Below are 113,901 nucleotides of genomic sequence, written 5' to 3' on the forward strand. Positions count from 1 at the left end.
AAACATTGTTATTGGTATTTAAAATGGATTCTAGCATGACATTTATTGTCTTAAAATATTGTGTGCATTAATAATTGATATCAATTTGATGCTGATGTTTTTATTTATTGATTCATTGTGCAGATTATCTGACATAAAAACATCCCATGTGATTTAATAAGAGCTTGAAATGTAACTAATACTTCATTCCGGATTCTACACAACATAGTCATGAAAACTTGCTTCCTCAAGAGACAGGTGGGATGCCAGCCGTAATTCATCCAAGTGGCACACACACATACAAACCCTTGTTGCTACAGCAACTGCCCCCAAGGATAGGGGGCAGTGAGTAGAGGTGGTGCCACTAAGAAAGAGCCAGGAATGTGTGTGTGTGTGTGTGTCAAAGTGAAGGTTACAGCCTGCTACAGATTGTGTGTTTTATGTCCCTCGTCCCTCATGACAGCTGAGATTTTTAAGTGTGTGTGGGAATAAAACTGCAAAGCGAATCTTTGCAATAACCAGCATTAACCAGAATTTATGTTACTGTGGTTGCACAGTAATGTATTCCTATTATTCTCCCTACAATTTTTAAGAGATGCTGTCTGTCTCATCTTCCATTCAGTCCTCTTTTGTCTTTTCTGTCCATCTCACGGTTTCTGTGTTTATCTGTCTGTCATCAACAGATTTTTAAACAGGTTATTCTGCCCAAAGGTGAGTCTGTCTGGTCTAAATGACCTCAAACTCTCCGCTGTCTGAGTTCAGGGCTCCAGCTGTACATACACCGGCCCTCCAGTCATAATCGACTCATGATAAATAGTGTCTAGTTTCCCAGGAGACAGTAGGTTTTGAAATGAAATAGATCCTTTTATTGTCAATGATTTATACTAACAGGAACATGTTTTCACATATGCTTCTGTTTCTACCATGAGAACCAGATGTAGCGATGTGCTGATGCTTATAGTTACCTGGACTAAGATAAATAATGCACATACATGGTACCTTGGAGTACTATTTAAATATTGTGATATATAAATATGTTGGTATCATCTGCAGTGGGGCTCGTGACTGCTCAACCGAGGGGGTTAAATTCAAAATATGTGTTTGGAGTGTCATGTGTGTTGCTTGCGTTTTCAAAATATGTGTTTGTTGCGTCATGTGAACCATCACGTGTTTTGTCAAAATAAGTACCTGCATACGCGTCAAAACCGTTTATGATAAAAAAGACGCTCACTTTCACCAAATACACGCAAGACACTTTCTTAACGGTAAACTCTGATTACGCATGAGATTACGCGAGTATCAGGCAAACGCGAGCGTAAAACCCTTAAGACGCGTCTGCAGCAGGCACTGAAATAAGAAACCACACACATGACGGGCTACATACATGTTGTGACGAACTTCGCATTAAGCACCCTCGAAAAATAAGTCACCGGCCACCACTGATCATCTGATGCCATCATTTTGCTATGTTATGATCACACCACAACCTCTGTCTCTCTCTCTCTGTCTCTCTCTCTCTCACTCACTCATTCACTATCACTCACTGTCAATGTTTTTTCTCTTTCTCCCTAAAGGAAGAAATAAACCAATAAAGCAAATTTGAGTTTTCTTTATTGGTCTGACATGATAGAAAACAGAAGTGCACCAATAAGATAACCTCTGTCTGTCTGTCTGTCTGTCCATCTCAGAGCTAGTGCGGAGCGGGAGGCTCATGTCTCTTTCTATGCCTGCTGGTGATCTGAACTCTCTGTTGCCGGATGAAGACAATCGTCGTCTTTACATTGGTATGAAGGACCATCTGCTGTCCACCAGCCTGGATGACATTACCCAACCGCCCCGCAAAGTATGTACACACCCATGCTCGCCCACAGAGACTAAATAATTCACACAAAACTGAAAGGGATTTTTATGTTAAATTTAAAGACAGCGAGATAACGTTTCAATCAAGAAGAATTTTTGAAAATTTCTCACAGATGTGTTTACATGCTGTCTACATAGCTAAGTTTGTATTCATAATGATTTCATCTGAACAATGCCAGGGAGGCATCCAACTGCAATTCCTCACATACTACACGAGCAAATCAGCTTATACATCAACATTTAATATGACTAAGAGGAACTTAAACGCACGCTTGTGTGTGCCAGATGAGATTAACATCCGAGTGTGTGTGCGTGGTGCGTTTCAGATACACTGGCCTGCAAATCCAGATCGAATCCAGGACTGTTTATTGGCTGGAAAAGACCAACAGGTGAAACAGTAATGCATACGCATACACAAACACAACGAATTACGATTGTATTGTCTTTATGTAACACAAGTTGCATGGCTTAAAGTGTCATATTGTCCAAACAATGTGGTCTAGGCTTACTGCAGATAAAGCCAACTGAACAAATAAAACCATTTTAATCCTCACTGTCTGAACATATTTTTCTTCATTAAATTCCCTAATAACCAAGCTTCCTGTTTGTATCACAGATGGATTGTGCTAACTTTTTGCGTGTGCTGAAGATGTACAACCAAACCCATCTTTATGCGTGTGGGACTGGAGCATTCAACCCTCGCTGTGCCTTCATCCCCACCAGCCTCTTCTTCAGGGTAATGAAAGACTGTGTTTCCCAGAATGCACCTCTTTCATAAACTCTTCCTGTTTAATGTTAATGAGAAATGGCTGTGTATTTATAATAGTGTGTGAGCCTGAGATGAATGTTAAAGGCAAACACCACTGTTTTCAATATTTTACTATGTTCTTACCTCAACTTAGATGAATTAATACATACATATCTTTTTTCAATGCGTGCACTTTTAATCTTTGTACAGCGCTTCTTGAATGTGTTAGCTTTTAGCCTGGCCTCATTCATTCCTATGGATCCAAACAAAAGTTTTATTTTGTGCCACCATACTTAATCGTGTAACTTCTCATGTAACAGTCTTTAAATAGGAAAAACATGGAAGTGTTTGGTGGCTTCTAAATTCATCCCTGTTTGGAGCCATAGGAATGAATGGGACTAGGCTAAATGCTAACACATTCACGATGTGCTGTACAACGAGTAAAAGTGCACGCATTGAAAAAAGATTAATTCGTCTAAGTTGAGGTAATAACATAGTAAAATATTGAAAAAATGTGGTGTTTTCCTTTAAGGAAAATGCATAACATTTGCCAAATGCATTAATGTACATTTTAAAGTGTAAATCATACAACGGGATATTGCAGGCTGAAGAACAAACCCTTCGGTATGAAGACACTGAATCTGGGAAGGGGAAATGTCCCTATGACCCTCACCAGAGAGCAGCTACCGCCATCATAGGTGAAGCAGCACATGTATAGCATTTGCAGTTTGTGTAAAGCAGTTTATCTATTTGTGTGTAACTTTCTTCATGTGTGTGCTTGTTCAGATGGTCAGCTGTATGCTGGGATCTCGTCTGACTTTCTAAGTCACGATACAGCTTTTATTCGAAGTCTTGGAGAGCGCCATGTGATTCGCACAGAACAGTACGACTCTACTTGGCTGCAAGGTGATGCATGCACACTTACAATAACACAGGCTACACACTAAAACAACACACAATAGTACATATGTGTTGTTGACAAAAATCAAACATACATTGTGTTATAAGTAACTACAAAAAATGCTACATTTTCTATGTATAGTTGATAATAATCAGGCTTTAACTTTATGTCCCTTTTTGCTCTCTCTCTCTCTTTCTTATTCCTCCTCTCCAGGCGCTGAATTTGTACATGTTGCAGCGATGTCCGAGAGCGATAATGAGGAGGATGATAAGGTGTACGTGTTTTTCACCGAGCGCGCTCAGGAGGCCGAAGGGGCCGCTGGGAAGGTTGTCTATTCTAGAGTCGCCCGCGTCTGCAAGGTATCTAGCATTACCTGCATAACTGCACTTGTGTGGCCTATATCCACCTTCATGATTTTGATAGGACGTGCTGGTTGACATGTCTGACTGATATATTTCTCCTGTGTTAATATTGCAAAATAAAATACTTTATTTACAATGGAGTACCACAAAAGTGATATCAAGTGGTACTGAAGATAAATCTCTCTCTTTCTCTTTCTTTCTCTCTCTCTTTCTAGAATGACATAGGTGGTCAGCGTAGTTTGGTGCATAAATGGAGCACCTTTCAGAAAGCTCGTATTGTTTGCTCTGTACCGGGACCCGATGGTATACCGACATACTTTGACAAACTGCGTAAGTAATTGACTAAAGCTTGACACGTTTACACATTCATTTATGTTATAGTAAGCTATTTTTTTATAACTGTGTGTGTGTTCCCTGATTTATAGAACATAGTTTATCAGCAGACTCAAACACACACACAGCACATACACACACACACTCACAGACAGAAACCGGTTTCTTATCTATCAGTCTGTGTAAACAAAATCCCTGCATAGAATAAACAATATTTTAATCCTCAGTCTGACCCAAGAAAGTCTTACCGTTGTCTGATTTCATACACATGCACTGCGTCACGAGTGTACCCATGGCACCGTACCCTAAATATATTCTATCTAAAAGATATACACAAACATTCAAAATCAGATGCATTCAAAAATGCATATCTGTTATCAGACTAAAGATATGCCATAAACTACGGCACACAAATGCACATAGAAAACCCATGATATTACACACGCTCACAACAATAATCAGAAATTCACAATGGCTATCATATCTGAAAGTTTCCCTGAACAGGCCTATTCTTCGTCACCTCCTAAACATGCTTTCAGAAGCGCCATGGTAATCTTTAAAGAGCCCAGGTTTACCTTGCTTATATACTGTAGTTAACTTTGTACAAGGCCAGTTATGTGTTTAATCTGTGACCTATTAAAGTCTTTAAAAATGCAATGAATTTTGGTAACACTTTACAATAAGGTTCAATAGTTAACATTAGTTAATGTATTAACTTACATGAACAAACCACGAGCAATAAATTTGTTACAGTATTTATTAATCTTTGTTAATGTTAGTTAATAGAAATAAAGCTTTTAATTGTTTCTTCATGTTAATTCACAGTGCATTAACCAGATTTTAAAAAAGTATTAGTAATTTTTTAATTAACATTAACAAAGATTAATAAATCCTGTATAAGTGCAGTTCATTATTAGTTCATGTTAACTAATGTAACAATAATTGCAACAATAATGTAAATGCATATAATAATATAATATAATTCAAATAATAATATAGATAACATCCATACAGATTAAGAAAAAAGAAAACACCGGGCAAGCATAGTTATACATTCATAATTCATACAATGTTTTTAGGAATATTTAATAGTTTTTAATTTAGCTGTTATATCATTATCCATATTGCTTTACTTTCGTCCTTGTTACTTCATAGTGGTAACTTAAGTAAATTATATATGACATTCTTGTAAAAGCTCATGTTGAGACTGTTTTGATGTAATATCCTCTTACATTAGGGTCCTCATGTTGCCATGGTTACAGTTACACCCAACTGTAGTCTGCGAATTATAGGTTAAAGATTAAGAAGCTTGAATAAATTGTCAATAAGATGTATTAAAGTATAAGTGTAGCACAGACAAAACATTTAATAAAAAATGACAATTTAGCATTTAAAAACAAGACAATTTAATACAAATTAAATTTCACTGAATAATAAAATGTTTACAGGATAATAAAAATCCATGTTTTTGTTTTTATGTGGTTTGAAGCTGGAATTCTTGGAGCAGATTCTTGTAGTAGGCTACTATATAATTTTTTAATAATTGCATTTGAATTTCAGCAGATTTACAAATATTTACTAAAATTTATTTATTGGAATTTGTTGTGATCTGCGTGATTTGTTTGGGAATTGTTTGTGTCCCTGAGATCCTGTGTTTGTAAGTGTTTTTGTGCATGCACAGGTATGCAGCCTACATACCAGTAAAAAACAAATAATATTGAAGTGTCCTTTAATATTTAATAACAAGTTACTGTAAATAATTTGAAACCTTTGAAGCAACTGTACTAGACATTTAAAAACACAATTGTTTGGTCAGTTAAGCTTAGTTAATTTAGTCTTGAATCTTTCTCACAGGAGAAAAAGACTTGGCTTAACCTTAAACACATTGGATTTTTGGATCCACCTGATGAAGAGTCATGCACATGGTGGTCTGTCAACTGTTTTGAAGGCCGCCATTATCTGTGTGTGTGTGTGTATACGTGTGTGTGTGTGTGTGTGTGTGTGTGTGTGTGGGTGTGTGTTTTCATGTCTGCGGTGGCACCCTCATCCTGTTACCGTATAATCTCGCTGCTAACCCAGGGTTGAGATGAGGGACAGCAGGAGAACCTGAGAGATGGAGATTAAGGTGGATAAGGAGAGATAGGGGCGGGATGGAGAAGTGTCAACAAGCTCAAGGCAGACAAAACTATCTCTCCTCAAGGAGAACAAAAGCTTTTGTTAGGGGAAATTGACACAACTATAGCATCCCGCAAAAGTGATAGACAGAAAGACGCGGTGAGGAGAAGTGAAAAGAGAAAAGAAACCGAGGGAGGAGGGGTGAAAGAGAAATGAGTGTGAAAGGGAGAATATTGAATTACCTCATGTTGGTTTCTGTGGATTGCGTACATTTGTATAATGCGAAGAAAAGACAAAGACTTAGACTAGCTGAGGGTGTCGTCTGTGCTATGTGCACACAAAACTGTACCTTTTACAACTGACCATCCCTGGGGTGGTACCCTAAGGCAGTGGTTCCCAACCTTTTCCACATCAAGGCCCCCTATTTGCCCACATCAATATTTGAAGGACCCCCACTCACTCAATTTTTTCCACATAAAATTAAATAGAACTTGAAATGAGTAGACAGATGTATATTCGCTACTAAAATGATTTATTTTTGCTTGTTTTAGCTTATTTACATACTTATTTTGTCTAATTTTTAATAATTTTAAGTCATCTTGAGGCCCCCTGGTCGGGAATCACTGCCCTGAGGGTGACGTTTTATCTATACTCTAAAAAATGCTGGGTCATTTTCAACCCAGCATTGGTTCAAAATGGGACGGGCCCAGCACACTGGGTTGTAATTTATCCCATGCTGGGTTTTTTCAACCCAAAATACATGGTTGTTTTAACCCATTTTTGGGTCAAATATATATCCAACCCAATTTCGACCCAGCTGCTGTGTCGTCCCTTTCTGACCCAACGCTGAGTTGAAACCCAGCATTTTTAGAGTGCATATATGTAGTAGGAGTGAACCAGGGCAAAAGTAAAGTCAGACGATAGTTACAAAGCGATTTTCTCCGAGCCCTGATAACATTTGCATTCCAAACTATGACAGCATCTTAGGCACACACAGAGCTGACAAATATTGCATTATTTACTTACCGTTTTCCCAGTGTAGATCCAGGAAAGGGTTTTCAACCATGATAAGTAAATTCCAAAAGCAGTAATTTTTTTCTCAATTTTGTGTTTCTCGTTTCATGTGTTAAAGTGCTGATCAGTCCACAGGCAATTTAGTGACCTAACACATCCTGAAGTTTGACCTCTCTGAGTTTTTTTAAATAAAAGTAAATCGAGTTTAAATTTGAGGAGATCCTTTCCGGTCGAAAGTAATACTTGTTACTTTTGTCCCGCTGCTAATACTGTTGTATATGTTGAAAATGTTTATTATTCTAATTTGATTTCATTTCAGTTTCATAGTGTTCAAACTGTTGACATTTTTTTTATCTTAACAATTTAAGTTTGTACTGTTGGTTGCTTTTGTAACATTTGACAAAACATTTCATTATTTTTTACAAAGATGAATGACAAAAACAAGTTTGCAGTTACATATTAATAAGATCATAGTCATGTATATTTAATAAAACAAGTGTAACACAAAAATCTACCTTGTTTTGTTTTGTTACTTTTGACCCAGCTGTGTGTTACTTTCGTCCCTGCTGTCAGGGTCAAAAGTAACAATTCACTACTCGTGTTTACAGTTTTTTTCGATTGCTAAACGCCAGTGGGCACAACTGGAGTCACATGTGCAAAACTCTAACTACAGTCTGCACAGCAGCAGTTCATGTGGACCAAACTCTAGTTCGTTTTTCATTGCTTGAACACAGTTTTCAAAACTTTACACACTTATTCCATGACTTTAATCACAACCTGCACAACACTGTGGATTTACAGCACTTTGTTCAAATGCTAACACACTGCTGTCAAAACTGTGAATCACACATTCAAAACACAATTGATTTCAGCATTGTGCCTTTCAAACACTGCTGATTGCAATTTCATATAAATATAAATTCCAATTTCATATATATATTTCATTTATATATAATATTACCTTTCATGTACTTTAAGTTTCTACCTTTTTTCTCATTACTGTAATTCCGTAAATTACTACAGACAACTGAAGCAAACTGCTAATTTTCATTTACCCTAAAAAATTATGATGTTCTAAAAAAAATATTGTGATAAATCAATAAATAAATCATTCTTTAAAGAAAACATTACTTGGTGTGACATCACTGAAATTGTTAAAACTGTAAAGATATAAAGTTTGTATTTTGTGTATTGGTGTTTGATGTTAGTGTTTTTCCTCTCAGTGTGTTGTGAGTGACAGTGTGTGTTATCTCAGTGAGGGTTGTGTTTAGTGTTTGGCTGCACGGAGCTGTTTTGAGCCATATGTTAAGAGTTGTGCTCAGGTGACTTTTGGTAGTGCAGACTGTAGTTAGAGTTTTGCACATGTAGCTCCAGTTGTGCCCACTGTCGTTTAGCAATCGAAAAAAACTGTAAAGTGAAATTATACAGAAGTCGTTTTACATTTTTTCAAAATTCCACCTGGTATTGATAGACCACACTTGTAAGTTACTGACCACAGCAAAAATATATCTCTGTCTAAAACATTATCTTTTTAAATTAAGTTTTTCTGAAAAATTGTACTTTCGCCCCTGCTCTCCCCTACCTTATAAGTGGTTTTGGGGACATAATTGTACCCTAAGCACCTATTGTGTACCTTTAAATGTCCAGTTAAATATTTTGTTCCTATACCTTTTTTTCTGATAATATAAATCTGCCTCAGGCTATGTATGTTTGCAGCAGCATTACTCCTTGTGTGTATTCTTATGAAAAGGTGTATTTTGGAGGATTTTTCCCACTGTCTGTTAGTGTGTGTGTGCGCGCGCATGTGTTTGATAAGATGTTTGATCGTATCTGTTTTGGCTGGAATGTGAGAATGGAGAAGTGAACCAGTGCAACACAAGTTTATCGTGAATATGTGTGTGTGTGTGTGTGTGTGTGTGTGTATGTGTGTGTGTGTGTGTGTTGTCATGCGTTTCTGAACCCAATTGAAACCACAAGCATGTCATATCAATACAAGTTTATATACGAAAGGAAGAGACTATGCGTGACTAGGTAAATATTTTTAAATGTATATATACCCTTAACAGAAAACAAGCGACCACATACACTCACTTATTCACTACAATTTTGTCTTTAGCAGAAGCACACAGGTGGCTTAATATTTGTCCTAATTTAATTTTCTTGTTTGTATGCAGAGGATATCTTCATTCAGCATGGCAAAGACAAAAAGAATCCTCTCATCTATGGGCTGTTCACCACTAACAGGTGAGTTTTACTCACTGTCCTGGGATCGAATTGTAATGCTCCACTGTTTTTAACCCCATAACTGAACAAAGCCCTAAGTGAACAAAGATCCATTAAAGGCACAACATGTCATTTTCACCGCTGGACATCATCAAAGTTGTTGTCTTCACCTTAATTGTCAATAAGAATCGATCCAACAGCTATAGGCGGTAACAAGCAAATCTATGATCAGGGACTGTGTGGTGTTTAAAATAGCAAATTCACTGAATTCAAATGTTGAAAACATTTGGGATAATACACATGAACACCGTGCCTAGAGATTTTTGGATATTTAATGCAAAAATTGAGTTTGCTGTCTCTGTCTATGTATTGCAAATGAATCTGTCTGCAGTTAATGAATAGACAGTCATAAAAAGCCATGTGTCTGTGTGGTTAGGGGTGTGGATAAAGTATTTCTGAGTCATACCATCCACCATGCACCCATAATGTTGAAAACACAGTGCAAGTTTAACCAATTTAACATAACTATTGAATGCCACGGGTTTTCAGTTGTATGTGTGTAATTGTGTTTGTGACTGCCAACGGTTTTGGATGAATGTACATAGGGTGGAGTGCGCAGTAAAATATATACAGAAAAAGTCATGGAAACAGTGACTCCCTGTTGAAAAGTTTTACTGAGCGTGTAAAGTCTCTCAGAGACTCGTAAAGTTTCCACAACAGATGACATTTAACCGACAGTAAGGAGCCAGCGGCTTGCAGCCTGTTTGGAACAGTTTGGTTCAAGTGTCACTTAAATCTAAGTCACTGTATTGTAGCTCATATTGTCTATCATTGATGTGTGATTCATTTCAGTTATACTATTCCCAACTATCTATTCCTGTGTTGCTTTTCTCTCCCTGTACAGTAACGTCTTGAACGGATCTGCTGTGTGCGTGTACCGGATGCATGACATTATTCGGGCTTTTAAAGGAAATTTCCTTCATAGAGAAGGACAACAGTACAAGTGGATGGAGTATACAGGCAGAATGCCCTATCCCAGGCCTGGCACAGTAAGTGGCAAACACAGGCAATGACACTGTTAAGAAGATTAAAGGGACATTCCACTTTTTTTGAAAATATGCTCATTTTCCAGCTCCCTTACGCTAGCACTTTTAGCATAGCTTAGCATAATCCATTGAATCTGATTAGACCATTAGCATTGCGCTAAAAAATATCCAAACAGTTTCTTTATTTTTCCTATTTAAAACTTGACTCTTCTGTAGTTACATCGTGTACTAAGACTGACGGAAAATTTAAAGTTGCGATTTTCTAGGGAGATATGCTAGGAATTATACTCTCAACTGGAGTAATAATCAAGAACCTTGCTGATGTAACATGGCGGCAGCAGGCGTAGTGATATTATGTACTGCCCGAAAATAGTCCCCTGCTATTGAAAGTAACCGATTTTTTTGCGTGATGCTAATGGTCTAAGCAGATTCAATGGATTGTGCTAAGCTATGCTAAAAGTGGTACTGCCAGACCTGAAGATCAGCTGAATAGATCCCCAAACGGTAAGAATCAAATGTTTATCTCTAGGAGAGCTGGAAAATGAGCATATTTTCAAAAAAATGTGGAATGTCTCTTTAAGAAAACATCCAGACTTGTGAATTAAGTTCATTGCTGTGCTTATATTTTACTTGAACTAAAATACTGAGATCTTTAATTGGAAATGATTATTATAAGCGATTAACGAATGAATCTTACTTGTCTGTCTTTAGTGTCCCAGTAGCACTTATGGAGGATTTCGTTCAACAAGAGAATTTCCCGACGATGTCATCTTCTTTAGTCGCACACATCCTTTAATGAAGGAGGTGGTACAACCTCTCGGAGGCCAGCCATTGCTGATCAGAGTGGGCGTGTCTTATAAGATGACCCGCCTCCTTGTGGACAAAGTGGAGGCAGTGGATGGACAATACGATGTGTTGTTTATTGGCACAGGTAAGAAGGTGAACTTGTTCTGTATTTATTTTTTTAGTGTTCATTTAGTTGGTAAATGTTTACTTATCTATGTATTTACAAGACTCTGGCCTGGTGCTCAAAGCAATTCACCTCCCTGTCGCCTATGGACAGAATCAGGAAATCACGCTTGAACAACTGCAGGTTTTTAAGGTAAAGTTTAAACTTATTTTCGGATTCCTTGTAATCACCGGACTTGTTGTGTTATCTTTCAAATATACTAAAGTGAATGTTTAAAAGGGCCATGTTATGAAAATCTGACTTTTTCCATGTTTAAGTGCTATGATTGAGTCCCCAGTGCTTGTAAATGTAAAAAAGATCAACCCAATAACTAAGTTTTGGTTAACCATTCTCTACAAGCACATGAAAAAAATGGTTGTTGAAATTTGGCTCTCCTTATGATGTCATAAGGAGCTCTTTGTGAGGAGTTGCTAGACAGATGAACCCAAACGCAACGATGTCAGGGATAAACAGAAAACACTTTATTCTTTCACAAACAAAAACCCACGAGGGGGTACAAAACATGAAACACCAAACTCAGACATAAAACACTAAACACTGACTGGATATCTAGACTTCACACAAACACGGGAAACAGAACACAATGAACCTGCCCAGAACTAAAGATACACTGACATTAAATAGAAGACAGCAAACAAGATAACGAGCGGGAACAGGTGATGGGAATAAGTGATAATTAACAATAAGCAGGAGGACGAGGGAGCGGGGACAAATTACAAGACACCGGAGGTCCATGCCAAACACAAAAACAAGGCATGAACCTCCACACAAGGCCAGGGACTGCCAGAACTCTGCCACCATGACAAAATACAAATATAACAAGACTTCAAGGCAGAGTCCTGACAGTAGCCCTCCCTCAAAGGACGCCACCTGGCGTCCAAAAAGGGAACACACAAGACAAGAAAACATGACATAATAAACATGACAAGACTATGAACACATCAGACTATGAAATAACAAAAGGTGCAAAACAAAACTTATCAAAACACACACATAAGTCCACAAGATACTAAAACAGGACAGTCCACGGGGGTTTGGGGCGAGGACGCAGCTGGTACTGCGCGGACTGGGTCGACCGGGTGGGCAGCGCGGACTCTGCCGGCGGCGCGGGCTGCGCGGAATGCGCGGGCTCCGGCTCTGGCTGCGCGGAATGCGCGGGCTCCGGCTCTGGCTGCGCGGGCTCCGGCTCTGGCTGCGCGGGCTGCGCGGGCTCCGGCTCTGGCTGCGCGGGCTGCGCGGGCTCCGGCTCTGGCTGCGCGGGCTGCGCGGGCTCCGGCTCTGGCTGCGCGGGCTGCGCGGGCTCCGGCTCTGGCTGCGCGGGCTCCGGCTCTGGCTGCGCGGGCTCCGGCTCTGGCTGCGCGGGCTGCGCGGGCTCCGGCTCTGGCTGCGCGGGCTCCGGCTCTGGCTGCGCGGGCTGCGCGGGCTCCGGCTCTGGCTGCGCGGGCTGCGCGGGCTCCGGCTCTGGCTGCGCGGGCTCCGGCTCTGGCTGCGCGGGCTCCGGCTCTGGCTGCGCGGGCTCCGGCTCTGGCTGCGCGGGCTCCGGCTCTGGCTGCGCGGGCTGCGCGGGCTCCGGCTCCGGCTGCGCAGGCTCCGGCTCCGGCTGCGCGGGCTCCGGCTGCGCGGGCTCCGGCTGCGCGGGCTCCGGCTGCGCGGGCTCCGGCTGCGCGGGCTGCGCGGGCTGCGCGGGCTCCGGCTGCGCGGGCTGCGCGGGCTCCGGCTGCGCGGGCTGCGCGGGCTGCGCGGGCTCCGGCCTGGCGACGGCTCTCAAGAGCGCACTGAAGAGTGCTGTGCGTTCCCCCTCTGTCAACCAGCAAGGGGCTGGACGCACAGCAATGGGCAGCAGCACCGTGACTGGAGGCGCTGCGACGGACCCCGACACCGTCGCTGGGTTCAGTGTTGGCAGGTTCATTCTGTGAGGAGTTGCTAGACAGATGAACCCAAACGCAACAGAAAACACTTTATTCTTTCACAAACAAAAACCCACGAGGGGGTACAAAACATGAAACACCAAACTCAGACATAAAACACTAAACTCTGACTGGATATCTAGACTTCACACAAACACGGGAAACAGAACACAATGAACCTGCCCAGAACTAAAGATACACTGACATTAAATAGAAGAAAGCAAACAAGATAACGAGCGGGAACAGGTGATGGGAATAAGTGATAATTAACAATAAGCAGGAGGACGAGGGAGCGGGGACAAATTACAAGACACCGGAGGTCCATGCCAAACACAAAAACAAGGCATGAACCTCCACACAAGGCCAGGGACTGCCAGAACTCTGCCACCATGACAAAATACAAATATAACAAGACTTCAAGGCAGAGTCCTGACACTCTTATTATAATAATACCACCCCTTAATCTGCACTATCCAACCACAGGACTGCCATTTAGTGCAGATGAAAAGAGAGAGAGAGACAAAATAATTCACAGCACAATTGAGTTTCTATTGCAACAAACCACCATCGTTGTGATCAGTGTTTGCACTTCATCCGCTCATTTGCATTTTAAAGGACACACCCAAAATGGCCAATTTGTGCACATACTTACAAAGTGGCAATTTTAACATGCTATAATAAATTATCTATATGGTATTTTGAGCTAAAACTTTGTGCTCTGGGGACACCAAAGATTGATTTGACATCTTAAAAAAATCTTGTGCCATGGCCCCTTTAAAGTGTTTATTCAGATGAACTCTTTTAATATTCATTTTGTGTTACCCAACAGCACAAGTCACCCATCACCGCCATGACGCTGTCCAAAAAAAAGGTACGGATACACAAACATAGACGTTCACTTTAATCACACAAATATACCCATACTGTCACCATGGCAACATTGTGATGGGTGGGAGATGCTTAAAACTGTGAATTTTCACACATATTTTTTCCATGAAACACAGAGTAAAAGCCGTGAATCTGTGCTTGAGTCAGAGCCCTGTAATTCTGATGCTGTATATTTGAATATCTGTGCTGATATTTGGGCTTATATCCCAGTTTTCCGGCTCACTGAAACATCCTGCATGAATTTATAAGCAAAGAATCAGAGTCTGGTTTATATCAGTGTGTGTTTGTCTCCAACAGATGCTGTTTGCAGGATCTGCGGAGGGTGTGGTTCAGTTAGGTCTGTTTCAGTGTGATATGTACGGCCAGGCCTGCGCTGAATGCTGCCTGGCAAGAGACCCATACTGCACCTGGGACGGGCACTCCTGCAGCCCATACATGCCAACTACACACAGGTGAAACACACAATCAAACACTCATATAAACCGGGATTACAATAAAAATGATACTAAATGCAATTGGGTGATTCTCACGAAATACAGACTTAAAAGGTGTCCAGCATCAGATTTTTAAAATTCCAAGGTACCTTGGGAGGGACCCTGCATTATTTGACAGAAAACTTCATCAAATACAACAACTCAAAAACAAAAAGCTTAACATTTCACATATCTTTGGAAAGGTGGAATTCTTGTGATTCGAATAATGTAAACCGTTTTAAGATACAATCATCACAGCAGGTACAATTTGTGTCCTTTTTAGGCATTTTTTTTTAGCCTTTTTCAGGAATTTAGGATTTAAAAAATATTTCCTATAGAATTATTTACAATTTTAGATTATCATTATAAAAAATTATCATTACCGCAACATGATTTTACATTAATATGCATTTACAAACTCATGTTTCGGTAATGAGAACTAAAAAGTTGTCTAGGTTCCATGACAAACAAAATTACATTATAAGACTTTTGCCTGGATTTCACAGACAGAGTCACAATGAAAAATTATGCTTGGGATATTTCAATAAATCAGATCTGAAATATTCCCTCTTCTGCAGGCGAAACGTTCGTCAGGTTAATGATGACGGCAATCCATTGAACCAGTGTGTCAGACAGGGAGGTGAGCAACAACATGCATACAAACATCCTGATATATAATGTGAAAGAAGCTCATACATTTGAGAGATGTCTTTGGCTCAAACATACATTATTAACATCATTCTGTTTGTTATGCAGCTGGTCTTCAAGTGGAGACTGAAGAGAAGACGCTAGTTGTTGCTGTGGGTAACAGCACTTACCTGGAGTGTCTACCAAAATCTCACCATGCCACTGTCACCTGGTATAAAGAGTTAGGAGAGAACAGCTTGGAACAACATAAGGTGCACATACATACCCAAACAAACATACAGACACACTAAAATCATATTTGTTGTTTCTAAAGTTTTGCCCATCTTTCATTCAGGTTGTCTCTGGAGACCAGCTGGTTGTTATTGACCGAGGCATTCTTATTCCCCGGGCAGAGCTCAATCATGGAGGTGTTTATCACTGTCAGCTAGAAGAGCACAAGTTCCGCTGGACGGCTGTTACTATCCGCCTAATTGTGTGGAGCCCGGCCCTACGTCCCGCAATTAGCTCCGCCCAGCCGTGGTACCAGGATGTGATGGCACTGATTAACCCTAGCAAACTGGAGCGACGCTGCAAGGAGCTCAGTCAGCGTTATATCAACAAAGACATAGGGAATCACAGACATAACAAACAAGAGAAAAACAAAATAGAGAACCACAGAAACAGAGGAAGAGGAGGAGAGAGAGAGGCAGAAAAGGAGAAAGGAAGGGGGAGGAAGAACCGAAGCAGAATGCAGAATTCGGCACAGAGGGTCCCAAGAAGTGCATAGGGGTTTACACAAATCAGGCTCACAAATAAAACACATGCAATATTTACATAGTACATACATATACGTGAAATCCTATTAGAAGATAATGGTTGTGTCTTATTTCACTTCCTAGTTCTCTATGTCGTAAATCTGTTTAGTACACTGATGACACAATTACAAAAATGTTTCTGGTACATCACATGTTTTGGAAGCACTTGGTGATCATGTTTATCGAGATAAACAAATAATATACAAACATAAAAATGCATGAACGAACTATTAAAAAATATTGAATAGTGCATGGACTTTTGAACTAGTGAACAGATTGAGACACACATTATCTGAATTATGTGAAGGATTGTTGCTAAGCTATTTATAATGTTTGAATGTGTCAAATAAGAACTCTGATCTAGAAGAGGATGTGGTCAAGAGCAAACATATTTACTTCACTGCTTACCTAATTGATTACTTCAGAACTGTATTACACATATCTGACAATTCCCTTAAAACAAGGGAGTGTCTTAAATTGTCTTCTGTTGATAAAAGAGAAATCTTCCAAAGTTAGGGAGCATTTTAAAAAAGTTCTTTGTTTTAAAAAGACTGCAGTGTGGATAGCACTTACTGTATTAAATAGCATCAGTGCTGAAATGCATTGCCTTGAACTACTATGTTTCTATTTATCTTTCGTTCTATTTATTTCTGTTTATAGGTCTGTTTAACTGCCTTGCTTTTTATATGTGTAAAAACTGTACACAGTATTTTTTTTCTTTTTAATATTTATGAGTACAATTTTGCTACCATAAAACTTTTGTCTTAGAGTGTGTTTTGAGAGATTTATTCAAATTTATTCAGCGTCATTATTGTTTCAGAATGAAACACAGCCGTTCTTCTCCTACAGCAGCTCAGCAAGGTCACAGTGAAATGACTGTATGATCCTGTAGGATTATAAACGAATGTGATTTTCCGTGGAAGGATGGAGACAAAAAGGGTGTCTTTAATATTACTGAACTAAGACTGCCAGAGAGTGCCAGCGACTTTCTTTGCATATTGACACACATGCTTTCCAAGACGCTTGTCACTGTGTCCATTCAAAAGGATGGAAAACTGCCTCCATTCAGAAGGATGAAAAAATAATGAGAGTTCTGAGATTTAAAGTGCAGTATGGATGTGGTTAGATGTGTTCAGAATTTATGAGAGAGGTATAATTTGTGTGTGCGTTTAACATCCAAACACAACCAGTGACTATTTTCAAACAAAACTTAAATGTTGTTAATGTTAATTACATAATGATTGTTTCATATGTGTTAATGTTGAACATGCAGAGGCAGATCTGGTCAGTATGTAAGGCAACTTAAACCTTGTGAATTGTGTAGGTAAAAAATTGTGTTTTGCATCTGCCTTTAACTGTAAAACTGTAAATAAAGTGTTTTGGAGACACAATTTTTACATTAGTTTATGTATGACTATGTAATTTGAGAATAAATAAGAATGCAATAGCTTTACAGCTGATAAAAACCATTATCATATCAAACAGTATTTTGCACGCAAGCATACAGTGAATATTACACATGTATAGAGGTTAAGCCCAGCGTGTTGCTGAAATGTCTTCTGGGCACAGCTTCCTATGTGAGAAACATTTAAATTCCATGCACAGATTGTATATTGCATCCTCATAAAAAATGACAGTATACTAGGAAATTGACTTGGATGTGTTGCCTTGGATACGACTGCCCCTTAAAACAGTCAGATAACTGAATGCCAAATAGACTTGGAGAGCCTACATGTGAGTAAATGAATACTCAGATGCAAATAAAGGAGTGTGTGGGGTTGTGCAAATTCCCTTAATTCACCAAAAAACTATTTACAGACTATTCGCAATATTTACAAGAAAACAAATAACAAAGGGGCATAAGCATTGACTTTTCTGTATCACTCATATTAATGTGGAATATCACATTTTGGAAGTAAGTTTCATGTGATTTTAAAGACCTGAAACCTTTAAGAGAGAGAGAAAAAGATGTAGGGTAAGGAAAGGTCATGCAATTCCAGCATCACTCTGGTTTTACCTCAGAGTGCTTTATTACAGGGAAGGCTTTGTTGGATAATAATAGGATCTTTCATGTTAGAAAGATCCTATTATTCTTGGTCAGGGTTTGGGATACAGTCAAAACTATGCTTACTGATGTGGGTGATATTTCCTTTAATTCAAATCTATAAAAAGACAGCAGGAACAGAGTAATAACGTACAGCTTATTACACACACATGACGTGGAAGTGATCATTGCTACGCCAGCGGTGTCCGTCACCTCTAGTGGTGAAATATGTGTACTGCATGTCAAGAACGACTGCCTAGCCCTAGATATCTTTGGTAAGTGAATAAATTAAACTCCGTTTTTGACTCTTACACATTCTTGAACATGTAAAATCAAATTCTAGTATATAAACAAACTTAATACTTTATTATATAATCGTTTTCAGATCTATACAAGGAGATTTATCGTTCTTTGCTTTGCGGAACTATCACGTCAACGTTGTGGTTCAGTACGACAAATATTAGGTGCGGACACAGTTTCCTGGCAACATTCATCCTGGGCGAAGAGCTGCAGGTAAATATTTAACTTCATATTATATCCTCCTGCTCATATAAGTCCGGTGAATATTGTAAATTGTCCAAAACTTCGCTATGTTCCTAGAGTAACGCTAGTTTACCTTGTTGTTTTTATGATATGTTGCCGAAAGATGTAGATTCAGAGGCCTGCTAGTACACGAAAGCTAAATCTTAAAGCTAACGTCAGGTGACATGTCAACTCCCCAAACCGGTTTGTGTTGTTAATGCTATTAGATCATACTTGTGAAACGTTTGTGATGCTAAAGATCCAAGGCAGTGTCGCATATTTTATGCCATTAATCATACAGGCTGTAAATCAATATGTTGTTGGAGTCAGCTGGCTGATGATTTCATCGTCATATGACTTCAGTTCCTCTTTCGTAAAAGAGACGCATACACCAACACCATATAATATTTGCCTTAACATTTTACTGAGGTTGACTGAACAAATAAACAATTTCAATGCATAGTCAGTGAACATTGGGTTAGTAATGTTTCTGTGTTTACATGTGTGACGTAATAACAAGTGTCTTTTGTGTTGATATTTCACAACTTCGTATTGAATTCATTTTAAAGAGTTTAAATGTACTGTTGTAGGCTATATAATGTTGAATTGAACTGTCAGATAGGTTGTCTAATTTGCAGCAATTACCTGTTTTTATTGCAATACACAGTCTGCACTATGATGTGTATAAATGCATTGATTGGATGGTTGATTAATGGATTAAGCTTGAGTTCAATTATTATGTCATGAATTAATAAGTAGATTACATGTACACAAATACACAACTATACCCACACAGTTACACTGACTAGATAATGCTTAACAACATCACATTTTTCTGATGAATTTTTCTTTATTAGTGAGTGGAGGGATGAGCCACTCTTCTGTGATTGGTCAGGATGCGCAGACGGCAAGCAATGGTGTGGATACCTCTGGCACTCCAAAGGCACCTGATTGGTCAGGACCTCATGGCTTTAACCCCCAAGAAATAAAGTTCATGGATGATCCCGAATTTATAGAGCAGGATACTCACAAGGGGACACCTGTCCTGTCTGAGATTCTCAAAAACACACCTTGCCACATGGACTCGGTATGTACGCACGCACATCAATCGAACACAGTTCTTGCAGAGACTCCACCCGCAGATGAGTCTCCACACATGACATGCACCCAATCCATTGAGACAGAATTAACACAAGCCCGCTCCAAAAGAGATCTGGAAGAATGGAGAGGAGAGGAGGAGGAGACAAACAGAGGTAATGGAGAGATGAACAACATCTACAAGAAAGAAATTGGGCAAAGGAAAGAGACTCTTATATCTGTTCAGGTAAGAGTGATTTTTTTTTAATATGGTTGCCAAAATTAAAATGTTCTTGTTTGACTATCTTAACGTTTTGGCCAATAATTGACTTTGAAGACAAATTTTTCATCGCATCTTTACAGCCAGTTGAAGCACTCTCAAAGAAACACCCTACCGCTTTCTCTGAAATCCAGGAATGGTCTAACTCCGATTCATCATCATCATCCCTCCAGGACAAAATCCAACCAAATACTTCAGTTTCCCCTGATGAGGCCCCTCCCCTCGTTCCAGCTCCTCCTCCTGATCAGACCACACCCCCTCTGCTACCGGACATTGACAGTTCACCGTGCCCTGCTCATGTGATGGCGGAGGTGCGCGTACGGTCTGTGCCAGAGCGAGATCGTGTTGTGCGTGGCATGCAGGACAGTAAAAGTCTTGATGAGATCAGTGGGGCATGTGGGGGCGGGGCAAGAGGAGGCGGGACTAAAGGTGGGCAAGCAGAGGGACGCAGAGCAACCATATCTAGTGCCCTGGAACTGGAAGGAACTGTCAGCCAGGAAGGAGATCTCACACACTTCATTACCAAAAACCTTGAACAAAAGATTAAAATGAGTTCACGGCCAAGTCTCGACACAGATTGTGAGTATATGAGCTGTTTGATAGGATGAAGGGCCTATAATTGATTTAAATTTGGTGCGTGGGTTACTTGAATCCTGTGGCCTCAGCATGTGTCTTGGATCTGTTAACATGCTTTTGTAAAGTATTACAAATATATGAAGAGCTGAGATGCAAAAATGAGAGTGCATCTTCTTTGATTATCATTATTTAATAATTAATGGAGGTGGTTTTTAGCGGCTATGCATCGGAGCTCCTCATATGTTGTGTGTGTGTATATATGTCACTTCTACAGCAGACTGCTCGGGGCCGGTTGTACATGAACGAGGATCTCTGCGTCGGCCGGCTGATATTCCACCCATTGACCCGTCAGTACTGGTGGACCTGCATAAACACACACAGGATGTTGCCCAAAGCGTTGAACTGATGCTGCGAAGCCTCAATGGAACCATACAGAATGTGAGAATTGCATCAAGACACATTTACAGCAAAATGTATTTGGACATATTTAATTAAAATCTCTATGTCTCCAGATGACTGCGTTAAGTGTGGGTTATATCCAGACGTACAGAGACTCAGTGGACAGTTTGGGAGAGTCGGTGGACATGAGTATAAAGGTGAGATTTGCTGTGGGAATGTGGGAAGTGTTTTTAATCATGCTTGATGTTTGTTTTAATTTGATTTGTGTCTGGTTGCAGGGAATGTACACACTCATGGCGCGATGTGAGGAGCTAGATCGCTCCATGCAACCTATACATGCTCTAGCTGCTCAGATTAGGGACATTAAAAGAACGCTTGATGCACTGGAAACCATCTGTAAGTAGCTATTGCAACAGACAACACCCATGGCCAGGGGAAGACTTCACCCCTTTGGAGATAAGCTGCGGCTCCGCCCTCTGCTATACTTTGCAATGGAATCATTTTGCCAGTTGTAATGTTTCCTTGCAATGCTCTGCAAGTGCTCGTCCCCTTAGTGACAGCTTTCTTCCCCGTCCTTGTCCTTGGAGACCACATCTGTAAGCACCTCCTTTTGTTGTGGCTCCTTGCCTGGGAAAACGGTATTAGGTCCTTACACCCCCAACACCCTCCAGGTGACCACAGGGAAGGCCCTGTTAATGAAGTGTGGTGTAGGTGGGTGTTTTGACAGACTGTGGCATTTCCCGCTGTAACATTCTCAAATATAAGACATAGATGTGTGTGTAACGTCAATATTTGCCGGAATGAAAACATTAACTTGAAGCCATGCTCCGTGTGTACTTGTTCCTCATGGATGTCTTCGTTTCTGTAGGATGGATGCCATGCATCCCAGATTTCACAGCCGTCATTGTTAAGTTTTAAAACAGTTGTATAGAATCGTCTAGGGAATTTTGGGCCCTTGATTGCTGTGTGACGAGTTATAATAAATGTGTGATGCATTAAATGTTTGTCATAAAACACCCCTCAATTAAGAGAGGTAGGTGGAGAGATAATGAGAAGCAGGATTTCTTTTTTTTTTTTTTGAATGGTGAAAGTAATCTTTACCTATTTGAACTGTCCTGTCTTGCTAACTTAAACCCTGATCTGTCATTAATGTGTATTTTAAATTATATCTACCACAATAAATTTGCTAGAATGATCTATGTGAAGTTTTGTGACATAATTAATGTTTCTGCTCGGTACGTTTTGTTTTTTTCAATTGTGTTGCAGCACTAATTTCATGGGTTCGATCCCCATGGAGCACACATACTGATTATGCACTATACACTGCTATGTATGAAAGCGTCTACCAAATACATAAACGCCAAATGCATTTGCCAGACACTTTAATTCAAAGCGACTTACATTGAATTCCAGGTATGTTAATATTGGTATGTGTGTTCAATGGAAATCGAACCCATGACCTTTGCAGTGCTAATGCAATGCTCCACCAGCTGAGTTACAGGGAGAAGTCTCTTTAATTGGGCTTGTGCAGCTGGTGTGCTATAACTGAAGTTCAGACGTCTGCATTGTGACACTGGATTAAGATGAGAGGGTTTATGTTCTCATATGGGCCTGCTAGGATTAGTTTACATTGCTGGACAAAATGTTTCATTTTGTACCCCTTTGTAGCCATAGATAAATATAAAGACATGTAAACACGGAGATATGTGTGTGTAATATTGAACGTTGGATGTTGTATTCCTCCAGTTGGAATTTGTTTTATACAAATATATAGTAATTTAACTAGCACACCCCAAAAGTCATCCATATCCATAAGTGCATGTTTGAAAAATACGTTTTCATTATTGTATTGAGGATGGTGCAGTTTGCACGAGCGGTTAAATCATCAGGCTTCAGATGCTGCTCAGATTAGGAGTAAACTTTGCCTGGTTTCTGTTTTGTTAAAATGTAAGAGATAAAATGAAGACTAAACATTTGATTAGATTATAGTTTAGTCAGATAGAGCGGGTTACAGCCCAGCCTGGCTGCATTCAGGACATCACATGGCCACACTATCGCAGTTCTGTCAAACGCCTGATGAATGTTTGACAATGTAGCATGCGCACGTTTACCCGTGTGCGATCAGCAATTAGATTTGCATTGTTTGCTTGTATTTGGGTTATGTGTATTTATTGAAATAAATGCTTTTCAGAAGAGCTTTTTCTTTAGACTTTCCCTGGTCTTGATCTTCACTCAAATCTGCTTAAGCAGCGGTTTTCCGAACAGGGTTTAGATTCATCCAGGACTTGGCCTTTGTTATATTAGGGCATTTAAGTAGTTTTTACAGTCAAACCTTACAAAAAACAATACTCGTGTGCATTTTGAGACGAAACAACGGCACTGATATATGTTAAATTGGGTGATACTCACGAAATCCAAACTTAAAAGCCAAGGTGTTCAGCATCAGATTTTTTTTAAAAGCCATTGAAGCCGAATTTTTTTGCACATATAAGATTAACTTACTATAGTAACTTACTATAACCATTATTTTAAGATGAATTAAAACATATTTCCTATAGAATTATTTACATTTTTTAGATTAGCATTATAAAAAATTATCATTACCACAACATGATATTACATTAAATATATGCATTTACAAACTCGTGTTTCGGTAATGAGAACGAAATAGTTGTCTAGGTACTATGACAAATAAAATTTCAACTTTTATCTGGAGAGAGAAAATAAGAACTGTTTACCTGGTAGCCATCTTGAGTGTTACAGTCAATTATGTCCCTTCCAACCCTTTTTTTTTTTTGATAATGTTAGTTCCTTGAGGGCTTAAACCATGATTGAAAATTGTTGCGGAAGATGAGAAAATTGGTCTTGGACACATTTATATTCCTTATTATTATCTCTACATTTACCAATGATCACCAAATACCACATGTTTCTTTACTGTAAATGTTTATAGTATAACATGCACTGAAGCTTTTATTTTTTCGATTTTTTTTATTATAAACATATCCATGTCAAAGAACCCAAATCCAGTCATGGACACATTGCGGTAATGAAAATTTTCCCCTTAAATGTGGAAAAAACAACAAAATTGGTTTGTCATTTAAAATCATGTGCAAAATAGTACATGAAGATATGTTTGTAATTGTATGCTTCTTATTTTGATACTCTTACTTTGCATTTACTTTTTTTATCAAAATGTTTCATGACACCTATTTTCGCAAGAATCACCCTGATGTGTCAGTACAAGGTGTTTTTACATTTAGGCATCTTAAACATTATTTTAGTCTGGGACTAGAAAAAGCCTTGTCTGGGAAACCGACCCAAAAAGTTCAAATACATTAAGTTCTCACCACGTTTATGTCTTATATTATATAAAATCATCAACTGATTGTATATCAAGGTTATTTTACTAAAACTGATTCAGAGGAATTAATCTGTAAAAAGATAATTTTGTCATTTAGCTATTCTGTCATTGAAATGAGCCTAGAAAAACTTGTTTTAAAAGTTACACAATGCGCTTTAACAGAGACATTCATACAAGCATCTACATTCAAAAAATTTAGCAATAAGTCATCACCCAAATTCAAGGCCAACTGGAGTTAACAAAACTCCCATCACACTCCAGTTGCAGACACGTCAAACAGTATGAAGTTGATGATAACCAGCAAGGACAGAAGCATAACCGGTACATGACTTGCACAGCTTCCGCTATCTATCAGCTGTCTGGTAGGCACTTCTGTAACTGGAGCTTCCACTGTGGTAACCACCGTGCTTTCATTCAGGCTTATCTCAGTGATGGTCTTTACTGTAGTTGATGGTTGTTTCTGTCCTTTTTCCACCACCCCGTCTGATTCCTGATCTGCAGCAGCACCTTCCAATGCCTCAAACCACTGACAGCGGAAGTCCTTCTTCCAGACGTCAACATAAGCGGCAGGAAGTTCTCCTGTTGCTCGAACGCCGTCTGCCCTGTTTGGCACAAGCAGGAAGTGGGGTGAAGGAAGATGCAAGTACGTGGGGTCCTCTGGTTTCTTGCGCACACAACGTCCACGTCCCTGACACAGGGAGACTCCGCAGAGACGGGCGGCAGTAGTCACGTTGACGGCGTATGGGCCAAGAACCTCACGAACGTATATGCTGAACTCTGAGCAGGATTTCTGTTGCAGAGACAACACATAATTGCATTCATAAAGCAATCTGTAATAACTACAATGGAAATACAAAGCACAGCCAAGAATAAATGAATGAGACCTGTGTTTTAACTGTTAAGGCTCTTTCCCATATAATAACTCCAGATGCACCCATAGCAGCACTCTCTCCAATTGTATTCACCAGGTCAATCTGATAAACAAACAAATCAGCTTTTAATTCAGGTTATACTCAATAACAAGGAACTTTATTTAACTCACAAATAACCTGTTTATTACTTCTGACAGGAAGTTGTTAGAGGATGTGTATGAAGTCTTGATCAATGGAAACACTGGAAGATCAGAAGTGGTCCCTGCGAGTGCTGCCACTCGTAATGCTTCTCTGATTTGATTGGTTGCGTAAAGCCACGCGCCCTTGGTTCCCTCCGGCAGCCTCTCCAGTGAAAGGATTGGGTAAAGGGCACCACTACGTTTCCATAGCCACAGCAGCTCATCATTCAGGGCCATTTCTGCTGCAGGGCACCGTCCGGTGTAATTGGCTAACGCTATTTGGGTGGAGTCAAAGTTGTAGCAGTTAGGATATGGGGTCAAGCCCCATAACCTCTGTGGACGGAGTCTGTTCACTTCTCGCAGGGTCTCAGTCAATATGGACTGTGCTGCTGCTTCAAAGTCAACCTGACAGGAAATGACATCATAGTGAAAATAACAGAATGCCAACTTTCTAAATATCTAGTTTTAAAACTAAAGCAAGCTATTTTCCATTAAACTTGTTTCATAAAATTGCAGTAACTAATGTTATTGAACTACAATATTGTATTTCAGTGATTGCAAGTGTCTAACTCAATCTGTGTGATTATCATTACCTGAGCCCATTTTTCCAATTCTTCTGCTGTCCAGTCAGGAAAAAATCCCCTGAGTAGTGCCCTTGACTCCACATGGTACTTCGTTTTTCTACCTCTATTTCTGTTCCACTGAGGTGCCCACTCCTGCCAGAACAGCACTCCCAGACCGGGTGCTCCGGCCTGGGGTAGTGTGGATGTCAGATCTGCCTCCACCCTCTGGAGGTGACGGTCAAGGCTGCTGTGTTGCGGTAGGCCACCGTTAACAGGTCGATCCTGTGCAGTGAAATATGGGTAAAGTCCTAGCGTGTCCTCATAAAAAATCGACACGCGGCCTTCCCACTCCATTCCAAATCCAGCTGGGTCCGGCCGACCTAAACAGTCTTTATCCGGAACCCCCCACAGCACCAGGAAAGGCTGGCCAGCGAGAAGAGGAGCCCGAGCAGGACCGCAGACACACACAGGGGTGAGGAGACAGATACGGATGAGTAGAGGAGAAAAGAGGAGAAAGAGTTTGGAAACGAACATGTGTTTTCTTTCAGCCATGGGGCTGAGGAGAAGAGGTGTCTTCCCTCATCCGTGAAATCAGAGAAAAACACCTTTGAGGGTAAGAATTGCAGAGGAAGAGAAAAGAGAGGGACAGATTAAAGAAAAAGCATTAAAATGCATTGCTTTTACAAATGGCTAAAGCAAATATTCAGTTCAGTTCAAAATTATTTATATTATTTCTATAGCAAAGCAGCTTTACAGTAAACATAATAGTGTAAAGATATAGAAATATAGGCTTATAAAATATATAGAATACATTTAACAAAAATACATGTACATTAGCAATACCAACTGCGAAAACAATATACATTATATTTGTCAAATAACAGGCACCATTTGAACATTTGTTTCACGAGTTCGCATTAACATTTAATCGATAGGGAATGAGATAAAGCATATTTGGCGTGCTGTCCGAGGAGAGGGCTCCGAGCTCGGAATTTTGGCCCGAACCCAGAGTACTCCCCCCTCTTTAATTGTGATAAATGAATTTAGATGAGAGTGAGGTGATGGGGTGGAGGAGGGATGCTGCAAAAAATCTGTCAAGGGACAGAGGTGAGGGACTGCCTTTTATAGGCACCTGACTATGCTCCTCCCGAACTTAGTTAAATAAACTTCATTTATGAATATGCACTGTGCAAAAGGCCCCCATGCTACCATTAGATGTGTTGTTTTTGCAATTGTATAGTGATCATATATGATTATTTCTCAGTCTCTTCATTAGAATACAACCAGAAAATACAGGAAATGTGTATGTTATATTAAAACACAATAAAAGTATAAGCTGAAGTGTCAAGTATTTAGGGTAAACTCCCCTTCCGCTTGAGCAGTAGCAGGCAGCTGCAAGATCTCTTAAACCTAAATGAAATTAAATCCTAATTTCTAATCCTAATCGAAGGACTTCAGGACTTCAGTCTCCTCAAAAAAGCTCAAGATGTGTTTAGTGCCAAGATAGGTCACACTACATACTGACTGATGTTCTGAGAATTGTTTTGTTTTTAATTTTGTGTACATGTTTCCTGTATTTTCTGTTTGTATCTTAAAAACAGTGAAAAATAAATATGGATGGACATTAAAACTTTGCTTAAACAAAAAAATCAGGTGGTGGAGGTCTAAGACTTTTGCACAGTAGCATACTGTAGGCTATATGTTTGGACGTTTTTGTAATAATTTCTTTTTTGTTAAAAAAATCTTGATTTTTTGACATAAATCAATAAACACTTGACATTAATTATATGACTCAACTACCTTTGACATTTATAAAAAAAAAAATAAACAGCAATGGTCCAGGTTTAAAACGGCCTTTGAATAGCCTATTTTTAGCCTCTCAATAAACCCGCAATATGGAGATTATACAGTTTTTCACTTTATGAGGACATCTTTGAATACATGATATGCCACCCACCGGTAAAGGGAAAAACGTCGACAAAGCGCAGACCGAACAGAGTTTGACATCAAAATATCGCGAGAGCGAGCTAAAACAACTTATCTTAGTTTCATATGGCTTAGTTTGACGCTATTTTATACGCCGATTGATCTACGCAGCCCCGCAGGAAGTCGCACACACCTAAGTAGAGACAATTCAAGATACTCCGGGATATCGTTAATGAGATTAATTAGTGCTACCCAAATGCAGCACCGTCTGTCAACAGAGGGCGCCAAAGCGCAAAACATCACGTCTAATAACACAGCACAATCTGTGGATTTTGACGACTGAATACAATATGGATTTCAACCAGAGCCGGCCCAGCCACTAAACGACACTTGCAATTGCAAAGGGCCTCGTGGCCAGCAGAGGGCCCCCTAGCTAGGGCCATCACTTAGCTAGTGGTTGAAAAAAATCATTCATCAAAAGTAACATAAAATAAATATTCATTATTTATTATTATGGCAATGTTAAAAAGGCTGTTACTTGTTATTATAGTTATTATGAAAGTTCGCTAATAAATAAGATCTCTTTCTTGCCGAGATTGATTGACACACAACATCCAGCGCAGCAGCCAATCAGTGCCCGCGATCTATGTGCAGGCGAGCATCCCGCCCACAGAACGCAAAGTTGAGTTGAGCCAGATCACTGATACAGACGCGAACTTTTGCTGTTGCTTTAAGGACAATTTCTTTAATGCTATGTGTGTTTGTGCGTAAATGCGAAGTAAGTGGATCTTATTTGACTTCGGTAATGACCAAACCTGTGTTCTGTTTGACTTCTCTTTCTTATATTTGCCATCATAACGTGAATTGGTATATTAATCTTAATAATTAATATTTAAACGGTTTAACGTGGTAAATTAATTCTGTTACGCTTATATTTCACGTATGCCATTGTCATTTCTACATATGTATGTCATTAGTGTAATTATATTGTTAAACGTCTGAATTTAAAGTGTTTTATGTGTAAGAGTAAACAAACTCATGCGCATATGCGTGGTGGTACATGCCCAGACAGCGAACTGTTTTTAAAACCACCTGCTGGCCTTTGCAAAAGTTTATAATGTCACTGTTCAGTCTTTAATATTTAAACTATAGCAATGCATATGACATACAGTAGTCAGCTTTGTTAGATTAATGTTATGAATGCAATGTTAATTGTTAATCTTCAATTATTAATATTATTTGCAAGTTAATTGTTATTATCCACAAACCTATGTTTGTGTCAGATTTTGCTCATCTCAAACAAGCCTATTAACTTTTGTTATGCTATTTACGTAAGGGATAATATATAGTGAGGCGAATGTTAGGTACTATTAACCTTGTTTGTGATGTTTTAGATATTATTGTTAATTTTGTTTATTTGAAAAATTTAAACATTTAAGTGTTATATTTATTATTTTATATTATATTTTATTTAAATGTTATTCTATTTACTCAATTTCATTCAAATTATATATAGGCTGTTGTTTGTGCCTCTTAAACTCTGGTGTCAATTAAAAATGTTTCTTTGATGGTCAGTGAAAAGTCTTTTTATTTAGCAAGTTCATCAGTGTGTGTTTGTTGCACTGCACTGCCATTCAGTTCAGTCAGTGGTATCATATTTTTCTGTTAGACATCAAACATGGAACTCAAATCAAGAACTCAAGGGGGCAGTTTCCCTGACAGGAATTAAAGTAGTCCTAGACTAAAATAAAAGTAGGCTAAGAGCTGTCCAAACTGAAAAAAGCTTGCACTGACATATCTTAAAATACACCAGTGCTCTTTGTTTTGCCTCAAAATCCACACAAATAATGTTTTTAGTAAGGCATTTTTGTTCAAATTAGTTATGTTTTCTAATTAAACTAAGGCCGAGTCCTGTCTTAAGATATTCCCTGTCCGGGACCACCCCAAGGTCTTTTATTGTCATTCTGTAGGCTACATGTTGCCACATAAGAACGAAATACGTACTCAGGACCAGCAATGTAAAAAAGATCATTAACATACAGTATACATAGAATAATTAAAACATAATTTAATAGACACATTTAAAAAAAATAACATAGTAGAGATAATATGTGCAGTATAGTCATAAGGTAGTCATTGCTTTTCTTTAGGCCTTACTTAAAACGGTCAAAGGGGCCTCCGACGAAATTTTGCTTAGGGCCCCCAAAGGTCTAGGGCCGGCTCTGATTTCAACCAACCACCGAAACATTAACGTGATGTTTATTCCTGTCAAGTTACTTGGTAGATTCTATTTTTAATCATAATTCATTGTTTGCAAACGAATTTTTGGTGTTCTTCGCAAGTAATGATTTGCTTCTCAAACATAGTGAAATAGGGATGGCTTACTAGCATTGTGTAGCCTAAAAATGGGTCGCAGAAATACTATAATAATTACAGAGTTTATTCCTATTTTTGATGACGTTGATTAATTTATTGGTGTGGCTATCCGTAACTGGGATAAACACTGTCCAACAACAAATCTAAATAGTCGTGCCGATTTACTCTATCAAAACCGTCACGCATAACAGCTTTATTTGTTTTACGAAGAATACGAACTAAATGCAAGTGAAAATAGTTCATTTTTCCCGACATGACAGAATACTGTGTATTTTATAGAAAATTACTAGATAGTGGTTAAAAAAGCAAGCAAACAAAATAAACATGGTTACTAAACTATGGTTACCCCCCATGGTTGGGATACTAAAACCATGGTTTTGCCAATACACCAATTGTAATCAATACATCAAAAAACATCGTTGATTTTTGGGTTTCCAAAAAAAGTGAAGTCCCTTTTAGATCTAGTTTCCCTCAGGTGAAAAAGAGGTTTTCAAGACAAACTGATAAGTACTCCCTCATTTTTATGTTGCCTATATTTTTGATGAATTAAGAAATGCAATGTGAACTACTGAGATGTACAGTATACCTTTTAGGGGAACAAAAACAGAAGGGTGAGTTTTGGTAGAAATACTTACCTCTGCATTGACAGATCAGGTGTGCATACCTGGATCCCCAGGTTAATAAATTCCAGAGGGAAAGGTCAAGGTAAAAAGGGTAAGTAGCAAAGCTTTTCTGGATGGGAAAATAAGAGCTTATTTTCATTTGTTAAAGTACTTAGATGTCCTGGTTCTGTACAGGAAACCTAAACAGGAAGAGAGTCCAACCCAACTATGAGGGATAAGATGTAATGGAAATAGGATGGATGAAGTGGCAGGAGGAGGAACGAGAAGAAAGCATGCTACCTCAGCTTCACCAGGGTAATCTGTTAGTAAGCAGGGTCACTACTGACCATGATAATCACATGATCAGACTGACCGTAATCTCCTAATCCTGTACCAAACACACCTACACACTCACAAAAATAATAACCCCCTAAATTTCCACACACATGCAAAAAAAAATCAAAAACATCCAAGTATAATAATAATCTACATTTATACCCACAAAATATGCATTTACTTACTACTTTGTTTTTTTATTTAAAAAAAATGCCGGTGTGTTATTGAGACTTTCAACATCTGACAAGCTTATAAATCTTAAAATGGCATGAGACTGAACAATTTTGTTGCTTAAATAATTTTTTAGCATTCTGTAATCATTCCCATTCACACACAGCATCACACTAGCCCCATTCTTTTTATCTGTTGTCTTTATCTGCCTTTATCTATTGCCTCTCTTTTTTCTTCTCTCATCTCTGCACAATGTCATTCGTCACTTTGCTAAAGCTTAAATCCATTTCCCGAGGAGGATTATTGGTAAGATTATTTACAATTATCCAAACATAATCTGGCATAATCCTGAAATCTTTATAGATTGTTCTGTTTCAGATTAGATGATTGTAATCATGTCTCGTATAACTTAAATCTAAGTACCTGCTGCCATAAAAAGGTTTGTTGGTTTGGTCTTTCTTATGATTGGAAATGTTCGGTTATTTATTGCAAATTTTTGGCACTGGACACTGAACCTTTACATTTCTGAGTTAAGAAGATTTTAGTCAATAAGTTATCAAAACAGAAAGATAGAAAAGTGTGTTAAACATAAAGAAAATGAATCCTCAAGATTATTATTACATTATGACATAGTTACATAAGAACAATAAGTTATAATGATCTATAAGTGCAGTTGGTAGCTGTCATTAATGCTTTATCATTAAATATGTAGAGCTCAGATGCACTTATGTTTTCTTGTATATAATTTTTTATATCAGACTTACACTCTAAAAAATATTTAACCCAGGGCTGGGTAACTTTAGGACAGAACACCATAGATGGTTTCAACAGTAACAACATAAACAAGCGGCTTTCGTGGTCCACACGTAAGTTCCGGTAACCTCCACTAAGAATAAATAACAACAAAGTTCTTTAAACGTAGTTTATTTATATAACAAACAAAAAACACATAGATTACCTAGGAAAGCAAAACATTTGTTATTTTCGACGAGGCATTTGTTCAAGAGATCAGTTTAGCAACTAGTCAGACCATTGAGTAAAACGAAACCGGAAGTAAAGTTCTGATCCAGACGTGTATCGTGTCACCCACGTGCGTCCGATGAACGCTAAAGTTAGTATTTCTGTGTATTTCTTGATGTACCAAGAGCATTCGGTTAATATCATTATCTTATTTTTGACAGAGGTAAAGTTTAGTGGCTTTTGCATCTGAGCTCCTGATAGGTTGTACGGATTTTTTTTATGTTGTGCATATTTATGAAGAATTAAATTATAAAGAATTAGCATACTTTTTCTTTTTGCTTAAATCTAATCCATCCATTTATCAGGATGGATACACTGTAACATTTGCGATTATGTGGAGTGAAAGCCGGACCTCCATCTGGGTTTCTCTGCATAATCACCTGAATCAGCACCACATTTTATAGATTAGTGTGTGTGACTGTTTGTCATATGAAAGTGTATTTATTCTATGTGTGTCTATGTGCATCCGGTATGTGTGTGGTGTTGTTACCTGTACGGGGTTTTGTGTGTACATATGTTTAGAGGAGATTATCTGTGTGAGGTATCTAAGGTGATGCCCGCTCTCCAGGTCCCATCACCATAGCAACGGCTCAGATGAGTCCGGCCTAGACAATAGATGGGGTTAAGGAAACGAGTGCAGTTGAGTGTGTTTGTATGGAGATTCAGTTTTGTGGATGCTGATGTGTGTCAGTGTAGCTGCTGGTATTTTGTGAGATTGACTTTTGTGTCATCAGTTTTTGTGTGTATTTATAAGATAGGTAAAATGAATATAGATCAGTGTAGTGCACACTCACCTTAAGTTTATCTGATGATCTGTGGAATCCCCCTTTAGCTAAATTCACCTTTTATTTTGGATTAAGGTTTAATTATTTTTGAAAAGCTTAAAAAGGAGCCTTAATACCAAAATTACTCCAGGAACATCTGCTGACTTCCTTATTTTACCTCTGGTGAGTTGGCATCTCTGTGTCCAATCTCTAGTTTGTAGATGCAGATGGAGACAGGTGTTGAGGTTTGGATGTGACCTGGCTTACCTCGCTGAGCCATTTTAAACACTTCTAACTCTGCTTCATTCTCTAAATCCCATGTTTCTCAAAGCTTGTTTGCTGTTTTGCTGTGCACTTGCAATTTCAAAAGTGTTTCACTTTTCATTACTTTTTTGTGGAGTTATGAATTGCAGTCTGATTTTGAATATTGTATTTGCTGAAATGTGGTTGGCTGCAGAAATTGGGGTCCTGACTGTGAGGAACAGAGCTTCATGCAGTTAAATCATTTGTGAGCGTCAGGTATTAGTTGAGCAATCTTGCTGATGAATTTGCTACTTTCCTTTAACATTTTGTGAAATAAAGTTTCTTTTAACTTTTCTTTTTGTTAACATGCATGTTTAAAATTGAAAATGTTATCTGGATCACAAGGGCAGTCTTCTTATTAACCCGATGCACCAAAATTATGTATTTGGGGCTCAAGTTTTGATTGCATTGTAAGGGCAATGTTTAAAAAATATTTTATGTAATGAACACTATGCCATACATCATGGTTCCCCAAATCTTACTTACCCTGGAGGGCCGGAGCACTACAGAGTTTAGGTCCAACCCTAAGCAAACTTCCCCACCTGTGAAATTCCAGTGATCCTGAAGACCTTGATTAGCTTGCTCAGGTGTGTTTGATCAGGGTTGGAGCTAAACTCTGCACTGCTCCGGCCCTCCACGGTAAGATTTGGGGAACCCTGCCATACATGCTGGTCCACAAAATCATTCTCACATTTATTGTGTTCTTATGCAGCCAGGCCTTCACATTCAAGATCACTCTTACAATATCTCTACAAGCTCAAGAAATTATGATAAAGTTGGGTGATTCTCACGAAATCCAGACTTAGAAAGTGTCCAGCATCAGATTTTTTAAAGAGCCTTTGAAGCCAATTTTTTTTTGCACATATAAGATTAAGGTCTGAACTTACTGAACTTTTTCTACATTTTTTAGATTATCATTATCAAAAATTATCATTACCGCAACATGATATTACATTAAATAAATGCATTTACAAACTCATGTTTCGGTAATGAGAACTAAAAAGTTGTCTAGGTACTATGACAAACAAAATGTCAAATTTTATCTGGAGAGAAAAAATAAGAACTGCTTACCAGGTAGCCATCTTGAGTGTCACAGTCAATTATGTCCCTTCCAACAAATTTTTTTAAAATGTTAGTTCCTTGAGGGCTTAAACAATGATAGAAAATTGTTGCGGAGGATGAGAAAATTGGTCTTGGACACATTTATATTCCTTATTATTGTCTCTACATTTACCAATGATCACCAAATACCACATGTTTCTTTACTGTAAATGTTTATAGTATAACATGCACTAAAGCCTTTGTTTTTTCGATTTTTTATTATAAACATATCCATGTCAAAGAACCCAAATCCCAAATCATGAACACATTGCGGTAATGAAAATTTTCCCTTTAGATGTGGAAAAAACAACAAAATTGGTTTGTATGATGTATTTTGAAATTATGTGCAAAATAGTACATGAAGAGATGTTTGTAACTGTATGCTTCTTATTCTGATACTCTTACTTTGAATTAACTTTTTTTATCAAAATGTTTCATGACACCTCATAAGTCTAATTTTGCGAGAATCACCCAGTTGTGCTTGTTTATTTGTTGTAAAATTGTAGTCATTCTGTAAACCTTGCTTCTAAACTACACAGATAGTTGTAGAGGTGCAGCACCACCCTCTTGTGGTTATTTGAGTTGGAATAAAATTTCACTCTGATATCATCACTAAATGTGCGCGTTTGTATTTTCTGTGTGATGTTGTTTGTTGGATGTCCTTAGTACTAAAACAGTTAAAATTCAAAACTTTAGCTTGTCCCAAAACAAATAAACCAAATAGTGCAATCATGTTTGTAAGCCATGTGAATTATCCTTAGGGCCCCTAAAGTCCAGAAATCTGCTACTCAACTAAGACTCTGAATTACACAGAAAATTCCTCTCACTCCTCAGGTGGTTTGTCGCTGTGTAAATGTGTGTATTTGTGTGTTCGTGTGTGTAAATGTGTTTTGCAACTAGATGACAAAAGTAGAGTTCGAACATAGCGTGAAACCGGAAAGAGGTCCACAAAGACGAGTGACCGAGAGACAGGGACAAAACCTTGCGGAGGAGAGAAGAGGGGGTGAGCCTTTGATCCGTCTTTTTTTCAGAAGGAGGTGGAACAGAATCACAGGAGCAGGACGAAAAAGAGAGAAAGAGAACGAGGGAAAGAAAGAGAAAGAGAGACAGTGAGGGAGATGAAGCGAAACAGGGAGAGAAACAGGCAGAGGGGAGCGGATTGTAATTCCTTCACGGGTGCAGCAGATTGGGGGGGTATATTCAGGAGCAAGAGAAGTGGCTCTAAGTGCTCGGGGAGGAGGGGAATGTTGGAAAGAGAGAACTGGGAAAATAGCGAGAGGGAGAAAGATGAGGGTGGGAGAGGAAGGGGGAATCTGAGGAATTTCCAAATGAAAGGAGAAGGTTTTTCTTTTAATGCGATTAAAGTTTTCCATCTCACTGCATCTCCTGCAGACAGTTTGACTGTGAAAGAACTCTCTCTGAAAGAGTGAACCACAGAGCAAGTGGGTTTGTAGAGGTCTGGCTATACTTGGGAGAGTTGAAAATATAAAAATGTTCTCAAGATTAAAGTGAAACATGTCAAGCAGTGACATTTTAGGTCGTTCGCACTAGGATTAGGAAATGCAAAATATCCTCCGCATCATCTTAAAACAATGAAAATCTTGGTTTATGGAAAGTGCGTGCGTGCTTGTGTTTTGTTTGATGGCTCTAATTGCTCTGAATAAGACAAGTGTTGATGAAGTATGGGCAATGTGTGAATACAAACGTAATTGCATGTCTCATTTGCTTAAAGAAATGTTCTTGTTTAATGTTAAGCACTACTTGAGCATCTGTGGCAAGCTGTTTATGTACAGCGCAAATATGAAACAAGCCAAACACGTGTGTGGACATATACATGCTTACAACCTACCCCATTTTCCCCTATAGACTTTAGTTTATAGCAGATTTCTGTCAGAAAATGAAGCCTTGATAGAATAACATTCATGCTTTTGACAGATGCTTTGATGTTGTATGTGAAATGCTGTACCAGTTAAGCTACAGAACACCAACTATCACATTGTATTCTGCTCTGTTGAATTATCTTCCTGCAGTATCCACCAGCCATCACTAAAAACCTTACTCAATGAATTCATCCGTATTTGCTGGTTTGCTGACATCTCTGCGACTCATGAACCACAGTGTGGGTCAGCGTTGGTAGAAACAGCCTTTTAATTTAAGGGTTCTAACCCTAAGTGTATGTATTAGAGTGATGCAATGTATCCTATCCCAATATCCTATGCAAGTATATGTTTTTATATCATGAGGCTGTTGAATGCTTTATTCTGATTGGTTGAGAAATGTTCCATAGGCATGCTTTATTTTTCGATAAACACACACCTGACATGTCAAATGTCTTAAAATAACCACTATAGCAATGTCTTAATTTTTGTGGTAACCGTATTATAAGCTAAATAATTGATTCCACTTCGCATTGTGCAGCATTGCCACCTTAGGTGCACATTATTTTTGAAAAAGTCAATGGTCGTCATCAATTATTCCTTGCGTATGTAACAGGGTTTTAGATTTAAAGGACTTGAGGACTTTGAGTTGCTCAATTTAAAGACTTTGAGTCCTGGTAAAGACTACATTTACATTTAGTCATTTAGCAGACGCTTTTGTCCAAAGCGACTTACAAATTAGGTAAACAATAGAAGCAATTATAGCAACACAAGAACAGCAATACATAAGTGCACTGGAAATATCAAGTCCAACAAAGTATACATACCCATGGGTTGCTTAGTACAAATTTTTTTTTAAGAAAGAAAAAGGAAAAATAGAGAAAGATAGTAAGTCCTAGGAAGTGACGTAATGGCGGAAGAAATGGGTTTTTAGCCAATTCTTAAAGACAGCTACAGTACAGAGTTCTTATTGCGACCGGCAGATCATTCCACAGTTGTGGAACGGCTCCTGAGAAGGTACGCCCTAAAGTTTTTTTCCCTTTTTGAGATGGCACCACAAGCCGTTGCTCGGTGGAAGAGTGCAGGGATCAAGAGGGTACATAACGCTATATAAGCAAGTGAAGGTAAGGGGGTGCTGCAGCTGACCCAGTGGTGCTTTTAAAGGCCAGGAGCAGAGCTTTAAATTTGATGCGTGCTGCTATAGGAAGCCTGTGTAACTTGACAAAGAGAGGAGTGATGTGCGCCCTCTTTGGCTCATTTAAGACCACTCTTGCCACTGCATACTGAATCAGGCTGGTTGTGCTGGAAGTCCAGCCAGTAGCGCATTGCAGTAGTCCAGCCTGGACAGGACTAGAGCTTGGACTAGGAGCTGCGTAGCGTGCTCATTTAGGAAATGCTCATCAATGACCACTCCCAGGTTTTTGGCTGTCCTGGAAAACGTGATGGTCGAGGAACCTAGCTGAATGGAAAGGTTGTGCTGAATCTTTGGTTCAGATGATATGACAAGCAGTTCTGTCTTCGCAAGGTTAAGCTGGAGATATTGATCCTTCATCCAGAGTGAGATGTCCCTCAGGCATGCTGAGATGCGGGCAGAAACCGTGGGATCATCAGGGTGGAACGACAAGTGGAGTTGAGTGTCGTCCGCATAGCAGTGGTAGGAAAAGCCATGTTTTCGAATGACAGAACCCAGGGATGTCATGTATATCGAAAAGAGCAGTGGTCCAAGCACAGAGCCTTGAGGCACCCCGGTATCGAGACGTTAGGTTCGGAGACGTCACCTCTCCAGGATACCAGAAATTACCTACCTGAGAGGTACGACTTGAACCATAGAAGCGCTGTGTCAGAGACACCCATAGCCATGAGGGTCGACAGGAGGATGTGGTGATTGACCGTGTCAAAAGCGGCAGATAGATCCAGATCAAGAACCATCATCAGCACAGAAGATTTGGAGGCTGCTCTTGCCTGCCTTAGGGCTTCAATGACTGAGAGCAGCGCAGTCTCAGTGGAGTGACCGCTTTTGAAACCATTGATTGCTGTCCAGGAGGTTATTTTGTGTGAAGAAAGAGGAGAGCTGCACTCAAAAAAATTGTTTGTTCAATCAACATAATTGAATTAAGGAAAACTTTTCCACGAAATTAGATTAGGCTTGTACAACAAGAATACAATAAGTTAATTTAAACAAATAATCTTTTGTTGCACCAACTTAATAAATATATTTATATTGGTCATAAAAATATCTTGTTCAATAAACTAAATTCAGTTAAGGAAAACTTTTCCACGTAATTATTTCTGGTCTGTTCAACAAAAACAAAACAAGTTAATTCAAGCAAAAAAGTCTAGTTAAACCAATTGTCAGTTTCTATATAATACTAATTAGCATAAGCACACGTTAGCATGCTAATGACACATTGGATGAACATGTGAAAAGAGACTGATCTTCAAACAGTCATTAACACAGTTAGTGCTTTTTAAAATAATTACGTATGTCACATCCACAACTTAACCACAAGCGCCACTCTTCTGTACGATGGTAACCAAACAATTCGTAAAAATATAACACAAAATCTTCTAAATCAATAAGATAATCCAACATTAAACACTATAAAGTCTTTCTCTTTACCTAAAAATGCATAAAATAACACTTAATTTAAAAAAATACTCTCCAAAGGCAGTTGCATGCAAAGCATGCTGGGAAATACAGATTCACGGCCCAGTAAGTAATAGCAACAAAAATCATTAATGTGGTCCCAATATAAAATTATTGGGTTCATGTAATTTTTTTAAATTTAAGCAGATTGAACATTATAAAAATAGGTTGAGACAAAAAAAATAAAAAATTGTGTTGTATTAACTTGTTTCATTTAAGTAAATTAAACAAGGTGCAAAAATATTTTTTTTGAGTGTGGTCAATTACCACACGTTCAAGAGTCTTGGCAATGAAGGGAAGAAGAGAATCGGGTCTGTAGTTCTCTAGCATAGGATTGAGTGTGGGTTTCTTCAGCAGCGGGGTTATCCGGGCCTCTTTAAAAGCTGCGGGGAAGGTACCAGTGCAAAGAGATGAATTGACTAATATCTCTAATATCTAATATGAGACTAATATCTCATAAACAAGCTGAACTCTACATTTGCAACCTTAAGGGGGAACGCACACCAAAGCTTATAAAGTGCAACTATTAAATTATAAAAAAAAAGGTTATTTTGTGGATTTGGTATAAAACAATGTGTTTGCGTGGTTTATGGTTAAAAAACCACATTATTTTCCACATACTGTACATTTTTGTAGCTTCAGATTTCAATCTTTTCCTGATACACACACACACATTTGAAAAGCTCTGTGTCCCTGATTGGCCAGCTAATCTGTAAGTTGTAATTGGCCTGAATTTTTCAACTCTTGGCGCTCATCGCTGAGCGCAGAAAAAATGCTGAACGTCAGCTTTCAGCGTGGAAAAAAATGCCTGCTGCTGGCTTTCTTGAAAAATGCCACGCTTCCATTGGAAACAATTGAAAACATAAAAGCTTTGGTGTGCTCGCCCCCTAAGGCTGCTTTTTGTTTCACCTAAAAAATTATTTCATCTGCTACCTCAAAAGAACTTCACAAAGTGCCTCAACAATTACCTCACAGCCTCAAACTAATTTCTCATCTTTGTTATGGCAACACAGGGTTTTTCTCAGTTGTTATGGGACCAATAAGAACTCTCTCTTTCTCTCTCTCTCTCTCTCTCTCTCTCTCTCTCTCTCTCTCTCTCTCTCTCTCTTTCTCTCTCTCTCTCTCTCTCTTTCGAACTTACTCACTTAAACACACACCCAGCGGGATTCTCCTCCCAGCATGCACTTCTGTGTGCAAACACATTCCCTTAGCCACTGACCCCCGGCCCAGCTGTTACCATAGCAACCAGAGCCCCTCTCCATGACAACGGCTACCACCTTCCCATGGCTCAGCCCAGGCCAAGGATCTCCAGGTGACCAGTCCTCATTTTATTTTCCTCTCTTACTTTCTTTTCACTTCTTTGTCTTTTGTTCCACTGTTAACCTCCTTGTACTCATTTAAACCTGATTCATCCTTTGGTTCACTCTTTCTCTTCCAGCCTACTAGCCTCCTCTAAATCTCTCCCCCTGCCTCTCTGTCCTGTCAGAGCTTCAGTTGAAAGTTCACTCAAAAGTTGTTGCAAACCTCTATAAATTCAATTCAATTCAATTTTATTTATATAGCGCTTTTCACAAAAGTCAATTGTTTCAAAGCAGCTTTACATAAATAGAAGCAGTGAAAAGCACAGAAAACGACAGATAGCACAACAGAATACATGATAGCATGAGCAGTTAAATTTGCTGCGGCTATGACTCAATATTATAATTGCACGTATTACTAAAGCAACGTATAGAAGAGGAAGCTAGGTAAAGCCCAAAAAGGCTGCCTCCCCGGGGTGAAAAACCCCCTAGGAGAAAAAAAAACCCCGGGCTTTTATCCGAGGAAAAATAAGTCCTAGGAGGGAAAAACCCTTGGGAGAACGGAAATGGAGATTTAGCGGAGATTAAGCGGTTCTGCCGGTGATCGTTGGTCAGGTATCAGCTGGGCATAACGTTGAAGGACAGCCAGTAGATCAGAGGTATTTAGATATTTGTAATCAAACATACTTCCATACTATGGTAAGTCAATGGTGCTCCAAAAGTATTGGGATACAAACATTGCACAAAATATGTTATAAATATTGCATGTGACTATAAATATTTCTGTGCTCAAATGGTAAAGAATTGTGTTATCAACATGAAGGTCATGGGTTCGAACCCTTGAAAACACACAATGTATAACTTGAAAGCTTTGGATAAAAGCATCTACCAAATGCATAAATGTATTTAATGTATATATATATATATTAAAATTGATGACTAAAAATACAATGCCCTTTTCAGCAATAATTAAATTATTATTCATTATGACATAATGATTTACAGTGTAGTATTCATGGGAAAACTCAATGTTGTACTTCCAGATTACAATATGAACGGAGCAAGTACAAGCAGTGTAGGAATGTTCCTGTATTTATTACTTGGAATAGAGTCTGTGAATTCCCTCAGTGTTTGTCTGAAGAATGAATGTCTTTAATTCTGTTATGAAATTTACCACTTCTGATAACAGTGGCAGATTTCAGCCCCCAAGCAGCCATTACCAAATAATAACACACGCAGCAACAGACACGCTTGCTTAATGATACACAACCTGCTAACATCATCATGGTTGGGTAGTACTCGCAGATACATTTCATCCAGTCTGTGACTCTCTAGTGTCCGGTCCAGCCTTAACTGGGATGAACTTGCCTTATCTTTGTTTGGGAAGCAGTGCTCCATAGAATACCTTGATCGCATAAGACATTGACTAGTGCTGGTTCAAACAAACCTAATTAGAGAGAGCTGGAATTGAATATTGATCATGTTTTAGAGCCAGTTTGTTTTTCCTGCTTGTAGGTTTCACTGTCTCAGAGCGCTGTTTGATGTTGTTTGTAGCTCCGCTTCATAATTTGATAGAGTTTTTGGTTAATTAGCACCATAGGCTATAACAGCTTGTGCCAGTAGTTGTAACGGTGAACGTCACAGCTGGCTGAAGGTTAGGTGGTTCGGTTTTGTTTTGTCTTTCACAGCCCCTCAGCCAAACCGCAGTTTTCTGTTTATAACATTTCAGACTTTATTCAAGTTTTTTGTGTGTTTGTGTGTGTGCATGCGTGTTAAATAAACTGGAAAGCAGATACATCACATACATACAGTACATCACAGTCATCCATACTGCTTTCCCACTCTCCTGTCTTCTGGCATGTTCTGACCTTTCTCTCGATAGACCAACTGTGTGTGTGTGTGTGTGTGTGTGTGTGTGTGTGTGTGTGTGTGTGTGTGTGTGTGTGTGTGTGTGTGTGTGTGTGTGCGTGTGTGGTTGATTGGGAAATTGAGATATTTACCGCATTCCATCTCCCTGCTGTAGCCATGACAACCACTCAGCGGGAAGAGCTGCCCATCTCACGCAAAAACACACTCACGCACTGACACACACACACCCACATCCACACACACCCACACACACACACACCACTACCTCATACCTGGACAGAGAGTGCGAGAGAAAAAGAGGTAAAGGGAAAACACATCACAGAGTTAGACAGCGGGAAATAACCGATCCCGGCTCAAGGTTTTGAAAGGTATTGATTACCTCTCACAGTTGAAGTGTTATTTTACAACTGCATCATTTAGTAACTACCACTGTGTCATCATAACTATTGATATTTGTTGCTTCATGTCTCTGGAGTAGTTCACCCAGTGAAAATTCATTGGTATTTTGTTCTAAACCGGACTCTCTTTCTTTTTTAGAATACAAAGGGTCAATTATCAAAGATTTTTTTGTTTTCATTATTATTGAAGATATTCATATTCAATATATTCATATTCTTAACCAAGATTAATTTCTTTATTGTGTTCCTCGGTTTTGTAATTAAAATGCTATATGAAAGTATTTGTTATAATGCCCAGATATCCTACAGATTTATTTTAAAGGGACACTCCCCTAGAGTTAAATATTTGTTTTTTACCATTTTGGAATCCATTCAGCCGATCTCTGGGTCTGGCGCTAGCACTTTTAGCATAGTTTAGCATAATCTATTGAATCTGATTAGACCATCAGCATCCCGTAAAAAAACTAACCAAGGAGTTTCGATATTTTTCCTATTTAAAACTTGACTTTTCTGTAGTTACATCGTGTACTAAGAACGACCGAAAATTAAAAGTTGCTATTTTCTAGGCAAATATGGTGATATTACGCAGTGCCCGAATATAGTCCCCTGCTATTGAAAGTAACCAAGGGGACTATTTTCGGCCACTGCATAATATCATTGCGCCTGCTGCAGCCATGTTACGGCAGCAGAGTCCTTGATTATTACGCCAGAATGAGAGTATAGTTCCTAACCATATCAGCCTAGAAAATCACAACTTTTAATTTTCCGTCGGTCTTAGTACACAATGTAACTACAGAAGAGTCAAGTTTTAAATAGAAAAATATCGAAACTCTTTGGTTATTTTTGAGTGGAATGCTAATGGTCTAATCAGATTCAATGGATTATGCTGAGCTATGCTAAAAGTGCTAGCCCCAGACCCAGAGATCTGCTGAATGGATTCCAAAACTGTAAAAATCTAATGTTTAACTCTAGGTGCAAGTAAGCTCTTCTGTGACTCAGGGCTAAGCACTTTACAGGCTCTCTTGAGGAACCTAATGTTTAAGTTTATGTCCAGACTTGATGAGTCTCAAAATTGTATCATAGTGATGCTCACAAGCCCCAGGTACAGCTCAGTTAGATATCAATCATATTTGTGGAAACATTGGTATGGGTGCCTGTTAAGACTCTCATGAATCAAAGTATGTTTTTATGTGTGTATGTATTTATTCCCTCTGTTATGTTGTATGTCATGATGTTGGGCCTAGAGCCTGTAATAAAGTTTATATATCTAGGGGAGCTGGAAAATGACCATATTTTCAAAAAGTCGAGTGTCCCTATAAAGATATCAAGGTTATATTTCATGTTCTTTACATTATGTAGGATGATTTTATGTAGAAAACAAGCACAAAGAATAGTCTGTTATGGGTTTGTCAGACTGGGTCACAAATTTGAATGCATGAGTACTGGGACACAATAAAATTATATAGGTATATAGTACGTTTGAAGCTTTTGGCCACAATTGACTTTTTATTATATGTGAAAGAGTCATATTTTGTGTTCCAATATGAAAAAAGTAACACATGTCTGGAAGCACACACAAGTCTATAAATTTTAATAGAATTAGACAGAATTTCTTTTTTGGGTATAACACCTTTAATGTGTTTATTTAATTATAACCTGCTTCAACATAACAGACTGATGTTATCAACACTTTATCCAAGCAGTGGTTTTCAATGTTATTCCCGGAGCCCCACTGATCTGCACATTTTGTATGTCTCCCTTATTTAACACACTTGATTCAAATCATCAGCTCATTAGCAGAGATCTCCATGAACTGAACTGAGGCCGGCAGATAAGAGAGACATACAAAATGTGCAGAGCAGTGGGCCTCCAGGAACGCAGTTGAGAAACACTACTCCAATGGAATAATGGCAATCGCACTACCTTAAATTAAAGACCAAAACCGAAGGAGAGGGACAGAAACAGTTTGGAGGGGTCTCCTAAAGGATAACACCACCGTTTTTTCAATATTTTACTATTTTCTTACCTCAACTTAGGTATGTATTAATTTGTCTATCGCTTTTTAATGCGTGCACTTAATCTTTGTACAGCGCATCATGAATGTGTTAGCGTTTAGCATAGCCCCATTCATTCCTTAGGATCCAAACAGGGATGAATTTAGAAGCCGCCAAACCTTTTTAGTTTTCCCTATTTAAAGACTGTTACATGAGTAGTTACACGAGTCAGTATGGTGGCACAAAAGAAAACGTGCACATTTTTTAAGCTGATAAAATTGAGAACTATAAAAGAGGAAGAGCACTTAGTTTGCAGCACTTCGACCTCGGCACGCAGTAACATCATCACTCCTGACTTCTCCCCCTCTCGCTCAAACTTCTGTCAATATTACTGCGCCAGAGGTCGAAGTGCTGCAAACTAAGTGCTCTTCCGCCATACAATATAGTTTTTTCTCACGTTTTATTTTGTCCCACCATACTTACTTGTGTAACTACTCATGTAACAGTCTTTAAAGGAGTAGTCCACTTTAAAGATGGGGTCCATTGACTTTTTATAGTAGGTAAAAAAATACTATGATTAGTCAATGGGCCCCATCTATAAAGTGGACTACTCCTTTAAATAAGGAAAACATGGCAGTGTTTGGTGGCTTCTAAATTCATCCCTGTTTGGATCCTAAAGATTGAATGGGGCTAGGCTAAATGCTAACACATTCACGACGCACTGTACAAAGATTAAGTGCACACATTGATAAAAGATAGGTATGTATTCATTTGTCTACGATGGGGTAAGAACATAGTAACATATTGAAAAACGGTTGTGTTTTCCTTTAAATCTGTTTAAAGTAATCCTAGAATTATAAGTGTCCACAGATATCCTGACAAAATACAGAGCTCAGAGATAAAGATACAATCTGATCAACACCATTACCTTGACTTTTAATATCTATTGCCTCTACACTGTTTAAAGGGGACATATTATGAAAATCTGACTTTTTCCATGTTTAAGTGCTATAATTGTGTCCCCAGTGCTTCTATCAACCTAGAAAATGTTAAAAAGATCAACCCAATAACTTAGTTTTGGTAAACCATTTTCTGCAAGCATGTGAAAAATAGGTCATTGTAATTTGGCCCTTATTGTGATGTCAGAATAAGGTAATACCGCCCCCTTTATCTGCACTATCCAACCACAGCACAACCATTTAGTATGGAGAGAAAGAGAGAGATAAAATAATTCACAGCACAATTGAGTTTCAATTGCAACAAACCACCATCATTGTGATCAGTGGTTGCACTTCATCCGCTCATTTGCATTTTAAATGACACACCCAAAACGGCACACTTTTGCTCAGACCTATTTTAGACTTAGTTTTCATCTTAAAAAAAATCTCATAATATGTCCCCTTTAAGGGAGGAGGAGGAGAGATTGGAGACTGCTTTCACAACGTTTCTGTATCAAAAAAATCAACAGATTTTACCCCTGAGTGAATGAGAGCATGGCTCAGGAACTCAACTGTGACTGTAACATGTGGCTGACTGGATGTGATGACCTTGTGATCCAGCATACTGAGCTTTCATTCTCGTGGGAGAACCTGGTTCGTGTCTAGCTTGGGACACGTTATCTGATTTTCTGTCTTTGTACAGTGTCGAGCAATAAAAAGAGAGAAATGTTTGAGAAATATGTGAAATACTGTGCACTGATTCACTGTCAGATAAAAGTTACAGTACTGTACATTTTCTGAAGGGTGGCACAGGTTCATTTTGTACCTTTATTGGATATAAAACACACTGAAATGTTGTACATTTTGGGGTACATTATTATACCCTATGGACCTATTGTGTACCTTAAGGAACAATTTTATACCTTTTAAATTTTAAGGGTTCAAAACAGTTAACATACAACAGATTCTTAAGGTACAGAAATGTACCCAAAAAGATACAACATTGTATAATGGAACAAAACTGAACCGGGTACCAACGCAGCGACAGATACTCACACAGTGTATAAAAACATAAAGGTCACTAATATGTCCAATAACTCCACAAGATAAGTATTTCACAGTCTTTATATGTAGATTTCTCTACTTCTCTGTTTTTTGCTCCAGCTTCTGTACTACAACAGCTTATTATTGAATTGCATTTTGTTATACCAATACTGAGTGTATTGTTGGCTCTTGCTATGATAAACCTAATGTTTCACATTGGATTGAAGCACCTGCTAAATGAGCAAATGTGATGTAAATGCATTTCTGTGTGCACACAGCATAATTACATATTTTAAATTGAAAGCAGTGAAAATGGTGTTTAGGTGTGCATGCATGCGTGTGTGCATGTATATGCGTGTGCGCAGGGGGGTTGCGGTACTCTGTCAGAACTTTTCTTCCTCAGGCTGTAATGATCAAAGAGCTGTTAGACCCCCTGCTAGACTCGCACCTCATGCTCGCATACACACGCAACTCACTCATCCATACACATCACACACACAGATGCACAGCCAAATGGACATGGAAACAGGCATATGCTACAATGCTCGATATACCCAGCCATCCACATCTGTATATACTGTATACACAAACATGTTGGTTCACAAATTAAAGTCACTAATTAAAGTGTGTATGTGAGTTTAGTGTGCTGTGTATGTTGACGTGTGTGATTGTGTGTGTTCTCATTTACTACTGGCACGTTTTTGGCTGCTGATTCAGTGGTTTTATAACTCAGTAGATGTGCTTTGGGGGCTCAAGGGTGTGCTTATTTCAGCTTCTGTGAGTGTGTGGTTGTCTATGTCAGTGTTTGTGTGTTTGTGTTTTAGCGAATGTGTTCAGGTGCCAGTGCGCTTGTATGCGTGACTGTGACCAAGTGTGTGCGCGCCCATGTGTGGCAGGCTGCTCTTTGTTAGGTAAATCCCAGTTGATTATGCAGTTCATTGTATGGTTGTGCTGGTGCAGCGTCCAGAGAGCTGAGCGTGGAATTCTGACGGGGTCTCTCGCTGCAGACCAGATGACTCTCTGGTTTTACTGTCTCTCTTTTTGTTCTGGTGCATGGCCGACGCTGCTGTTCACACAATACATCCATCTGAGTGCACATGCAGGTGTGCCCAACTTTCAGCTAAAAGACATCATCATATGTCTTTTAAATGGAGTCCAAGAGTTTTTTTATGTCTCAAATTCCTTTCAGCATAAGCTAGTTTTATAGATCTAAATAAAAACCCCATATTGAATTATGTATATATTGAATAGTGTGTTGAGATTAATTATTTATCATGCGAACTAATCCCCTTCATCCCCTACACGCATTATGCAAAAGTAGATATACAACCTACATGTGAGATGTATTATTATCATCACAAAATTCTGTCAGTGTCATGATATTCTGAGATTTATATTTATTGTAGACCTAAAGACTTGAGTATTTCACAGACCTTTTCATATCTATCAGTTATCTTAATGCGTCTTTAAGCGATATTCCAGCCAAATATCAAAATTACCTAAAAAAGTGCATCAGAAGTAATCAACATGGCTTCAAGGGGTTAACCTCTTAAGATCCGAGCATTGGTTTGGCTTGCATTTTGGATTTCTTCCAGCTATTTGGGGTTAGGAAGAACCAATAAATATAATAACCAAATATTTTTCTTCGGACATGAAGCAGTGTAATTGTCCGCGTTTGTGTACAACAGGTTCCAGTTAAACAGAATTAAGTATTATGGTTCAAACAACAAAAAGGTGACACCAAGTCTTAGGATGTTAAGGTTCTTTATGGAGCCATTGCCCAAAATGTTTCTTCTGTGGCATCGTGGAGCACCTTCATTTTAAGAGTGTACACTCAAAAAAGGTAAAAAAATCTATCCTTGGGACGGTACCCTTTATAAAGGTCCTAACATGTAGAGTTGGTACCAGTATGTACCTTGAGTTACGAATATGCACTCTTTAGAGTATACACTTACACTTTTAATATACACTCAGTTGGAGAGTCTCCATTTGGCAGACGCTTGTATCCAAAGCAACTTGCAGTGCATTTAAGCTATACATTTGATCAGCTTGTGTGTTTCCTGGGATTGAGCCCATCAGCATTGTGCTATAACACAATTGTCTATTTAATGAGCTACAGTACAGCTCTGTATCTGTCTAAAACAGGTATTGTTTAAAAAAAAAAAAAAATTACTAATTACCATTCTCCAGATAACCAGTTCCAAATTACTATATGCAATCTGTTCCAAATTTTCCCCTCTGTGCAATTGCTTTCACTTGCATTTTCTCATATCTGTTGGAACTGTTATATTTCAAACACCTGTATTAAAATGATTTTAGAAGAAAATTGGCCTCTTTTAAACATGAAACCATTTTAATAATTGTATCTCATCGTTTCCAGTAAAGAGATTTAAACTTCACAATTGTGTTCTGGCTCTCTTATCCAGACATCTTTATTAAAGTGTGGATTACATTAGCAGGTCACAGAGACATGGTTGTTATTTCAGCAATCCAAATGTTCATCCATAGTTAAATATACCCACACTCTAAAAACAAACGGTTCTATATAGCACCAAAAGTGGTTCTTTGCTCCTAATCATAGAAGAACCATTTTAGTGCCATATGGCACTGGTGAAGCACCAGTAAAGCACCTGTGTACTGTGTAGAACCATATAGTGCAATGTAGAACCATATGTGGTGCTATAGTGGTGCTATATGGCCCCTATATGGTTCTACACTGGTGCTTCACTGGTGCTATATGGCACTAAAAATGGTTCTTAAATGATTACGAGCATGATTAGAGTGTAGTACTACCATGAATGACACAAATACAACTAATGACTAAAGATAGCTGCTTTCTGCAGAGGCTACACCTGCTATCAGAGTAACTTTAATAGCAAAAATAACATTTGTAATGTTTGCTGAGTTCTGGAAATCTGGAATTGTTGGAAATCATAAGGCAACCTCTGAGCCATAATAATTATTTTCTGTGGCCACAATGCAAACCAGCAAAACAAAAAAGGGATGAAAGAAAAGTGACATCATTTGACATTTGCCTCACTCAATTGCCGGAAGAAAAGAAACCCTCTGCCTCCAAAAAAAAACCCGTTGACCCCATCACTCCCTCCTTCTCTCCATGCCAGAGTGATGCGCTCCCCGTTCGGCTTGGGGAGACAGCAGTGGAGGGGCAAGGAGAGAGCGAGTGCACGGGGAAACACTGTGGAATGTGCTAGTGTAGAGGAGGGGGCAGTGAACTCTCCAAACGTTTTCTTCACGGCAGACACTTGGAGCTGTCTTTTGTCTCAGGGGTCTCGGTCTACAGTGTGTTGTTAGGACAACCAACAAGAACGGACGCTTGCCAGAATACAAAAAGGGAACCTGAGAAACACACACACACACACACACACACACACACACGCGCACACACACAGGTTTCCATGTTTTGTGGGGACATTTCATAGACATAATGCATTTTATACCATACAAACTGTATGTTCTATTCCCCTTACCTACCCCATTGCCTAACCCCAACCATGACAGAAAACTTTCTCATTTTCAAGAAACATCATTCTGTTTAATTTATAAGCTTGTTTCCTCATGGGGACATCAAAATGTCCCCACAAGGTCACAAAAATACTGGTATTCACATCTTTGTGGGCACAATTGGTCCCCACAACGTGATAATTACCAGGTACACGCGCACACAATGCTCTACTACCCCAGAACAACCTCTCTAACTCTCTCTGTCTCTCATATACTATATCAATCTGGGGCAGAAAGAATCTGCTTTCTATTGGTATTTGAAAAAAGACCCTATTCAGCGACAGCGCGCACCTTTATAAACGTGCGCGTTTCTGGAACAAATGAAGGGAGCGGGGAGGCCCCGCGCGCGCTGATGTTGGTCTCGTGCTCAGGTATGATGTCCTTTCTGTTCTCCGTGCTCGTTTGCCATTGGTCATCCCGACTCCAGGGGGGTGGGCTGTCCGCTCCCCCACCCCACCTTACGACGGCCCCTTTGCCTCTGTCTGCGCGAGTGAATGGAGGAGCGCACAGCTGCACAACGCGGCTCAAACTCAGGACCGGCTGACTGACGCGCTGCTGTGCCCCGTAAAACCGGTACTCTGATTGGGCGAGGCGACATCCACCTGCTGGCTCACACTCGCTACTACCGATTCCTATTCATGATCGTCTGAGCTGAGGCACGGGAGCTGGAAAACGGTCATTTGGGTCGGGACGCGACGCGAGCGATGCTTTGGAATGAGGAATGCCGGTTAACTTATATTTTATAAGTGACTTCTTTCTACCTCGTGCTGTCTTCTGGAGTTTGGAAAAACGAGACTAACCTGTGTATCACTTTATCCGTTCATCATCTTTCTCCTGTCACATTTCTGCTGCTGCGCCATGGCTTCTCTCATCCGGTCATTGATATTATCGATCATTCTTCTGTCTGTGTGTCTGTCTCTGACTTTTCTTATTTTACACAGGGCAAAACTTGAGTAGAACAAAGGCTATTTTAAACACAAAAACACTTGTGAACAGTAATGTTGCAGCACGGACGTTTCCAGTCATTTCATCATCATACGTTGGTCATTGTAATGTCACGTATGACAGGGTGACGAATTGCGCTGCAAAGATTTTACCCCATCTGGTTTCTACGCACCACACAGCACAGCACGTCAGCAGCTGAAGAACATAGTCCGACCTTGATCAATACTTGATTTGTGTTACAGCTTGTATTTTATTTAATATGTCTGGTGTTAGTTTTTTATGTGCTCCTCGGGTTTATACAGCCTCCTGTTGCGCGAACTACATTGTCAAGTCGGATTCTGGCTATCGGAGCGGACGAAGGTTTGCCATTTGTCACCTATGCTTTCGGACATCGCATTGGCTGGACAACAGGTGCTAGTGCCTTTCCTCGCAATCGCGTGGTCATTTTAACTAATACTGTAATCAACCTCAAATTGCATGGGTTACAATAAGCTTTTAAGAATTGAGAATTAGAATAAAAACTGTGGATTCTTATCGAGTACACTTTGACCCAAAGGTTTTGGCACTATGTCTGGGAAAGGTTAGCGCAATTTTTTTTAAAGTTTAGGGATATGACGTTTTTCTTGTCGATATTGTATCGGAAATAATGTCCTGTAATGGTCACGGTAGTAGTGACGAATATGGTAATGCGATATATACGGTAATAAAGCTCGCAAGTCTCTTGACCACAGCTTTGTTGTAATTCCGGACATCTCCACTAGATGTCGCCTCAGGTCATAAAACTTTGTGGTTCCAAAAATTCTGTGCATGAGTATTAATGTTAGATATTATTGTGTGTACGCATGTAAATCATTTAAAGAGATCTCCTTCTTTGCTCTCTGCCCCGTATGGCTTTTTATTCCTATCTGAGAATGCTTAGGACTCATATAGGGATGGAAGCCATGCAGGGCTGGGGGACTGTGTCGTCATGGAGACCTGCCATTGGAATCAGATTTGGTGCCAAATACCACTCTTTTTCTGCCAATCATGTGAGACACACGTATACCTGTCCTGGCATCAGTCCGGGCACAGATGTCCATTGAGTGCCTCACTCACTGTAGGGAGAATATTTGATTCTGCTCTGCCAATCATGTGCGCAGACGGCTCTCTGAAGTCCCACACACAAACACACTCTGGCTGGACATCTGGTGCCGAGTGATGCTAAGACAGCTGTTCATTTGCATCAGCACCACCAGGTACACACACACACAGTCCAAATGTTAATGAACTTGACTGAATGAGGTTAGCTTCCTGTATAAAAATTCAGAGTGAATAAATTGAACTAACTTTCAATTAAAATTTGTTGGCGGTGTAGGCCTACAGCTGTCCTGCTTGCCAGCTGTATAGAGCAACACATTGACCAGCTGTATCTGATTTATCCCTCACACTTATATCCATACCTTTTACCTTTCCATTGAATTTAAATGCAAAACTTTATACAATAAAGGAATTACTTTAAGGTTACCTTTGTGTGTCTATTTCCTAATCTATTAAACATCATGGTTATGTACGTGCATATTTATCATATTATCAAAAAATAAAAATATTTTAAAATTATTATAATGAATTTAAAGACATAAACAGATGTGTGTGAAGCAGGTTCAACAGACTTTAAAGGGATGAATGCTGTGAAAATATGTCCAGGTCACATGTCATGGTTTTATTTAAAACACTAGATATAAAAACTTTTATTTACGTTACCTTACTAGTAAAATACACTATCCTTAAAGGTAATACTCATTAGGCTTTTGTTAATGTACAACAAATACTCGTACTACAAAAATACTGTAATACATTTTTTACCTCCACCAAATCATTATTTGTTTCACATTAAAGGGGACATTTCACTTTTTTAAGATGTAAAGTAAATCTTTAGTGTCCCCAGATTACGTTTGTAAAGTTCTAGCTCAAAATACCATACATATAATTTATTATAAAAATGCTCAAATTGTCCCTTTGTAGGTGTGTGTCCTTTAAAATGCAAATGAGCTGATCTCTGCACCAAATGGCAGTGCCATGGTTGGATAGTGCAGATTAAGGGGCGGTATTATTCCCATCTGACATCACAAGGGGAGCCAAATGTGACCTAATTTTCAAATGCTTGCAGATAATGGTTTACCAAAACTAATTTACTGGGATGTTCTTTTTTACATTTTCTAGGTTGATTGAAGCACTGGGGACCCAATTATAGCACTTAAACATAGAAAAAGTCAGATATTCATGATATGTCCCCTTTAAAGTAATTTACAGTGAGAATTACCCTATACATACCAATTAGTTATCCTTAAAACAAACATTATCAAATGAATACCTACAGTTTTTTAATTAGCTTAATCTCGGGGGACAACTTTTTAACGATTCATCAGGTTAAGTCAGAAGTATACTGTCGTCGACATCATGAGAAAACGACCATTACCTCTTTGACAACTGAAAATAACCCAGTGAAACGCTGACCTCTAGCGGTTACGTCATCATACTGCAGCCTGATCGCAAGTAGGATGCGGAAGTGACGTTAGCGATTGGCTCCCTTGCAAGCGAAAGTGCACGCTTTCGGTGTTATGAAAGGGGGAAAGTGATTGTTTTGTAACACCGAACATCGTGTTAAGTTACACAAGTTTACGTGTAGTGCATGTTTTGCATTCACTCAACACACAAGAGACCGATTGATCTGCAGCTGCTAACAGCATGGCAAAAAGAAAAGATGTTGAACAAAAAAAGGACACAAAGAAATCGAAGCAGATTGCAAACATCAAACAAGCAGCCAAAAAACAAAAAGCCAAAGGTATGTACTTTCTATAAAACCTCATTTTTCTTTCAGCTATAACAGCTATTTTCTGATCAGTTAGAGAGTATAAATGAATGGAGTGTAGCGGTTTGTGTTGTGTGTACGGTTTATGCAGACAGCTGCAGTGTGCAGGTGTGCAGCCACTCTTGCTTGACTTCTCGTGCTGTTTGTTATTAACTGTGTGTCACCTTCAAATAATCATAACCGACCTGCCAATACAGCTTATATTATATTCTTATATGAATGTGGGCGTGTCCAGCATAAATCTTTTGGGTTGCTCTGAGTAATATGACAAATGTCTAATTTCATAGTAGCAAAATACACAAAAATAAATGGCTGCATGTCTGAAGATTGCTATGTGAATCAGATATTTCTAATCCATTATTTAGTTATTTATTGTTCTGCTTATAAAAAGGTTGTCACTTAATACCTGCTTTTCTATTCTTAGAAAATGGCATGATGGTTAAAAACAACTTAAAAAACTCCAAAGTGAGATCTCCTGCATCCAAAAACGTCAAAGGTTCCTCTGCTGGGAAAACAAGTAAATATTTTCAGCCGAAGGAACCGGAAGTCATGATGAGGGACCACAGTAAGGAATTGAGCCATGTGTTCATTGAGCACTCACCATCAAAACTAGTGAAAAAAGAGGAGGAAGAAAGTGATGATGAGGAGGACTGGGAGGAGGTTGAAGGTATGCAGTGTTTTCTTGTATCTGGGGATGGGACGATTAATGCCGATATACACTAATATTATCTGGCCGATAACAATTTTAGATCGCACAGCCGATATTATGCACACTTATTTCATTATTTTGATCAGTATGTCCTAATCAATCTTTATACCAAAGGGCTGTTGAATATTTTATTCTGATTGGTTGAGAAATGTCCCATGGGTGTTGATTATTTTTCAATAACCGCACACTTAACTTTAAACTTTTAAATGTCTTAAAAATAGGCACCAAAGCAATATTTTTGGTAACCGTGGGATAAGCGGAATAATTGACTCCGGTCCTTTTAATTTTTCGAAAATAATGCACACCCGTGGTGTAACGGCAGGACGCAAAATCACCTTGGGTGTGCAGTATTTTCTTATAATTCAACGGCCAATCGTCAATTCACGAGTTCACACTTACAAATAAGTTAAAAGAATTAAATTAGTAAACGTATTTGGCGTGCTGTCCGGGGAGAGGGCTCTGAGCAGGGAATGAGCCTGAAACACAGAGTATCCCCCCCCCCTCTTAAGGAAATAACTTGATAAGTGAGAGGAGACGGGGTGGAGGAGGGATTCTGAAAGATGCGAAGGATTTTCAGTGAGTTCAACTGTGATTTATATATGGCTTGCTTTCGAGCTGATTGGGTGTATTGTTGATTACCGATTGAAAGCGGCTGGTGCCATTGACTACTGATTGAAAACAGCTGAAGTCACTTAGGTATTTTATTTGACATGTTCCTCCCGAACTTTGTTAATAAAACATCATTTCACGAGTTCACACTTACAAATAAGTTAAAAGAATTAAATTAGTAAACGTATTTGGCGTGCTGTCCGGGGAGAGGGCTCTGAGCAGGGAATGAGCCTGAAACACAGAGTATCCCCCCAAAAAGGCAAAATAGATTATTCGGACAGCAGCCGGGAGCTGTGCCCCCCAAACGTAGAAATGATGAGGCTGATGTTTGCTGAGAAGACGTCTGGAATCGGGAGTTTTGAGTCTGTTTCCGATGGAAGATTAATATATGCTTGCGCTGTAGGATGGGTGAGCCTGCCACCTCCGATGAGCTGGACGATTTTGGAGGGGCTTTGCGGCATCCGAACGGGAGTTCAATACTCGCTGCGATCACACGTGTAAGCCCTGCTGGCGGTCGGACGGGTATTTTGATTAAATTATGTAAGGAGGCTTTTGCGGTCTCCGACGGGAGTTCAATACTCACTGCGATCGGACGGGTAAGCCCCCCCGTTGATGGTGGGCAATTTAATAATTTATATAAGAATGCTTTCTAATAGTGCCCGACGGGAGTTCAATACTCACTGCGATCGGACGGGTAAGCACCATTGATGGTGCGCAATTGATAATTTATATAAGGGTGCTTTCTAATGGTGCCCGACGGGAGTTCAATACTCACTGCGATCGGACGGGTAAGCCCCGTTGATGGAGGGCAATTTAAATATTTATATTAGGAGGCTTTCTAATGGAGCCCGACGGGAGTTCAATACTCGCTGCGACCAGGCGGTAAGCCCTCGCTGATGGTTTGTTTCATGTTTTGAATTTGGGAGGCTTCTGCGGCGTCAGACGGGAGTTCAATACTCGCTGCGATCGGACGTGTAGCCCCCCACTAGTAATGGGGAATTCGCTCATTTAGGAGGCTTAGTGGTGCCCGACGGGAGTTCAATACTCGCTGCGATCGGACAGATAGCCTCGCTGGCAATTAGATAGGCTATTTGATTATTTATATTATGAGGCTTTCTTAGTGGTGCCCGACGGGAGTTCAATACTCGCTGCGATCGGACAGGTAGCCTCGCTGGCGATGAGATGGGCAATGATAATTTATATTAGGAGGCTTTCTAGTGGTGCCCGACGGGAGTTCAATACTCACTGCGATCAGACAGGTAGCCTCGCTAGGGATGAGATGGGCCATGATAATTTATATTAGAAGGCTTTCTAGTGGTGCCCGACGGGAGTTCAATACTCGCTGCGATCGGACAGGTAGCCTCGCTGGCAATGCGATGGGCAATGATAATTTATATTCGGAGGCTTCTAGTGGTGCCCGACGGGAGTTCAATACTCGCTGCGATCGGACAGGTAGCCTCGCTGGCGATGAAATGGGCAATGATAATTTATATTAGGAGGCTTTCTAGTGGTGCCCGACGGGAGTTCAATACTCGCTGCGATCGGACAGGTAGCCTCGCTGGCGATGAAATGGGCAATGATAATTTATATTAGGAGGCTTTCTAGTGGTGCCCGAAGGGAGTTCAATACTCGCTGCGATCGGACAGGTAGCCTCGCTGGCGATGAAATGGGCAATGATAATTTATATTAGGAGGCTTTCTAGTGGTGCCCGACGGGAGTTCAATACTCGCTGCGATCAGACAGGTAGCCTCGCTGGCGATGAAATGGGCAATGATAATTTATATTAGGAGGCTTTCTAGTGGTGCCCGAAGGGAGTTCAATACTCGCTGCGATCGGACAGGTAGCCTCGCTGGCGATGAAATGGGCAATGATAATTTATATTAGGAGGCTTTCTAGTGGTGCCCGACGGGAGTTCAATACTCACTGCGATCGGACAGGTAAGCCATGCTGGCAATGGGTGAGGAAATGTAATCATTTATATTAGAAGGCTTTCTGTTTGTTTCATATTGGGAGGGTTTTGCGAAATTTGACAGGAGTTCAATACTCGCTGCAATCGGATGGTTAGCCCCCCTTTCGTGATTGGAGTTAATTTAACTGATAAGGGTTTGGTGCGCTTTTTTAATGTGGAAGCGGTTAGATTTGATATAGCTTTTGAAAGCTTCAGATGACCAACGACCAAGAGCTTGGATCTGCTGCCGCGAGAATCCTTTTTGGGCGGCTGTGATTGCAGCACCTATACAGAATGAGTGACCTGAAAGGAGTTCTGCTGGGATGCCCGATTGGATTAGGACTAATTTTTTTTTTTTTTTTTTTTAAAGGTTTTGAAACCAGAAGCGTGTGATTGGATGTTTTGCGTCGTTTATAAATTGGGTCTGAGGGGTCCTTACTTGTTAATTTCCTGAATTGAAGGTAGGATTTGAGAGTTTGGTAAGGTTGGATAGGTGAATGGAGGTTGAAAATATAAATGAAATGGCCTTTTTTGAATTTGTCTGTCTTCCTCTGTTTAATAAAGTAGGAGATAGTTTCATCGTCTACTAGGGATAGATCTGAAATTGTGGGATGAATCTTTGGGTTAAAATTTTAGGTCTTGGTGAGTTCCGAGGATCTGAGAAACCCGAAAAAGCAAAAATAAACATAGCATCCAATGTGCGAGCTGTATTGATGGAATAGACACAGGGTATGGATACATTTAGTAAGTAGGTCTAGTGTTAAAGGTTGTCTAGCATCTGGGCGGGTGGGTGGCTTTAATAAGCAGTTTGTGAATTTGTTAGGGGAGGGAGAGACGAAAATTAATTTATGGAAAAGTTGGATTCCGCTTAGATAGCCTTTAATGGAACTGATTTGTAGGTTTTTTGGTGTTGTAGAGGTAGGAGATAGACAATGTAATTGTGAGCAGTGAGAAATCTGGGAATGGAAGATTAAAAATTAAATGAAAGGTTTTAAAACATCTCCAGGTTGCTAGATATAATTGGAGAGTTCTGGTGAAAAAGGCTTGGAAAATTGAATTGAGAGAAGCGTCGAGTAATGTTCTCAAGAATGGTTTACGGGAAGATTAATTCCGAATAGTGAGGTACTGGCTAGGGCGGGGATTTTGATTCGAATTTCAAGAATCCATTAGATTCCGATTCTCCAGATATTGAATCGATTATCATTATTCGATCTGATCCGATCTTTGAGATCTAGATACGTGTTTTTGAAAAAGCATGAAATGGTGCCAGATAGGGGTGGGCGGAATGACCAAAAATCTATTCCACGGAATGATTCAGTTTTACCAGTTTTTAAATATGGACAATTTAAAGTTAATGTTGTTAAAGTGAAAATGCCCAGATGCTAACAACAGATTAAGTCTTGATAGACAGAGTCTTGAGTTATTAATTTAATAGACTATTGAAGCTATAGTATGCATTGTATTTTGTATTTATGCATACATTACATTAAAATAGGCAATATGTAAAATGAACAGGTATAAGTTTAACACGAACAGACAGGATAAATACCTGTATATGAGAGACGGATCTCTAGATATAGATATTATAAATATGACAGCTGCTATGATGTGATGAAGTCTATTTTAAGGTCTTAACGCTCTTTACTTTCTATTAGACCTTAACATTTGCGTTTCTTTCTCGTCTTTCTGATCAAAGATATTTGTACTATAAGCAAATCAGGCCTCAAACTACATCGCTCAATCGGCGCACACGTCACTGATATAAACGAGAGTTTTGTCTTAAAGTTCAGAAACTTACAACTATTAGCATTATGTGCGAGAAGAACTCTTTATTTGGGGACCTGTTGCGCGCGCCTCAAGAAACCTCTGCCCGTCAGAGACCGGCTGCATGAGCACAGAGGGGGAGAGAGAGAGAGAGATTCGCTGCCAGACCCGCGGTGGATTCACTGGCGCTTATTATAAAAATAACACAAATAACTCGTTCATTTGTTATAAGTGGATTATTTTAAATGTAGATCGCAGCTTTCAGCGTTTCTGGAGTTTTCAAAACAACCACTTTTGTGGAATACAGTTCAGTGTAGAAAAAATGATGTGGTCTTGTGCTCGCTGCTGCTGATGGAGTTTGGGAAGCGAACGGGAAGGCGAGAGAGAGTGTTGAGGTGGAAAGTAGATGGGCTGGGCTTGCGCCTCTAGTGGAGGCATCATCGCGCTACCACTTGCCGTAGGCCCTGGCTGGCTGAGGAAAAGTGTTAGGGTTAGCTTCGTGAGAAGGACCGGCTAAAACTGTCCGGGCTCGCGGCTCTGGCGGAGGCAGCCTCACGTCAGGAGCCGCGGGCCATGAGCAGTGGATATTGGCAGCAGGTTGCGTCTGCTCCGCCAACGGAGGCAGCCTCACGCTGACGGGGAGACGGTCGCTGCTGGTGGCCGGTATATCCGGAGTGGAAGCCTGTGGTGGAGAATAACCCGGAAAAGTTTTCCGGGCTCGCGGCTCTGGCGGAGGCAGCCTCACGTCAGGAGCCGCGGACCGCAGCTGTTTAGTGGCAACAGTTCGCGCCTGCCCCGCCAGCGGAGGCAACCTCACGCTAGCGGAGCGACGGTTACTGTTGGTGGCTGGTAAATCCGGGCTAGGAGTGCTGGAAGCCCCCGCTGAATGACGTGGAGCAGCAGGTTGCGGTGTAGCAGGGGATCGACCCAGGCTTGCTGGGGCTCGTACTCTTACCTGGAGGTCGACGGAGTTTTGGTCTTACTATTCTGAAAGATGCCATTCTGAAAGATGCCATTCTGAAAGATGCGAAGGATTTTCAGTGAGTTCAACTGTGATTTATATATGGCTTGCTTTCGAGCTGATTGGGTGTATTGTTGATTACCGATTGAAAGCGGCTGGTGCCATTGACTACTGATTGAAAACAGCTGAAGTCACTTAGGTATTTTATTTGACATGTTCCTCCCGAACTTTGTTAATAAAACATCATTTATTTCTTGCAAAATCTATTCATCATATATTTTTAAGTGATTTAGTATAATAGCGTAGGTCCAATGCAGAACTGTAAATGTTTTAAAGATTGTGCATGAGCCTTCTTGAAATTAATTAGCATCTATGCATAATTTTATTTGCATGCTTTTTCAGAAATAGCAGATATGGACATAACAGAACTAGCAGTGACATCAAAACCTGTGGAGATTGATATCGAGACTCCAGACATGGCTCACAAAAGACAAAAGCAGTGAGTGTTGAAAAGCAAATTTTAAAGGGGTCATGACAAAACTTTTTATTATTTTATCGCCTCACCTGTTTTCAGATTTAGCGGCATTTACTACACGTTCACTGAAAAGCTGGGCAATATGGCATTCATTATTGCAGGTGATACGTCCATGATAATGAATGCAAAATTCGTCACAATACAATATTACAATATTTGTCTGACATCACAGTCTTACGGTTATTACAATCTTATCGGGATTGTAAACAAATTCTTCCTTAGATCACTTTGAGTTCCTGCTCTGACTGAAGTTCAGTCTCTGAACACCAGTGGGCGGAGCCAACGATACAATGATGTGCTTTGTCTTTCTCTAGGGCAGAAAAGGGGGAGGCTGCAGACCTGGAGCAGGCAGGTCATATGCAAAAGAATATATATACGTACCTCAATAATCCAGCCATTTTACTTTCTTTTTTTTTACATGCTTTCGTAATTGATAAGAAGGGCATTTTAAACTATGAAACTTGCAGGATGTATTAATGATACCAAGTCCTGTTATGTCAATAGATCAAAGCAAAATTGATCCCTAATGTCATGACCCCTTTTAGAAAAAGAGGTTTGCTGAATAATTAAAAACGTCTTTCATTTGTATTTGTCTTTCCTGTTCACTCAAACTGTGATATGAGAATATAAGAATGCTCATATATTGGAAAAGATGAGATCTGTCAACTATGGTATGATGGTCAGTGACAGATGAACTATGACAACTGTTTGCAGGGAGAAAAAGAAAGCAGAGTTTGAAACGTACCTGCGCCGAATGATGAAACGATTTACCAAGGAGCAGCTAGAGGATACACACAAGGTGTGCGCGCGCTTCTCGAAGTTTGTCTGTTTTTGCTTTAGTTGTACTTGTGTATGTTTTTTACTTACTCGCTCGGTCTTACAGGTCCACCTGCTTTGCTTATTGGCCAGCGGACTTTTCCGGAACAGACTCTGCTGTGAGCCCGACCTGACGGCTATTGCCTTCTCAATACTGCCTATCCACTTTACCACAGTTGAGACAAAACGTATAAATATTGGCTTTGTAGAGGGGCTTCTGAAATGGTAAGACTGATTCGGCATGTTAGTGTGTACATTTATATGTATACTGATGTTTTTCTCTAACTGTGTTGAATTTTATATTTCATAGTATAATTTTATAATAGTTTTCTCAATCTTTGATTGAGTTGTGTGTAAATGAATAATATTTGCGGTATTACTCCACCCAGGTTTCAGAGGACATTTACCTTAAACCCTGCCTTACCTGAGGAGAAAGGGGTGGAGCTAAGCACAGTGCTGGAGAAGCGGATTGGTTGTTTATCAGCAAGGGACCATGAGGAGATGACTTACGTGAGCAAGATTTTACTGTTCTTAAAGGATTAGTCAATTTTCTTAAAAAAATCCTGATAATTTACTCACCACCATGTCATCCAAAATGTTGATGTCTTTCTTTATTCTGTCGAGAAGAAATTATGTTTTTTGAGGAAAACATTCCAGGATTTTTCTCATTTTAATGGACCTCAACACTTATAAGTTTTAATGCAGTTTATAATTACAGTTTCAAAGGACTCTAAACGATCCCAAACGAGGCATAATGGTCTTATCTAGCGAAATGATTGTCAATTTTGGCAAGAACAATAAAAAAATGCACTTTTAAACCACAACTTCTCATCCTCCTCCGGTCGTGTGATGCGCCAGCGCGACCTCACGTAATATGTCATCACGTCAAGAGGTCACGGATGAAGTATGCGAAACTACGCCCCAGTGTTTTCAAGTGTGGAGAAAGAGGACCGTTCCGACATTTTTGTATGTCGAATGATACTTATTAATGTCTTTGTGTCAGTTTATTGTTTAAAATGTGTTACATGTGACCTTTAGACATCATTAGGCAATTACTGGAGGTCGCATTAGCATGTCACACAGCCAGAGGAAAAAGAGAAGTTGTGGTTTAAAAGTGCATATTTTTTGCCAAAAATGACAATTGTTTTGCTAGATAAGACCCTTATGTCTCATTTGGGATCGTTTAGAGTCCTTTAAAACTGCAATTTTAAACTGCATTAAAACTGTTAATTGTTGGGGTCTATTAAAATCCATTAAAATGAGAAAAATCCTGCAATGTTTTCCTCAAAAAACATAATTTCTTCTCGACTGAACAAAGAAAGACGTCAACATTATGGATGACATGGTGAGTAAATTATCTGGATTATTTTTTAAGAAAATTAACTAATCCTTTAACCTTGAATCCCATCATTTTTGGATTTTTTTAGGCATTAAATATCTTTTCCTAAATGCTTATAAATTGCTACAAATCTGTGCCTACAGTTAGTTCATTTCTGTCTGTTTCTATGTCATGTAGCTGTTATTATTGGTGCTGAGATCATTACGACTCTTCTGCCGATTGGTGCTGTCACTACAACCCCTGTCTTTCAAGCCACCATCTACCACCAAGGTGAATCTCATTGTTATATTTTTGCTTGTATTGCCTTTTACTGCATTTTATAGACAGAACACTTTTTCTTGTTTTTAGAATAAGACCAAACCTACCAAAAGCACACCTACTAAAAATCAGTCTGAGAAACCTTCCCCAAAGCCTAAGATATCCCCTGGGACCAAACGCCTATCCGTGGAGACCAAAGAGGAAAGGGGTGGAAAACGAAGAAAAAAGACAGAAGGAGGCAAGAAAGAGGCACTAGCAGGACAAAAACCCAAAAACACCAGAAGAAGAAGTATTGCATCAAAGGTGTCCTATAAAGAGGTCAACAGTGATGAGGAAGACGAAGAGAGCGGGGAGGAGTTTCAACCGGCCAACGAAGATGATAGTGAGGAGTCCGATTGTGAGGTCATGAACATTTGCAGAAAGTCAAAAGTAAAGTTAAAGAATCTGGCTCCTCAGAGGTCAGATGAGATCAAACAGGAGAGAAGTGAGGAGGAGGAGGAAGAAGAGGAAGAGAAAGAGGTAAAGAAACGAAGATCTACACGAAAGGAGGGAAAAGGTGCAGATGAATGGATCGAGATTTATTTGGAAAGTAGCGGAAGGTGGGTGTGTGTCGATGTGGATCAAGGAGTCGGGCAGCCACACCTTTGCACTGATCAGGCCACACAGCCGATCACTTACGTGGTGGGCATTGACGATGAGGGACACCTGAAAGATATTAGCAGCAAGTATGACCCCACCTGGCTGACATCATCAAGGCGAAGACGTATCGATTCTGAATGGTGGGATGAGACTATGGATCTCTACAAATCTCCAGATGCTGAGAGGGGACAGAAGGAGGACCAGGAGGTTTGAGTGCACACATACACGTGTATAGGATTGCATAAATGCATTAATACATACAGAAACATGTTAACATCATGCTTCTCATCCACAGATGCAGGCAAAGTTATTAGACAAGCCTCTTCCAACATCAGTAGCTGAATATAAGAACCACCCGCTGTATGCCCTAGAGAGGCACTTGCTGAAATACGAGGCCATCTACCCCCGTACAGCTGCTGTTTTGGGGTACTGCAGAGGGGAGCCAGTTTACTCGCGGTAAATACTGTTGAGTTGGCTATGTGTTCTTGTATAGGTGTGGTTGATGGTGTGAGACCGCCGCTTGTCAGGATATCCATGCCTTCTGTTTTATGCCAATGTTTCTTTTTGCTTTAAAAAAATTAAAACTACAACCAAGTGTTTTCTTAGTGTTTCTTTGCTTGCTTGTTTTCAGAGACTGTGTGCACGTGTTGCATTCCAGTGATACCTGGCTGAAGGAAGCTAGAACTGTTCGACTAGCAGAGGAACCGTACAAGGTGAGACATCCTGATGTTTTCCTGTTGCTTGACTGTGTTATTGTGTATGTCATCACGATTCTAACCCATTTTAGCATTATTATACACAGAGCCGGCCCTAGACCTTTGGGGGCCCTAAGCAAAATTTAGTCGGAGGCCCTTTGACCGTTTTAAGTAAGGCCTAAAGAAAAGCAATGACTACCTTATGACTATACTGCACATATGATATCTAATATGTTATTTTTTTAAAATGTGTCTATTAAATTATGTTTTAATTATTCTATGTATACTGTATGTTAATGATCTTTTTTGCTGGTCCTGAGTACGTATTTCGTTCTTATGTGGCAACATGTAGCCTACAGAATGACAATAAAAGACCTTGGGGTGGTCCCGGACAGGGAATATCTTAAGACAGGACTCGGCCTTAGTTTAATTAGAAAACATAACTAATTTAACAAAAATGCCTTACTAAAAACATTATTTGTGTGGATTTTGAGGCAAAACAAAGAGCACTGGTGTATTTTAAGATATGTCAGTGCAAGCTTTTTTCAGTTTGGACAGCTCTTAGCCTACTTTTATTTTAGTCTATGACTAGTTTAATTCCTTTCAGGAAAACTGCCCCCTTGAGTTCTTGATTTGAGTTCCATGTTTGATGTCTAACAGAAAAATATGATACCACTGAATGAACTGAATGGCAGTGCAGTGCAACAAACACACACTGATGAACTTGCTGAATAAAAAGACTGATAAAGTGATTTTCACTGACCATCAAAGAAACATTTTTAATTGACACCAGAGATTAAGAGGCACAAACAACAGCCTATATATAATTAAAATGAAATAGAGTAAATAGAATAAAATTTAATTAAAATATTATATAAAATAATAAATATAATACTTAAATGTTTAAATTTTTCAAATAAACAAAATTAACAATAATATCTAAAACCCAACAAACAAGGTTAATAGTACCTAACATTCTTGTTTGAGATGAGCTAAATCTGACACAAACATAGGTTTGTGGATAATAACAATTCACTTGCAAATAATATTAATAATTCAAGATTAACAATTAACATTGCATTCATAACATTAATCTAACAAAGCTGGCTACTGTATGTCATATGCATTGCTATAGTTTAAATATTAAACACCGAACAGTGACATTATACACTTTTGCAAAGGCTAGCAGGTGGTTTAACAACGGTGCGCTGTCTGGACATGTACCACGCATATGCGCATGAGTTTGTTTACTCTTACACATAAAACACTTTAAATTCAGACGTTTAACAATATAATTACATTAATGACATAAATATGTAGAAATGACAATGGCATACGTGAAATATAAGCGTAACAGAATTAATTTACCACGTTAAACCGTTTAAATATTAATTATTAAGCTTAATAAACCAATTCACGTTATGATGGCAAATATAAGAAAGAGAAGTCAAACAGAACACAGGTTTGGTCATTACCGAAGTCAAATAAGATCCACTTACTTCGCATTTACGCACAAACACGCATAACATTAAAGAAATTGTCCTTAAAGCAACAGCAAAAGTTCGCGTCTGTATCAGCGATCCGGCTCAACTCAACTTGCGTTCTGTGGGCGGGATGCTCGCCTGCACATAGTCGCGGGCACTGATTGGCTGCTGCGCTGGATGCTGTGTGTCAATCAATCTCGGCAAGAAAGAGATCTTATTAGCGAACTTTCATAATAACTATAATAACAAGTAACAGCCTTTTTAACATTGCCATAATAATAAATAATGAATATTTATATTTATTTTATGTTACTTTTGATGAATGATTTTTTTCAAACACTAGCTAAGTGACTTTAGGGGGCCCTCTGCTGGCCACGAGGCCCTTTGCAATTGCAAGTGTCGTTTAGTGGCTGGGCCGGCTCTGATTATACATGATATATAAGGTGTAAACCAGGGGTAGGCAACGTCGATCCTGGAGTGCTGATAACCTGGAGATTTTAGCGCAAACCCTTATAAAACCTTGCCTACGTGTAGTTTTCAGGTGACGCTTTAGACCTTGGTTAGTTGTTCAGGTGTGCTTTATTAGAGCTGGAGCTAAGCACTCCAGGACCGATGTTACATGGTGTAAACACAAACAGTGCTCTTGTTTCCATATTTCCCGGTTGGTTGAAATCACATTGTTCCCATAATGCTGGGTTATGGGAAGCTAAACAATTAAAAATTTTCCTCACAAACAACACCCTTCTTTGGAGACATTGATTTCATGCCAGCTCTTGGTTGGCGCGTGTGTGCCGAGGGGCAACCTTCCGTTCTCTCTGATGAAGCCAATACGGAAGTGACTTAAAGTGCAATTCATTGACTGGTAGCTAGAGGCTGGCTCCAAAAGGGAGTCAATTCCCATAGACCTCAATGTTAAAATGCCCAACTTTACAATAGAAAATAATGTGTTTACAGCCTGGTACAAAAAAAGTGTTTTTGGTCTAGATAGCTAGTTTTGCCCTTCATGACAACTGTGAGGGGGCTGAATTTTTTTGTAACTCATCCATTTAAATTATATTAAGCCTTAAAGTTCTGCATAATTAAGGGCGTGGCCACTTGAGTGAGGGGTGAACTGCACTGCTGTCACTAGAATTGAGCTAGGTGGGTGTGGTTTGAGCAACCAGCCACCTCAGCTTCACCCATGTCCCGCCTATTTACCCATTTTCGGTTGTCCACGGGTGTTTCGCTGTGATGCACGGCCAAGATGGAGACGGCAGGCAACGCCTACTTTATGCTTCAAAAACAATCTTCACAAACCAATGGGTGACGTCACGGACACTATTTCCATATTTTTTTACAGTCTATGGTGTGTGCGCTATTTCGTGTGAAGTGCTCATATTAGGAATTCTGTGTAGCTGTGTAATACATGTTTTGGTAAATTGTCATTTCTACGCTCTGTCAGATGGTGCTTGGTATTTCCAACCGTTCTCGTAAAGCCAGGATGATGTCAGAGCAGAAAGATGTAAAAGATCTGCCTCTCTTTGGACTCTGGCAAACAGAGGAGTATCAACCTCCAGTTGCCGTTGATGGCAAAGTGAGTGTGTCTTCTGGTTTTAGATTGTGCAATTGTTTGATTTACTATTCTGTGCTTGCAGATGATAACTGTGTGTGTGTATGTATTTTACAGGTACCACGTAATCCATTTGGAAATGTGTACCTCTTTAGGCCATGTATGTTACCAGTGGGATGTGCTCACCTGCGTTTGCCAAATCTGCACAAAGTTGCTAGAAAACTAAACATCGACTGTGCTGCAGCAGTAACTGGCTTCGATTCCCACTGTGGATTCTCACATGCTGTGTGAGTTTGTGTTTGTTGTTTGTAAGATGTCGATGGGTAGTTCATAATTCATTTATATATATGTATATTAATTACGTAAGTATAATGTAAATTTGTGCACATATGTTTACATTTATGTGTGTTTGTGTTTCAGAACTGATGGTTATATAGTCTGTGAAGAACACAAAGATATTCTAGAGGCAGCTTGGGAAAATGAGCAAGATATCCAGCAGAAGAAAGAACAAGAGGTTTGAGTACATTTTGTTTATCGTTTTCACAGGAAGTGAAACATTGTGCTTAATGAAACATGCCGACTTTTTGGGACTTTAGCTTATTCACCGTATCCCCCAGAGTTAGGCAAGTCCATACATACACTTTTCATCTCCGTACGTCCCATAACTCTTGTCTGATGCACCCACCGCTAGCCTAGCTTAGCACAAAGACTGGAAGTAAATGGCTCCAGGCTAGCATACTGCTCCCAATAAGTGACAAAATAACACCAACATTTTCCAATTTATATGTTGTGTTTTTTATAGTCACAGCATGTACAAATAACAAGGTCATATGAGACACAGCCATCTTCTGCTAATTTGGCGGAGTGATTAGCGCAACACTTGTCCGAACTCTCTGCTCCTCACTACGGAGGGCTTCTTAGGTGCAAATCACTCTGCCCAAGTAGCAGTGCTTTGCCCGCGGATAATTTAGTTACCTGTATGTATATGGTTAAAAGATGGCTGTGCCTCGTATGATCTTGTTATTTGTAATGTTTTTGTTATTTTGTCACTTATTGGGAGCAGAATGCTAGCTGGAGCCATTTACTTCCAGTCTTTGTGCTAAGCTAGGCTAGCGGTAGGCAGGTCAGACAGAGTTACGGGACGCACATAGATGATAAAGGTATGGACTTATCTAACTCTAGGGGATAAAGTGAATAAGCTCAAGTCCCAAAAAAGTCAGCGAGCGTGTTCCTATAACTATAAACACATGTATGGTGTAATAGATTAACACTGGGATTGGCTATATGAATGGTAAATTAAAAACAGTACAAATGTCGTAGTTTTAATAAACTTTTTAAAAATCTTTTCACTCAGAGCTTTACCAAACATACAAGAAACATTTTAACTAAAAATAGTTTAAAAATAAATGTTGTCGATTTTTTTTTTACCAGAAACGTGAAAAACGAGCAGTGGCTAACTGGACCCTGCTGGTCAAAAGCCTGTTGATAAAGGAGAGGTTAAAGCGTCGCTATGGACAACAGGGCCTTGCATCAGAGGCGGGGCTTAACCAAGGAAAAGGTGGTGATGCTGAAGGTCTGTCTTCAGACGAGGAGGAAGAAAGCAGGGCTCAGACTGCACCTCCCTCTCTGGCAAACTCATGGCCACAGAACAGACAAGAAGAGCAGGAAGAAAAGATTGTAAGGCGTGTAAATAAACGAGAGAAACGTGAGAAGGAGAAACATCTCTTTCCTTTTTAAAAAGTGTGACTAAATCTCTTATCTCATTGCATGATGTGCATGGTTTTTTTGGATAGATCATCTACAAATGTCTATGATTAGTTTTAGAGGACTATACAGTCTCTGGGCTTTTTATAAATACTCTACATACACAGGAAGATTTTGAAGATGTCATGATCTAGACACATATCCAAGCATTTACGTTTAATGTCATCTTTTCAGATTTTTGCTGTTGATTTCTTTTTGTATCAAAATACATATTTTTATAGAACATGCTGTTAAAACACATGAAAATAAAAATGTTTTGCAATTTTCATATCTATTCATTGCGAACTCCAGTTCTTCAGTCTGTCTCACTTGAATATTTTGTGCCATTTTTGGGTCCAATGAGGGCCACTTAAAATGTACATTTAGCGCCACCTGGTGATGTGCTTTTGCATTACGTTTCTTCAGACAAGCCTGTGCACCCACTAAATAATACTGTAGTGTAATTTAATATTTACTATAGTGAACTGTTGTACATTGTAGTATACTGTAAAATACTATAGTAATTACTAAACTTTATTACAGTGTTCCGTAGTATTAACCATAGTGAATGAATAAACCAGTAAATACTGTAATACGGTTGAAAAACACTATTATCTACATATTTTACCACAGTGTACTATAGTTATACTAAGCTGCACACTATTTATAATCAAATCGAAGTTTTCTGGGATTTATCTTGATTTTTCAAGTACATACTGTTTCAAAATGAATGTTACAAAGACTCCAAAGGGCCTGTATGGCTTGTATTGGGGTCGCTCATCTTTGTCTTTGCACATCCAAATGCATTACACATTGTAAATCAGGTTTCTTGTTTTGTTGACCTACATTTGCATGAGATGTGTGTGTTTGACTGTAAGTATGCATGTCAGTTATAACCGTGCGCGTGTGTGTATGTGCGCGTGGCCCCTCCTTTGTTGAGCAACTGTGGAAAACAGGCTCGATCGGACACGGAAGTGACGCCACTCTAGAATCCCCCATACTTCCGATCTGTTGCGACTCATCTGAGCGAACGTATCGGATCACTGTCCGAAAATCTCTCCCCAGCAAGTGTCGAGTAGCGGCCCGACGCGGTCCAGCAGGTAAGAAAGTGTGCATGTCATGTACGGCCGGGGGCTTTAAGCCAACAGAGCGGCGGCTTTACCGAACGGACCAAAACGGCCTTGTTTACATACGAATCCCCGAGCTGTAGTGAGCGCTCGCGGTTGACTGCGAATAAATCACTGGCTTACGCCACATGCACTTAACTTTAACTATTGTGCACGGCCGCGTGAAACGTATTAAAACGACGCGAATTAAGTCGGGGAGAGGGGTTGCTGCGCATCAGTTGCGCAGTTGTGTATACATATATATTTGTGCTGATCGAGTTCGCAGCAACAGCTGGTGTGGCCCGATTCGTGTGGGGTAAACAAAGCAGAACCAGCACGGTGCCGTGAGTCTGCAATCGTCGATCTGCCAACCCCCACCCACCCGACCTCTCCACACCTAAACCGTGATATTATGCGAGTCACCCGCCGTGCTCTATTTATAGTCTCAGGTGGAATGCGAGCTTGTGGGACCGAGCCAGGTCATCCCACACCCGGTCGTACCCGGTACCGGACGCCAGCAAGTGCCCACTGACCCCCTGTTCAAAATGGATATGTGATTGTCATCACACCAGCGAACGCACGCACACGCAGAGCCCTAATCTTTGATCACGGGCGTGCGGTCACGGGGCCTCTGCTCCTGCTGTCGGGTCGGGCTGTCTGTCAGTACGCTGTGTAATCCTTTAAAACGCAGCGCTAAGCCGCTTTTAAAAAAGTTTGTGATTGTCTTTAGCTGCTGTTAGCACGGAGACTTTTAGCACAACCTTCATTAGGTTCATGTTCAGATAAGACAAAGGCTCCTTGACCAGTTTTATTGAACCCCATGTAGTTGAGTAGGCTACACGAGCAAGGCTACTTTAAAACCCGTCTGATGATTTTTTTTGATGATTTACTTTGTTTTATTAGATCTGGCCGTCAAAGGTTTGGACACACCTCATTCTTTGCTGATATAGGCCTACTTGTATGTGGCCAGTAATAACAAAACTCTTCAAAACATTGTTGGTCATCATAACAGTAGGGTGGGAAATCTGATTCTTATAGGGTTCATCTCTAAAATCAACTCCCCAGTTCACTAGTCAGCGCACTCATCGGGTAGTGAACAATTTTAAGGGCTGTTTTAACTACACCTTTAGTTATATTTTATATAAACGCACATCACTAGACAGGTAGGAAGCACAATGTAGTTAACAATAAAAGTTAAAGTTTGGTGGAAATGTTACACAGATTTGTAAGTGCTTTTCATCATGTACTTCAAGCAGCATTAAACAAGTAATGGTACAGAGACATTGATTCTGCTTGTTGTTGATAGATGTGACCATGTCTTTGAAAACCCATCTAAAGTAATAAAAAATAATAATAATCATCTTACATAATGTAAATAACATTCTGTGAAAATATAACCGAATATCACAGATGTAATGCGTGACCTTTCCACCTGATTACGTAATATGCAAGGTTGCGCCGGCATGTCATATATCTAGTGCAAGACGAGAACTTAAATGTGCATATTTTTTTATTTATTTTTTGGTGAAAATGATGATCGTTTTGTTAGATAAGACCCTTATGCTTCTGATGGGATCATTAAGAGTCCTTTTGAAGCTGTGTTGACACTGCAATTTTAAACGGCATTAAAATTGTAAACCGTTGAGGTCCACTAAAGTCCATGAAGAGAAATATCCTGGAATGATTTCCTCAAAAGCTTAATTTCTTTTCAACTGAACAAAGAAAGACATAAACATCTTGGATGACATGCGTGTGTGTAAATTATTGGGATTTTTTATGAAAGTGGAGACATCCTTTAGTAAGGTCATCTCAAAAATTTAAAATTTGAAATCAAACTTAGATGCTGTAAAGCTCATTAGATTATTAAACTTAAGCCTTGATTTTACAGACAGAGCAACAAATACCAGTGAATTAACAATTAGTCACGTTGTGGAAAGTCACCCGTGTCTAAATGTAGTGTAGTGAACCAGTGTTTTTACCAGTTTACTTTATGAGCACACCCTAAAATGCTTTTTATTGAAGGGGTTTTGCAATATTTAGGTAAAAAATATGTGGGCAACTAGAAAAATACTGTAGTATATTTTAATACTTGCTATAGTAAACTGTAGCGCCGCATTGTAGTATACTGTAGAATAATATAGTAATTACTTCACTGTTACAGTATTCTGTATTATTAACTATAGTTAATTAATAAACTTAAATTCTAAATACGATAGTATACTTTAATGGTATGGTTGAAAACAATGTAGTATCTAACAATTTTACTATAAAGTGTACTATAGTAATACTAAAGCTCAAACAGGTTATGTACACTAGGGCTGTAATGATTTATTGTGCAATTGCGCGTTTTCTGAATGAATTTGAAATTTAATGAATTACGGTCAAATGCCGCCACATACAAAAGCCAGAGGGCGCTCTCGTGCAGAAACTCCAATTGTGCCACAGAAGAAGTAGGACTTCTTACTGACCAAAATGCCATAGTACACGCACAAGCTGCGCATGAAACGTAGAATTGCAGCCTTGCGATGCAGAATCAATTTTAGACAGGTCTTTTTAATGGGACACGCAATTTATTCGTTACAGCCTTAATGTACACTATTTATCAAAAAATAATGTGAACAGCACTTAAACTAGTCTACAAAACTAATTCAGGGAAAAGCCATTTGATCAAAAGCTTTTATTATTTTCAATGATGCTTATCAAAACTTTTGACTGGTGTTCTGTTAATGCCAATAACCAAATAGTGTGTTTGTTTCTCTTTCAGCAGTTTCTCCTCCCTCTAAGTTCATCCCCGCTCCGATTCCTCATGAGTGACGGGGAGTGTGATTTCTTCTGCTTCTTTCGGTGCTGCTAAAAGCCACAAGGCCCCCTGGGATTTGTGGTCCAGTCTGGGGGATAGGGCAGCAGCTCAGAAGTTGCTGATTGGTGGAGAGCGGCTGTCAATCAAGGGAAAGGGTTGGCCCAGAGGGCTATGTCTGTGGACATGAGTAGCCAAGCCTCAGACAGTAACGAGGAATTCGACGATGAGGATGCTGCGGAGGGAGACATCGAGTATTATTATGAACTTGATGAAGATGTGACGGTGGAAGAACCGTTTGACCCAGAAGAATACGAGTTCAATTGTTTGACATACAGGGAAAGCCAGAGCGTACTAACTGAGGAAGTCAACAATGTAGCTAGCGCCCTGAAGGTGTGTGACCGAAGGAGAGGCTGTGCTTTACAGACTTCCTTTATGTCTATGTGTAGTCTATTGGCAGGCTAACAATACTTAAACTTGATGTGCATATGTCTATTAATTGTTCAAATGGTTTGGTGGCTTTAGTCTGTCAGTACAGAATTACTTTTTTTGTTCAGGTGTCACCAGCTGTAGCCAAACTGGTCCTTGTACATTTTCACTGGCAGGTGTCACAAATACACGAAAGGTAATGTGAGACAGGAAAAAAAACAGCCATGTTCACATTTTTGGTTAGTTCTTAAGCATGTCAAAGTAATGGTGTCCTCACCAATGAAGTAAAATACACACAATCATTTTTAAGTTAAAATTGATGGGGGAAAATTTATTATAATGTTTTTGTCAACTATATACTATATGCGTCTTAATTTATGTATCTTTTTCTTGTCTTTTAAGGTTTAAGTCAAATTCTTCTCAGTTGTTCTGTGAGGCTCACGCCCAGACCACGAGCACCTGTAGATCTCTCACTGTAAGTAAAAATAATCTGTTTTTAAACCTGGAAAAGTTGATTGGAAGCTTTCAATGCTTTAAGTAGTTTTTGAGTCAATTAAAGTATAATTCCAAGTTACACACACACATACATACATGAATAAATAGATTAAAGGGGGGAAGCCGGTGGACGTTGGTCAGACATCGGCTGGGCATCACGTTGAAGGAAGGCCAGTAGATCAGTGGTGTGATAAGCTTCATGGCAGCTGGAACAGGGTCTGTTAGTCTCATTTGTCCTCGGGATTAAGGACGAGACCGGGAAAGAGAAACAAAATCCTATTAGCATAGGGGCCGTTCGCATATAATGCAAGCATCATACAGTATTGTGGTTTAATATCCGCCCGGTTCCAGACAGGCTAACTATTGCGACATAAGTATATTACCTAGAGGAGTTATGTGAATGCTTTGTTCTGGACAAAGTTGCCAGGGGCAACTGTTATACAAAAGATGTGACAGCTGAATGTTATGAATAATATCAGAATCTCAGATGCAAAAGCCGCTAAACACCACCTCCATCAAAAATAAGATGATACTGACTAATGCGCTCGGAACGTATCAAAAGTTCATTAAATACTTTCGCTTCAAATCTGCTTAATCCCGGCAACAGTTTACTTCCTGGGATTGGTGATGTAGACAAGACCGACATTATCATAATTCCTCTCGCTTGGACTCTGTAAATTGACCGAATCTTTCAAATATAGTAAGGAGCGTCGCATTTCTGGCTGACGTCAGAGGTATTCAGGCCAATCACAACGTACAGATTAGCTGGCCAATCAGGGACACGGCGCTTTTTCAAATCGATGAGTTTTCTACAAAATCAGTGCGTTTCAGGAAGAGATGAAAATCTGGAGCTACAAAAATGTACGGTGGGAAACATGTGGAAAATAATGTTTTTTAGCCATAAACTACGCGAACATGTATTATACCAAATACACAAAATAACATCGTTTTTGCCAATGAAATGGGTGCCTTTTAATTTTCAATGTAAGCGGTGCGTCTTGGACCATGTGGGCGTCGAGGAGAGTTGAAGTCAGATCGAATTTATGGAAATGAGCTCTGACGCTGTTCGGCAGAAACCACTGGGAATCTTAAAATCCTCCACCTTAGAGGACTCCAGAGAACCTGGTCTACATTAGTTCCAAGGCAAAATGGAGGATAAACATCTCCTATAAACTGCATGTTGAAATTATGAATAGAAAAGCCACACCACACAAAATGGATTTTAATTGGATTTTTTCATTAGCAGACATAACTTTAATTAAGTTCTTTCCATCCATCATTTTCTTACTTTCACATTTAAAGGTGTGGTGAATCTGCCATTTTTATTTTTTTATACTTTTGTCTGAGGTCTACTTATGGCGTTCACATTGTTTTTACTTTCAAAAACAGCAAGTAACATGCTAATTTGAAGTCTGGTTTTGAAGCTTGCTCGAGAAACGCTGTATTGATAGGTGTGCCGCATTAAAGACTCCCAAGTAATCGCCCACTGCTATGATTGGATAACAGTTTTTCATAGTAAACTAGCTCAACTCCTCCGTCATGATGTGGGAATTGTTTTGAAAACGTCCGATGTGAAAAATGCCAGCCAGGATTAACCCATATATGCATCAGAATCTAAATCACTTGGGGTTTTAAACTGCAGCTGGCTTGACCACAGACACAGTAATACCAAGGATGCTACAGCATGGAAAGTCCTTGTCACAAACTTTGTGGTTAGACAGAGATGTTACACACGATCAGGACATATCAAGCAATCTCTAACAAAGAATAAGTGACAAGTAGTACTAAGATGTTTTACCTGCATAAGATTGCGGCGGTTAGGCTATTCTGTCCGTATCCAATATTGATGGAGCAGCATGCTGAAAAAATCTCAATAGTTTACTCACCCCTATGTCATCCAAGATGTCTATGTCTTTTTTTTTTTCAGTCGAATAGAACTACATTTTTTGGGGGGGAAACATTCCAGGATTTTCTCAATTTAATAGACTTTATTGGACCCCAACAGTTTACATTTTCAATGCAGTTAAAAATTTCTGATAAAGTGACAAAAACTGCCATTCAAGTGATGAACAAAGACTAAACTGATTATGCATTTGTATCTTTTTTAACTTCATTTTTTTAATTGCAGAAACATTCAGACAACTTCTTCGTAATGGTTTATTAACCTGAAAACCGCTTTCCATATGGACATTTAACCCCGTCACTGGGATGTTGAATTTATTCATGCACTTTAAAAATATTTATTGAAAGCTACTTTTTTACATATTATTTGCATAGCATTATCATAATAGGCTGTATATTAATATATTGGGAGAAAGCTGTTATATGTGAAATAAGATAATGTGCACCCTTATACAGCCAAAACGGAATGATCCTTATTTCATAACACATCTGCGATGATTCGACTGTAAGATTTTTAGTCGAATCAGGCTTCCCCTATCGATGCATCGAATCTACGGGTGACTATTCGGGGTCACCCATAGAAATGACTGAACCTAAACCTAAGAGCCTGATAATGCTTATTAAAACATGCTCATTTTCAATAAAACATGTCCAATGCATTTAGAGGGTTTTGCATCTGAGCTCTTCATATAATCCATAAATACAAGTGATAAATCTGTTAGTTGTCTCTAATATTCACAGCAATTGCTGAAAACAAAGCAGAATCCTTGTGATATAAAGAATGTCTGCTATGTTAAATATACTGGACAATTATCAATAGATAAATCTTGATGCATGTGTTGTTTAGGTTGGGGCATCACAGCAGTGTGGGGTGTGTCTGCAGCTGGTCCGTAGAGACGCTCTTCTCTCTCTACCCTGTCAGCACTCCTTCTGCAAGGCATGCTGGGAGCAGCACTGCACTGTACTTGTCAAAGATGGCGTTGGAGTAGGTGAGTGCGCAAATACAGTACAGGCCAAAAGTTTGGACGCACTTGACGAGTTTATTATTATTCTCTTATGTGGAAAAATATATAAATAAAGAATGAGTGAGTGTGTCCAAACTTTTGGCCTGCACTGTACATCATTTGTGCATGTGTGCAAGGCTGTGCATTGCTGATTAGAATGAACTTGTAGACACAAGATCACAGCCTGTTACCTGATCTCCGATATGGGTTTTGTGTACCCGCAGAGATTTCCTGCATGGCGCAGGAGTGCTCCCTTCGAATGCCAGACGATTTCGTTCTTCCTCTTCTGCCCAGCGAGGAACTGAAGGACAAATACAGACGCTACCTCTTCAGGGACTACGTGGAGGTACGTAACAGCCTTATCAAATTAAATCCACATCCTTTCGGGGGTTCTGCTGGTTTTGTTTACCAGGATAATATTGTAATTCTCTATATTTTTAACATGACATTGGTTTTTCCAAATATTTCTATGGCAAGAAGGTTTTTTAACAAGCTTTTTATTATTTATATTTGGTAAATTCTCAGTTACAACAGCACATGTTTTTGTTTGCCTTTAGAGTCACTTCCAGCTGCAGTTGTGTCCTGGTGCTGACTGTCCAATAGTTATACAGGTGCAGAAACCTCGAGCTCGTAGAGTTCAGTGCAGCCGCTGCGGAGAAGTTTTCTGGTATAACTTAAACACACATGCAGTTTCACTCCAGTTTAACATTTGACTTTTTTGACTAATTTGACTTTGTCTGTTTTCCAGTTTTAAGTGCAGGCAGATGTATCATGCCCCTACAGACTGCGCAACCATCCGCAAATGGCTGACAAAATGTGCAGATGACTCCGAGACAGCCAACTACATCAGTGCACACACTAAAGACGTAAGAGCACATACAGCCAATTACATTGGCAAACAAGTAAAAATAATTAAACATACATTAGGGCTGTCACTTTTTATTCGATATTCGAATATGCATTCGAACATGACGTGAAATATCCGTATTCGAACTTTAAATAAACCATCCGGTTTTTTAAATGCCATGTGTAGCGCATTTTTTACAGTAACACCTCGTAATAGGAAGGAGGCTGAGAGTGAGACCGACGACGGCAACTGTGCGCAAGAGAGGGAATCAAATTGGACCAACATGAACCTAATGTGCATGTCAAGATAGAATTATAGTTTGTATATAAAATGACATATTGTTTATAGTGTTAAATATTATAGCAGAATAAAAGCTTGTGTTAATACGTTCGCATTATGAAATTAGCATGAATGAAGATAATTTTATTATTTTTACCACGCAATGTAAACTTTATATTAAACAACAACAGCATTTGTCTTGTAAACGGATTTTAAATGATCATGTGCTGACTGTCACGCGTCACATAGACGACAGAGTCAAGTGAGATCTGCTTAACTCAGCGGTAAGTTTTATTTCATCTCAAGTATCAAAGGGTTTGTGCTCTCTATCATTGAAAACGGGCGAGCACGCGCAGGGTTAATGTACTTGTCACTGACGGTTCACAAACGCGTGAGATAGGCTATGTATGTGTCCTTGTTGTCAATGAGATTACTTCTCACAAACACGCTCATTCGCGGGATATGTGTGCTTGTCAATGACGGGCATTAAATCCGCAGAATTCCGCTGAGTTTTCTTCCGAAATCTGCGGGCGCGAATTCCATTTGGGCTCCTATACTCCTGCTGCTGTTTAAGTTGTCACGTTATTGTCTGTAACTGTTCTGAATCATTTTTTCATATACAAGTTTTGTATTCATAAGTTGATAACCTGCTGTTTCAAACATTAAGTAAAAAGGTAATCCAGACAGCCCAGTTTATGACTGCCACTGTTCATAATTTTGTGATTTGAAAATTCGAATATATTCGGATACATTGCATGATATTCGAAATCCGTTCGAATTTGATTTTTCTCAAAAGTGACAGCCCTAACATACATGCACACATTTACATATTTAAATCGTAAAATATACATTGTCTTAGACAATGCATTCACGTCTTTGGCAAAATATAAGTTGAATTCTGAATTACCTGTTGTGATGTCACATAAACAAAACCTATTCCTGCATTCGAAGTTCAAACCATAAATGTAGCATTGCTAAGGCATTGTATATACCTTATAACCTTGTGTATTTTCTTTTGATTTTTTACCTAGTGCCCTAAATGCAATATCTGCATCGAAAAGAACGGAGGATGCAACCACATGGTGAGTTAAATAAATGAAAACGTACCTAAACATCTATCTTGCAGCATAAATGATGTGAAACCGATGCCTGTTTTAACTATACTTGTTTTCTCTGTCTTTTTTGCAGCAATGCTCCAAGTGTAAACATGGTATGTTAAAAAATGATCATCGTTTAATTTCTTTGGAGGGGTAAGGTGGTCTTGATTGTAATGCGGATGTTGTTTTGGATGTTTAGATTTCTGCTGGATGTGTCTTGGTGATTGGAAGACTCATGGCAGCGAGTATTACGAGTGCAGTCGCTACAAAGAGAATCCAGACATCGTGAATCAGAGCCAGCAGGCCCAGGCCAGAGAGGCCCTCAAAAAATACCTGTTTTACTTTGAGAGGGTGAGACAAAAAGCTATCACTATATAGCACAATAAATCAGTCACTTGTTGACTGTAACATTATGCTGCCTTGTGATGATACCTTGTAAGGCAATTCAAGATGATATTGTTTTAAGTTATGTTGGGGAAAAACATTTTCAAAGGGTGGGATGCTATAAGTATACTAATATAATACTGTTCAATTTAATAAGGATTAGACTAGTTTAGCCATTATTTGTGTTCCAGTAGCTTAGTGGTAGAGCATTGCTTTAGCGGTGCTAAAGGTCATAGGTTCAATTTCCAGAAAATTAAGGTACTGATAAAATGTATGTTTTGCCAATTTAGGGTCCAAACTATAGCTCACTATGTCAGTCCTCTAAATTCTACTATTAATGAATCTTATAGTAAAAATAGTTTGGCTCCAGAGAGTTTAATAACAATTGAGTCATTAAAGTTTGGTGTTCATCCATTTATTACATTTGTGTGTGTGTCCAGTGGGAGAACCACAATAAGAGCATGCAGCTGGAGGCACAGACGTATCAGCGAATCCAGGAGAAGATTCAGGAGAGAGTCATGAATAATCTGGGCACCTGGATTGACTGGCAGTACCTGCAGAATGCTGCCAAGCTACTGGCCAAGGTAGAAGCTGAGTTTTGCCAGTTTTAGTCTGCTTGACATTCATCAGATGTTTTTATTGAAGGGGATTTAATAATGGTAGTCTTATTGTGTGACTAGTCAGTTAACATGTAACTGCAGTTTCTGAACTAGCTTAATCTAACCCTTATCTCTAAAACCAGGACCTAGACTATTAACATTTTTCTTTTCCCTACTTTATTTTCACAAACCCATACATGTATACAGTCATAGTATAGGTATAAATAGGTACCCTATTTATAAGCTTTGCTGTAGCTCAACTGATCGATAATTTGACTAGCTATGCAAAGGTCCCATGGTTGATTCCCAGAAAATGCACACGCTCATAAATTCTTTGTAAGTAGCTTTGGATAAAAGCTTTTGCCAAATTCATCAATACATTTTTTTTTAAATGAAAGTGTCCTCACTATAGACCTTTTGCGTGTTTGCAAACAGAGATGACGTTTTTTTTGTGGGCAGAGCCCAACTGGTGGCAGAAAGTGACAACTCTGCAATAGCGGTGTGAAGTGTTTGTGTTAAACTGTGATTTTTTTTTTATGGATCAGGTGTTCTGTCGAAGTCTGTTTCCCCTATGTTTCTCTTTAGTGTAATGTTTCTTATAGGGTTTTCAGTTTCACCAAGTTACGTTTATTTTTTTTTTAGATAAATTTAAAGTTTAAATGGCTTGGCTACTGATATGTGTGCATGTATGTAATGTGTATATATTGTTCTTTATTGGTAAATCAATTATTTTTACTTTAGAAATTGCTAAAGTACATATAAAAGCAATATTATCATATATTCTATAATAGTATATAGATGTAGTTATTAAATATTTCATTATTTTCCTGTTTTCTATTATAGGACTGTTTATATATAGACCCTTTTACAGCTCACGTGATCAAATAGGCTGTGCGGGCATATAGGCAACAGAAGTGGTGTTATTCCCTATTGGTCCTAACGTGTTAGCAACTCAGAAAGTTTATTAAAAACGGTTTCCCAGCATCAAAATGTCTGGTTGTTGCGTTTGGTTGCCTTAATATAATATACTAATATACGTATATAGATATATATATATATATATCTGGCAACCTTATTTTTGGCCATCTGCTAATGTCTTCTATCCACTCCACTATAGTACACGGATCTGGTAGCTGTGATGAATAAGTTGATAAGTAAACTTTTTTAAATAACTTTCTCTGTCTGTGTTGCTTCACTGCTGATTCTTGCCATACTTCCATTGCCTAAATGCGCGCGCATACGCTGCCATGTCATCATTGTGTACAAACAGTAAAAGGGTCTATTAATAACACTTTACATCATGTGTGTGTGTGCTATATTTATTAAGTATGTAAACATCATAATTTTAGAACAAACAGGAAGAAGACTCATAGAAAACAGAAACATTCTAAAATATTTAATAAATGGTGATATTATTGATATATGAATATGAACTCATTCAAATCTTTAATCCTTCTAAATAAAATATAAATGTAACGTGATGAAAACGCTGTAAGAAACACATAGAAGGGACAGACTTCGACAGAACAACGGACATCTCCAATTATTTTCTGTTCTAATTATTAAAAGATTTCCAAATGATTTCATCACTCCAGTCTGTCCATTTAAGGGCTTATTGCAACCATAAACACCTATGTTTATCTTCAAATGGTGTCTTTGACGACGATATACTGGCATTCTATTTTGACACTCAACAGCACAACAATAAATTTTCTAGTGAGTTACATTGTTCGTTTCACTCGTGTCTTATTAATTTCCGCTATTTTCTGCCACCACATTGTGTGCGCAGCTTGCAGTGACGTAACTGTGACGTCTACTCGCAAAAGTTCTATTTGGTTTGTTAGATGATCTAGTTAAAGAGTCCTCATAAGTGTAGCAGAATCTGTTCACACACGCAACCCAACATCTTGTCTGTTGTATTCTCTTTATAGTGTCGTTATACACTGCAGTACACGTATCCTTATGCTTACTATATGGAGTCTGGACCCCGCAAAAAACTGGTAAGAAGCTGCTTACACACATCTTTTAATCTAAAAACAACTGCACTGTTTTGAATGTAGCTTTAAAAATATAATATGCCTGTCTTTTACTAAAGATGGAAAAATGAGTTAATGTTAATTCTTTTTATTTTCTATAGTTTGAGTATCAGCAGGCCCAGCTGGAGGCAGAGATCGAGAATCTGTCATGGAAGGTGGAGAGAGCAGACACTTATGAAAGAGGAGAGCCTAGCGCCAATGATAGAGGGGTAAGAGAAGGATTGAGGGGTAAAAATCTGAAATGAATCGTAAAAATGTGAAAACATTTATTTATTTTGCCTTGTTTTCTTCTATCGTTAGGATCTGGAGAATCAGATGCACATTGCTGAGCAGAAGAGACGAACGCTGCTGAAGGATTTTCATGACACCTGAACATCCGTCCATTAAATCTGCATCGTGTTGTCCCTTCTCTCAACCATCTTGCCCTCTCCAAAGACACCCCTCTCATCTTTTTTGTCAAAACTCTACACTGCATCTCAAAACATTTTGTGCATCACTTTTAAAGCTGTATTTTTCCCTTTTGTTTATCCTTTCCTTCATCAGTGCCCCTATATTTTTAGGCTTTCTAATCTTAACTCGGCTGCAGGGTTTGAGAATAGCACGATTGTATCCCAGCATATACATAAACATATTGCATTCTCATGGCCAGGTGTTGGCTGACATCACACACTTGCGTGCACACACAAACACTCCAAACACTGTCTAACTCTTCTCATTCTTCTTCAGCTTTCTTTTCTTTCATGCTTTCTTCTCATGTTTTTCCTGGAAAGGCTGTTGATAGTTAGATCATTAAAAAACTAAAAATGAAAAAAGATGAAAAACAAATGATGCTGTAATTTTCAACGGTTGTACATTAATACAGAAATACAGAGTTACTGAGAGAAAGTTTTTAAACCAGACAGTGTCTCTTGTCTTTTCTTGTGCACACACACATGCAAATACCACATCTGAAATGACATATGTATATTATTAAACTATTTAGGCTCAATCTTAAGTAAAAACTGTATTCTAAAATAACGCATTTTATAATGTTTTTTTTTTTTTGTTGTTGTTTTTTTGCAAAAGTAATTTAAGGTAATTTATTCACTATTCATTCGATATTTGTGTTTATTTTAAATGGCCAATATAGAGTTTATGAATTAAGATAATATCAGGGCATGAAGAAGAAACGTCTTTAATTCGCTTTCACTAGGGACTGCGCGCTCCCGAGTGGCTCAGGATTTAGGTCACTTCACGAGCCAAAAAAGGCAGCGGTAGAGTTCCCGAGATAGAACTAAATCTACGAGTTGTCTTCGTACACAAAATGTGTCCGCACAAGATAAGAGAACGCACTCCAAAACGGGTACAAACAAGCACCCCACCCTCCTACTTCACCTTCAGACCAAGAGTTCATTCTTGGTCAGCCCTAGTAATAAAATGCAGACAGTTCTGTGCAGTGTTCGGCTCATAGACGTTCGACTTCATTCGGTGCTACGCAGACCGATCGGTGTATGACATCAAAGTATCGCTTTCGAATTGATCTCGCGTGTCTTTGATGACATACGCCGAAAGTTCTGCGCAGTGAGAGAGACGCGCCACCCGGATGTGACGTACGAAGATACCTTATTTATATCGGCGGAAGGCGAGGACGTCCTACAGACAGACACGTGCGATGCTTGTGTGCACCTCAGAGTGGTTTCTGTCCGAAAACAAGAGCTCGGGTGGGATTTTTTCCACACTCAGACCGGCGAAGCACCAGACTTTTTTCCTATAAATATCAACATCTGACAGTATTTGTTGACATAAGAATCGTCAACACAGTGTTGGATTGAAGCTGGTGGTGAACCGAACTTATCGGACTGTGTGAACACAGACTCCTGGTTTTAAACTGAACACTTCCTGTAGGAGATTGGACTTTTTCAGATCATGGCTGACTATTTAATCAGTGGTGAGACTTGCTATGTACCTGACGATGGTCTTACAGGGCAGCAACTCTTCAACTGCGGAGACGGCCTTACCTACAAGTAAATACTTTACATTGTAAAACACCTTGTTCTCCCTATGTATTAAACGTATCTGTATCGTTTTAGATCTGCTCATAAACATTGTCACTTTATGTAGTTTCATCTAAAACCAAAAGCTTTAGAGGCTTATAATAAGATGCAAGCTGACGTTAATTGTACGGCATGTAGGTGTCGTTGTTGGTTCGTATTCTCTGCTCCAGAATTAATTGTGGTTGTGTAATTATATGACAGCACGCTGTTAATTCGCTTTCACGTGGCTTCCTTCAGACTACATAAGACGACCAAACATTTTTTTTGAGGATATTCAATAAATTTAGTGGCATCCTGAGTTAATTTTGAAATGTAAACAAAGAAGGTTAGTTTAAATTGGAAAATCATTCTGGACTGGCTCATAAACTGAATTGTCCAATACTCACTAATGCTATATTATTTCGGTTATAACACGTAAAAAATGATAAATATTGCAGCAATGTGTACAGTCTATTATTATGCCGCTGACACACTTTGTTGCTTTTCCTAAACGAATCTCTTTCCGAACATGCTATAAATAGGATGAAGTTTGTTAATGCTTTTTGTATGCCACGGGTTGTGTGTACTTGTTTAGTGTCTCGGTGTCATGTAAAGTACTAACATTACTGAGTGAAAACTAATATGTGGCAGGTGCAAACTGGACAGTGCTGTTTCACAGAGTGGCCAGTTTGAGCCAGAAACCTCTTTCTGTTTTCACTCCGAAGGACTGTTTACTTTAGTCATGAGGTTGCTTGGACATTCACATTCATCATAAAAACAAGGCGTTGCTTGGCATTGGTAAACAAGATAAGTGACATTACGCTGCAAAGATAAAAGAGGATTAGTTAACAGAACCATGAGGGATGTGTGGGGTCTATTTAGGGGTATGTGTCCGTGTGCACGAGATAAAACTGAAAACGGGAGTCAACACTGCTGTTAATCGATTTCTGGCTCACTAGCGGCACCACATGGAAATGGTTGGAATAAAAAATGTATCAATTTCAGATAAATGTCCGAGTCATTTCCCGACTTGCTTTTGGTCAATAAAAAGAGTAACCCCGTCCCAAACTCAAGATAGACGTCTGTCAGATATGGTTTTGTTGACTTAGGTCTATGGGAGAGGTTTGTTTTAGTTTCCTCTAAACACAGTTTGTTGAATTATTTTAGGTATTAAGCACATTTAATGTGTGAATTACAGCAGGTTTAAAGGCAACATTTAGTGCTGCCTCACGATTTGTCGCGACTAATCGTTTGCAGTTTAAAAGTTTTTGTTTACATAATATGTGTGTGTACTGTGTAAATTAATGATGTGTATATAAATAAACACACATACATTTATAATTTAAAGAAAAAAATATATATAATAAATATTTATATTTATATATAATATAAACATGCAGATGTTTCTTAATTATATACGTGTATGTGTGCGTGCGTGCGTGCGTGCGTGTTATAATGCACAGTACACCCACATATTATTTAAACAAAAACTTTTATTCTGCAAATGATTAGTCGCGATTAATCGTGAGGCATCACTAATCAAAAATTAACCCTATTTACTTTGATAGCACACACACTGCAACTAGTTTTGTGGTGAACAATTCATCTGTGCAGGTCAATTCACAAAAAAGTATTTTTTCCTGGTAGTTTTTTATCAAAAACCGAAAAATTGTCTTTGGATTGGTGTTTCTTATCTGATGACATCAATTTGAAGACTTGGGTGTAACATCTTTTAACCACTTCCCTCCAATTGTCAGTCTTCGGGTCCAACAAGCCTCTATTTTTCTCATTCAGTATTCCATTTCATTCAAAAATATGTTACAACATTAAAGTGTTCACAGGTTCTGTTTCACACTGACTTTTAACATTTTTCCTCAGTGATATCTTGATTCTGCCTGGGTACATTGATTTCACTGCTGACCAGGTGGTAAGTAAGACCTCTATCCTGTCTTTAAGAAAAAGTGATGCTAGCACATCACAAAAGACAAATTAGATATGGATTGATAAAAGGATGCTGTGGCTTTTGTTTCAACACTGAATTTGATTGGCTCTCTTTACAGGATCTGACATCAGCCCTGACAAAACAAATCACAATGAAAACGCCGCTGATCTCATCACCTATGGATACAGTCACAGAGTCTGGAATGGCTATTGCAATGGCGGTAAGAAAAACTCAAGAAAGTCCAGTTTTGCCTGATGTATAGTAGATGTCTTCATAGGTCCACTTAGATCCAAAAACCAAAGTTCGACCGAACGGGTTCGGGTCTAAAAGTTTCATGTGTGCCTCAGACACAGGTCGGGTATGATATTAATGGCATCGGGTCTCAGCCAGGTCATTTAAAATGAATGTGATTTTGCCGAACGGACCCAACGCGACCCGAACTGTCTTGCGTGTGGGCATCAAGTGTGCACCCCTCCTCGTTTGTCAAGAGTGCTTGCGACAATGTATGGCTGGCGGTAGGTTCATTATTGTTGAGCTAGGCCTGTCAATCAATTTTGAATGCATATTGTAGCAGCTACCTTGGTGTCATCATCAGATAATAAATGAAAATAAACGGAGCAGCAGACCAAATTGGATCTGGGGCCACAAGGGTTTCTCTTTGTCCAACTGGTAGTGCAGGGCTGCAAATTTCACACACGTCGGTGCCGTTTACATTCAAGTAGATTGTATTGATAAATACACACACATTCATGTGTATATATTTTTAAGAAAATGTTTAAAAGCGTATATACAGTTGTATAATTATGTATAATTTATATTATATAGAAATAGAAATATATAAAATATTTTTATCTTAAAATTACACATGCACGTGTGCATATTTATATTTATTACACGGCTCTCTGGAATGCTTGATTCTGATTGGTCAGTTGAGACATTTGCAGGTTCGTTCTTTTCAAATAATAACCGCTCCAAAGTAATAACGCATAGCCGGTACTACTTGTACGAGTAAAATCGCTCCGCGCCAATAAAGATCAATAAAGATTACTGTTTGGCGCCATCTTGTGACAAACACTGGACAACCACGACAAGACACAGAGAGCTTACTGAGACTGAACTTGACAAAATAGAGCATGACAGCTATGAAGCCAACACACAAAAAAATACAGAATGGGCATTAAAACTTCTCAAAGACTGGCTAAAAGAGAAAAAATGGAGACAGACAAGTATGAAGCAGAAGATCTTAATAAGGTATTACGATCATTTTATGCATCTGTGCAAAGTTTCGCGGAAGGATAAACATGTTAATTTAAAACAAATATGCCAATAAAATGTTTCAAATTCATATTCATGTCCGGTTTTTTTCTTATGAGACAAGTAGCCGTGTAATAAGCGGGATAATGTAGAGGCAGCCGGTAGTTATCGGGAAATAAGCCCCTTCAGTGTGATACAAGACCCTCTGCTTCGCGTCGGGTCCTGATCACACTGTCGGGGCTTATTTCCCGATAACTACCGGCTGCCTCTACATTATCCCTTACATATACAAAATTATTATTCACAGTTCACACACGTATATGATGTAAACAAAAACTATTCTGCAATAGATTTATCACGATAAATTGTTATGCACATTCGACTCCAGTTGGGTTCAAAAACATTGCCACTGGGTTGGACTTGGGTCTCACTTTCTTGGGCTTGTCTCGAATCAGGTAAAAAAAAAATTTTTTTTAATGATTTATGCACGTCGGGTTTGGGTAAAAAGTAAATTGGGTAATTTCTTTTGACCCATGAAGACCTCTTATGTACAAATGTAAAATTAACTTTTGTCTTTTTGATATATTAAACATTGACACTTATCTTGTTGTTCATAGGGTACATTACACAACGTATACATTTTTAGTGAATACAATTTAAATAGTAAGCAAGTAAAATTTCATCTTTTATATCGTCCGCCATGCTTATTCTGAAGTCTTGCGAGATTTTGCGAGATTTCTTGTGTTCACAGTCGAGACTCTGGTTAAAAATCTGTTTGTGTGTGGTGTGCTGTCTTTGACACCTCATGGCACACCACACACTATAGGTGCAAAATGGTTAAATCTAGGATTTTTAACCTCGTGTTTGTGGTCTATCATATTTTGATAATCTTATAAGATGTGAAAATCTTTTGGTGTGTACCCAGCATAAGAATAACTAGTACCAAATTGTGGTTTTGCAGGGCAGTGACATTACCTAAAGGCTCTTGGTTTTATAATAAAAGCCCAAAAGAAAATTAAGTTTATGTAATGTTGTTGTGTTATAGTTGACGGGTGGTATTGGCTTTATTCATCATAACTGCACACCAGAGTTCCAGGCCAATGAAGTCCGCAAGGTCAAGGTGAGTCTCTTCATACACACTGTGTTTTTTTACTTTTTGCTGTTTCCTTCACTTATTCTTATTCTTTATCTCTTTTCTCCTATCCTATAATGGCAATGTCTCTCTTAATAAGAAATACATACCTGCTCATCTTATTTCTTACACATCTTTCTTCCTCATGTTTTTTGTGTTATGCTAAAATGACCCCCAGTAGAAACCCTAATAGAACTGTCCTTATTGTTCCCTCCTTCTGCTTCTTCCCACCCTCTCACTTCGGCCACTTAGAGGTACGAGCAAGGTTTCATTACCGATCCAGTGGTGATGAGTCCGAACGAACGAGTTAGAGACGTCTTCCAGGCTAAAGCCCGACACGGTTTTTGTGGTATTCCAGTAACGGACAACGGTCAGATGGGTGGACGGCTGGTCGGCATCATTTCGTCACGAGATATCGACTTCCTAAAGGAGACTGAGCACGACCTACCTCTCAGTGAGGTGGGTGGGGCTTAGTAAATGGAAGGAGGGGCTAGAGTATTTTCAAGTTTAATTTACATTCTCCCTCTTTCAGGTGATGACTAAGAGGGAGGATCTTGTTGTAGCTCCAGCAGGAGTGACATTGAAAGAGGCCAATGAAATCCTTCAGAGGAGCAAGAAAGGTGTGTGTTTGATAAGGAGCTTTCATTAGAAACCCTTTTCTTCACACCCTAAGATTTTTACAAATCATTAAACAAATAAAATATTTACAAGAAAGCTTGTTATATATTAACCATTACAAACACTGTAAAAGTGTAGTGGTGATGAAAGAATAGCGGTGGTTCTCCTCACACCCAGTGTTTGCTGTCTGTAGGTAAGCTTCCTATAGTAAATGAGGAGGGATGTTTGGTGTCCATCATTGCTCGGACAGATCTGAAGAAAAACCGAGATTTCCCACTGGCATCAAAAGACTCGCGTAAACAGCTGCTATGCGGCGCAGCCATTGGTACACACAATGATGACAAATACAGACTCGACCTGCTGGGGCAGGCTGGCGTGGATGTAGTCGTCCTGGTATGACATTTTGTGTATTATTGTTTCTTTCCAATTAAATCAAGAAGTAAATGGTCATTCATGCTTCCTTCTTTTTTCTCGCTTAAGGACTCATCTCAAGGAAATTCCATCTACCAGATTAATATGATTAAGTACATTAAGGAGAAATATCCCAGCGTACAGGTCATCGGTGGCAACGGTCAGTTTAATATGCATACAAGCTCTCACAACCCCTACACCTATAAACATACAATTAACACCCAGTAATTTTTCTGTCACAGTGGTGACTGCGGCTCAGGCGAAAAATCTAATCGATGCGGGAGCGGACGCCCTCCGAGTGGGAATGGGCAGCGGCTCAATCTGCATCACGCAAGAAGGTGAGTCCACCAGTCCCATGCTTGGCTGCCTGCCCTTCAGCCAATCACAGGCTGTCTCTCAATATGAAGTACATCCAGTTGCAAGCCCCCAGTGTCCATGCCCCTGGTTTCCTTTTAGTTGGTTAGAACAGTGCATCTGTCATTTGCCAAATATCATTGCAGTTGAATCTCTGCTGGTCTGTAAAACCGTTGTGCAGATTGATTGGCACATAATACCCCCCTCCACACACACAGACACACACTTGTTCACTTTTTTTATGGGGTTTAGCACCTGTGGAAGAAAATTAATTTCATTTGCTTTGTATCCACAAGTGTGGCTTTTTCTTTTTTCATTTCATCCTCTCTTTCATTGGCTCTGTATTAAAACCTGCAAAGGTAGCATGTATAGTTTATAGGGGTTATAGTGGCCACTTCAAAAAGTAAATGTCTTAATGATGATGTGTCCTTTAAAAACATTATTTTAGTTATTTTAAAGGATTAGCCCTTTTTTTCTAAAAAAAAATCCAGATAATTTACTCACCACCATGTCATCCAAATATTAATGTCTGTCTTTGTTCAGTCGAGAAGAAATTATGTTTTTTGAGGAAAACATTCAAGGATTTTTCTCATTTTAATGGACCCCAATAGCCTGGTTAGCCAGACCTACATCAAGATGTAAGGTCTGGCAACTCTTCACACAAACGGCTCAATGCAAGGGGCGGGATATAAGGTTGTCCCTCAAAATGCCTCTGCACGCAATAGGATAGCGCTATGACCAATCAGAGCAACGATGTAGGTCTTGATGTAGGTCTGGCTAACCAGGCTAGCTAATTGGTATATCAAACTTTTACCGTAACCAGTCGGCAAAACTCCAAACACATCTTTCTTGCTTAAAAAGGACTTCAGTAGGGTTATTTGCTCTTCTCTCAAAGAAAAACATAAGTCTAAGTCCTCCAGAGTCGCGGCCAAAGCCGCTTCAAAAGAAAGCTGTTCGCCAGCAGCAGCGCCATTCTTTGTTTTCAAGTAGGAACCGTTGCAGCTCTGTCGTCATCATGTTAAGCCCGCCCCACAGACGCTACACACGATGTGATTGGCCTGACCAAATTTTGGTTTTTGGAGCTGTTAAGTGTATTGTGAGTGCCTAGACTAAACCCTGGCAGCAAATATATTTTGCGGCCGCTAGGGTGCGTCTAGATTTCTAGGCTAGGACCCCAACACTTTACAGTTTAAAATTGCAGTTTCAAAGGACTCTAAATGATCCCGAAAGAGGCATAAGGGTCTTATCTAGCGAAACGATTGTCATTTTTGGCAAGAAAAAAATGCACTTTTACACCACAACTTCTCGTCTATCTCCAGTCCTCTGACGCACCAGCGCGACCTCATGTAATTGCATAATGACGTCGAAAGGTCACGTGTTACATATAAGAAACGCACATTTGCGGACCATTTTAAACAATAAACTGACACAAAGACATTAATAAGTATCATTCGACATACAGCAACGTCAGGACGGTCCTCTTTCTCCACACTTGTAAGAATTGGGATGTATTTTCGCATATGTCATCCATGACCTCTTGACGTGATGACGTATTATGCGAGGTCGCGCTGGCGCATCACAGGACCAGAGGAAGACGAGAAGTTGTGGTTTAAAAGTGTATATTTTTTATTGTTCTTTCCAAAAATGACAATCATTTTGCTAGATAAGACCCTTATGCCTTTTGGGATTGTTATAGCTCACTGAAGTTGCAATTTTAAACTGCATTAAAACTGTTCAGTGTTGGGGTCCATTAAAGTCCATAAAATTTTGAAAAATCCTGGAATGTTTTCCTCAAAAAACATAATTTCTTCTCGACTGAATTAAGAAGGACATTAACACTTTCAATGACATGGTGGTGGAGAGTATTTTAAATGGATTTTTTTTAAGAAAAAGGACTAATCCATTAAGGCAACATTGCATCATATATTTTATTAAGAAGGCAATGCCTTAATGCTTTGTATTGTAAAAATATGTACAAAAAGATGGGGAAATGAGATGAGAAATATCAGTTAAGTAATATTTATTTCAGTAAAAAAATATACTGATTGATAAATAGTCCAGCGTGATTAATAATTTATTATTTTACCAAATCTATGTTTATACCACGCATTTGCATGCTTGCAATTTACCGCCATTAGTTTCATGTTAACATGAAACGCCTTTAAATCAATTGCACTTTAAACCTCTCGCTAATTTTGTGTTGCACAATGTTGCTGTCAAGCAATCCAAGTCAGTCCACTTACAGTATTAGGACAGTTAGGATGTTGCCTCTTCAAAACAAAAATCAGGCACTTAGGGAAGTTTTTGGTACAGAGCTATTTTGTCTTGCCTTTCTCAGTTTCTCTTTAGCTTTATCTCTCTTCCTATAATTTCCTCTCTCTAGCGCCTCTCAGTATCCCTCCTGGTTTAAAGCTCCTCAGCCCCAAAACCCCAACTACTGTTACGGGATACTGCAGTAAGTCCCTCCCCCGATCCTCATACAGAGATCCCATTGGCTCACTTGCTCACTCTGCCTGCCCCTTCCCACAGCCTGCTGCATTGATTGGTTAATAGCTCTGCATCATTAGAAGTAGTTGCTGGTTTTTGGGGTTTTGGAGGCTTGGCGTTTGGCACTTCCTCTGATCGAAGTCTGTTACCTGGAAATCCTTACTAACAGTAATGTGAACTAGATTATGCAATAGCATTAAGGTCACTTGTACATTACAAAATGTCATGCCAAGTGACACGATATTTGACCCTGTCTGTGAAATCCAGTCTCATGTCGAATTATGAGATTAGGAGCATTAAAGTTTGATTTCACTCTTTGACATGACCTTACTCCGTATTAAAAATATCAAGGTTATTTTTCATAAAAATGTTCTTTACATTATGTAGGATGTAGAAATCAGTAAATCACAAAATACTTCAATTTGGTTTTCACAGCCAGGGTTTTATTTTGTAATCTAAACTAAACACTTACAACAACAATTTTGAAAAAGATTTGTATATAAAAACATGTAATTGTTTCTTTGCACTGACCACTACCAACTAGCTGAGAGTTTCAGTCAGAAATTTTACACTTTAGTTTTATTAAAGGTGTTATGTGCTAATACATTATTGGGTAAAAATAATATTAAGTCAATTCCTGATCTTTCTTGCGTATGTTTTATAAGAAACCTAAGGGGTCTGTAGGCTCCAGATGATGATTGGGAGAGAACATGGGTCCAATGCACATTAAAAATAAAATGCATAGGGAAAAATAAAAGACCTCATTCCATATCAACTCTTGTTTGTGGATAATTTGAATATTTGACTTTGTTTGTATTTGATTAGATGGCTTATAACTGCGAAGTAATGTCTGCTTTGGTTAGGACAGGCGTCTGTGCATATAACATTGTAACCAATGTGGGTTTTTCTGTGATGATGTAAAAGCCAGGCTTATGTAAGATCAAACATCCAGACAAGACTAAAAAAAGATTTCAGCTCTTAGATTTCAGTTTTCTGTGGTTTGTCTTGTCCATCTCAACTCTTGCATATTCTCGTCGTCATAGACTTGCCAAAAAGTTTGCTAATGAAACTTGTTTTCTTTCCCCTGTTACCTCTCATAGATTAAGAATGTTTCACATTTAACGTTTCACTTTTCTTTATATACCTCTAACCATTCCGTTTAACCATTTGCCTTTGAACTCTATGAAGTTCAAACAATTGGTATGATTTGGACATTTTCACTTTGCTTTGGACACAATCCTAGTTTCTTGCAATTTATCCCAAACTTAATCCAGTAATCCATTGATTGGCACTGATTGTGGTCACATGACTGCATGATTGAAGATGACACTGATGTGTGCACATGTCTTTGTGTGATGTAACTGAGTTGTTTTACTGAACAGTTAAAACACTGTTTGTTTTTTTGTAGAATAAGCAAGAGTACATAAGCAAGATTCTAAGTTTGTCCTAATCATATTTTTAAGAAATGGTAATTTATAATGAAATCTCTATTTCTCTATCCTCGCAGTGTTGGCGTGTGGAAGACCACAGGCTACTGCTGTGTATAAGGTGTCAGAATACGCCCGGCGGTTTGGAGTGCCTGTGATTGCTGATGGGGGAATTCAGACCGTTGGACACATTGCTAAAGCTCTTGCACTGGGTGCATCTACAGGTGATACTTTTATTTAATAAAAATTACATATGTAATATACCGTATTTTCCGGACTGTATGTGTCATTAAGACGAAATAACACGTTTATAACATGTTAATAAACGTGTTTATTAAGGAAATTATTTCACAAAATCCAAGCCGAAGAACAGACATTTAATCTGGAAAGGAAAGTTATTCAACTAAACATTAGCGGACAGAACAGCAGGCTGAATAGATGTCTGTACATTAAAGGTGACATAGAATGATTGAACGGGGTATTTATCCTTGTTCTGTGATGTGACATTTTTTGGGGGGTCTGTAATGCCTTAGAAGCTTCCTAAAAACCTCTCTCAGATAGCTCTATTAGGGTGGGGGGTTTTAAACAAGTAGTTTTGCACCTATTTGGCTCCCCTTAGTGGCTTAACTTGCAATCTCATTACTGATTGGCTGAGTTTGCTGCCACTCAAAAAATGTAGCCAATTATTTTAAAGTGGAGGGGCAGGGAGATGCCTGTGATGTCATAAGCATCAGTTTTTCAGATTGGGCCTTTTTCTGGCTGACATTTCTAAAAGAGGAATTTCTATGAGACTGAGATGTTTAGCATGTCTAGCACTTTTTGTATGTTCGTGAATGCGGGTAGACTACCATTATTCAACAAAGACAAGGTAAAAATGGTTTTTCATTCTCTGTCCCCTTTAATACCGGTAGTAATATTATCAGTTATTTAAACGATAAACCATAGCATACAGAACTTACCTGGAAGGTTGAATAGGCTAAATTACCCGAACAAGCCAATTAGCGTGAAGTTCGCAGACTCGTCATTCCACTTCACTGAATCCATTGAATTACATAAATAGAGAAGCAGCATATAGCGGACTCTTGTGGCTGTAGACGGTAATGTTGTCTCTTGCATCATAAATTTCAAAATTGCACCTGACTATAAAAGGCAGAACCAGCCAAGTTATGCAAAAACGCGTATTATAGTCTGAAAAGTAGTAAGTTGTAATAAGAATAGTTTTATATTTGTATTAATTTTCTTAATGAAGAGCTTCTTAGAATTTGATATTTCACACTTTTTTATAATACTGGATGCATTTAAAGTGGCATTAGCTTCAGCTTTGCAAGTTTGTGCAAATCCTGATGATCCAAGTTATCCCAGGATGATTTGTAAACGAGGAAAATCTGACCTTTTGTTTGTTTTGTGATGTTTTAAGTCAACACAGACAATGTTACAAATTTGCTTGTGTTTGTTTAAGTGACCTAGTAACTGCAGAAAGTTAAATACATGTGTGTATATATATTTTTGTATAGCATTTCTCGGTTACACTTTACAAAAAGGTTCATTAGTTAACATTATTTACTTTGTTAATTTCAACAATTACTAATGCTTTATTAAAATCTTGTTAATGTTAGTTAATGCACTGTGAATTAACATGAGCAAAGATTAATAAATACTATAACAAATATATTGCTCATGGTTTGTTCATGTTAGGTAATACGTTAACTAATGAACCTTATTGTAAAGTGTTACCCATTTCTCATAATCGTTATTTCCCTTAATGCTCTTTTGATTTCTCTTTGTGGATATCAGTAATGATGGGATCGTTGCTAGCTGCCACCTCTGAAGCTCCAGGTGAATATTTCTTCTCGGATGGCATCCGTCTGAAGAAGTACAGAGGGATGGGCTCACTGGATGCCATGGACAAAAACCTTGGCTCACAGACCAGATACTTCAGGTGTTAAACACAAATGCATTCTGTCTTGCATACAACACTTATATGCTAAATTGCTTTTAGTTTCTGTTGCTGTTTACTCGAATTATTACACATTCCACTTCCCTCTTTAATTGCTTGACTACAAACTTACAAAGCAGTTTTTTAAACTGTATATAATAATTGGATTATAAATGATGAATTGACGAAGTAGTTCACTGATAATATAAAACATTTTAATAGCTGTTGTTACATAAAATGTATTATTTTGGGATTTTTAAATGCACACTATCAGATATAGTCCACGTGCTGTTTTGATGAGCAAGATGTATATTAAAGCTGTTAACTCATCCCCCTCTCTCTTTTCTTTTTCAGTGAGAGTGATAAGATTAAAGTAGCTCAAGGAGTTTCAGGGGCTGTTCAGGATAAAGGCTCCATCCATAAGTTTGTCCCATATCTCCTTGCTGGAATACAGCATTCCTGCCAAGACATCGGTGCTAAAAGCCTCACACAGCTGAGGTATGTCAATGTGCAAATTACTAGCACACCTGTAAACATGTTTAAGGAGGAATTGTGTATTTATGCCCCATATTTTTTTATTTTTGCAGTTTCATATGTTGCAGCTAGTAGCAATGAAATGATATACTTTACCTTTAACCCCATAATGCATTGCTAAAATAGATACAAACCCAAATATACTCACGTTTCTCTTCATCTCAGGGCAATGATGTATTCTGGTGAACTTCGGTTTGAAAAGAGAACCGTGTCCGCTCAAATGGAGGGAGGAGTGCACAGCTTGCACAGGTGAATAAACACATTCACACATAAAACTGTATAGTGTCAAGACTATGTACATTGTAAATGCATTAAAATATAAAGCTTCATATTAATAGTTTTCTTCTCATCTCCTTTTGATTTTTCAGTTATGAGAAGCGCCTGTTTTAAAGAAGAAACCACATATGCCAGTACATGCACAGCCACTCACACATACATGCACAAACCTCCGATTAATGAACTTCCACACGTGCTTTTGCACATACAGACACCCAAACACACTTGAGAACCTCAGCTTCCTCTTTCTCGTCTTCCCGGACACCTCTTCTCTGAGCGAGGAGAAAAAATGTGTCAATGTCTATATGCATATGCCTATATGAGTGTGTGTGTGAGAGTGTATGTGTGCTTGTGAGGAGCATGTGCTGTCTGCTCTCATGCGTCAGATGCATTACATGTCAAAAAGATGTTCATGTTTTAATCATTTGACAACTGGGAAAGTATTAAAAAATAAATTTTGTTGCCACACACGTTTGTCTTGTTATTGTTATTTGAAATGTAATTCTGTATGTATATGCACCATTTTAAGCAATAAACAATCGAGACTACTAGAAAAACTGAATGAGTGAGTGTAGTTCTTGATCTGTGTGAAACAAGGAAGTATTTTATAATGTTGAAAGTTAAGTCCAGTTTAAATAAATTAACAGTTTAGGTTGCGTATCTGCATAAAAATTGACAGTGTCATTTAAATGGTTATAATTTAGTATGACTTTAATATGTTTTTAACAAGTCCTGAATCTGTGGGTGTGAGTAGGTGGCAGCTCAGCACTGACACTGGTACGTTATTCCTCATTTTGCAAGCGTCTCTCAAGGGAACCAGCCTTTACCTCCAAAACCACCGGACTTTCCAAAGAAGCGTTCACACATGCTCACTGATGGACTTGCACCTGGACAGGTTGAGCTCGGAGCTCCAGGTGCCTCCTGATCAGTGAAATATGATATTGATCCGTTAGTGAGCTCAGCCCAGATCTCCTGACGCTTTTAATACACAGCAAAAATAAAAATGATTGACAGGTCATGTGTATTATCTTTCCAACAAGCTATTGCTGTTAACTGCAAAAAATAATTTGAATTTGTGTAATGTTATGGATTCGTACATTTTCAGCATAAACACTGAATTGCATGAATGAGTCTAAAAAAATTGATACATATAAGAGACATGATAGTAAGGATTATTATGAGAAGGGGGAGGCTATGGGCAGTCTAGTGAAGAAGTGAAAGTGAAAATGTTCCTCAGATTTCTAAGGAGGAAGTCAGGAGGTATAAATACGCAAACACACCGACAGTAACTCAAACCAGCCAGACAGAGAGAGAGAGAGAGAGAGAGACCATAAGAAATCGAGTAATGACAGAAGCAAGGTAAAGAATCTGTTTCATCTCTATTGTGTGTCATTTCTACTTCATCTTTGTGATTTTAAACTCATTTTACGCCTCATTTTGAGCGTGCTCTCTTGTTGTAGATCACAGTGATAGTGAATTTCTTTCATTTCTGTTAACCTTCCCCTTCTCTCTGCTTCCTTAATATTTGTTGTATTTCTTTCATATTCAAAGATGTGTTTTGTTGCACGATTGCCTGTAATTAGAAATAAAGAAAAGCATCCAAATGTACATTGTTTTAGACTTTCTTTCATTTTGTACATCTCTCTTCACTCACCAAGTCTTGAAAATACTGTAAGATGATGACAGATCACTTAAACTAACCTGCCTTAAACCATTATTTCTATGTAGTTATTAATATATTGAAGTTACATATTTCAAGTTCCTCCTTTCATTTGACTTTGTTAATCGCGTTTCTTTATTATCCAGGTTAATCTCTCGTGATCAGCCTCCTCCCCCTTCCTTCTTTCTTTCCAGCTCCTTTCTGATAGGGAACAGGTTTTTCAAGCACAAGTCTACAGATGGAGCCAGATAAATAAACAAGTTTTATCTTTTGCAAAGACACCAAACTTGTTTGTAGTACAAGATGAATGAAGATTCTATTTGAATTTTTTATTTTCAGGTTTAAAATGGCTATATGGAAATTGTTGATTGATAAATGTGTTTTTTCCCGAGTGTCCGGAAAATGGCCACAGCAGTCTGGATGGTAACGGAACCCATAATGCAGCTGTTTGATTGATTGACAGCTGGGTATGGATTCCGTGCCCCTCCTTTCATGCAGTAGGAGGTTAAAATTGAAAATCGTTGAAGTGGTGGAGTTGATCACATAGTTTGATGTAAAAGTAAAGTGAATGTGAACTGTTTTTGTCTCTGAATGAATTGTCTTGTAAGTGGTTGCTTAACCAGAAAATTGTGTATGTAGGCCTTGATATGCTTGTTTGTGCCTGTGCAACTTTTGAGTGCTGCTGTATGTAAATCTGAGTACTGATGTTGCTCTGGAATGACACGTTTTCTCCCGGATCGCAAGCAATGTTTCGCCACCGGGAATTTCGTGTCAGCCAAGATTAACATCTATAGCTGGCAATCACAAATCTTCAGCACTCAACTGATCACACCACCACTAATATATATATTGTATATATTGTTCTTATAATTTTTCAATAAATAATTTTATTAGAAATATCTAAGTATCATCAATTGTTGTCCTTTTTTGGGGTCTGATGACTTGGTGTAGAATTCAGATATATGACAGATGCATTTTTTATGTTTTCACTATATAAGTGATCTGGAGCAAGTCTGGGATGATTTATTTGACCACACTGTTATTGCTGACAAGTGAAACTGCTAGTTTCGTACTTACATGCACATTTTGTTGGCCTCAAACCCAACACAGCTACTCAAATACACGGGATTCTTAAACACGTCCGTATGTAGTATGACCAGACTTCTTTTAATCATTTCTGAAGATGCCTGTAATAAAAAAATACTGTTTTATGGTGCTCCATACATAAACCACACTGGCTTATTCATCTTACATTTACCCAGTTGACCCTGTTTGAACCTGTTTATGATGTAAACAACATTCCACAGGTTTCTATTTTTATTAAACATTACCTAGAGTAAAATCACAGCCCAGTAACAGAAAAACTAAGTCTAACAAAGTTTGATAAGGTCTGCCACTCTTCCTTTAAAATATATTTAGAGCAATATCAACATAGCAGTAATGTTAAAAATGAAATAGCATTTGGTAAGCAAATATGATTTTATCTAAACAGCCACAATGCACTTTTACTTTCTGTTCTGTTCGTGATAAACCTACCTTTTGCCACACTTAAAATGGCGTCTTTCACATGGCCGTAAATGAATATATTGTTGCATTAAAATACCTCCCCGTCTAACGCCTCTATCATCTTAACGTTCCGGCCCCCATGCATCTGTTTTGATTGGTGGTCAATCGGGGTCTGCGAGCACCACTGTAGCGCTGTGCTTTTATTAAGGTTACATCTATTACTAACAGCCCACTAGTTTCGTTATCGATAACGATGACTATAAACTGAGCCCAGTGATGGAGGAATCTGTACCTTTTAGCATCGTGTCCACCGTTAAAGCGCTAAGCGGTGCTCTGCGGGGAGACGAGGGCTGCGAAACTGACATCAGCCGGGAACGAGAGAAGGTCTGGTTTAAGGAGAGCAGCGCCAAAAACCTGAGAAATCGGGACTTTTTGGCACCTAATACGGTTCTGACGACGCTTTTCGCCGCTGGAGAGGTCAGTGTGGAGTGTGTGCTTGTATGTGTTTTTACGTCGTGAGCCCTGACTGGCTGGCAGGTAGCAGCAGTGACAGATGAGCGCATGGTTTTTACGCGTGGTTTGACGCGTTGCGTTTGACCGGAGGCGTATTTTCTGAATGTATGAATGTACGATTATGAATCACATAATCACTGACACAGAGCTGTCAGTGGAGCCTCGCAAAGACATATTGTGCCAGCCAGACGTGTTGACATTGGTCGTATCGACCAAACATTTGATCCCTGTGGCACTGGCCATTGGAACTGGGGCAGAATTAAGAGATGCACCCAAGTACTGTATGGTCATAATATGTACTGTATATCTATTGTAAATATTCAGTTTTCCCTTTTACAGTCATAGATTAAACTTGTTTACTAAATGTGTTTATAAGGTAAAGTATAGTATGTTTTTTATATGTGTGGGTCAATGACAAAATAATAATGTCCATATGAGATGCACCAATGTATCGGCTGAATACTTTGTATAATATATAATAGTGTATATATTTTGTATATTAATGACATTTATACAAACAGAAAAAATAGGTCTAATATGCATTTCAGCTATAGAATGAAAAAGGCCTTCATAACCAACCCTATTTAACTGAATGAATGCATTGAATTTAACAATGTTTGTTGCATAATACACAATTATTTTGTTTTACAAAATTAAATACTTGCCAAAATGCATTTAAACATTTTTAAAAGTGCTGTGTGTAGATTTTAGCGGCATCTACTAGTGAGATTGCGAATTGCAACTAACGGCTGAGTCCACAGCTCACCCCTCTCCCTTTCAAAATACATAGAGAAGCTACGGTAGCTGCACAGGACAAACACGTCATTTTCCAAGACAACATAGAGATGAAACACACTGGCTGTTTCTCAATTCCAAGAACGCAAAGAACGGACTTGCGTTATCGTGGAGATCGGTCTTGCCAGGCGACCATGGAAGAACGAACTCAGAAGGTCGCGAGAACACAGATCGCACTTGTGAGAATTCAGATTTGTGCGATCTTCCTGTTGTTCACCTGACCTCCGCCATTGTTTTGCCTCAATGACTTCTGGGACGTAAAGTGATTTCAGCCCGCAAGTCTGCACTCGATCCATCCTTGATATTAAGAACACATCCGGGTATTTTCACGCGTCCTCTGTACTTGCGTTCTTGAGAATTGGAATTGAACTTCAACGGTTAATGATGACGTAGAGCAAGAATGCAAGATCGCTGAAGAACGCATATTGAGAAACAGCTACTCTGTAGGGCGTTTTGTCTATTTACTGTTCAAGAAATTCAAAAACGACTGTCGAATTCAAGTGTAAAGGGCCATTCACATTATAACGATAACTAGATTTGCGTCCACACCACCATACGATAACAATAACTTTGTGCTTATTTGCTTGCGAGGCGCAGTACAAACCATTTTATTTATAGTAAAATATGCAGTATTAGTTAATGTCTTCATTAGTTAATGATTTGTTTTTGTTCACATGTCATTAAATGTATAAATATGCTGTTCTTGTTGCATTAACACAGCGGCTAACCAGCAGATACCCTCAACACGCCACGTTTGCGTAACTCTAAACAGTGAATCTAGTAGTTTGCGTAATCTAATATCTTACCTTTTGGCATAGTCAATGTAGTAGAATAAAAAAACATTACGTAATAAATTTCACAGTAACTGCTTCAGGGCTGGATACCTATTTATGTTGTAGACCTCAACAATGGCTTCTTCACCGTCTCCATTTGTCATTTCAAATGTGCACTTGAAGCTCAAATAGATTTGATTGGCTGCTATTGGTTTATCGTTCATCAGTTGAAAAAAAAAATCGCTCAAAGTGATCCCAACGATATTGTTCACTGTATCTTTATTGTTCTAGTTTTAATGTAATGAACTCCGCTATTCTCTTTAATATAAAACAAATTTTAAAACTATATTTTTTAAAGGTATTGTTATAATGTGAACGGAATAATAATGTTTTACCTCAGTGATACACCACAGTGTTTTGACTGGAATACACTGAAATACATCACTTTAGGTCGGCGTATTGCATGCGGTGTAGTCACACAAGTAAAATTTTTTTAACAGACTCAATTTATGCATCTGCAGATGGCCGGCACCTCACGCAGCCCCTTTGCGACTCTCCATAGGAAATGAATCACTTCCAGTTTATTAGGCTTAGTTTTCTCGTGTACAGTGAAAAGGCGTCTTAAGTAACAGTATCAGAATGTTGTTTGTTTAAATTGGTATCGGCCAAAAAATACCTAATAAAATATTTTTTTTAAATAAAAAAATCGAGTTGTCAGCAGCCAAGCACATTTTGATATTTGGCACCTTATCGTGCCAAAAAAAGTAAATTCTTCGTCTTTACTGACCTTAAATAGTGTACAAATGTTTTTAGTACATTAGTTTTTTTTTTTAAATGACTGTATCTTTGTGTGACCTTCATAGTTTTCTGTGTTCAGGTTCCCTCTGATGTTCTCAGTGAGATCCGGACTCTTCGCGGAAGCGGTGTTTTGCCGATAGCAGCAACTGAGGTGACAGCGGAAGGATTGCGTGTTTGCGTGGATCGCTGCGCCGCATTCAGATGTGTGCTATGTGGAATAATGCCCTACCTGAGACCTGCAGCTCAGAGACAGGGCTGTGTCCTCATCAACTGCCCCGCCCTCCACCCCAAACAAGCCACACCCTCTCCCGATACACTAGTTTTAGGGCAACTGCGGACCATTCTTATAGCCGACCACCTTGGGATGCAGCTCAGAAAACAAGGGTTTGTGTGTTTACATCATGCAAATTAATGAAATTATGTGGCATATTATCAGTAGTCACAGCTTGCACCAGTGCACATTTGCGTAAAGTCAAACTGTTTGTTGTGTTTCCAACAGTCCCTGGTGTTGCCAAATATTGTTTTATTATTTACTTTCCCCTCCAAATGGCTGTTAGTGTCAATGTGACTTTAAAGAGGAAACCTAAAATAAAGAAACATTTTTATTTCTGTATGAGTGATTACCTCCCATTTATTTCTTTCAGGTACACTGTGTCCTTTTGTCCGGCTTTGCCAGAAGAGAATGACATTGTGAGCCTTCTGAAAACACTCGGCATAGATTGGCCGACGGTTCCCGTCAGTTGGACCAATGAAGACAGGGAAGAGAAGATGAAAAAAGCTTTAGAGAACTCTGCTTACAGAGATAGAGAGATGGAGAGAGGAAAGAGGAGAAGCAGTGGAGAGGAAATAAAAGGAGAGGAGAGAGGAATGAAAGAGGAAATTAGGATAAACCTTAAACAAGTTGTACAGGACGAGAACCTTCAAGGTTATGATCCCAGTCTTGGTATTTGCACAGGTAAGCTGTAGTTACTTGTGTGTGGTTTTTTATTAGTCATGTAATGCTTTATATTTTTATTATTCACACATGAATAATCTGTTTTCTTTCAGTGCAAAGAGAAGCTCTGTGTCACCTTGCCCAGCTTGACCACGCTATCACAGATTTCCCTGTAAGACTTGCTGTCTCATATGTCAAGATTGCTTACAACTATGTACTCAGAATTAAAGTAGTTATGTTTTTAGTTGGTGGACTCTTTTAATAGATTTCTCTACTTCAGGTCTCCACGGCAACAGTCCTGCATGTCACTTCCTGTCAGGACGAGTTTCGTCAACAGCAAACATCCATGCTGTGGAGAGCAACGGGCATGACGGCAATGCAGGTTTATACATAGTTGTGTACAAAACAAATATTAAAGACGCTTAAAGTAATATAAATAGCACTGTTGTCTTATAAAACTTGTGGGTAGGATGTTCTTATTTGAGAGAGCATTTCATTGGACAATATTTTGCAAGATACAAGGAGACTAATGCCCCACAATTTGTAAACTAAAAAACTTCATAGGTTTTTAAAGGCGGGGTGCATGATTTGTGAAAAACACTTTGTAAAAGGACGCCGGGCCGACTACCAAAACACACTTGTAGCCAATCAGCAGTAAGGGGCGTGTCTATGTCTACTAACATAGACATATGTCATTGCATGGGTTTGCGTATGGACGGGGCGCGTCTAAGAGAAGGTCCAGATTCTATTGGGGTTTGTTTAGGTGATTTCAAATGTCAATATTGGCTTTCAGAGATCGTGCACCCCGCCTTTAAGGCAAGATGTAGTCATTGTAATGATACCAAATTAATGCATGCACAATACTATTGGTAAATTGGATCTGACTGTATAAAGCACAATAGCTGCTAGCATTCAATCAATTAATAATCTCTCTCTTTTTCAATTAGAGATTGGTGATTTGTGGTCCTGTTAAAACTCCTGGCGTTCAGATGAATGCAGCTCAGTATCTTCAGTAAGGCAACACTTAAAAAAGCACTGTGAAACTTTCTATTAGTTCTTCATTATAGATTGCATGTTCACAGTTGACTCCATAATTTTTTTCTTTGTCTGTTGTTGACTTTATACTTCATTGGGTATGTCATGTTATAGGTTGAGACAAGCCCAGATGAAAGAGGCCTCAGAAATGAAGTATGGAGACCAAGTTGAAGGTGTGTGTATGTTTATTGTCTTGAATAAGCTGTCTATTTGTGTCTATTATCTTTTGTCTATCAGCTGCATCTGTGTGTGATTAGGTTAATGGTATGGCCACGTTTACACCTGGTGTTAACATCTGTGCTGTCTATTATTTTATACCAATTTTAGGTCAGACATGGGATGACATCATTAGGGTCATGACTTCAGCCACCGTGAGATTTGAACTGATGTCCACAGTGCACACAAGTCCGGTGAGTGTGTTTGAATACACGTGCGTTTAATGTGTTGTCCAGTGTCAGAGATGATTGACGGTTGTTTTTCAGGTGACGCTAGATGTGCAGAGAGACAGTGGCGTATCCACAAAGGGACCCAGGGGTGGAGTCTTTGTCATGTATAACTGTGCTCGTCTTCACACTCTTTTTAGCAGCTACGAGAAAGGGGTAGAGCAAGGTAACACACACACACACACAATGCAGTATCTCATATGTTTCGTGTTCAGTGTAGTATTATTTTTAAGACTAATGAACATGGAGAGGTTTGTGTGTGTGTTTTTTTGTGTGTGTGTGTGTGTGTGTGTGTAAGAGCAAAACGTATTGAAATCCAGCTGACACACTGTTATTATGTAGGTCTTTATCCAGATATCCCTGAGGGCACAGAGCTGGACTTTTCTGCCCTAAAGGAGGAGGTAAAAACCAACCAACATGCCTTTAATGTCTTGTTTGTTTTGTACATACTCAGAGTTTTTTTTTTTTTCAATTAAATTCTGATTGGGTTGAAAATAGCAGGTGGAAACTGTGCCAAAGCAAACAATACAATTCATGTAAATATGAAAATGAAATGATAATGTGACTATTCCATCATTAGGGGGAGTGGCTTCTTCTCTTCAATTACCTCATTCCATTCTCTGAGCTTTTGGACCAATCAGGACAGATTCTAGAGCATGAAGGGGGAGGAGCCAGAGTTAATTTAAGAACTGAACAGGTACATTTTTGCTTATATAAATGAAGAGTTTGGTTCCAAAACGCAATAAATCCATTTTGACTTATTTCTGTAAAAATGTGTTTTCTATACCAGGAAAGTGACAAGATGAAAACCACTGTTTCCTGTTACAAACTTTCACCTAGCATCTTTAGGTTATAATAACATAAAAAATTCAAATCTAAAAATTAATGGAATTAATCAAAACACTTACTTTGTCATATTAAGAACACTGCCATTGCTGCTGTCATCCTTGGGACGTCGTCACTGAACTTTTTTGTCAGCAATCAGCTGTAAAATGTTTTGGTCCTGCTCGATTTTCGAGTAAAATAATGTAAAGTTTTTCATAAGATCCCCTGGGTTCAGTGTGTTAGCATGACAGAAGCTTGATGCTGTTGTGTGAGAACAAGCAACAGCCGGCATTTTTCCGTTTACTTCTGAGTGCTTCTCATGTAAATTAGTTGATTTTGATGGCTTTACATTTCTTTCCCATCACAGAAAACCACCACAGGTTTATCAATGCCATCAAAAGTATAAATTTTTTGTTTGTTTGTTTGTTGATCACGCAGTAAAAATAGATGAGGAAATGTATTGCATTCTACAGAGAAGGACTGGCGTTTATCACGTCTTTGGAAATAAGGGAGAAAAGATGACAGAATAACACAGCGGATATTGGATTTAGCAAATTAAGAATTTACTTTTTAACTCTTTCACCGCCATTGACGAGATATCTCGTCAATTAAGAGAAAACGCTTCCCCGCCAATGACGAGATTTTCCGTCTTTCCACAATACCGCTATTATCCACCAGGTGGCGCACTTCCACAACTTATACAACCCGGAAGTAGCGCCTCACGTGAAAGAGAAAGAACTCTGTGTATGTTTTAAATATTGCTCTGCATCTGATCTCTATCAAAAGTCCTTCGCAATAATTGAATTATCTCAGCTTTTTGCTCAAAATTGGGTGTTTTTGAAGAAACCTACCCATGTTTGAGAGGTGATTACAAGAGAACTAATGAAGGTAGGATGAAACGTTTTTTTTTTTTTTTTTTTTTGAAAGCAGAGGGTCTGTTCTTTCATCTGATATATTGTTTGTTTATATATTTAAAGAAGAACATTTTCTGGAAGGCATTAAACTTGAAAAATGCTGGCACTGGCTGGCAACTTTTTAAAAAAATGCTGGCGGGGAAAGAGTTAATACTGACAATACTGATTTTGGTGGTAACTGATTTTTTTTATCACGTTTCGTAGACAAACTCTTCAAATAATTAACAATATATGTGATCTTGGACCACAAAATCAGTCAAAAGTAGCATGAGTTATTTGTAGCAATAGCCAAAAATACTTTGCATATTTTTTATGCCAAAAATCATTAGGATATTAAGTAAAGATTACGTTCCATAAAGATATTTAGTAAATTTCCCAAAAAAAAAAATATATATATATATATTTATCGTTAGTAATGTGCTGCTAAGGACTACATTTCGACTACTTTAAAGGCGATTTTGTAAATATTTTTTTATTTTTTGCACCCTCAGATTCAATATTTTCAAATAGTTGAATCTCGGCTATATATTGGCCTATCATAACAAACCATACATATCAGTGGAAAGCTTATTTATTCAGATGATGTATAAATCTTAATTTTAAAAAATGTACCCTTTTATCTGGTATGAACACTTTATAATACTGTATAATTTATAGTAAATATTTAGGAAATCCCATGCAAATCCCTCTTTTATTACAGTTACAATTGTAATTGTAACTGTAATAAATTGTTATCTCATAGCCTTAAAACACAGTCTTGCATAAATGAAACCAGTATATGTTTATTTGTCACTCAGGTGTGCAGATTCTTGGTGTCTCTCAGTAAAGATTTTAGCTCCTATTACAACAGGGTCCATGTTCTTGGGGTAAGACATACGCTGGTATTAATTCATTTTTTAAGATCTGGTAGAACGCATGATTATGGACAAATTTTTTTGATTTGTTGTAGCCTGTTTGCTTGCACGTTTGTGTGTGCATGTGTTAACATATTAATCTGATTGAACCAGTTTACATTAGGTTCGTAACTATTACATTTTGACTTTTTCTGTCTGTAGGAGCCACTTCCTCATCTCTTCAATCAGATGTTTTGTCGTTTATTATTATTGAGAGCATTAAGAGAACTTTACCACAGCGCCTTGGAGTCCCTTAACCTGCCCCCGATCACCCAACTATAGCATCTATACTGCAGACATTATACATGCATACCTATCCCCACAAACTCTCCAACTCAAGAGCCAGCACTCTTCTATTTCCCTCAATCATTATTCATTAAATATCCTCCTCGTACCCATAACTGCCTAAACATCTTGGTTAAACTTCAATGTCCCAACAATCAAATCAATCGCTCAAGAACAGTTTAACCACTGAAATACCCATACACAAGCAGAACAGGACAGACCCGAAGTAACCCAGCCTCTGTCGAAATCTAAAGAATGTATTCAAAGATGGTAAAAATGGCTGTTATAGATTCTTATTAGTAGCTGCAAATGTAATCAAATTATACATTATATGATATAAGATAAACACGGTGTGGTTGAAATCTGTGAAGTTTCTTGTGAGCCGGACGATCACTTTAATCAAATGACCCAAAACCTTCCAGTTCCTACAAAATCTAAACAAGACACTTTCATTGAGACACTTTTAATCTGCTGTAGTAAGAAACAAAGTATCTGTCAAATTATCTAGTAAAAACTCATGCCATAGAGACAGACCCTTTCACATAATCTGCATTCAGCTGCACTACAGGCATAGATTGTGCATGACAATGTCTTATATGTAATATTAAATCAGTGTAATTGCACCATTCTGTTTGTTGAACACTGACAATGTAGCTCAGTTATTGTCCAATTCCAATAGAAACACACAGTCACTACAGTTTGTCTCCGTTGTTTTTGATCAGTGGTAGATACTTTACACCATCTTCCAAAATGTCATAATATGGGATGCTATTTTAACTTTGTTATGAATAGTTTTATCTGTACCGAATGTAAAATCCTTGTAGTGTCCCTCACTATTCCTGATCCTATAAGTGTACAGGCGGTGCCACACGTGCCATACAGACTTAAGATGTAAGTACTCTCACTGTATGAGTTTTCACCAAACTGTGCCATACTGTACACCACACGATATTGAATCCCTCAACAGTGCTCAATATTTAATGCTACTATGTGTAATTCCCTCACAATTCAAAGTTTTTTTTTTGTGATGATCTCACATGTTTAATCATTAAAAGTCTGTCTTAACATCTGGACTGGTTGCTTTTTTAAAGTGTACAAATGTTTGAATGTTTATTTGTATTTATGCACATCATATGTACATTTATGTACACTCACCTAAAGAATTATAAGGAACACCTGTTCAATTTCTCTTTAATGCAATTGTATAATCAACCAATGTAATGGCAGTTGCTTCAATGCATTTAGGGGTGTGGTCCTGGCCAAGACAATCTCCTGAACTCAAAACTGAATGTCAGAATGGGAAAGAAAGGTGATTTAAGCAATTTTGAGCGTGGCATGGTTGTTGGTGCCAGACGGGCCGGTCTGAGTATTTCACAATCTGCTCAGTTACTGGGATTTTCACACACAACCAATTCTAGGGTTTACAAAGAATGGTGTGAAAAGGATAAAACATCCAGTATGCGGCAGTCCTGTGGGCGAAAATGCCTTGTTGATGCTAGAGGTCAGAGGACAATGGGCCGACTGATTCAAGCTGATAGAAGAGCAACTGAAATAACTGAGGTATGCAGCAAAGCATTTGTGAAGCCATAACACGCACAACCTTAAGGCGGATGGGCTACAACAGCAGAAGACCCCACCGGGTACCACTTATCTCCACTACAAATAGGAAAAAGAAGCTACAATTTGCACAACCTCTCCAAAATTGTACAGTTAAAGACTGGAAAAATGTTGCCTGGTCTGATGAGTCTCCATTTCTGTTGAGACATTGAAATGGTAGAGTCAGACTTTGGCGTAATGGTGTGGGGGATGTTTTCTTGGCACACTTAAGGCCCCTTAGTGCCAATTGCGCATCATTTAAATGCCACAACCTACCTGAGCATTGTTTCTGACCATGTCCAACCCTTTATGACCACTATGTACCCATCCTCTGATGGCTACTTCCAGCAGGATAAGGCACCATGTTACAAAGCTCAAATCATTTCAAATTGGTTTCTTGAACATGACAATGAGTTCACTGTACTAAAATGGCCCACACAGTCACCAGATCTCAACCCAATAGAGTATCTTTGGGATGTGGTGGAACGGGAGCTTCGTGCCCTGGATGTGCATCCAACAAATCTCCATCAACTGCCAGATGCTAACCCATCAATATGGGCCAACATTTCTAAAGAATTCTTTTAGCACCTTGTTGAATCAATGCCACGTAGAATTAAGCCGTTCTGAAGGCAAAAGGGGGTCAAACACAGTATTAGTATGGTGTTCCTAATAATCCTTTAGGTGAGTGTATACCCATTGTTGAAAGTTAGTATATAAAAATACTAAATAAAAGGTGTAATGTGAGATTGTGAATTGCAACCAACCTTAATTTCGAAGCGCAATGAGAAGCTACAGTAGCTGGCACAGGACAAACAATGCCATCGTCTGAGACAATGTAGTGACAAAATGTACTTTGTAGAGCATTTTGTCCATTTCGGGCTGCTGTAGAAACATGGCGGTGCACAATGGCAACTTTTATGTTATGGGACCAACGTTGTATGTAGATAAAAACGGCTCATTCTAAGGTATATAAAAACAATACTTATCTCACTGATAATATAGTTATGTATATTATATTGCATTTCTGTCTAGAGATCCTTCTAAAAGTCACACATTGCACCTTTAACTATAATGCACCCCAAGTTTGATTTTTAGGGGCTGTTTGCCTTTCTTGATGGCATGTTTCTAATCATATAAAACACTTTTCTTGTCTTCTGTCAAAAACATCAATAAAATACATTCTAGAAATGTATATATTCATTATACATATAGAAAAAAATTACTACAGACATAATGTAAAAATATTTTTGTCATTTTCTCTTGCATTTTTCCTTGAGCGCTGGTTAATTTCTAAAGCTGATTCAGTCTTGTCAGTACAGAATGTCTTTTGAATATTAATGAACTTTAGATGGGACACAATGGTGACCCAGAAAGAAATGACTAAACAGCCTATAATTGTACCAGTTAGCGGCAGATGATATTTATAATGGAGTTTGTGTTTGACATGCAATTCATGTTTGTAATGAGGTTATCAGTTTCAGGCCTTGAAGCGTTAATGACAGTCTGACAGACCACATGTCAAGAAAATGGCTCCAATCAATGATTTTATTAAACTCCGGACTGTTCCCCAGTGGGCCAAATGTGGTGCTGCCTAAAGTCCTATCAATAGAGGGCCTTGAAAACACATCAGATAGAAATTTTAACACGAATAGTATAATTTCTGCACTACCATTCACTGAGTTGTAACCTATTTTAATATGAGAATGTAATACCAAAGTTCAACCACTAGAGAGCAGTCATTATTTCTTTATCTTTCTATGTATCTTTCTATTCAAATGACTCCCCCACGTGGCTTAAGGGCTGGTTAGGCTGTCACTGCCAGGTATCTCTCCCTTAAAAGACAAACTAGGGAGGAAAGATAAAAAGGAGCAAAGAAGAAGACGAAAAAGTTTATAAAAAGAGTTGAAAGTGGGTACGCAGTTTAATCGCTATAAGCAAAACCGTTGTCTTTACAAGAGGTGTGTGAGATGAATGAATGGGGTCAGGGATGCCCGTGAGATTTTAATGATTTTTGTGGTTGCCAGAGATAAAACGAGGGAGAGAAAATGGGCAGAGGAGGGGTGCAGATGATGGAGGGGAGAAATATTGATGTATGTCTCGACTGGTCTGGCAGGAAGCCCTGAATAGGAAATAACAGCGTGAGAAGATGAGTGCAGGGAAATTACAAATTGTTTATCATGGAGATAGATGTGTAATGGTTGCCATAGGAGCCAACATTTTGGACGGTCCTCACTACTAAAGTCTTATAAATTCACAGACATATGTTTAATGTGGATTTTAATGTGGATTCAGTTTTTAGGTGTTACCAATCGAAGTAACTTTTAAAGTTGTTCCAACTTTTTACGGTGAGATGTCACTATTTTCACAGTTGTCCTTTTAATCTATCTGAATATCAGCAAATACAGGCAATTCTTACCGGTGCAAGTGTGGTTTATACGCATTAAATTATACAACACAACCTTAGTAAGTCTAGCATCTAGTGGTTAGTTTGAGTCTGTTTATGTACAACTTGCTGTGAAAAATGTTTTCCCAAAGGCTTTGGCTTCTTTGTAACAAATACGTTATCTCAGCGACTGAAGCCTTGTATTTGATGTGAATCTCACAGCTCACCTGTGATCTCATTGGTTTTGACATTTTGACAATTGTGCTGAAAGCATTTTTGATATTTTGAGATCTTTGAGACCTGCACAAATCTGTCAACATTTAAATCTGTGTCAGAACCACCTAGGGTGAACTTTTAGTAGTCTGATTTACTACTATTACTAAAGTTTCAAATAGAAAGTTTTAAGTAAGTTCTATATTCCATTTCATTGCAATAACAATGTTACTACTAAAGCAAAATTGTATTATGAAATCGAATGTGTGAGACTACTCCAATATGAGCAGAGTTAGTTTAAATTTGTTGTAGATTGCTGAGGAAATGGAAACTCAGATGTGAGTTCAAGACCTAATGCATTTTAATTTAAGCATCCAATCCCAGCTTGTGTATGTGTGTGTTAGATAAGGAACCTTAAGGAATGTTTTTTATTCTCCTGTATCTTCTGTCTAGCTTCTGCTGCACTTCAGATGATAAAAACTTGCTTACTCACTATCCTGTCTCTTTGTTACAAACTGGTGTTTCAAGTTCATAGTGTCAGAGAAGATCTTCCTGGTCTTCAGAAGATAACATTCCAAAGTCTTACAAGTAAATGTTTTACACCTACAATACGTAAAATGTCAGCTTTATCTAAAATATAAGAAACAGATGTTATTCTGACCACCTTGAAATGCTTGTTGGTACTTTTTAAGGCATATGGGCATTCATGTTTTCCCATGACAGATAAAAAATAAACAGCCACACACATTTCTCTTCAGTTCTGTGCGCACGTGATGCTCAAGAGGCCTTGGTGTGTCTGGCTTCATAAGACCCAGATGCTGGATCCGAAACTAGCTATATTGTAGCTTAAGCAGGCCTAAATCCTAAGTAAGACAGCTAGAGACCACTCTCATCTGAAACTAATCCACTTTAATCCTAATTCACTTTCACTGTGACCACAACTACAGCAGGCTCTCTGGCAAACTGAATTCACTTCCGTCTAAACATTCTGTTCAGACTTTAAACAGGATTAGGTTTGATTCCTATCAGGGTAGACTCAGTTCTTGGCAGGCGCCCATGAACTTTTGATTGAAGTGTGTTTAAAGCATGGGCTGCTTTATAAAGGCAATTAAATCCCATGCTGCTGCTGCAAATTACTGCTCTACTTCCCTTTAGATGTAATAGGATCCAGTAATATTTGCTCTCATTAATATAATATGACATAATCTTTAGGGTCCCATTAAAGGCACAGTTTATAGCAAAATCTTCAGTTCAGAGCAAATCTTAAATTTCAGTAAATGTACGACCTCTTCTAAAAAGCAACCTGAGTGAGGCTTCTCTTTGGTTTTCAGATATGTCAAATATATTCACATATATTATTGATCTGTTTGCTGACATTATTGCTATTCATAAATATTTATTATGTATTGAAATATTAATATATTTTACAAAATCTGAATTAGATTTTTCTCTTTTATAATGTGCAAATATTTACTGCATTTTTGTGTATTGCATTTTTGTTTGCAGTAGATTTGGTTTGCTTACTGTTAAAAGAAGTGCAGTTTAATCTGTAAAATCTATATAGTACATAGCTCAATGCGGACTCTGCTGTGTGTGTTGTGTTGTGTGATTGTTTTCTTGTCATGTCTTAGTGTTTGGTGAGGATGCTGGAACAACATTAAAATATTTATAGCTGCATTTTATGAACTCTTTCCACCTTTTTAAATGTCATCTCTCTCCTGTTTTTCTTGGCCTTTTCCTCTCAATTTCCTAGTTTTCAAACTAAAAAAGTCACTAGTTCACCTGACTTTTTCTCTCGCTCTCTAATTCCAT

General features: G+C 38.8%; 7 protein-coding genes, 1 long non-coding RNA gene and 1 pseudogene across 14 annotated transcripts in view; 6 read left to right on the plus strand and 3 right to left on the minus strand.

Moving 5' to 3' along the window:
- Positions 1-17,028, plus strand: part of sema3h (sema domain, immunoglobulin domain (Ig), short basic domain, secreted, (semaphorin) 3H) — a 22,398-nt gene extending 5,370 nt beyond the window's left edge. The window contains exons 2-17 of the mRNA XM_065247078.1: positions 1,668-1,822; positions 2,166-2,228; positions 2,456-2,575; positions 3,192-3,285; positions 3,374-3,493; positions 3,702-3,847; positions 4,066-4,180; positions 9,487-9,556; positions 10,440-10,584; positions 11,293-11,512; positions 11,595-11,683; positions 14,288-14,329; positions 14,644-14,798; positions 15,398-15,459; positions 15,576-15,718; positions 15,802-17,028. Coding sequence (XP_065103150.1) covers positions 1,668-1,822; positions 2,166-2,228; positions 2,456-2,575; positions 3,192-3,285; positions 3,374-3,493; positions 3,702-3,847; positions 4,066-4,180; positions 9,487-9,556; positions 10,440-10,584; positions 11,293-11,512; positions 11,595-11,683; positions 14,288-14,329; positions 14,644-14,798; positions 15,398-15,459; positions 15,576-15,718; positions 15,802-16,233 — 2,171 coding nt within the window. The 3' untranslated portion in view covers positions 16,234-17,028. The remainder of the gene's footprint in view (positions 1-1,667; positions 1,823-2,165; positions 2,229-2,455; positions 2,576-3,191; positions 3,286-3,373; positions 3,494-3,701; positions 3,848-4,065; positions 4,181-9,486; positions 9,557-10,439; positions 10,585-11,292; positions 11,513-11,594; positions 11,684-14,287; positions 14,330-14,643; positions 14,799-15,397; positions 15,460-15,575; positions 15,719-15,801) is intronic.
- A 1,536-nt stretch (positions 17,029-18,564) lies between these two features.
- On the plus strand, positions 18,565-22,356 carry borcs6 (BLOC-1 related complex subunit 6). 2 transcript variants are annotated; one of them, XM_065247080.1, is made up of 7 exons: positions 18,565-18,580; positions 18,691-18,818; positions 19,685-20,151; positions 20,319-20,763; positions 21,035-21,198; positions 21,273-21,356; positions 21,438-22,356. In XM_065247080.1, the coding sequence occupies exons 3-7, from the start codon at positions 19,696-19,698 to the stop codon at positions 21,561-21,563; spliced, it is 1,275 nt and encodes a 424-aa protein (XP_065103152.1). In that variant the 5' UTR covers positions 18,565-18,580; positions 18,691-18,818; positions 19,685-19,695; the 3' UTR covers positions 21,564-22,356. The 2 variants fall into 2 exon arrangements, with proteins under 2 accessions (XP_065103152.1, XP_065103151.1); XM_065247079.1 differs by lacking the exon at positions 18,565-18,580 and having other exon boundaries at positions 18,675-18,818; positions 20,268-20,763.
- Positions 22,357-24,125: 1,769 nt separating this feature from the next.
- On the minus strand, positions 24,126-26,801 carry LOC135730038 (hyaluronidase-1). Its single transcript, XM_065247934.2, has 4 exons — positions 26,168-26,801; positions 25,584-25,979; positions 25,408-25,497; positions 24,126-25,313 (listed from the first exon to the last, which is right to left on the minus strand). Exons 1-4 carry the CDS (start codon positions 26,687-26,689, stop codon positions 24,774-24,776), a joined length of 1,548 nt encoding a protein of 515 aa, XP_065104006.1. The 5' UTR covers positions 26,690-26,801; the 3' UTR covers positions 24,126-24,773.
- Positions 26,802-37,690: 10,889 nt separating this feature from the next.
- LOC141282951 (uncharacterized) lies at positions 37,691-38,681 on the minus strand (annotated as a pseudogene).
- A 15,132-nt stretch (positions 38,682-53,813) lies between these two features.
- Positions 53,814-69,458, plus strand: xpc (xeroderma pigmentosum, complementation group C). 2 transcript variants are annotated; one of them, XM_065247081.1, is made up of 14 exons: positions 53,814-54,089; positions 54,541-54,783; positions 60,510-60,606; positions 61,357-61,441; positions 61,526-61,683; positions 61,848-61,968; positions 62,975-63,067; positions 63,146-63,901; positions 63,990-64,150; positions 64,326-64,407; positions 67,315-67,446; positions 67,540-67,709; positions 67,843-67,936; positions 68,854-69,458. In XM_065247081.1, exons 1-14 carry the CDS (start codon positions 53,993-53,995, stop codon positions 69,157-69,159), a joined length of 2,595 nt encoding a protein of 864 aa, XP_065103153.1. In that variant the 5' UTR covers positions 53,814-53,992; the 3' UTR covers positions 69,160-69,458. The 2 variants fall into 2 exon arrangements, with proteins under 2 accessions (XP_065103153.1, XP_065103155.1); XM_065247083.2 differs by lacking the exons at positions 53,814-54,089; positions 54,541-54,783 and adding an exon at positions 58,948-60,186.
- Positions 69,459-70,118: 660 nt separating this feature from the next.
- Positions 70,119-83,039, plus strand: arih2 (ariadne homolog 2 (Drosophila)). Of its 2 annotated transcripts, none has more exons than XM_065247084.1 (15): positions 70,119-70,265; positions 73,036-73,461; positions 73,626-73,693; positions 73,900-73,972; positions 76,742-76,883; positions 77,123-77,244; positions 77,456-77,565; positions 77,647-77,764; positions 79,056-79,106; positions 79,213-79,234; positions 79,321-79,472; positions 79,946-80,089; positions 82,036-82,104; positions 82,242-82,349; positions 82,441-83,039. In XM_065247084.1, exons 2-15 carry the CDS (start codon positions 73,243-73,245, stop codon positions 82,510-82,512), a joined length of 1,470 nt encoding a protein of 489 aa, XP_065103156.1. In that variant the 5' UTR covers positions 70,119-70,265; positions 73,036-73,242; the 3' UTR covers positions 82,513-83,039. The 2 variants fall into 2 exon arrangements, with proteins under 2 accessions (XP_065103156.1, XP_065103157.1); XM_065247085.1 differs by having other exon boundaries at positions 73,039-73,461.
- A 707-nt stretch (positions 83,040-83,746) lies between these two features.
- Positions 83,747-96,993, plus strand: impdh2 (IMP (inosine 5'-monophosphate) dehydrogenase 2). Of its 3 annotated transcripts, XM_065247087.2 has the most exons (15): positions 83,748-84,143; positions 86,031-86,079; positions 86,213-86,314; positions 88,394-88,468; positions 88,733-88,939; positions 89,013-89,100; positions 89,292-89,491; positions 89,579-89,669; positions 89,752-89,847; positions 92,247-92,318; positions 93,858-94,001; positions 95,572-95,716; positions 96,068-96,211; positions 96,413-96,496; positions 96,616-96,993. In XM_065247087.2, exons 1-15 carry the CDS (start codon positions 84,046-84,048, stop codon positions 96,635-96,637), a joined length of 1,617 nt encoding a protein of 538 aa, XP_065103159.1. In that variant the 5' UTR covers positions 83,748-84,045; the 3' UTR covers positions 96,638-96,993. The 3 variants fall into 3 exon arrangements, with proteins under 3 accessions (XP_065103161.1, XP_065103159.1, XP_065103160.1); XM_065247089.1 differs by lacking the exon at positions 88,733-88,939 and having other exon boundaries at positions 83,747-84,143; XM_065247088.2 differs by lacking the exon at positions 92,247-92,318 and having other exon boundaries at positions 83,750-84,143.
- Positions 96,994-97,136: 143 nt separating this feature from the next.
- LOC135729429 (uncharacterized) lies at positions 97,137-99,848 on the minus strand. Of its 2 annotated transcripts, none has more exons than XR_010525680.2 (3): positions 99,720-99,848; positions 99,261-99,370; positions 97,137-97,501 (listed from the first exon to the last, which is right to left on the minus strand). It is a non-coding gene; the product is annotated as an uncharacterized lncRNA (long non-coding RNA). The 2 variants fall into 2 exon arrangements; XR_010525681.2 differs by lacking the exon at positions 99,720-99,848 and adding an exon at positions 99,515-99,703.
- Positions 99,849-99,957: 109 nt separating this feature from the next.
- Positions 99,958-108,961, plus strand: dalrd3 (DALR anticodon binding domain containing 3). The gene is made up of 13 exons (XM_065247086.2): positions 99,958-100,166; positions 102,648-102,952; positions 103,213-103,523; positions 103,616-103,674; positions 103,783-103,884; positions 104,450-104,514; positions 104,652-104,710; positions 104,865-104,947; positions 105,020-105,146; positions 105,323-105,381; positions 105,561-105,677; positions 107,517-107,585; positions 107,775-108,961. The coding sequence occupies exons 1-13, from the start codon at positions 99,966-99,968 to the stop codon at positions 107,892-107,894; spliced, it is 1,677 nt and encodes a 558-aa protein (XP_065103158.1). The 5' UTR covers positions 99,958-99,965; the 3' UTR covers positions 107,895-108,961.
- Positions 108,962-113,901: the final 4,940 nt, after the last annotated feature.

Source organism: Paramisgurnus dabryanus, chromosome 11 (assembly GCF_030506205.2).
Source record: "Paramisgurnus dabryanus chromosome 11, PD_genome_1.1, whole genome shotgun sequence".
Lineage (NCBI taxonomy): Eukaryota > Metazoa > Chordata > Actinopteri > Cypriniformes > Cobitidae > Paramisgurnus > Paramisgurnus dabryanus.

Excerpts from the sequence above, each read along its gene's own strand:
- borcs6 (XM_065247079.1), top strand. The coding sequence starts at position 19,696 with ATGAGCCACTCTTCTGTGATTGGTCAGGATGCGCAGACGGCAAGCAAT. Across the intron at positions 20,764-21,034 it reads GCCAAGTCTCGACACAGATT|CAGACTGCTCGGGGCCGGTT; the intron begins GTGAGTATATGA and ends TCACTTCTACAG. Across the intron at positions 21,357-21,437 it reads CGGTGGACATGAGTATAAAG|GGAATGTACACACTCATGGC; the intron begins GTGAGATTTGCT and ends GTCTGGTTGCAG.
- LOC135730038 (XM_065247934.2), bottom strand. The coding sequence starts at position 26,689 with ATGGCTGAAAGAAAACACATGTTCGTTTCCAAACTCTTTCTCCTCTTT. Across the intron at positions 25,980-26,167 it reads AATTGGAAAAATGGGCTCAG|GTTGACTTTGAAGCAGCAGC; the intron begins GTAATGATAATC and ends ATTTCCTGTCAG. Across the intron at positions 25,314-25,407 it reads CCTTAACAGTTAAAACACAG|AAATCCTGCTCAGAGTTCAG; the intron begins GTCTCATTCATT and ends TCTCTGCAACAG.
- xpc (XM_065247081.1), top strand. The coding sequence starts at position 53,993 with ATGGCAAAAAGAAAAGATGTTGAACAAAAAAAGGACACAAAGAAATCG. Across the intron at positions 64,151-64,325 it reads GGGGAGCCAGTTTACTCGCG|AGACTGTGTGCACGTGTTGC; the intron begins GTAAATACTGTT and ends GCTTGTTTTCAG. Across the intron at positions 67,447-67,539 it reads CAGTTGCCGTTGATGGCAAA|GTACCACGTAATCCATTTGG; the intron begins GTGAGTGTGTCT and ends TGTATTTTACAG.
- arih2 (XM_065247084.1), top strand. The coding sequence starts at position 73,243 with ATGTCTGTGGACATGAGTAGCCAAGCCTCAGACAGTAACGAGGAATTC. Across the intron at positions 79,473-79,945 it reads ACCTGTTTTACTTTGAGAGG|TGGGAGAACCACAATAAGAG; the intron begins GTGAGACAAAAA and ends GTGTGTGTCCAG. Across the intron at positions 82,350-82,440 it reads CTAGCGCCAATGATAGAGGG|GATCTGGAGAATCAGATGCA; the intron begins GTAAGAGAAGGA and ends TTCTATCGTTAG.
- impdh2 (XM_065247087.2), top strand. The coding sequence starts at position 84,046 with ATGGCTGACTATTTAATCAGTGGTGAGACTTGCTATGTACCTGACGAT. Across the intron at positions 92,319-93,857 it reads TACTGTTACGGGATACTGCA|TGTTGGCGTGTGGAAGACCA; the intron begins GTAAGTCCCTCC and ends CTATCCTCGCAG. Across the intron at positions 95,717-96,067 it reads TCACAGACCAGATACTTCAG|TGAGAGTGATAAGATTAAAG; the intron begins GTGTTAAACACA and ends TTTCTTTTTCAG.
- dalrd3 (XM_065247086.2), top strand. The coding sequence starts at position 99,966 with ATGGAGGAATCTGTACCTTTTAGCATCGTGTCCACCGTTAAAGCGCTA. Across the intron at positions 103,675-103,782 it reads ACGCTATCACAGATTTCCCT|GTCTCCACGGCAACAGTCCT; the intron begins GTAAGACTTGCT and ends TCTCTACTTCAG. Across the intron at positions 104,948-105,019 it reads CCACAGTGCACACAAGTCCG|GTGACGCTAGATGTGCAGAG; the intron begins GTGAGTGTGTTT and ends GTTGTTTTTCAG.